General features: G+C 44.7%; 2 long non-coding RNA genes across 2 annotated transcripts; both read right to left on the bottom strand.

Moving 5' to 3' along the window:
- Window positions 1-73,966: 73,966 nt before the first annotated feature.
- Window positions 73,967-102,008, bottom strand: LOC135311767 (uncharacterized). Its single transcript, XR_010371348.1, has 3 exons — window positions 101,913-102,008; window positions 77,615-77,831; window positions 73,967-74,350 (listed from the first exon to the last, which is right to left on the bottom strand). It is a non-coding gene; the product is annotated as an uncharacterized LOC135311767 (long non-coding RNA).
- Window positions 102,009-125,207: 23,199 nt separating this feature from the next.
- On the bottom strand, window positions 125,208-134,604 carry LOC135311766 (uncharacterized). Its single transcript, XR_010371347.1, has 4 exons — window positions 132,883-134,604; window positions 132,291-132,577; window positions 129,413-129,607; window positions 125,208-125,344 (listed from the first exon to the last, which is right to left on the bottom strand). It is a non-coding gene; the product is annotated as an uncharacterized LOC135311766 (long non-coding RNA).
- Window positions 134,605-144,179: the final 9,575 nt, after the last annotated feature.

Below are 144,179 nucleotides of genomic sequence, written 5' to 3'. Positions count from 1 at the left end.
AGATGGCTCCTTGCAAGAAACTGTGCTGATGGACTTCTCAGGTCCTTGTCACCTCCACAAAGATTTTAGGCAAAAAATGCTCTGTGCATTTGATGTAATTGTTGCCCTCTGAGTGTACAATAGCACGTACTGTGTATACAGCATGCGTTGCGTCCAAGCTCCCCCTTCCCTTTGCTGGGGGAGGGTATGTCCTCCCTTTGAGTGACTCAGGCTCTGCAGTACCAGCTATTGCCAGAGGGAGGACGTCGTCTACATTAGCCTTCACCTTACAGACTATTTCCTACATGGAAAAGGATAAAACCCGGCAGAGCAGCTGGCCGGGTGCATTGGTTAGCCCGCCTTTGTTTCTGTGGAAGAATCCTTTAAGTAGGCCATGATCTGCCAGAAAAATAAAGTAATTCACATCTATGCAGTGATGGAGATATTTTATTCCCAGAACAACAACTTGCCTTTCTTTCATCAGCTAATTTAGTCTTTTCTGCCTTAGTCACTGACCTGAAGACAAAGCCATCTGTCCACCCTCTAATAGCCTTCATGTTACATACCAAAATGTCACAGGATGTGGCACTGATGAACTTTGCAAAGGTCAAAATGGAAAGCACTTCCCATGACCTCATAGCTTTTTAGATTCCTCTTAATCCTCTCTCTGCCTTTTTCCACTGGTACCAAGTCATCTCAGGTTTTCATGTGATGGCTGTAAAGGAACTTAAATATTTGAGGGTAACTCTGATAATAATTTTTAACCTTAATTATGTTTCATAAATCAGTTGCCTCCCAGATGGCTGGCCTGTTTAAAGGCCACAAGTGAACAACCACAGGGTAAATCTTCCCTACCTACCACGTACCCCAGGTACTACACGTCTGATTTTACAGCGCTTCTGGTTTTGCAAGAGAGCAGACATTTGGTTATGAAGTCCTGTTGCCCCCAGTGACTGAAATATCTCTCTTATACTTGAGGACATCACCTATTCTCACTGTAGAACTCAGGCCCCCTTTCAGTGATGTTTCATTTGCTCTTTGATGACTCCGGAGCTTCTCATTGCCTATTTTGCTCTCCTGGTGATCAGGTCCTCACTGTGCTCTCCTATTCCTGTCTGCAGAGATTGCTGCTATGTACCCACTCCACTAAGCTTTCACCTCCGCCTCGCCCTGCTCTGACAGTTCGTGTCTCAGGGACAGGATGCTTGTGTCCTCCAGAGACTTCATTCACTGTGGTTTTGTGCACAATAGCTGCAGAGGAAAGCAGGGTTTTTTGATACAAATACAGGGACTCGAAGTGCAATCCAGGCAGTCAAGAGCGGCTGTGAATGATGCCCTCCTTCACCACCCCTCCTCAGTCCTTCCTGTAAGGGTGTGGGGAACTAACCCTACCTGCAGCTATTTCAGCATGAGCCCATCCTCTGCATAAATCCATGTTATACCCCCTTCCAAATGTCCTAATCCTTTATAAACGCAGGCATGTATTTTCACAGAGAAGTAGTACATCTGTGGGGTATAATTTGACACTTCCCTTCTAATTCTTGCAAACAATCTCCACCTGACAGGTTTGGGTTTGGCCTACGTATCTAGGACAAATACATATTTTATCTCTGCATTTTGTTTTAGAGAAACAAACCTCTGTCACGAAACGTCTCTCACCAGAAGTTCTGCAAAGCAAGGCCACATATCAATGTGGCATTCAGCAGTGGATTCAGACCTCATTTGCCCTTCAGGTAATATATTCATTGATGGGCATTGTGTGTGTTTCTGTGGAAGCTGACAGGCAGTTTAACTCTACATTTACACCATAAAGTCCATCATTGCCTTTTGGAAAGCATATACGGTTGCATCATGAAAAGCCCGCTACTCCCTTTCTTTACCTCTGGATGAAATAGTTGATTTGAGAGGTGGTTTCTGAGAGCTGCCATTGGTTTTTTTGTCTGCACACCCCATCCTGTGGCACATATCACCCCAGGCTACATCGTATGTAGATTTTGCTACAAAACAAGCTGCTCTTTCACAATAGAAAAAAATCTCGTCGAGGTTTTTCCACTTTATGGTTGGTCAGCTCAGTTGTTTTGGGTATTTCTAAATACCCATCTTTTAAACCCTTCACAGTTCCCTCCTTTGCTGCTGCTGACAGCGCTGTTCTGGGCCAGGTGAAGTTCTCCACCACCAGCAATCAGCGATGGTTTATGACACTCGTAATGATGAAATTCCATCTGTCTCACAGCAGATCCCTCAGGAGGTTGCTAATCAAACAACATTCAATCAGCCCCTCCAGCTCTGCCACGTATTCAGCTACATCATCTCCTCATCCTACTATGAAACTCAAAGGAGCTGACAAAATTGCTTGGCTGTGGTGCACAATACTCTGTTACATCTTCTGCAGCTTTTCTAAGCATTTATCTCTTCTTTTCTGAGGTTGTAACAAACTCCTCAAAGGTGAATAGGTTTAATTGCTACAGAAATCAATTTTGCTTGGTGTCTGTTGGTTCTTATCTATAATCTGCTCTGAAAGAAAATAGCGGCCAAAGTATTCACTATATTGCTGGCAGTCCTCATTTTCTTCATTAAGGACCTCCATTTTTCCCAGAAGTTTCCAGTTCCAGTTGTATAAAAGGACTTCTGAGGTCACAGCAAACTCTTTACTCAAGCTGGGAACCTGCTGCTTTGTTTAACCTGTTGCTTTCCTTAATTTTCTTTAATTTGTTTAACTGCTTTATGAACTCCTACTCAAAAACCAGAAAGTAATGCATCAAGGGGAAATAGAGCTGGATCCCAAAAGCATCAGGCAACCCCACTTAAACCTTTTTATCTTCATTAGTATAACTTCCACTGTTGTCTCCAGAGATCTATCACAGTGATTTTAGTAAGAAGACTCGGAAATGCATGGAGGTAGAATTGAGCCCTTTAGTACCATTGGGGCAGAGACACATCGATTTTGGGGAACTACAGCCACACTGTGCCTGAGTAATGAACAGATGACATGTGTTATTTAGGATGTCAATTGAGTGTCTTCTAGGATCATTTGGTTCAAATTAGCAAAAAAGACATTTGTCTGAATTGCAGTAATTGATGAGGGCTGAAAAGCCAAGATAAGATCTGGAGTTAGATGATATAATCTAGGCTCTTCCCCACAACACTGCTGGATTTTAACAGGACTTTGTCAAACCTGTTAAGTGAACACGATGGAGCTAACACGATGGAGAGATATGCTCTTCCCACCCACCCAGAAAAACCCTAAGAGAAATCAGATAACAACAGGCTTTGAATACAAATGGCAGTTTTGCCAAGCCTGCAAAAAAAAAGGTCAGAACTCGCTTGGGAAAGAGGTGGTTGTTGCTTGGGAGAGATGCAGTCTGAGCAATAGGAGAGGTTTGGGGCTGTCTTATTTTATGTAAACCTATTCACCCATCACTGGTTTCAGATTATGACCTTCCATAACCTACATGCTGGGATTGGTTTGGAAGTAATGTCCCTTGAAAGGAGCTTCACAAGCGACTTTCCTGTCTTGCATGAAGCAGCTACAACGGCACGGCTCCGGTTGGCAGCAGGAGGTGGACAAATTGGATTGCCTGTCATAAAAAACACTTGATCTTCAGCAGCGACTTACCCTGCATTGCCCATCATTATCAATAGGAGGAAATATCAGAGGAAATATTCAGCACTGTGTGCCTTGCCTAGACAGCAGACCACTCTTAAAGGTTTAGAGGGTAAAGTGTGGTGCTGGAGTCCCTTTTTGGTACAGCCTCTTATTTTACTGCCAGACAAGGATGGACAGATTTAATGAAGCGTGGAAGTGGGATCAGGCAGAGCAGGGTCTCTCCCACTCCCCTCCTGAGAGCTTCTGTGATCCTGATAAGTGACATATTTTCTCTGTGGCCCAGGCTGCCATCAGAAAAAAAAACAGGCATGATATTTCCTTCCTCCCATGCCTGTCTTCCATGTTCAGCTTAAAGCTCTTCAGGCAATGGTCTACTTCTTACCTTGTTTTTGCTGTGCTGCCATCATTGAAGAGCCCTGTCTCACTTCAGCTCTCTAGACATGACCATAGTGCAAATATTAAGCAGCACTGACAGCTGAAAGCCTGCTTCCATCTTATTCTCTTAGATGTCAGCAAATAATGTCATGGCATCAGGGATGACACACCATGGCCCAACATAACAGAAGTGACATAACATGCTGAAACCAAGACATGACAAAAATTCAAGGCGTACACAGCTGCTCCTGAAGCTCTTTTCAGTTGGCAAAGACAGGAGTAGACCCCGCAAAGGGCATCACACGTAGCACAAGTTTCACAGCCTCCAACAGACGAACCTGCAGTTTGGCTGGGTTTTGTCTTCATCGCTAAACTCCTCTGAGGAACAGAACAGCACCAGACATCAGGTCGATAGACAGGAGACACGAAGTGCTTTACTTCTAGGTCACTGTTTCCACCTAAGTCTTGTGTAACTCATTAGTAGGTAAGAGCCATTGTGACCTGACTGTCATTGTGAATCGAAACAACCGTAGACTTTGCAGCCACCAGGGAGGTGCAATTGCATGCCTGAGGGAGAACTGCAGGGCAGGACTTAGAGACCCTGGTGCGTCCATACTGAGGTGGTCATGGCTAATCTGCTCTCAGTGTTATAAATAGATGCATGAAAACAGACTCAGAGCTCAGTAGTGCTTCTTGCAAATCTGCCTTGCCCTTTGGCCAGGTCCTCTCTGACATGCATGCACCCTACCGGGGTGAGGAGCCAGCACCGCAGCTCCCCCACTGCGGGGGGCCCGGCAGCCAGCTGCCTCTGCCTCCCAGGGAGCCCCGCACTGCTGCCGGCAATGAGATCCCCGCTGCTGATGAGGCTGTTTTTCTTCTGCAGATCAATAGGGAACTTCAGGTCTGTCTCATCCCAACTGCACTAAACAAGAGACACTTCAATACCACAATGACAGCTTCCTAAAATACTCCGAGACAGATAGACAGGGCAAAACCCAGGGGTTAGAATGGAGTGGGGCAGAGGAATAACACTCATCCAAAACACCCAGCTTTCCTCAAGGGTGCCCTGCCTCTGTCCCAGCCCCAGAAATGCAGAGCTTTCCTCTGCCGGTGGGTTCTAGCCTTTGCCATGTGCAAGGCGCAAGCAAGTGGTCAAGGCTGAATTGGATTTCTTGTACCGTTAATTGGCACCTCAAATACTGAAGGTAAGTCCTTGTGCGTGCAGCAAGCAGGAAAAAAATCTTTCAGGTAGCCTTGCATTTGGAAACCCTCTGCCAAACACAGACTTTCTGCCACAGAAAGCTCCTGCTCAAAAAGAAATGTGCCTATGACCATTTTGGAGCAATCTGACCTTTTTCATGGAGATATATGCCTCCCTGTCAATGGCTCATAAATGGATGAACAGCTCAGCTCTTTTTAATAGAGTTAGGCACAGAGTAATAATAGACTTGTGCAGCTCTCTCTCTTTGCTTAATTCATCTTTCTACAAATCATTAACATTGTTGGAATAACTGCTATCATTAGCTTGGATTCCTCCTTGAAGCAGCTAATGGCAGCATTGCAGTGCACAGCTCATGGAAAATGGGGTTCCCCGCTCCTGTTTGCACAACAGAGACTCAGGGCAGGGCTTTTCATTCTCCTGTCAAAGGAGGAAAGGTGCTGAGTAAAGCAGACTCAACTCCTTTCCTCCTCCACTGAAGAGCATAGCACAGGGATCAGTGCAGCAGCTGCAGACACAGCAGGAGCTGCAGCTGAGGCTCTTGGTGCAGAGGTTTGTAGCCTAAACCCAGCACAGGTAAAAGCCATGCAAACCTCTCCTATATCTCCTGAGATGCTCCTAACCCACGTGAATGAACCTGTGGAGATGCAAGCGATGCCCTCCTGCTGTCATGGTTTCTATGTGGATGACCCTCACGAACTCATAATGATAAAACTGTTCCCTTTGCACTCATTTTCAGCATTTCTTAGTCAAGAGCCAAGTGCATACCAGGCTTCAAGGTATAGCATGGCCATGGCAGTGATGACCCTGTGCAGCATCAAGCAGGCGTAATGCCAGGCTGATACTCCTTTTGAAGTGTCAGCAGCTGCTGGGAGCTGAAAAGAGCCTCGCTGCTGCGTGGCATGGTGAATTCAGCACTGGTCTGAGCTGAATTCACCCCGGGCATCGCCTGGTGCTGGATCAAAGCAGCCTGCCTCCTGGCACTGCTCTGGGCAACATGCCTGCCTGGCAGGGCGGACGGAGCTCTGCTTGCTGCTGCTGCTGCTGCCAGTCTCAGGGACATCATGGGGAAGGAAGCAAAAATGTTTGGGTGCATTTTTTGTCATGCTCTTTGGTTCAGCAGCAAAACAACTCCAAGCCCAATCCTGTGGCTCCTCAGACCCCATATTATTAAATGAATCTATGGCGGCAGATGGGGCTCAGCCCTCAAGAGCTCTGGGCCTGATCCCGCGGTTGGGATCTGCACATGTATCTGATTAGCATTGTGGGATCATCCTTTAATTAAATTTATTGTGTTTGGTTTATAAGCACCGCAGTCTGGACTTGATGACAGCAGTACACAGGATGGGGTCCGCTGCTATTTATGCATGTTGGGGCACGATGCGCACGCTCGTTTCATGTGCACAGCCCTAAATGATATCCCTGGGATTACACATGTGCAACTGAGAACAGCAGTTGGCCTGGGTTTGGGAGCTTTGTGTGACTCTTCCAGTAATCTGAAATGGTCATTTCCTAGCAGTCTGTTTGTTTCTGTGTCAAGGGAATTAATCTAATTTGACCGCTGTAAAATTTACAATTATTGTGCAACTCTTTTAATGAGGTGGAGTGGAGCGGGGGGGGGGCGGATCAGAAGAACATAGGGATGAATTGATGCGGTGTGAAGGTGAAAGCAAGGCAATGCTTCTCCCCAGAAAACTGAAAACAGAATCTACCACTCCCATAACAACATTGCCATCTGCAATTAATGATGGCTCATGTGTGACCCCAGTCTTCACATATACCGTGAGCAGAGTTATGCAGAGACGAGAGACCAGTGAAGTACATGGCTTAAAGGCAACAGCATCCTTGCAATGCAAGCTGTGCTGGAGTTTGCTGCTCTGACGCAACTTTTCCCAGTAAAGTGTCTAAGCCAGACTACATGTATTATCAAATCTGCCCAGACAATTGGGAGTCAAAGGGTCCTGAGCCAGGTTTGCATACATTGTGTTCTTTCATAAAAGATCTCCATAGTGAGTCCCGTCTCTCCTGCATTCAGCCCATCACAGTATTATAAATTTCCAGTCCAGTGATTCCAGTTTGGCGATGGTGCAGAAGTGAGGCTGTGTTCAAGTCTGTACTGGGATTGACCCAGAGAGCCGCACCCACCCGGCCATTAGCACTGGCTGGTGTGAGGCACAGTCCTTGGATGTGGGAAGGGGCTGTGCGATTGCACAGCCCTCCCATTAACAGTGTAAATGGATCCCGTCCAGATATTGCTCACAGGGAAGCATCCAAGGACCCAGGCAAGGTTTTGACTTTGTGGTCACAGAGTTCTGCTCTGCTCATTGCTCTATGTGCAAAAAGCCAGAGAGGCCTGTTGTGATTTAATTTCAGTGGAGAAACTGCTACAGAGGTGGCAGCACAGCCCAAAAGGCCCACTGTGCTCCTTTAGGGTGGAAAGCAAACCTGAAGATCCCTCTGATATGGGAGAAGACAACAGACCCAATGCAGTGAGCAGTCCTTGTGACAGGCAGCTGGGATGAGATGCAAACAGACTGCTGTGTCCTTGGTGAGGCAGAGGCAAACCTCAGTGTCAGGAGACCTGACCGGGGCTTCTCACTGCTGCTGTGGCCAGTGGAAGCACTGCAGAGGGAACAACCTGAACCAGTGCCTCCAGGAGCTCTGAGGGAACACATGCTGTGACACTTGGTCCTATTTCCCTCCAAGAAGCAGTATTGCTAGTTGTGTTTCTGAGAAGAGCTCTGCATTCTTCATCATCATACAACTGGTGTGTTAGACATGTCCCATGCGGGCAATGACCCATGAGCAACAACGAAAAGATCCCAATGTAAGTTCTCTGGGGCATCTTTTCTCTTGACAGTATGATGAGGGAGCGGATGGGGTTGCCTGCCCAGGGTATTAAATGCTTCTGGTCATGCTTCCCTCATAACCCTGTGCTCATACTCCTGGGAAGAGCCTTTTCTTTGTTCTGGCATTGCCCGTGCCTTGCAAACAACTCAGACCGAAAACATCTTTCTCTGACCATGCAAGTTAGTTGCTCTTCACTGCCTGGGCTGTGTTCATGATGGCTGTTGCCCAGTTCCTCCTGTCCCCCTCCAGTGTCAGAAAAAAGGGGAACCACATCTCCACCACAGCTGGGTTTTGTGTCTTGTTTAAAGCACTCCCCAAGAGGACACTTTACACTTCTGTCGGAGCCACTTTATTTCCATCACACAAGCAGCACTCGAGCTAATGCACAGCGAGAGCCCTAGCGGGAAGTTCTTCAGAAGGAGGTAAGAGCCAATATGTAAAGTGGTTAATGAGCTTGTCACAGACAGCGGTGCATTGGGTTACCACTACCAGAATTGGCTAGAGCCAAGCAAATACTCCTCCAGCAGCAAGCACCTTAAAGCCTGGCTCTGCCCCAGGGCCAGGAGCACTGAGAGCAGGCAAGGCCAAAGGGAAAATCACAGCTCACAGCCCAGAGGCAAGCCAGGCCATTCAAGCAATTACCTCTAACACTTAGGGGCAGTGAGAGGAGAAAAGCCCAGGACCTGTTCCACCCCCCTCTGCAGTGTCAGGCAATTCACCTTGGTGTTTGTGTGGTCTCTCCCAAAGCATCAGGAACAACAACAACAAAAGAAAAAAAAACAGCCCCAAAGAACAGGAAAATTGGGCTGTAAAAGGGAAAAACAGCTTTGGGAGTAGGAGGAGGTAGAGAACCAAAACCAGCTCTCCATTCTTCTTTTAGGCAGTCTAGGTTAAGGTAACAGTATTCCCTTAATAGTAACAGGTTGGCAAGGACTGTACAACTTCTAATAGATATCACATAGCTTACCGGATAAATTCAAAAGTCTGCAGGAGAATGGTACTTGGCATTGTGTGTAATTCAGCAACAGCACGCCACACTGAAAGAAACCATGACGCCTTGACCAAGGCTGGGAGCTCAGAACGGTGCAGAAAACGGAAAAGCCATTTAAACAGAGCTCACACTATCTAGACTTGCCATAAACTTAATTAAAGCACAGATTTTGGAAGTGAGCAGAGTGGAAGTGAGCAGAGTGGAAGTGAAAGACATGAATCTGCACCAGACAGAGCACCAAGCAATGTCTAACCAAGGAAACTGAGAAGTGAATGTGGCGAGGGGAAGGGTCATCTGGCTGCCAATGGCTCTTCGACTGTCCCCTGCAACACCTGGTGGCAGCTACCGACTGCCATTCTAAGATGGTGGAGGCTCTTTTCACCATCATTCCCCCATGTGGGTCAGTGCGTTATAAACCCCAATAATAAAACAGAAGACAGTGCCACTGGTGGTGGGCACAAGGGGCCACAAGCCAGGGGCCAAGAGTCACTTTTAAGAAGAAAACTGGAAAGCAGATCTGACCCATAGGCTCATATTTTCATAACACTGTAGTGTCACAAGGCTGAGACAAATCATCTGTCAGCCCAGATAAGTGCATGATATTGAGATGAAATAGATATAGGAACAGGGTGCTCCTGATGTTTTAGGACACTATATTCTCATAAAGAAAACAAAAAAAAAAAAAAAGGAAGAAAAATGCTAAATACAAAGCAGTCATGTCATCAGCGCCAAGCGCTGGGTGAACATTCAAGGGGTAACCTTTCCAGGGGTCCAGGCTACTCTGAGTATGATGAAAATGCAAAAGTCATCTAAAGATTTTTTCCCCACTTCAAAACCCACAGGGTCTCTTGACTCTTGCCACCATTCCTCTGCTTTACCCACTCAACCTGACCATTCACCTGGCGGTTACAACACAGGGCTGAACTGCAAGAGCATCTGTCGCAGCAGTATGAGTAGACACACCGTGTACCTTCATCTTTCCTCATTTGTTTCCCTTCATAAGTAAATATAGCCCAGGAAATAGTCACTGCTCAAAAGGTGGGGGAGGATGGAGCTTGACCTTTTAATGTCGTTAATATGCGATGAACCTAAATCAAGGATCCCATCTCAGCACCACACTAATTTCAACACATTATTCTTTTTAGGCCTTCAAACTCATTCCCCACAGAAACCATAATTCATGGAAGCATGTAAGAGATGGACTTGAGGCAAAGAACAAGGACAGGACAAATCATGCTAATTTAATTTACTTGGTTAATTACATTTCATATCTCATTCATTTGAGATATACAGATGAGTAAAATTCATATGGACACAGACATTGAAAAGCCAAAAATAAAGTCATGAGCAGCTTCATCTTTGAGTTGTGCAAAAAATGAAAGTGAGAAAAGGAAAGATAGAATGTGTTAGTTAGCAGATGCTGTAAGGGGACAGGGAAAATACAGTTTGTTCCTTCTGTAATGTCTCTGACCTCATCTCTCCCTTTTCCACACTCTTCTGTAATTATTTTGGTCTTCTTAGTTCCATAGCTACATTTTACCATTCTCATTTTTGTTTTGCTCCACAATCCAACGTTCTTCAGTAGTAGGTTCCCTGGGCCACATTCTTGTAGACCATTGAAATCTTTCTAGTAGATGAACCAAAGGAGGCATTAGTGGCTTTGAGTTACTCCAGCTACAACCCAAATCCATTAGAAATACAGTTTCTCTAACTTATACATGTGAACCTAAGAAATTGCTCCAACAACAAGGATTTCCTACTTTTTCTTCCTGAACAGCATTAAAACCCACCAGGGACCTGCCGGTTCTGTGCCACCCAGAGCTTCAGATCCTAATTTTATTGCTGTGTTGTATCTCAAGAGCAGCTGGGAATGGTTGAGAATCTGGGCCTCTATCCTCACACATCCAAATCTGTCTTTAAATCTCACTTCTTCAAACAATCTCTCCTTACTTTTTTCAGCAACGACAAGTTCCAGGTGCCTCCATCCTCTTCTCCTATGTCTGCTTCTCATCCTTGGAGTTGTTCTTACTTTGGAAATGGACTAATCCTCATCTGCAGTCACACAGAGTAATAAACACGGCCATAAAATTATGTTCTTCAAAACATCAGCCAGTGGTCAGGTGTGAAACTTCACAGATGTAGAACAATGCCGCGTTGGTGCAGCTAAATCACAAACCAGGAAGTCCTGCGCCCTTGCAGAACCACAAAATTGTCACCTGGAGGAGGCCCCGGTGCTTGTGACTGTTCAGGAAAGCCTCAATAAAGCAACGGGAAGTTCACCCAGAGGGTTAACCCTGTACCACCAGATAACAGTGTGCCTAAAACCTCATAAGGGCTTCTCCCCCTCCTCTGCCACCAACAATGCCTACCTTCCCATGTCTGACAAGATATAGTTTTCCTGCCTCCCATTACCTACTCCTGACTTTCACAGATCACAGCTTCATGTTTTCTTCATCCCCATAAGAATCAAAGGAAACCATCAGCACCCACAGCTGATCTACCAAAAAAAAAAGACCTTTAGATAATTCAGTCTAGTCTGGGCACTTCATAGCCTAACTATGAGCGTAAGAGAGTTTAGATGCATGGACACAAGCCTTGAGATGCCAGTGGCTTCTAGGACCAGAGCACAGGCCCTGGCCTGTTTTTTTATGAGCATAGGCATAAGTATTGTCTTTAATTGTAATGTTTTTTGCTTCTCTTCGTCTCAACAAATCCCATCCACTCAGTATCCCAGGATTGCTCTCAGCAGTGCCTTACATAGTAACTACTTACCCTTGATGCTGCATCAAAATACACTAAGACCTTTTACTTATACTAAAAAATAACATATTGTTACCAAGTTACTGAGGCAAAAGAAGTAAACAAATAAAAGAATTAACTCACAGGAATCGTCTCCAATCAGTTTTGCAAAGATCACAGCTCTCAGAGAAGTGAGTGACAAACTGTAAATCATCATCTTTGGCCTGGGCTAACATTGTTTCATCCAGCCACTACATAACGGCCATCTGAGTGAGATCAGTGTCCAAAGTCTGGTGGGAGAGATTCATCTGACCCAGCATTAGCACTGGCAGTGTGAATGTCTCCATTGGAGCTGAACGGCCTGACTCCTCCATATCCACGCAGAGAAGCAGACACTTTTATTGTGCAGTTCAGTTCATCCTAAACCAGACAGCTTTAGGGTCAGATAAATCACACCCATTTCTCTACGCTGGCTATAAAGGAAGCCATGGGTGACCAGCTCAGATGGAGACCCCTATCTTGCTGGATGAGCTGCACATCTCTCTTCTGCCTGATCCCCACCAGCACAAACTCCTCTCTTTTGGTGAAAAACTGCCATAACAGCTGGGGCCACAGATGCTGCCATAGTGGCTGTCGCTCCAGGGTGCCAGCGTGGAAGCACAAGAGCTGCACCGTGCAGTGCTCCCCTCTGCCTCTGCTCTGACCACTGCGCTAGCTCCCACGCCAGGGAAACTCCCTGAAATATGGGATCGGTGCCTTCAAGCACACTCTGTAACAAGCACCCTAGCATTTATCTTCAGGTAGGTCTGGGTCAGGAAGTTATTTGGCATTTCCCCAGTAGGCTCTTGAACACACAGAATTCATAGACGTATCGAATTTGCCTTTTTCCTGTCCAGGTCTAGCACCATTAAACACACTGAGCAGACTTTCAGTACCATCCAAAAGGAAATTATTTCCTTAAAAAAGATCCTTACACAGTTTAAGCTGAATCAGACCCATACTGGACTATATAAATATCATAGTTATGCCTTCTTTCTATAAAAACAGTAAGTATTGAGATCTTTGTTGTTTGCCCAGAAGGTAAAGCCTGTGCCAGGCAGCACAAGGCAGGCTGCCAGGCAGGAGGTGGACATGGTTATAGAAAGACTCTTTTTCAGATCTGGCCTCTGAGACTGGTGAAAAAGGCTTCTGTGAGTGAAGGAGGTTTCTCATGCAGGTTACATGTCAAAGGCAAGCAAATGCAGAGGGAGGCTGCTGAATGCTGCACTGATCTCACAGCTCAGGTGTGTTACAGGTGCAAACTCTATGGTCCTTTGGTGACAATGAGGAAAGTCTCAATAATTGTCAACTCTAATTATGTCTCCCTATCCTCATTTATGGAAGAGTCTTGATTTTTCAGCAGAAATTTAGATATTCCACATATTCTTCAGAAATATGTCATTTTTCATGTGGAAATTCTGCAGTGTCTTCTGGAGATGCCTTTGTTTTTTTCCATGCTCCTATCGCTATCATCATTACCTACAGACTAGCTGGACTACATCCTGTGTGACAAATGTGAGCTACCTTTTGGGAACCTTGTCTGTGGCACAAAAGGACAACACAACAGGGACTTGGGCCATAGAGGGCAGTAAGTGAACTAAACTGCAGTTTCCACAAGTGTCTCCAGCACATTTTCCAAATAAACATATTTTTACTTTTCCACCAGTGTTTTTTGTATAGCTATTTGAAAACAAGAGACTTGTCTCATGTTAAGAAACGAGAGATTTGGGAGACCTCTAAAATGATCTTTCTTTCCACCTCACCCCTTGCACCCATCTGGAAACACTGAACTACTGTATATCCAAACAACTGCATCCTTATATACATCAATTGGTGAAAGGGTAGTTAGAGCTGTTGCCTGCTCTGTGGGTAAAGCTCATAGTCAGGCACAGGAGACCTCAACACCATTTTACAGATATTTAGAGAGAAACGAGACTACAAATGATCAGGTCAAACTTGCCAGTAAGAATTTAGGAACTACAGTCTTTTGCTCTGGCTGAAAGGTAGAGCCAACCAAGCTATATTTACAGTATTTCCTTCCTATCATGCATATTTCAGCCATAGTAAAAAAAAAAGAAAAAAGGGCATCAAAACACAGCCAGGTTGTAAAATCTGACCATCTGCAGGGCGGCTGGTGGAAAACCATTTTTACTTTGCCTTGAGAGGCATTTTTCCAAAGCTGTCAAACAGCTATCACCAAAGACCACTGGATTATTTACTAGTCCAACATCTGTCAAGAAATAATTAGGTTGTTAAAGGTAGATTGTTAGTTACTGGCATTAGGCGTCCATTAACATTAATTGAACTCCTCAGAATTATTTAGGAGTAAAGTCTGGCCCCATTGAAGTTAATGGGAGCTTTTCAATTAACTCTTGACTGACCTGATGGATTTGACTCATGGCAGACAGAAAAGTGATGGGTTTCCGTTCAAGCTGCATGCCGATGAATGGAGACATCTGCTACAGGGACATGGTCTCAGAGAGGCTAGACACTGAGGGGTTATTTCAGACAACCCAACCACTTTGGGGTACTCAGTAAGATTTCATCCACTCCTGAAGAGGTGCTCACTCAGCATGTCTCTTGTCTGCTTGAATTGGAAATACACACTGGGGCATGGAGGTGCCTGCTTCTAAGTCAGCTGACACATCACAGGATCACAGGATTGTAAGGGTTGGAAGGGACCTCTGGAGATCATCTCATCCAACCCCCCTGCTTGAGCAGGCACACCCAGAGCAGGGGGCACAGGAACGCATCCAGGCGGGATGTGAATGTCTCCAGGGAAGGGACTCCACAGCCTCCCTGGGCAGCCTGTGCCACTGCTCTGGCACCCGCACAGGAAAGCGGATTTTTTTCATATTGAGGTGGAACTTCGTGTGTTCCAACTTGTGCCCGTTGCCCCTTGGCCTGGCGTTGGGCACCACTGAAAAGAGCCTAGTCCCATCATTCTGACATCCACCCTTCAGATATTTATAGGTACTTTTGAAATCCCCCCTCAGTCTTCTCCAGGCTAAACAAACCCAATTCTCTCAGCCTTTCTTCACATGGGAGATGCTCCAGTCCCCTGATCATCTTTGTAGCTCTCTGCTGGACTTGCTCAAGCACTTCCCTGTCCTTCATAAACTGCAGAGCCCAGAACTGGATGCAGCACCCCAGATGCGGCCTCACTGGGGCAGAGCAGAGGGGGAGGAGAACCTCCCTCGCCCTGCTGGCCACACTCCTTTCCATGCCCCCCAGGGCACCGTTGGCCCCCTTGGCCCCAAGGGCCCGGTGCTGGCTCAGGGTCACCTCGCTGCCCCCCAGCACCCCCAGGTCCTTCTCAGCAGAGCCACTTTCCAGTAGTTCAGCCCCCAGCCTGTGCTGGTGCGGGGGGTTGTTCCTCCCCAGGGGCAGGACCTTGCACGTGCTCTTGTTGAATTTCATGAGGTTCCCCTCGGCCCAGCTCTCCAGCCTGTCCAGGCCTCGCTGGGTGGCAGCACGGCCTTCTGGTGTATCAGCCGCTCCTCCCAGCTTGGGATCGTCACCGAACTTGCTGAGGGCACGCTCTGTCCCTTCGTCCAGGTCATTGATGAATATGTGGAACAGGACTGGACCCAGCACAGACCCCTGGGGAGCACCACTAGTGACAGGCCTCCAACCACACTCACATCAGCACAGGGATACACACCGTGTTTTAAAGATTCAGTTTTTAAATCCATCATCCTGAATCCAGTTCAAACCCTGGGAAATATGAACTGCAGCATTTGGAGGCTGGTCCAAGGTGCAAGTGAGAACAGCCTGCAGGGTGCCTTTGCCCATCCTGACCTTCAGCAGGATCACAGGATGTTCTCCAGATGGAGCCGATATGCTTCTGATCTGCTAATAAAAGCCTCTGTGGTGACTTTAGGATATCAGGGGTCGACCCCTCTGCAATGGTGGGACAGATGGAAAGGTGGCCCTTATACAGCTGAATTTCAGCCCATCAACCACAGAATGGAAGCTTAGAAAAAACACAGTTTCACAGCCGCATGTGCCTGAAAGCAGTGAAGTAGTTGGTGAGCAATTAACATTGCTGATATTTATACCATTAAGGATACAGAGAGAAGTGAAACTAAGGTGTGCCATATATTGCTGATTGGACATGATTATGTTTCTGCCGTCATATTTTGCCCTCACCATTCACCCGCTCCATGCAGTGCACAGGGACAGGTTTGATGGTCTTCTAGTCTAGAAAAGAGGGTCTAACCTTGCTGCCATGTGCAGCATGTAACAATAGGCTATTTAAATGGAAAATGTTAGTTTTGCATTAATACATTAATACAGACTTCAGGACTTCACTGCTAGGTTAAGAGTTGAAATTTTAGTTACCGATCCCTTGTGTGATATAAACTATCATTATGAGATACACTTTCTTTCCGTGATGCTGTAATAAAACCCTCCTTCTTATAATATAAATATATACATTTCCTCCGAGGCATCCTATTTGCTAAAGGACATCATGGAAATCTAATCTCCTTTTAATCAATAAAACACCAAATGGTGTTTCTATTTAATGCAAACTTTGCTTCTTACCATGTAATGAACCTGTTTCTATTAAGAACACAGCCATTAATGGAATAAGTAATACATTACTACTATTCCACTGCTACAGTCAGGTTTCTCTTAGTATTTCCATTATAAACTCTGCTATTTAAGAGTCTGCAGTTTTCTGTGAGATTAAGTTTTGCCTATAAAATCCTTTCATACTGCTTGAGGGCCTGGGGTTAGGGGTTTAGGTAGGGAAGAAGGTTGTAGTTGCCGTCATGTGCTCAGCCGCAGACCCACTGTATGACCCTGGCCAATTCATTTAACCTTTTAGAGCTTCAGTCAATCCAAAGAGAAAATGGTCTGAAAAAGGGAGAGGCCTCAGAGTGAAGAGAGGCCCAAGTTTAACTACATTTGAAAGGATGGCTCTAGGGAATGATAATGGACTGGAGAGACTTTTGCTTTTGGGACATCAGTACAATTTATTGTAGGCCAGTAATTAAAAGAAAATGGAAGCACGGCATTTTGCCAAGAATAAGAACTATGGGGGGCTGCTCAAACCATTTGTGATAGATGGCTATAAGAAGACATAAACAGCTATAAATTGGGACAGAAAATACTTATGACCCAATCTATGCTTTTTGCAAAGATACTCTTTATTCCTATGTTTTTGTCAAGCTATTGCTGAAGGAAGTTCAGGACCTCTTTCTTCACAAGATGCTCACTCAGAATATTTTATATCCTTATTGAGTTGTGGTTCATCTCAGTCATACTGTTTCTGTTATCTGATAAATGACAGGGCTTTCAAGAAAGAGAACAAGAATCATGTATTAGGAAACTCTGAGACATGTAGTCACTGGTGCAGAAGTTGAAGGAAATTTGAGGATTAACAAACATTTTGTTAAGCAGGCAGCAAAACAAAACAAGGGGCCAGACAATTTACAGCTGAATTTCATGCTCACGCCCTCATGAATGCTGTTACCTCCCATGTAAGCAGATTAGGTTGGGAGATCAGATCTTCCACCAGGACACAAAGGACATGCCTACCGTGAAAAAGGTGGCTGTCCCTAGCATGGGTTGGTAACATGAGGTAGCAAATTGAGGCAGAAATGGTGGGACAGTTTGGATTTTAAGCTGGTTTAGCAGCTCTAGCTCAAGCTGAAAGGGACAATGGAGTTCTAGATGCTAACTAGAGCTGATGTCCAAGCTACCTTCCCTTTGTTTTTATTCCAGCCTTGCTCTTATTCCAAGTGAAGAACTTCCTGTAGGGCCGATGTGTACAAAATGGCTTCAGTATATGAAGAGTCCTGGCTGCAGGGGAACGGGAAAGGCCATCCTCAACTCCTCTTTCTTTTCTCCCTCATCTCAGAACACAGAGACTGGAAAAAGGCAATTATGGGCCTGGGAACACCTCAACAGGTGACACCACAGCTCCAAACCCTCCTAGATAGCTGGGGCACCAGCCTGGAGAACACTTGTACAGCCCCCTTGGAAAAAGAGATCTTTAACCCTCAGGGCAAGGCACTGAGGGTCAGTGAAAGGTCCTCTGTTACTAATCCAGTAACCAGAGCATATTTGCTGGGACTTACTGCCATCTTCAGTTTTCAGGCAAAGCTAAGGCATGGGTGGCAGGGTATCGTGGTCTGAGTCAGGTGGTGGAGCAATGACTCCCTGGGCACGATCCTCAAAACTATTATGTTAGTTGCCTATACATGGACATAGACGTTTCCTCCCTTATAATTCAGTTCACATTTCTGAGTTTTGCTTCATAGGTGTAAGTGTAAGAAACACCTTTCTAGACATGGGAGCAGATCTCTAATATCATGGTGTGACTCCAGAGACATAGATGAGCCCTATCTCTAAATGTGCAGGAGACAAAGGAAGAATCACTGTCCTCTCTTGACAACTGAAGGAACATGAAGCATGAATGATGTTTAAGGTCATTGGGGATCCCCATAGTGAAGTCAGGAACAAAAGTTAATTCTCCTAGTCCCAGCAGAGAACCTTAATCATGGGACAGGTCAGGTAGGACACATAATATGCAACAGTCTTTGATAAAAAAGATGGCTGAAGTGTTTCCTGCACCTGAAGCTCAAGGAGGAGGGCCTGGAGGAAGGACCAGTCCATGCATGAGGTACAGTTATCAGCAGTGACTGTACTGATGGAGGGGCCAGGGGAGGAAAGAGCAGAGGAGAAAATTGGCAGAGACAGCCATCGCATCCGGAGGCTTTATCCTAGCACAGGTAACACATTCTTTATTTCGCATTTATTTTCTCACCATGTTAGGGAAGGGGAAAATAGACACGCTTATTTCTCCTGCTCATTTTCCTGGACCATCTGGTGCTGAAGCAGAGATGACATATCACTGCGAACAAGGGGAAGATGTCACAGTTTTCACTAATAGCTGTGGGAGGAAAATAATTATTTTAAAAGTATGTGGGCTGTACAGACCGTACTTGTTAAGTCAAACTACCAGGAAACTTATTTCAGACACAAAACGTTTGATATTAAATAATTGGTAATGCTAGAGATCAGCAGTCCCAACCATAAATGTCGGGCTCGTGTCTGCTTCTACCACAACCGTAACTCAGGCACCACTTCACCGAAGCCAGCGCACAATCTTTTGGGTTTACTGGATCAAGTATGAATGAGAAATTACAGACAAGTCTGTGCCACAGATTACTCGTACCATGTACATCAGTGATTGCAATCAGGTAGGAAGCAGGTCAGGATAAGAGGTGAAGCCAATAACGTGACATGTATCACCTTCTAAGCAATGACAAGTACATATTGATTTTGCCCCCCTTAGCTCTGATCCCTTCTGCATTGTTTCTATAAAGTCCTCAGGGCATCTATGTACACTCACAGCTCTAGATAATTTCATAATAAATAATAATTAAACTTTGAAGCACCAGAGATGTGAAAAGAAATTAAATACTTGTCCTACACAAGAATTCTAAGAAACGTCACTCTCACTGAATAGAAACTAGTGAAATTTGCAATTGTCATTCGGCAGCTTTAGGGGCCTTTTGGAAATATCTTGAAAACTATCTAATTCAGCCCAGAAACCTGCAAGATACATGGAATGATAATTGAAAATAGGACTTTTTAAAAATCAAATGGAACAATTTGACTCATAAGTAGTCTTCTTTTTTGGAATGAAATGAACATTTCCTCTCCCTCCCCCCAAACAAATCTGTTTCACTGAAATGTTGGCATTTGAAAAATGTTGATAAACTCTAGTTACAATGAGAGCTAGTCAGAGAATGGAAACAGATTTGGTAAATAAGTATAAACAAAACAGCTTGAATTTGATTCCTGGTATTTTGTGGAATTGCTTTGCTTGTTCTTTGCAAACAAGTAGAGCTACAAGTTTGGGCATTCACAAAAATAAACACAATGCCCAGAATGTTTCCAAATTTGTGCCAGGATAAAATAACAATATTCATTATTCAGTAATGCACAATTCGCTATGGTGTTATTTGCCCATTTAGAGTGTTAATTTAATCAGATAGCAGCCAATCACCCAGTGGAAGTAATGGATGTGCAAAACAAACAGTTTAAAAACTAAACACCTGACAAATGTTTTCTGAAACACTTGTTGAACACCAAATTTCAAATACTTGTGGAGACCTTTGGATCATGTCTAGTTGTAATGATGAATCTCATATACAACAGTAAGAATGCGTTCAAACTGTCCCCCTTTCCCATGGACACTTATGGAAATTGATATCACACACCCTACTGTACATCATCTCCTTACTCTATGAGGAAAAGATCATCTCAGAGGTATTCCAGACAGGCCTATGTGTCTATCTACATTGCAAGGGTAAGTTTTTAAGTGTTGTCAAGACAGAATTATTTATCAATACTGGTTCGAAGGTATGTTTCATAACAAAATAGGCACCTAATTCAATAGGACTTTGCTAAAAGTTCTGGAGAGAAGGTCACAGATAAGACCTCCAGAGGTTTATGTTGGAAACACTGTACTTGGTTCTTTTTCGTAGAAGGGAGCTGCCATATCCAATTGGAAATAAAAGACATCTATTGCAAACTTAATGCAATTTTATTGGAACTAAATTCAATCTCTTCATTTTTGATGCAGTAATGGGTCAGCAAACGGAACTCAAGAGCGCAGCCTCAGACAAGTGATGTTCCTGCAGTCAGAGATGCCACCAGCAGAAGTACACTTTATAAACAAGGAAACCCTGAAAATCTGTTTAGAAGGTTTAAAAGAATAGTGCTCTTCTCAGTTGCATACAGACCTGCACACATTCACCAACAAGCAGTTTCCCAGTCATCACTGCAAGCCCAAGCTTCAAACAGAAAATCCATGCCCTAGATAAAGATCACTTCTCTAATGTTATTTTTTCTCCTTCCTCAAATAGGTTATACAGCAAGCTCTCTACTTCAGCTGATTAAAACACACCATGCATAAGGGAGTGGGAGACACACACATGGAGTCAGACCCTCAATTTATATAATCTCCATTGACTTTAGTGGAGTGACACCGATTTATAGCAAGAAAGGGTCTGCCTACAGACTCTTAAAGGATTGATTGGTAACCTACAACAAACCTTTTTCAGGGAATAAGGAATTTTTGTGAGAATTATTCTTCTTATGTCTTGACTATGAGACAGAAACTTTGCTAACAGAGGCAGGGGCTACACTGTGATATTTATGATACCCGAAAGGAATACCTTGTGTCTGAAATGCTCGATAGTCCAATTTACATGTTTAGTGCACAAAAGAGCCATTTATTTACAGGCGGAAAACTGCTTATACATTTTAAAGCAGCTTTTTAGAAAGGGAACAGTTTTGAAAGTACAAAATAAGAGGAAATTTTTCAACTGCTTTGCTCTCTTCTTTTCTCTTTTCTTGGTCATAGGGAAGAAATATGGCAAAGTAACACTTCAAATAGTAGAGATCATTCATAGCATCTCCATCCACTTTCCACGCCTGCTTTGGCAGCCTGGTTTGTGTCATAACTATCAGAAGTTTATTTATAGTTCAGTGGTGTTATGAGAGGTCAAGCAAGGAGGAAAAAATTTTGATGAAACCACTAGGGAGTCCAGAGAGGAATTTTGTTGGGCTGAGGGTGTTTGTTAGGTTGGATTTGTGTTTTTTTTAATGTTCATCTCCAAAATAACATGCTTCAGAAACTATTCCTTCCTTTGATTTATCAGTGTTCCTCCTCTGTGGCTGTTTTGGCAGCAATGCTCTGGTAAAGAGAGTTTCTCAGAGCTGACATGGCAGGTCATGTGAGGTTTCTGTGTTAGTGGCTCTCGGTGAGTTAACAGAGATGGTCCCCTGGCTGGGGACTTAGCCTCAAGAAGTGCTGATGGCCTGCTGTCAAGAGTAGCTGGTCTAAAAACTGTAATTACAGAAGCAATGAGCTGTGCTGATCTGGGAGAATTTATGGGCAGGCTTTTGCTCACCACTGTCCTTGTGGCTGGAGGAAGCGATTGTTACCAGCCTAAAATGCCAACTCCCTGCCCTCCTTCCTGTGCACCCGGGAAGGCTGGTCCCTGCCCGCCAGCACCGAGGGAGCAGGCAGGTCCAAATTCCCCCCAGGACCGAATCAGACACTTCTCTTTCTCCTCCAGAGCATTTCCCTCCCTCAAGCGTGTGCTTGGGTGTTCTGTAGAGAGCTAGAGAAAGCATAGATGTCCCCAAGGTGGCATAGAGGAAAAATTAAGGTAGAGAGTTGCAGTGAACCTCAAAGGCACCCCCAGGACCTTTGGGGTAAGAGTAGGCACAACCCAGGAAACCCAGGCTCTCCTGCCATCCTGCGCTGCTCTGCCGTGAAGCAGAGCTCTGTCTGCAAGCTGGAACGGGGAAGATCAAGGTCTCCCTTGAGCAAATACAGGACAATTTCCAAAACACTGCATGAAAGGCATAGTTAGGGTGCTGCTTCTTCAGCAAGGCAGCAACACAGTGGCAGCAGGTTAGAGATGGTTAATATGTCACCTTCTAACTGGGATTGAATAGATTCACTTGGTATATGTAGGTATAGATGAGGCTCAGTTTTCAATATTGTGCTGCCTATAACATATGACAGGGTCAACAGGCTGTTGTAGAGATCAAGAGAACAGATCAGCCTTCCAAAAATTCAATATTAATTATTGAATATTTATGTTTACCAGGGGGAATGAATGATCAGAGTTTCTCTCCAAGGCTTGTATGAATCTTTGTATTTCAAGAACAATATAAATCAGGCCTTTTTATTTGGCATTTGTGTGAGATGAAAATTAACATCACAAGCATTTTTAACAAGGCATGAACGACAGCAAGAAGAGAGGAAGCAGAGTAGCTCACTCTCTACAAGTTTCTCTCTCTGTATATTAACTAGATTTATCATGTACCAATTCCCTGCTCTACCTGCTGCTTCTTTTCTTTTCTGTCTGGCAAATTGGGGCTTCAATAGCATTCACATGCCACTGATTAATATACCTGCCCCTCCAGCCATCAGATTATACCCCTTTACAAGTATTAACAAATTCATCCTAGCAGCAACCCTCGTATCAAAAGCACGAGGTACCAGATCCACTCTCCAGGCTGGCACTGGGGGAGGCAGACTGAGGGCTCAGGGATGGGTGAAGGCACAGAATAACAACAAACCAGCACTAAAATAGAGGCTAAAGGATGGGTACAAGGAATGTGCAGGAGAAGGTTATATGGACAAGACCTATTGACCACAATGGTCCTTCTGGCCTTCAGAATCCACTTAATATAAGTTAACTCTCCTTGGCTTCGGGCCCTTTGGCCATACATCTCAGCCTGTTTCATAAAGGAAATTCTTGTCCTCAGCCTTACAGGTGAGGAAAGTGAGCAACTGAGAAATTAGGGCCCCAGCCTCGGGGATACTCAGGTGTTTGATTTTAACAAGATTTCACCTAAAACTGCAAGTCTGTCAGGTGTGTTGGCTCAAAAGCTTAACCTTCAGATTTACAGCCCCTTTGCTCAGGCTGAATACAGAGGCAGTTAGAGGTGGAAGTAATGGGAAGGTGGAGATGGTGGGTGGTATCCGTCCATCTTGGTCCCTCTGGGTGATCAGTGGGTGGACACACAAATCCCAAAGCTTGAAGGCAGACCCAAACCAGGGAGCTGAGAAGAGGTGTTATGAGCATATCACTGCTCACCCAGATGAAGACCTGAACGTTTGGCAGAGACACCCAGAGGTGCAGAGGGAAGCTCCCCCCTGCAGTAACCAAAGGCCCCGTAACAGGGAGGGAAAAGCTGCAGGTGGCTGTTTGTCCCACCCTGGGGACCATCGCTGGGCTGCAGCCACCCTTTTCAGTGCTTAGTAGTCTGAAACCTGCCTTTGAAAAAAAGTACATCTTGGCAAAAACATTGCTGTTGGTGAGATGTGAACACTGGTGAGGTGGTGGTTTCCTTAAAATGGGCTGGAGGAACTACACTCATTCAACAGCCAGTTTTTCCAATGTTTTGTTTTGTTTTGTTCTAAAACACCACTTTGTTCTGCCTTCTCTGCAGTTGCTACAAAAAGTCCACATAAGCCGGTCTACCACGAAAATAACTTTTTGGCTTCTGTCCCTCACCACTTGCACCCTTCGAATTCCCAGACCAGGTTTGTGTCTGATGGGTAGATGCGTCTCCACCTATGGAGACAAGATTTCAGTGGCTGCCGAGAAATTCTCTCTCATACTTTTCACACTATTTACTGTGCAATATTGATATATTATAATATTACACCTAATCATAATTAACAATGATACTTATCAGCATCTATATGGCTCTTCACACCTTTAAAGTGCTGTGCAAACACTCATTAATTAATCTTTGCTTCGGGGATCCTGTACAGCAGCCTCTTCCACAGGGCACCAAGAGCCGCTCCCTGGGAGTGCAGCTGTGCTTGCCGGGGCACGCCAGCCGCCGGGGGCTGCCTGTGGAGATGGAAACTGCTCCCACAGGGCAGGTTCAGCTCCCCACTTCGGGATATACTGAGACCTGCCTTTCTGTCCCCAGGGGAGATGCAAAACAGCAAAATCATGCAGGAATGGGCAATATACACAAAAGAGGGACAAATGGTGGTGATGCTAACTGCTCTTGTACCCCAGCACTGGTGCTGGTTCAGCCTCGTGACCTGAAACCATCTAATAAAAATATCTTTTCTTAGGTGAGCCCAAATCCTGCATGCTCACAGGCCTGGGGTCCCCATTGCTAGCCTGAAGAGGAGGGTGAGGAGGGAGAGGGAGGTGGCAGTGGGGGCAGGCAGTGGAAGGAGCACGGTGAAGGCCACCAACACGGGAGCTGCTCCAGGAGCATGTCACAGCAGCTGCCCCTTCCCAGGTCTCCTTCACACACCACTCCCCACTGCCCAGGTTTGGGCCCTGGGGGGCATTTCTCTCCAGTTTGCATTTTGGAGGTGAATGGCAGGTACCGTTTTTGCATCTCATGCAGCCTGTTCAGTGCTGGTATCTCTGCCTGGATGAAATTTATCTTTTCTCAGCTTTTCACTGTCTTGCTCTGAAATCTCCACTCCCATCCCTCTGCAGAGCTCAGTAACAGCTTGCTTCATCTTCCTACTGTCAGCACTCTGCTTTGACCCTTTAATCAGGGGACTTGGCTTTTATCTGGAAGACATATGCCTTAGGTGTCTTGTATAAGGTGCCACACAAAGCAAATTCAGCCAGGCCTGCCAATAACACATCATCTAACCAGATGGGGATAAACAGACTTGAATTCATTTGCTCCCTTTTCTCTACTCAGTAGTAGCAAGCACCAGAGAAAAGGCTGTTACTAGCTTTGTGTAATGTCTCTGGGTACATGGGTTTTTGTGCTTTGCATTCGAGGAGAGCTTAGGTCAGCCTCACAGCTTCTTTCAGATAGAGATGGTTGGCATTAATAAAACAAGAAGCCTTTTGCCACTTGTCCCAATGACATTGTAGGTACCAAAAATGAACAGTGTCATGGAGGGGTTTTTTTTTAGCTCAGTGAAATCTCAGTTGTGCTTTTTTGTGCAATTCGGATAAAACAAGGAGGAAGTGTGAGGCCCCCTAGGCATAGATATATGGTTTGTGTTGAATTGTCAATGGAGAAGTGACCAAGCTCATTTTTTTTCCTTCTTTTGGTGACCTCAACAAGATTGATATCTAGATCTCATCAGCTGAAGTGAAAGAGTTATTGTTACAGAGCCTGGAGCAGAGCTTACATACTTGCAATGAAAGCTGTTTCTAGCTTAGGGAATTCAAATGGCCAGGCCAGGGACATGTTCTATAAAGTAAGAGCAGAGATACCAGTATTCAGGCCAACAAAATGGGTCTCATCCAGTCAAAAGATCAAAAAGCACTTCTGAAGAGAACAGCTTTTCATCTGAAAGTGTTAATTGGAATATTTGATAGCGGCATCATCATCTTCTTTTTTTCCCCCCAATACTTTTTAAAGCCATTGTCTTTCTTTGGGTTCTCTACATTAAAATCATCCATTTTTCTCCTTGGGAAATATAAAGAACGGCAGAACATACTTAAAACATCCTTTTCAAAGCAAAGAGATTTGATCTAGTTAAGGACAAACAGACATGGAGACAGTTGCCTTTCTGCAGGGGGACATACCCCTCACTTAACAAGGCCAAACTATTCCCTGCATCACACTCCTTGCCATGGTCACCTTTGATAGATATACAATTGTAAGACATGGGCAGTGACATACTATGAAAGTCCCTGATAGGAGCATGGCCATGGGAGAACATCCCTCAGGAGTTGGTGGCAAGGCTTGGTATTTGTTATTGGGTGTAGGTGATCCAGAAGGAGACACCAACCCCCACATCACTGTCCTGGAATCTGTACGAATGGTGACCATGAGGAGCTTGTATTTTAAATAAAGCAAAGTGCGTGATCATTTACTGATTGGGATTACAAACACACAGAGATTAGGACCCTGATCAGACAGCCACTGAAGTCAACGAGGGGGGTAAAAATTGCGACCAGCTTAAGTGAGCATATGGCAAGTCACTCTCAGATTCAAGGTCATATGGGAAACATGCAACATTGCTGATATTTCACACCCCAAGTGAATGCATTTACTCTGCTTGGAAACAGTAATATCTACTTACAAACCCCAGCCTGAATTTAAGAGGAAGCAAGTCTGTGATCATGCTGCAGGCCAGCTTCAACAGAAATTGACAGAGTGAAAGAGGTGTCAAAGACCATGAAACTTTAGGAGCTTAATTAAAAGCAGCATCTGGGCAAATTAGAGAGAGACTGAAATAAGTGGTTCTGCAGACAAAGAGGAAGGCAGCACCTTGCTGCTGCACATCTGCCTCTGCCCTGTGGGGGCTCTGCAAGGACCTGGAGACACAACAGGGACAACTCCATCCGCCTCCTTTGTCACCACTCGAAAACCACTTGTTTCTAGATGAGGCCATGTAACTGCACATGTATCTGAAGATCTAGGATCCTATTTTATGGATATTTTCATCTATATGTGTTGGGGAAAACACTGTGTATAAATTAAAAACCTGAGGGATACTTTGTATAAGTAACATTCCTGCCTATTTCAAATATCCTGGACACTTGAGCCAAAAAAAAACCAAGTAGGCCACTCTTCTCCTTTACAGACTTTTTTTGTTGTTGTTTTTGTTATTGTTCCCTCAGGTCTCAGTTCAGTCAGACTATCCACAATAGTCTTTTGAGATGTGCCACAGCGTAGTTCAACCTTGGGCCTCCTTAATCTGATACAGCAGAGTGGTGGAAATAGGCAAGGCCAGATGTTCAAATACTTTCACTTTGGCAACAAGAGGAGCAAACGTAGCAAAGAGGTCAAGGGCCAGGAGAAGAGAAACGGAAGAAAGGCCACAGCTTTCAGTAAAGAAAAGTACCAGAGCTCAGAAACGGCATGGAAGCAAAATAATGAAGTCAAGGACCTCACATGGTTCTGCTGCAGCTGGAAAATGCTTAAGCCTGAAAGTCAGATTTAGATCTGTCACAATAACACTATGCATTTCAGATTGATTGAATTATAGCTCACAGGTGCTCCTTCCTCCACGCATTTCTCCTTCTTCCCTCCACAACAAGCTTTAAACTCCAGCACACAAGACAGATGAAAAAGATTGCTTCCCTGCATTCTCCTTAACACCGCTAGGTCCCTAGCACATTTATAAGCATGTATTTTAACAGGTAACGTTCTACGGAGGAAATCCAAATGCCGTCAGAGCAGGCTGTTTTGATGGACTAACTAAACATGATATTTTGGTGACAGGTAATTTTCATACTCAACTGATTAATTCCAGAACACGGGAACAATGGGCTTTTTCAGCTGCTGAATAATGCATGTATGGCATTGCAACTGGTAAGCAGCAGGGTTCCTGGTTAGTGATAGAAGTTCACACACCCATGCTATTTTAATAAGCTATCACTGTTAAAGAAGTCTATTTACGTTATTCATCTCCAACATTTGCACAAACATGTCAACTGGGGAAGTGTGTGGGGGGAGGTAGGAGGGAAAAATGAGGTCATATTCATATACACTTTCTTAGCTGTTTAATTTATGTAAGCCTTAAAATTAACCAAAAAAGCTTACTTCCAAGGGCAGGAAAGCACCATGACCCCCACCTGAAACCTGGATAATATGAACACGATGGAAACAGACCACAGAAGAGGAAAAAAGCCAGGATAAAGGGTATACATAGAGAGCTGCCCATAGGCTGCTCCAGAGCTTTGTGAGCCAGAGCCATTCTGGGTTTTGGCCACCTGGCTGCTCCACGGTGCCACCAGTCCCTTTGGAGCCATCTGGGTCATGTACTTGTCACTGTCTCCCCTTGAACCGGACAAAGGCTTCCAGATGAACCAGACCTAACAGGTTTCCTGGCCACTCTGCTTCCGTGCGTTGGGGTTTGGGACAGGGGCCACCAATCTGGAGTCCAGGGCTGCTCCACTTGTGTTATGAATGTGTAGTCAGCAAAAGGAAGGAATCAACTCTTAGTTATGGGATCAAGTGTCAGACTGACTCTTAAATTTAGGTGTGTTATTAGATAGATGTTTGATTTTGTTTATAGAAAATGGAGATCTAGTCAATGCTGATCATCTGTAGAAGTCCGTTTTTCTTGGTTCTACGTAATATTGTTCAGGGGATACATTATTTTGCAAAAAAGAGGCATCTGGTACTATTAGAGTCTCAGGGGTGTCCTGGTTGCTTCCCAGCTGCTGCTCCAGAGGGATGCAGGCTTCCCATAGATTTGGGGTAATGTTTGGCAGGCCTAAGGAGATACCTTGGATACCAGACAGTGTTTAAAATGACACTTAGATGCCTATGTTTAGACAACTGTATGACATCTTTGACCTCCATTGACTATAATGGGAATTTGGACAGCTGGACATCTGAATTTGTGTGCCTTAATCTGTGAGCTGAATTCCACCCAAAAATGTCAGTGTCTCTCATTTTCACTAGGGCAGGTCACTGGAGGCCAGGTTTTCAAGAAAGCAGCTCCTATTTTGGCATCTGTTCAGCCGCCAAACTTTGAAGTGTGATCAAAGGCAAGGCTGGGTCCCTCTGAACAAGATGGGGGCTGAACAGGTGAAGTGTATCTGCTCCACCACCTCCTCATGCCCCGACTACTCAGTTCAAAAATTGAGGTAAAATGGAGTCTGAAAAGGCAGACCTGCAAACCTGGACGGCCCATGCCCAGGAGTTCAGCGTGTACGCGATGGATCTATGCATGGAAGACACAACCAGATGTGGTCCCACATGACACCGAAATCCAGCAGATCACCCTCCAGGCAACAGCACTGATGGAAATATGCTAATTGTTCCTTTTCCCCATGTCATTGTGTCCCTTAGGAATAAAGTGCTTTTAAAGAAAGGAGCGTACTGGTCTACCCCAAGGATTAATCTCTCACCTGGCTCCTACTTTCCTTTATTTTGTCAGTTGGGATCTGGATGCTGGTGCAGTTTCATACCCTACAATCTCACATGTAAGTTTTCATTTGCATGGTAATTATTGCTGTCATAGTATTCAGTCATCTAAATCACAATCCAAAATTCTGCTTCTCCTTAGCTGCCTGCAAGGATTTCCTCTCCCTTTTGGGGATATGCATTTTGGGAATACTCTGGGAAGAGACTTTCTTCCTTTTGGAGAGTGAGGCTGTTTCCCAAAAGAGCATAGGAATGGTATAAGCATGTATTTCAAGACGCGACTATTTTACTGCATAACAGCCCAATGATTTATATCATTATAATGGAAGCTTTGAGCCTTTATTTATTTTATTTCATTTCTTTTGGATTTGCAAATAGAAAAATAGAGGGGGGGAAAATCCCCAGATTTTCTATGGGACACCCTGGAGTGTATCAATGTATGTGGGGGTTGAGGAGTGCCCAGCTATAGGCGGAAGGAGTTGGAGCCCAGGGACGGCCCCAGCATCATATCGTGCAATGTGTTATTTCAGTCTCTCTGGAGGTCAGTAATTGTGTACGTCAGAAAAACTTTAAGGTAACCAATGTAGAGGGTAATGGCTGCATAAGGAGACCAACTGACAGAACATATTGAATCAATTTGCTTCCAACCTCCCCCAAATTTTTCCTTAAAAGCCTTCCCCTTCAGTCTGGGGAGAAGCATAAGAAACTTGCCTGAAGTTTTCTGAGAAACCAGGGGAGGAGGAGAAACCGTGGTCAGTTACAGAACCTTTTCTCCCCTTTGTGGTCCTCTCATCGCCCTCAACCCAATCATAATTAAACTTTCTGTTGCACCCACTGTGCTAGTCACTAATGGGCAAGTGCAAATAGACGTCCTCACTCTGCAGGGATTATATTCCAAAAAGATAAAACCCGGGATTATTACTCTCCTGTTAGCACAGTGATGGTGAGCAACAGGGATTTGTAAAAAGTTATTTGCCGACACTTCCAGCCAGCTTTGTAGCATCTGCAGAAAACAGGGTGTTTATTCCTCTCAAAGTTTTAGAGGAGCTGATTTTGTCAGAACTGTTTGTGGTTGTTTGCTACAAGACACCGCGGAAGCATGGCCTTGTTTTCAGTAATTTGTCTTCTAATACTCAAACCTAACTTAACCTGGCTCACTTTTTTGAATATCTGATGTGCTCCCACACAGCCTATAATGGGATTTTCCCCATAGCTCCCTGCAGAATGCTACTCTGCAGTGATTCGGAGGAGCAAAGGAAACAGGAGCTGAAGAAGAGTGGAAAAAGAAGCTATTTTGAGCACAAAGCCTCCAGGCAGTTGTAGCTTGTGGAACTATCACATTCAGCCCGAGTTATTGGAGCAAATCAATACTAATTATTTTAAGGCTGAGGCCTTAAGCTGGGGCTTCTCAGAGTACTCATGGTGATCTTTTATTGCTTCTTTTGTAAATTTGCAGTGTGAGCCGTTATCGTGGTGTGCAGAGCAAGGATGCTGTAAGGCAAGAGAAGCTCCCACTGCTTAGTCTCACCATGCTGTAAAACACCCTTGTACAAACTCTGTCTACAGCAGGGCATGCAAACACTGGTGGAGGATGGATTTCATGCTATGAGTCCTTTGTGGGATGGGAGGATCCCCAAAATGCCCCTCCTTCAAGGATAGGGCCATGTTTAGGCTCTTTGCCTTAGGAGACAAGGAAAGGACCTCATGATCCCTTCAAGCAGCCTCAGCTATAAATGAGGAACAAAAGGAGCTTGAGATCCACAAGCCAAACACTGGTGCCATCTCAAAGCAAGCAAGGAGACTGCATGTTCCTGAATCAATGCAGCTGAGGGCACACTTCACCTTCTCCACACTCCTCCAGCAAGGAACATGCTTCATCCTCCTCACAAAGGAGACACTCCCTTGGCCATTGCCAAAATAATTTCCAGAAAACAGGTCATGTAGTTAACAACCACAACTCAATGGACTGGATTGTTATCCAGGGTCCAAACTCTCCCTCCAACAAACACAGCTGTTTACTCTGTCTCCACTGATACTAAAGGTGAATTTCAAGCTCATATCTGGCATATCAGCTACCTGAAACTCAACCCAGTGGCTTCCCAGCCCAAACCTGAGAGCTCTCCTGTGATGAAGGCTCATGTTTCTCATCTCAGTACTGCCCAGCACAGCCGCTGCGGTTTGGTACTTACGCATACCCAGCAGGATCGTACCACAAAAGTGACCTATAGCACCCACCCCACAGTATTTTCTACTACCCCCAGGAGCTTCCGTATTCCTTCTGCTTTCTGCTGTCTGCTGATGTTTAAGCAAGAGAAGCTCAGAAACACAAGTGCTGTGCAGACCCATTCCTGCGAGGGTTCTGGTTTATACGAAATGAGGGAATGCAGCTGCATCCTAATGCCGTGCTTAAGAAATCATGAGTATAGCGTAGCTGGCTTTGATGCATGTCATAGGTCTGGGAAGGGCAAGGGTAGCCAGAAGGTCGGCCATAAAAATCAGTGCAACGATATCCACTACCATTTAGTTTCTCCATTTTATGGGAGGGGTTATAATGTTTTTCTCTTATAAAGGCTCTTCCCAGCATTGATTTTATTTTTCTTGATTCAGTGGCTGAACCAGGAAACGTAAAGATTATTTCATTCCATCCAAAATGAAATATCTGTTTCATTCTCTGCTTTTTTTTTTATTTTTATACTTCTTTAGGAGAGAAAAAAAAAATAGTTACATTTCCAAGCAAAATACTGATTTGAGATATAAAGTTTTGGTTTTGCAAATAGCAAGATGCAAGACTGTAATATTTTCAAATATATTTTCCTTTCATTCTTTGGGGTGAAAAACCTTGAAAATGTGGCATGATTTTGCCAAGCTTCAGGTTAACCAAAAATGACTTGTTTATGGCAAGTGAACTACTGTCTGAGAACTTGCTTCATGTAACTCCATTCTCCACTAACTCCTTTTTGTCTTTTTAGATTTTAAATTCTTCAGGGAAGAGACTGACTTTCCTTTTGCACAGGGGAGAGCACTTTGAAGATAAAAATTGTTAGAGCAGTGCTAAGTATTGTGTAGCCTCCGAAGAACGTGTTATCAGCTTACAAAGCCACTTTGAAAAGTAGCATACACTCAAAGGCACTGACATCTGTCTGTAAAAAGAAAAAAAAAGAAGTGTAGGTGGGATTTACTGTCTGCTATGTAACTTTCCCTAGACCTTGACTTCATGAAACATACTGTAAGCGAGGCAGAGTTTTTCGCAGTAACAACTGCTCTCGATGAAACTTGTTTGTAAGGCTTCTGTAGCAGCACAGGGATGCCAAAGATTTCTGCATTCAGATCCAAAATACCTCCCTAGGTCACAGCAGATCAGCCCAGCCTGCACAAAGACATGATTCAGCAGATCAAGTTTTACTAACCAACAGCTGATTTTCAGGTGAGCTCACCTCTTCTCAGAAATTATATTCTAAGAGGGTTTTTTTTAAATTTTATTTTCCCAGTGAGTATCACTGCAGCAAACTGAGTCATCAGCACAAACAGAGCTTCAGAGCTGGGTACAAACTATGTGAGACCCAACCATTCTGTAACAACTTTGTAAGGGAAAATAACTTGTGACTTCTGCCTTCCTGGCTAGACTGTCTTTCTACGAGGCTTTAGGGAACTCCAGGGCTGCCTCGTATTTCTTCAGTCATGGGTATCATCTGCTGTTTTCTGGCTAGTGTGAGACAGGCACTGATGGAAGAACTGGAAATATTTACACATCTTTTGGAGGAGTTGCCCTACTTGCCCCCACTCTACCATTGCTGATCACATCTATGCCACAGCCAATTTCCCAGACCCACATACCCAGGTTGCTCCACTTCTAGTCCACTCAGTGCTGTTTTTCGAATTACAGAAAAAAATCCTGCCTGTACATTCAAAGCAGGAAAAAAAATACTCTCAGAAGGGCGAGACAAGTAATCAGCACTAACGGGCTGTGTCTCTGGGTATGCACACAAGTGCTGCTGTTCATCCTGCAGCCTTTGTAGCATGGCACCAAGGCTCATTTTTGGAGAGATCTTGATTCAGATGGGGCACAGAGAGGCTGAGCAGCTGGGGACTCCCCTGGAGGGCTAGACACATTTTTAAGGTCCTAGAGGTGCTTTAGTGGCTATAGGACTGAAGACTGGATGGTGGGTTATCCCATGAGATCAGAGACCTCACTGTCCATGGATCCATTGAATGATTTCAGACCTTTCCATGGTGCCATATGGTACAAGAGAGGTCTGGGTCACGTAGCTCTGCTCCTAAGTCCAGCTGCAGCCCTCTGAGCTGGTGACGTGCTCCACCATGTAGCAGAATTTCACTTGGCCAAAGCATGTGATGAGTCTGCAGGACTCAAACCCCACAAGCAAGATGCCTGGAAGCAGACAGACTCCCCTCTTTCCCCTAATATCCAAGGCTCCGATTCTGCAAATTCATCTTCCTTTACTGCTCGGGAGCACGTGGCCGTCTGGCCTTGCAGATTGGCCACGGGACAGGACAGCTCAGGAAGCCGCTATAGCAAAGTGGAAAGCTTCTTCCAGAGACCCCATGGCTTCTCTATGCCTCTGGACCACTGTCCTGCATCTCGTGTGGGCGCATGAAGTCCAGCTATTCCTCCTACTCTTGAGCCACTCATGTATCTGCTGAGGGGCTATTCAGCCTAATTACACTGGAGGTCCCTTACACGGCTGTTGCAGAACGGCATCCGCTTGTAATTGTTCCTCCCCTGTCCCTGAGGGAACCTGGCCTCCTAGCTCAGCTGTGTGAATATCCCCCAAATACATAAATATTTTTACTCCATTTCATTCCTATTCAAGGATCGAACACACCCATAAGCCCCCTTTCTCTTCACTACAGCACTACCTAGAGAGGGGCCCGATATGTTGGAGTCCCTAACTAAAAGATGCGAAAAGATGGCCTCTTTTAGCAGATCTCTCTAAAATTAGCCATGGAAAGCCTGTAAATCTGTGATGAGGCTGTACTGCGGGTGGGAACATGGAGCATCACCTTAAGAACAGTAGTAGGCAAAGAGACAAGCTCTGAGCATACTGGGTGTCTTGATTACATGGGGGCGGCGTGCACCAGCCACTGCTCCCCTGCTGTCGTGTGCTGCTAGTGGTACCCCTGCACCTGCAGAGGTCTTTGGGTGTGGAGGAGGAGGGTTTGCAAGAAGGGACCGTGAGACAGAGCTTCCTCTGCGACAACAACTGGCAGCTTGTGGCTCTTAGTGATCCCAGCTGCCTCCCCACCTCCAAAAGGCTCATAAAGAATGGTATAAATTCATCCACATACAGGAAGATAGGGAAATCAGCTGTGAAATGAAGGCAAACACCTTGAGCCATAAGCTCTCGGCTAAATAACAGCCAAACAGTTATTATTGTTGTTATTGTTAATTTTAGTTTCAAGACTTCCACTAAAGCGGACCCATGTCCTGGGGCAAGACAACAGCCGAACTTGAGCCTGTGAAACAGTTCACCCAGATGACTTGTTTTCTGAGGACATCATTAGTAAATTTTGGTCTCAAAAGACAGAGCATTTCTCCCACCTGACATATCCTACTGTCTAGGACCTGGTATTTGTTTTCTGTACCTGGAACAGTAAATCTACCTGATCCCAGCTCACATTTAACTCATGACTTGCCACAGATAAGAGAAGTTTTTGCAGCCTCTGAGTCACTCCCTTCTCACCTTTGCTTAGCAGGAGCTTTCAGAGCCATCACAGTGTCCATTTAATGACATTAGGTTTTTTACTGACAGTAGAGTACCACTGCCTGCAGATGACAGCTAAACTCCCAACTGCTCTTTTGGTCACCTTCTGAACTTAAAGCTTTTTATCATTTTTCCCAATAAAACACAGGTTTCATGAGGCACTTACCAGCTGAAAACCCCAAAGCACCTTACAGAAGGTCAGTAGCAGTACATCATTTTACCAAAGGAAAACCGCAGCACGGAGAGGGTGGAAACCCCAGCCCACATCACCAGAGTCCCTGATCAATGCGGGCAGCTGTGGGCCATAATATTGCCTGTCGTTTTGAGCAACCCATACAGTTTCCCCACAAGGTGACCATATGTTCAAGGTTACTGTAGGATGTCCCCATGCCCCAGAAGACATTTTCAGGATGTCTTAAATGTTCTCCAGGATATATAGGCACAGGCTAGGTTTTTTCTGTTTGTTCAAATCCTATTGCTGCACCACACTGACTCCATGTGGTGCTGGCTGATGGAAAACTATCCAGGAGAAGGAGGGATCGCTGTGATGGATGGTGTTCAGAGAGAAAAGACCAGCAAGCAGCATGTTCACATCAGACTCATTTCCATTACTCAGAGCACACGTTCATGACACTTACTGAGCATTTCCAACTACATGTATTCAGATATTCCCTTAAATGGGGGGAAAAAATCGCAATTTTATAAAATGCAGTCTAGCTCCTGTTGGGAGGTAAGCTGGGAGTTATGACACTGAAAAGTGGTTTGAAGCGTTAATTCTAGCTTATTTATGTGTGTTCATCCCAAATAACTCTTGAACCCAGTGGTCACTTCCCACCAAGTATGAACGAGATGGAACATTTCCAAAGCTAAGCAGTTCCTCCAAGTTTCATAAAAACGGGCAGGCAGGTAGATGAGAGAGCCCTGAGCAGAAGGAAGGGCGGACACCCCCAGCCAGTATCAGACATGAGAGAAGTCAAATAGACACATATGCACATATGAACACATACAGCTTTCAGTACTCCAGCTGATGGAAAATCCTGACTTTGTCCCTGTGCCAGAGAATCCAAACATCAGACACAAACCCTGGAAATGAGGCTGCTTTGATCCTGCCGCAGGCTGAATAGCTGATCTCCTGTGGAATTTGCCCTCCTAAGGCTGGAACAAAGAAGTCAGATGAATGCGGGGAGGCAGGACAGCATCAGCCACCTCCCGTCATTCTGCCCACGTCCTCCCTCACCCCTCTGCGGCTCACCTTGTCATTTGCTTGCCTTGTCCACGCTGCAAACAGAGCCTCGCTTAACCCGTGATTGCACTGCATGGACTAAAGCAGACAGCAGGGTGGGAAGCCCTGAAAGGACTGAGCCTTCCTTTGGTAACACCTCCAGACAAGCTAACAGCGTCCCTTGGAGATGCTAATGAGACACATCCTGCTAAAGCGGGCTACGGAGTTGCTAGGGCTCAGAAGTCCATCTCTTGGTCCAAGGAGAAAACCAGCTTTTCTGCCAGAAGCTGAGGAGGAAGTGTGTTACACCAGCCAAGAGGAGTTCCTCATGGGTCAAAACCCCCAGCGTGCACCCCTGTGCTTGCCTCTGATGCATCTTGTGCCCCAAAGCATCAGGAAGTGGAGATGAGCTAGCATGGACCCAGCAATAGAAACACTTCTAAAACTGCCAGGAATTTACTGAGATGAGAGCAGGAGTGCTAAGGAGGCTTAAGCTCTCCTTTTCACCTTATTTGCACCACTGCATGCTCCCATGGTGTGGCAACAGTCCCATGGGCATGACCTGTCCCCATTTCATGTTAGGGATGCATCTATCCCCAGCCTGATCTGCAGAAATGCAGGGGGACCAACGACCTGGAATGTTTTTCTGTAGCCCCTTCTGGCCTCCAACTTGGAAGCTTAAAACAGGGCCATGCTCCCCATACTTCCCCTGTGTGTAAAACACCAGGGACCACCAAAGCACTGAGCATACTAATAAATAGACCTGGTCTCAGCACGGTATTTCATGGCAGCCCTGAGAAGCCAACCAGGTACCGGCCTGTTGGAAATCCACAGTCAGTGACAGCTTTGGCTTTGCAGCAGTGGTTTACATGACTTCATCCCCACCTCTCTGCAGGCCACCGTCTATTCAGCAGGTGGGCGCCGCTGCTCCCAGATTACAATTGTTAATTTAGAGAGTCTCTTCTGACATTTTGACTACTACGGCCTGATGCTCACGTGTTCATAGAAGAAAGCTGTGCTCAGAGAGGGTGAAATTCAGCTCCTCCAGTTGCACCCAGTTTCTCTCTCACGCTTTCTTTTCTTCCTTTCCTGAATCATTTAAAACCAAGTATGAAAAATATCACTGGTTTCCAGGAAAACCATGGCTCTGACCAAGGCAAAAGTCAACCCTTTCATTTAAAAGAGTTGAGGGGGAGACAATTCAGTAAAGCTGCTCAGCTAATGCACAAACAGTTTGTAATTACAGGAGCAGGCTGGGAAAACAGGACATACCTAGGGAATATTCTTATTAAATAAAGCAGAATTCTGTCACCTTCTTAATCATGAAATATTGATGAAACTGTAAGCAGCCTGTCTGAGGTTTTAGCCTTTGCCCTCTCCTTGTTTGTATGTGCGTCCACACAAAAACAAAGGGAAAAAAAAACACCTCAAAGCCTATCCATGGAGCTGCAGAATACTAACCGCACTGCTCTGTACCAGTGGATTTTTGCTGAGCTTGCATGGGCATATGGACCGGAAAAATAAAAATTCTTCACTAGGTACAACCAGAAACTTCTTTTAGACTGAATGAGTAATGGAGAGGTGATTAAATAGAGACAAGTAAGAAAGGACATGTTAAAGGGAGGACTGTCCCAGGAATCAGCAGAGGAAGGGCTGGGTGTTGATGTTCTTCCTTACCTTGAGCCACTCCCCATGTTTTGGAGGCAGAAGAGGGATATTGCACTCCAGATATCCTGGAGAGTCAGACCTTCCCCTGGCCTCATTAAGTTATGCTTGTGGCTCTGGTGCTTGTTCCTGGGTCAAACAGCTACAGAAAAACAAGAACTGGGATGACCCAACTTCATGAGCCAAAGGCCAACCAGGGCAGCAGGAGGTTTGGGCTGCTGGAGCTCTGAGCATCCGCATTCTCCTTCGGGAAGTCTAGTGGTCCTAAAGAAAGCAGCGCCCAAGACACGGCAGCCTGTGAGCTCAAGCTGGATGCATACAGTATTCATCAGTATCCATACCTGGGCACAGACAGAGCTGGGACGAGACCCCCACAGGTCCTTGGTCTCAGATGGTACCTGACATGCTACAGCAGGAAGCTTCACACCATCTTTGAGGTGCCAAAAACATGCTAGCCGCTCAGCAGAGGAGCAGGTTAACTTCAGCTGGCTCGCAGTGGGGCAGGCAGTACCAAACCTCTTGCACCATTTAGCTCACGTCTGGGCACTGCTGGCTTCAGCCATCAGTTTTCTGAGCGGCCTCAGCAACAGGAGCCCAGAAAAGCCCTGAGGGGGAAGAGCCAGGGACTATGAATAATGTGGGTGAAACCAAGAAGTTTAGGGAAGAAAAATCACAGGCAAATTTTCCTCTCTTCACACTTCTCTATGCAGTGGGAAGGGACAGAAACTCTGTTCAAACCAAAATAACCATGCTCGGTTCCACTTCTGTGACTCACCTCCATGGTCCTACCCAAGACAAATAAATAAAGAAAAATGAGACCTTCCCAGAAGGAGAGAGACATTGGGAACCACATGCAAGAGCTGGGAGACCAGTGCATCACCAATAACGAATCCAAAAAAGCAGACACTTGGCTAATGCTGATTTTTTATCCTTTCAGCAAGGGCTAAATGAATAAGGAGGTGGTTGGTGACAGCCAACATGGCTTCACTAAGGGCAAATCATGCCTGACAAATTTGGTGGCCTTCTACAACCAGGTTCCAGAGTTGATAGATAAGGGAAGAGCAACTGACATCATCTATCTGCATTTGTGCAAAGGATTTCACACTGCCCTGCATGACAGCCTTGTTTCTAAATTGGAGAGACATGGATTTGATGGATGGACCACTCAGTGAATAAGGAACTGGCTGGATGGTCACACTCAAAAAGTTGCAGTCAACGGCTCAAAGTCCAAGTGGAGACCAGTGACAAGGGGCATTCCTCAGGGGCTGGTATTGGGACTGGAGCCGTTTAACACCTTTGTCGGTGACATGGGTGGTGGGATTGAGTGCACCCTCAGAAAGTTTGCCAACAACACCAAGCTGTGTGGTGTGGTCGACATGCTGGAACGGAGGGATGCCATCCAGAGGGACCTTGGTAAGCTTGAGAGGTGGGCCTGTGTGAACCTCATGAAGTTCAACAAGGCCACGTGCAAGGTCCTGCACATGGGTTCAGGGCAATCCCAAGCACAAATGCAGGCTGGGTGGAGAATGGATTGAGAGCAGCCCTGAGAAGAAGACTTGGCTGTGTTTGTTGATGAGAAACTCAACATGACCCAGCAATGTGCGCTTGCAGCCCAGAAAGCCAACCGTATCCTGGACTGTGTCAAAAGAAGAGTGACCAGCAGGTTGTCTCCACTCTTGTGAGACCACATCTGAAGTACTGCATTCAGCTCTGAGGCCCCCAACATAAAAAGGACATGGACCTGTTGGAGTGAGTCCAGAGGAGGCCACAAAGACAATCTGAGGGCTGGAGCACCTCTCCTATGGAGACAGGCTGAGAGAGTTGGGGTTGTTCAGCCCAGAGAAGAGAAGGCTCCAAGAAGACCTAATGGCAGCCTTCCAGTACCTGAGGGGGGCCTACAAGAAAGCTGGAGAGGGACTTTTTACAAAGGCATGTAGTGATAGGACAAGGGGCAATGTTTTTATATGGAAAGAGGGTAGATTTATATTAGATATAATGAAGCAATTCTTCACTATGAGGATGGTGAGACACTGAAACATGAAAGCCCAGAGAAGCTGTGGATGCTCCATCCCTGGAAGTGTTCAAGGCCAGGCTGGATGGGGCTTTGAGCAACCTGGTCTAGTGGAAGATGTCCCTGACCATGGCAGGGTGGTTGGAACTAGATGATCTTTAAGGTCTCTTCCAACCCAAACTGTTCTATGATTCTGTATTGGGAATGGGGCTGGGGAGAGAAAAATAGATGGGAAAGAAGAACTGACCACAAGGGTCAGCCAGGAAAATAGTCTCAATGTGAGGTTACCGGGACTTTCCTGACAAAAAAACACCGCGTTTGGGAAGAACTGGGAAAAGGGAGCAGAGCCAGGCTGGCTGGAAAGCAGAGGAAGGAAGGATCAAAGCACTAGAGGAGGAAGGAGGACAAAGGCAAGGAGACTGCAATAGCTTAGAGAGGGAGAGATGCATCAAGCAGCAGGGGAGCCTCCTCTCTGCCCACTGTGGTAATGGGGCCTTTGTTCTGCTCCTTTCATGTTCACACACATCCCCTTCCATAAGGGCAGCCGACAGGAGCTGAATCAATCACTCACTGGTCCCAGCGGAGGGCAGGGCGTGATTGATTTGCTCTCCCTGATGGCTGGGTCTGAAAGGATGCACTCTCATTACTGTAAGTTTCTGGGTCCTGGTTCTTTATTCCAGGTCTAAATGCTGCAAACCCTCCTGCCTCCACCACAGGCTGATTTGGTACTGTGGCTTCATTCCAACTGCCTGAGAAAGCTGTGAAAAAAAATATCTCCATGTAAATAAATAAAATAAAATAAAATACAATAAAATACAATAAAATAAAATAAAATAAAATAAAATAAAATAAAATAAAATAAAATAAAATAAAATAATAAAATAAAATAAAATAAAATAAAATAAAATAAAATAAAATAAAATAAAATAAAATAAAATAAAATAAAATAAAATAAAATAAAATAATAAAATAAAATGAAATAAAATAAAATAAAAACATACTCCAACTTTAAAACTTGCTGCTGAAACATAAAGCCAAGCCAGTGGCCATGGATGATTTTAGTGCTTGTCTGCTCCAAATTCCAGTCATGCTTGTCACTGTCCCAGGGCCTCTCTCTAATTGTCAGGCACAGCCCTTTGTGTTCCTAATCACCCCTGAAAAGGCCTCACTTCCGTGATGTGGCTGGCACCCTGGGGTGGCTGCATTTGGGGGCTGAGCGGTAAGGCAGCCCTGCCCCTGCTCTTGCATGCTGCAGGCTGCTCCAGGAGGGTCTGGAGGATGCGTGGAGAGGACAGAGGTGGGCTTTGTTCGCCAGAGTGAGACAGACGTACTCTGCCCAAGGACAAAAGCTGGGAGGTGGAGGTAGATGGCTCTTGGATGCACATTCAGGAGCAGAGGGAGGATGGTGGCACCTGCAGCAGCCTCGGTCTGCAGTTAGCTCAGGTCCACCAGTGGCACCAAGGGGTGCAGCCAGTCCTTCTGGTTGAGCTTATATTGTACTTTCTGCAACGGACAGTGCTGCAAGTCAAATATACATCTATGGTGAAGGGCCATCCACTTCAAGAAGTTCTTCCCCATTTCAGCGTCCCTTAAGCATCCCACCAACTCCAGCCATGGGCGGAAGCAGTACTATTAGCTACCAAGGCCATTACAGCAATAAACAGACAGTATATCTGCAGGCTTTAATTATTCACCATTTTAAACCCTACCCACCTATGCGTTCTTGTACCCTTCAGCCACTCTTACTTTTAAGCAAATCATCCACAGAAATGCTATGTTCTCCTTTAAATGTTCTTCATAGAATCATAGAATCATTTAGGTTGGAAAAGACCTTTAAGATCATAGAGCAACGAATGACGCTGCCCTTCAGTCCACTGCCTTGTTCACTGAAACTCACGTGATGGGATGCAACTCAGCTGCATACAACAGACTGAATGCCACAGAGAACGTGGCAATTCACAGTCAAACTTGCTGCAAAAGAGAGTTATGCACGAACCCAAATCTTTGGTATGGTTTAGTCGCAGAAGAGAAAGTCTCTCAAAGAGGCTTTCAGGGTCAGCTAGTGTGACAAGGGTGCGTGGTCTGGAAAAGCCAAAGTGCCTGTGTACCTAGGAAGAGCGAAATAAGGTAGTTGTAGAGAGTTTAAAGCATGTTAGAATGACCAGAAACTGCAACAATTTAGACCCAGATTCTGCTGGTGACGTCCTTCTGCTGAGCAGGTCCTTACAACTATCCTGCTCTCTTTTCTGTCTGAGGAGTGGGTATCATGCCAGGTCTGTGTGATCTAGCTGTGGTGTCCAGGGCAAAGCACTCATGGTTTCAGTGCACGATGGGTTAGACAAGGGCTAGCACGGCCCGGGCTTCCGCAGGCAGTTAGGAGCTTAGCTGCTAATTTGGGAATGTCTGAACTTCACCTCCAAGTTTTGATATTTTGCTATGCCTTTTCATTAGCTGTGTTTTCCTTCTGGAAAATACCACCTATCTGTATCACTACATCTTTACAACAAAGCCCAAAGGGTTTCAAACTCTCCAGCGACTGTTCCTACCTAGTCCCAGCTCTCATTACTAGGAATAGCTGCTTCTGCTGGCTGCATACACTGCTCATGTAGGCAATACATTTTCCAGATTCTTTCCACCTTCCACTCTTTTTACTAGATATGTGCTCCAACACGAGAACAGATTAAGCTGAAGCAGAGGAAACATTGGAGCCAGGTTGGCTCAATAATTTTATAGCTGAAATTTCTTTCAAAATCAGCACAGAGCTCTGCACAGACAACAGCATAGCTCTTTGGTTTGTGTAAATTCAGCCTTGCTTTTAATAGCAGCACCCAGTAGATGCCATAAATCTGAAGAAGTAAAATTCCTACTTTCACCAAAAACTGAAGCTGATATAATAGTGTAATACTAATTAGGATATGATTCAGATTTCATCTTCTCTTCTATGACAACGTGCAGCAAGGGCCAGCTGTTCCCTGAGGGATGGTCCCTAAGACAAGAGTGACCTGGAGACATGGCAGGACACGAGCTATTACATACCTAGGACACACCATGCTAAACACAACTCTAAAGTCACCACTTCCAGACATAGGTTTTTCAGTTGCCATAAGCAGGCCTTTCAGCCCTCTTTCTCTGCCTGCTTAATCCTGGCTCCTGTAGAGCTCCCCAGGTTTGCACCGGTTCAGAATTGTGCTCTCCAAGCTCTGCTAGTATTTATGCTAGCCCAGTAACCAAAAATAACAGCAGGGAATAGGCACTGTTGCACCAAGTTCTGCAGAAACATGAGATAAGAGACAACATCTGCCCCAAGGAGCCCACAGGCTCTGTAAATGAAACAGTGAATGACGCAGCAGTGAAAGGAAGATGTCTGATTAAACATGGCATAGAGTTGCAGGTTGGGTGTCTGAACACCACACGCTGCTTCTGCTGTTCCAGCGCTGCTTAGACTTCTATAGCCACCCTAATGTACTAAACCATTCTGAGGTTAGGCTCGCCTAATTTAGGAATACAAATAACCTCAAATGCCCCATTTTGGAAGCCTCCCTTCCTTGGGAAGCCAATGACAGACAGCGTGATGACGCTCTAAATTCATCTCTGAGCAAACTAGGCTTAGTCACCACCATGAAATTCTTGCCTTCTTTTCTGCCTCTCTCCTGCCTTTCCTGCCTGCTCCGTTTGACGCTTTTCACTGTGACAGCCACCAGCCTGTGTGTATGTCCTGGTTTCAGCTGGGATGGAGTTAGTTTTCTTCCTAGTGGCTGGTACAGTGCTGTGTTTTGGATTTAGGATGAGAATAATGTTGATAAGTTTTAGTTGTTGCTAAGTAGTGCTTACCCTAGTCAAGGACTTGTCACCTTCTCATGCCCTGCCGGTGAGAAGCTGGGAGCGGGCCCGGCCAGGACAGCTGACCCAACTGGCCAAAGGGCTATTCCATACCATACGATGTCATGCTCAGTATATAAACTGGGGGGAGTGGGCCTGGGACAATGACTGCTGCTCGGGAGCGGGCTGGGCATCGGTCGGTGGGTGGTGAGCATTTGCATTGTGCATCACTTATTTTGTATATTCTATTATTATTATTATTATTATTATTATTATTACTACTACTACTACTACTTCTTTTTCTGTCCTATTAAACTGTCTTTATCTCAAACCATAAATGTTACTTTTTTTTTTCTCCCCAGTTCTCTCCCCCATCCCACTGATGGTGGGGGAGTGAGCAAACGGCTGTGTGATGTTTAGCTGCCTGCCAGGTTAAACCACAACAGTATAATATAATCAAAAGGCTGCTTCTGGATTCAAACCATTTCAGAAAGAAATTTTCACAGCACCCCACATTAAAATGCAACCCCTGTCCTGTACATTCCCACCATGTAACTTTCTGTTCCTTTCCTCCTCTCCATGCTTTTGGGTTTAGGGGGTTTAGGTTTGGGGGTTTTTTGATTTTTTTTTGTGTACTATCACATTATCCCATGTTGCAACTGTAAAACCACATTATAAAAACAGCCAATATTGAACTAATTTTATCACAGGGCTAGTAATAAAGTTTTAACACCAACTATAATATTGTTGTACACCACAAATATTGCAACAGAACAGTAATATCCTGTTAAATTCATTTTCCATCCAACACCACAAGATCTGCTGAAAGATGTTAAGGGTGAAGGGTTTGTAGGTTTTTAATTTTTTTTTTTTGCTTTATTTTTGTGAAGCACCATAAATGTTTAAATTTCATAAAAAAATACATCACAAGTTTGGCAGTAATCATTCTGGTGACACATCTAATGCCTTCATTGTCTGAAAAGTAATGGATGGCCGGTAGCTACCCTGCAAAGCAATATACATCATTAGAACCAGCTCACAGAAAGGAAGAGGTAGTTTTAACATTGGCCCCCATTACTTGTCCCCTTATAATGCTTTATATATTTATTCTTAGACACCCCAGGGAATTAGATGCAATTATCCTTTTTCACTTGGGCAGAGAAATGGGTAAAATGTTAAGCAGCTTGCCCCAGGTGACACAAAAAGTTTTATGATACTTCATGGATCTGAATCAGCATCCCCGGTGCAGCTGCTGGGCTATCTGCTCCTCCCACGGGAGGAGGACATGGATGGCTAAATGCTTTTGCTTGCAATCATCCCTGTCTGAAAACACTGGCCACCTTCTACCCCCTCTGAAGAAGGTCTCGTCCACCTATATGAACGCACAGGATTAATTAAAAGCATTCTTTTAAACCAATTAACTTAAACTGGTAGAAACCCATGTGTAGGTACTCTCAGTGGATTTAAACCTATTTTTTAAAATTCAGTTTAACTTGAGGCTCTGCATTTGCCAGCTGTGTCCTCAGCATCTTTCGCATCTTTTCAATTGCTTCTGTTTTTAAGCTGATTTTAATTAAGTTCACAAACTCTGTGTGGTCAGATCCCAAAGGGTCCGTAGAAAGGCAGGCAGAGACACTGGGAAGAGGAGCAAAAGTCACTTCAAGGCAATCCCAGGCACCACAGCACCACAGCTCTTGGCAGGTGCCAGCTGTTTTAATTTCAGTACATGTGGACATTGAGAGAGACACCAGCCCTGTCCTGATGACCTTATGGTCTACATAGAAATTAGTCGAGACTTCAGTGACTGCATTCATCCACAGACAGGAAAAGCAAAACAGAAAATATAAGTGATGGTGAGCAACTTGCTACAGAAAATCAACATCAAAGCAGGAGACCCCATGTCTCCTGAAGGTCAGTGCTGCCAGCTCCCTGCCTTCTTCTGACTAAATGTGACCTCAGGACAATTCTTGAGGCTGGGCTGTTCAAGGCGATACAGCACGGAAACCACAATACATGTTTCTGGCATGGAGCGAGCCCAAAAGGCACAGTATTCATGGGAACTGCCCGTGCCTCCAAACAATCAAAAACCCCTGAGAGATGGAAAACTGTGGATTTTGTTGACCGTTCTTTGATCTAAACACATACACTACACGTTAGACAAGACACATCAGGAAATATTTTAAAACATGTTCTGACCTCATTAAGAACAAATAGGAGGATATAATGCTACTTACCCATAAATCTTTCCCCTTGTTAAAAGATCATTCAGTTGTTTTTTTTATTTGTTAATGCATGTGCCAAGCTGACAGTAGACAAAAGTATGGAAGACTCCAGTCCTTTCAGAGCTCTATCCCACTTTTTTCCAGCTCTTTGTAACTATCCTAGGGCTGCGTATGCTCCCAGAGCTTTTCTTTTGTGGATTTTATACCCCCTTCCCCTACTAGCTAAACTTAGACTTTGATGTGTCAGTCTTTTATAGACCCTAGAATTGAGATGGTCATGCAATAGCAACTGACTATCGCTCACTGTTGCAGATCATGTCTGTAACTAAGATCACACCCCTGAGGGTAGGAATCAAAGCCCGTGGAAATCTGCTGGTCAGACACTCAGTACAGCCATAGCTTCATATATGATAATTCATGTCAGTACAAAGCAGCAACAATTACACAACCACTTTCAGATAGGATCCTTCCTCTGTTATCAAGCATTATCTTAAGACTGTATCCTCAAAATGTCTTTTAAAATCTGTTCTGCTGCAATATTGGGCCCTTTGAGCCTCAATTAGGATTAATGTGAGTTTTGGATGTGTGCAAGGAGTAGTCTCCAGACAGCATTGTGTGTGTGTATAAACATTAGAGCCAAAATCAGTGGCAAATACACCCTGCTGCTCAAAATAACTTTGCATTTCTAGCAGGAATTGTAGCCTTCACAGGAGCTTCTTTTTAAGTCATGGACTGAGGCTGAAAGGGAAAAAATAATATCACTTGACGTCCACTGTGAGAGGCTTTGCATTGTTAATTTATTCCACCAGAAACTAGGAAATTTGTCATGGAGAGATATAAAAGGGGAAAGAAAAGGTCTTAAGGACCTGTGAAAAGCTGGAAGAAAGAGGAGAATCAGAAAACAAAGTCATAGACACTAAAAGAAAACCAGGTGGCAATATATTAATGGAAGGACTTCTCATGGCTTCTCCAACAGCAGCTCAGGAATATGAGCGAGTCTGTGAGATGGGCAAGCAAATATGAGCCAAACAGAAGCTTCATTGCAAGTGGAGAGCAGGAAGGCAGCAGGGTAGCTGAGCTGGTGAAAGTTTGTAGGTGGCCTCTGGGAGGGATGTGGAGGACTAGCTGCCTTCAGCACGGTGTGACAGGAGTCAGGAAGGAATGGAAACACTTGCCAGTGAAAGGATTTCCTGCCATCTTGCATCTTAAAGCACTTTGTAATGCAGTGACAACTGGATGTGAAAGGGACTTTCCTGAACTGCTACAGGTTTATGTGCGCTCTGCAAAGGTGGAAGTAACATCATAAAGGGGACAAGGCTGGAAATAAGTCCAGTTAAAGCATCATCATACCATTGTCTACTGGTAATAAATAACATTCTGTTCTTCCCTCTTTCTCCATATTTCCTTTTCTACAAGTATGATTCTTTACTTAATTTGTCTTAAAACTACCCTTGATTTGCATCCATTTAAGGAGTAAGACCTTTTAAATTATTCCCTACAGTGGAGCAGTGATGATTTACCCCTGCTGAGGATTTTGATCATATCCATAAAGGCAAAGTCAACCCAGCTTTAAGGATGACTATGTGCTATCTGATAGTGCAGCCCAAGGGAGGTTTAAGAAAGGAATATGGGAGTGTGAAGCCAAGACACAGATTTTAAGGCCACAAGAGATTGATAAAATCAGTTTGGTTGATCTACTAAGTAGCAGAGATTTCCACAAATGCTCCAATGTCAGTCTCTCAGGATTACAAAGAACATCTGTAGTGGAGCTGAAAAGTGAACCCAAACACACATGTGCTACTGCAGCAGGTGACCTGCAAGGCCACAGTGCAATCCTCTTGGGTGGAAACAAGCCAGGATTTTTCTTTATATCTCATTGAGGGACCATTTGCTTTTCCTATATCTCACACGGCTGGGACCTGGGACCATGCCCTCAGGCAGGTAACAGAACAAGTCACAGAGACAAACTGCTTGAAAAACTTGTGCAGGTGGATAATGAAAAATGCAGCCAAAACTAGTTCTCTGTGAGAGGATACGGAAAGCAACTTTTCCGGAAAACAGTCATCACTTCTGTTAGCATAGCCTATTTCTTCCTCTATCTTTCCTGAACCCTAATATTCAATGCAAGGAAACGATGCAAAACCATTATCTGAATGGTTAAATTCAGGTTATCCTCTTCCGAATGATCTACTTGTAAGGTTTTACACTGTCCTAAAAGTAAATATTTTTTTCTCGTAGTTACTTAGTTATTTGGTTCTTTTAGTCTTGATAGTATGACCTCTTCTTCTGCGTCTAGCTGCAAACCCATGTGTTTCCCCTTCACTTCTTCCAAACCATCTTTTCCATTTGATGTCTTGTTTTCCTCTGCCCATAACTTTGTATGGACAGTTCCTTAACCTGTGTGGCTCACCAGTTCTGGTTTAAAAAGTTTAAATGGCCTAAGTGTCTTAATCTCAAGTTTTAATGGCTTAAGTTTTAATGGCTTAAGTGTCTTTTAAAAGCCAAAGCTACCTTGCCTTTGGCAGATCATGCACACAAGCAGAAGAGCCTGTTACAAATAAGACAGAAACCCCCTATTCATTCTAAGCTCCTGTCATTCTCACCGGCTCCAGACACAACCATGGAGCAGACGTACCTGGACACCCTACAGACTCTGTGCCAAGGTCCTGCTGGGAGAATCTAGAACTTAATTTATCATATATGTTTACCAAACTGTCTTTGGGGACTTCTGTAATGATTCTGTTTTTATCTGGCAACAAAAGATGACAAAGGCGCAGCAGTGTGAAGAAAGATACATTAGCTGTCAGAAGACAGGTAACACATCTTGCTAACATACTCCATTCCATTTTCCCCCAATAGCTCGGAGCAGTGTTTTCTTTTTAAAAGTATCCTATCACCTCTGACAGATGGATTAAGGCTTAAAAGCATCAATATTTTGGGGAAGTGGTACCTGCTGGCAAGGTAGATATAGGCTTGTCATTCAAGAGGTTTTATATTTCCTATTAGGTACTTTTCCTGGAAAGCAGCAACCATGTATTTTGAACTTTACTTACTGGTGAGGTTTTTGGGTTGGTTGGGTGGTTTTGGTTTTTTGGTTGTTTTTTTTTTCTTGTTTTGATTTCTTCAGTGGAGACCTCATCTGTCAGCAGTGGGGAAGAGTGGGAGTGCTTTTCCTTGGCTGTCCTGAAGGGTGAACACTGAAAAACTGCCATTGCTCTTGCTCAGAGTGTATTACCAGAAGGTTATGGCAAGGGGTTAGATGGAAAAAAAAGGACTGACATAATCCCAGAAGCAGATATAAAGAGTTCTGATAACTTTTTTTCCTCTTACAAGAAAGACTGAATCAGTCATGTTTTTCGCATTCCCCATCGTACTTCTGACGGGCTGTTTTGCTTATCTGGCATTTCGGCTCAGATGCATCCCACCTGATAGTAGGCAGAGAAGCTGAAGTTAGGACTGTCATTATCTGGGCGCCAGCTACAGTCACAGAGGAGAGAGAGACACCTCAGGAGAGGGATTCACATCTGAGGAGGGTGAATCATGCTCTCAAGATGCCAGTATTTCTCCATTTCACAAGATACTGCTGGCACAAACAGCAGTAAGTCAGTACAATGAGGTTTCTAATTTAGGAGCCTTGGTGAAATGCCTGAAGTTTGATGGGTGAATCTCGACTGTGGTGAATCTCCCTCTCATCATATCTGCAGCTTGATGGAAAGAAAGATATCAAAGCTATTCACCCGTTTGCCACACAGGACTCCTGTGAAGGGAGGCGAGGGCAGCATAAAGGAACCAAAGAATAAAGAGAAATGTGGAGGTTTCCAAGGGGAAGTGATGAAATCTTTCCTGCTATTGCCTTCTGGCTTTGTGAGCTGAGTTGCATGGCTTCTTGTCTATGCCACCTCCACAGCCATAAGGCTGCTTAAATACAGGATTTGATTCTGGCCCAAAGCTCAGGAGGGAACATAGCTGGGGATTTGCACATGGTTTCCATCTGCTCCTCAACTAGTCCCCCCCAATAACTCATGCAGCTGAATGGATGATGTCCTGGGAAGGATGGGGCTGGGTGGCCTGTGACTTCAGCCCAAAGACTCAGGGTGGCTGAATATATTCACCAGGACAGAAGAATATCAGCAATCTTAGTGCAATTCCAGAAGACAAATTTCCCTCCTGGAGATTCTTTGATGTGCAATATTTTCTCATGTCCAAGTACTAAGTGCAAGAAGTTAACAGAACTGGAACAGTCTTGGGGGTTAAAATAGTGGTAGGAGGTGGAAAGGCAGAGCCATGTTAGGAAGTCCAGCACTGAGCAGATCAGGAACTCAATCCCATTTGAAGACCCTAACTTCAGGATTTCCTGGCAGCAGTCTTTGCATGAGTCTTCTTTCAGTCTTGAGAAGCTAACGGGGCAATGTGATCCCCCAGATACTTCCACCCTGGCCCCAACTCCAGACCCATCTCTACAGGACACTGTAGACCCAGGAGCTCTGCACCATCCCCAGCTGAAGCACTGAATATAAAGGGTCCTGCCCAGAGACCAGCTCTTGGCTTGCTGCTCTCTGTGGCCTTCTCTGGAGTAGTGTCAGCTCTGCCACTTCCTCAGAGGTGCCTCGGTACTGTCTCCAAAGTACTCCCTACTACGCTAAGTCCCACAGAAGGATCAGGGATTTTACCATCAATGAGACACTTGGCAGACGCCATCTTCTCACTTTCTTCAGATTTCCCTATTCAGCCACTCTGGACTGTGCCTATTCAGACACTACTGGTGCAGTTCTCCCCTCTGGTCACTGCCTAAGGGGCACAGTGGCTTCCCAACACCCTGCCTCCCCACCATCCTGAACTCAGAAGTTCATTTTATCAGACCCAGAATGCCCAGTTCTTGCACACATTTGAAATGCAGGTCAGGGATAGACAACTTATGTTTTTCCTTTTTCTCAGTAATATGGGTAGAGGGGTCCTCGTGAGCATCAGGATGGCCCGTTCAGGGTCTATGAGACCCATGAAGCATCTGAGTGTGGCCTGAACACAGTCACGCCAGTTGCATCCTCTGCTCAAGGGAGAGGCATTTCCAGACAGCATTCAGCCCGCTGAAGATATAAATCACACAGTGGAGGCTCCTGCCATTCTTCATAAGGAAACCCCAGAGCAACTGCATTGTGGTGGGACACAAACAGGATGCGAGGAGGGTGCTGATGCCATGGCGACATACTCCATGCTTTGGGTCACACAACAGAACATGTGGTTAGTACTGAGGGCAAACCCGTCATTTCCCACCTCCCCTTATCTATCTCCTGGAAATCAGAAAGATCCCCAAAGTCAAGACTTGAAGAACCAGTGTCTAGACTGAATGTGGGAAGCAGGAAAGCATCCTGAAGCCCATGTTCAGAATAGCAGGAACTGGAACTCTGGGACTATACTTACTCCAGAAAGGGCTCCCAAGTGCCTCATTTTACATATTTTACATGTCTCAAACCTGTGGGTGACTATAATTATCAGTGTTGCTTGGCTGCAAGAAATCCAGGGAAACAAGCATTTACAGTGAGACTGCACCACCTACTCCCACTGGTGAGCGTTCCCATGAGTAATTCCAGTGAAGCCAAGGAGGCTACATGTGTGAATAGTGTTGTATCTCCTGAAGAATGAGGTTCACAGCCTGGCCCTGAGAATTATTTTAAGCCTCTAAAAGGTCCTTTGCAAATCAGTCAATCATTTCTCTGCTCACAGAGCTTCATGCACATCGCAAGTTTTGCCCTGTGCCTAATGGCTTCACAGCTAATGTTTCCATGAATTAAAAATAATGTGTGCTGTGCTATGTCCATGTACACATGTGTAATAGTAAAGCAATACAGGCACCAAAATATGCAGTTTGCTAGACACACTGTAATAATATCAGATAGTTTCTGTACCCTTTTGGTTGCCATTTTTCACCTGAGTGACATGCTTATCCATTTTGGTATACAACTTCTACAAGGTCATCCGGGATGTTGTGTTTTACCTTGATTGATAGCATGGTGCAAAGAAGTGTGACTGATCCATGCAATCCTGCCTCAACATATTTTTCTCCGCTTCTCCAAGGGTTGGAATCCCTCATATATAAAAAAAAAACAAAGGAGCCCAGCCCAACAATCCAGAAGACTAGAGCAGTCGAATCTGAAGTACCCATCCTGTCTGCTAATAACTTGCAAAAGTTTTACTGCAAGATTTGGAACGTGACGATAAAATTCTCCAACACGCACATGGTGTGGGAGGAATAGAAATTACATTCAGAGTCTGAGTCTGGAAATTTGTGCCTGAACAGGGAAAAGCAAGGGATGTGTTTAATCAACAGGCTCAAGCATTCCCTTCTTGTAAGACAGAAAAAGACAGCACTTAAACTTGATAACTCCTAAGAAATAACAAGGAAAGAACACAGATCAGACGTCAGCAATGCTCACTGGGGAAAAGAAACACGAAATAGAGTTAGAATTAACATGTCCTTTGCACACACGCGTGCACCGTGCATTGCAGAGCAATTCGTTTAGTGGTTTCCCTATCTGCGGTCCCAGCTGGATTACCAATGTCTTATCTCTGAGCCCTGCAGTGCACCCTTTTATATATCATATACTTGATTCACTATGGAGGCTTGGAGCTTCAGCTGACAGTAGGGTCCTCCAGTGGGAGCAGTTAGATGCACCTCAAACCCTTAGCAACACAGCAGCATTGCAATGGGTAAGAGGAAGGAAACTGAAGCACTGAAAAGGGGAAATCATTGTTAAAAATCCTTCAGCAAAGCTGGGAACCGCAGTCAGGTGTCTGACCTGCAGCCGTGTGCCCTCAGTAGCAGAGATCAGTCAAGCAAGGTTGGTCTTGTGTCCTGCCAGGCTAATGCAACAAGCCACAGTGAAATGCCCAGCTGGATTTTCTTTTAAATGCAAACAAAAGGGACAGAATAATGAGGAGCTAGAAACTTCTTCTCTCCCTCCAGCTGGACATCACAGCAGGATCCAACTCTTCCCCAAGAGCAAATCCCTCTTCACCAGCCACCAGTCCCCCTCCTTCCCTTCAGTGCTGGGGCTCTCTCTAGCCTTGGGGACCAGGACCCAGACTTTTTGCCTGATTTCACAGCATCACTATGTTTTTCTATAGGAAGCAGAGCCACCTGTCCCACCTGGTCTCCCAGGCAGTGCCAAACACTTTCCCAAGCTGATACCAGTGCTGTCACCAGTGGGTGTGGAGGAATGAAGCCATCCCACGGACAAGGGCTTCTGGGCAAAGATGTCAGCCTACTTTCATAAAAGGCTTTGCCAAGAGGATATCAGTTCTGGGTCAATAAAAAACCTGAGACTGACACTTCTACCAGTGATAGTCTTCATCTGCAGGCTTCTTCAGTGAGATTCTGGAAATATTCATGCCCCATTCACATCACACAAAGCTCTTGTATCTCACCCCCTGTTAGCACCGGTTCCCTGCATCAGGTCTGCAAAGCTTGGAGGAGTCGTGCAGCCTGTGCTCGCAGCAGCTGTGACAGACACAGCAATGAAAATAAGAATGTAAGGAGGTGACCTGTAGATAGTAGGTCTTTTCTTTTGCCATTAGAATTAATGCCATTCAAATGATGTTATCCATAGCACAAATGTTCTGGAAAGTGTTCACAGCACAGGCAGAGCTGGTAGACTTGGAGTTTAAAGGCCACAGGAATCAGTCTGAACATCGCATGCAACCCTACTGCGACAGACCCAGAAATGCGCCCCATGCTTCTTGCATCAAACACTCACACCTTGTGATCGAGCCAGAGCTCTTCTTCTCAGAAGGCACCCAAATCTTGATTAATGTGGTTAATTAACTTCATTGCAAAAGGGACTGCTGTCCTCTTTGACTGACTTTATATTAACTGTTAATTTTAGGCTGCAAATGGTTACTGAACTGCCTACCTGCACAAAGAGGGGCTTCCCAGGAAGGATGCCTTTCAACTAGGATACAGCATTTTATCAAAGCAAAGAAGAATCTCCTCTCTCTCCATAGGGAGAAATGAGGTTCTGACTACAGTAGTGTCACTCACTGAAATGACAGGTTAAGTGTGTATGATTGCACACTGCAAGATGGTAAAGTATATGCAAACCCCTTTCAGATGCCAGAATATATATTACTGCCTTTTCATACGGGGAGAAGAACATCTTTTTTTTTTTTCCATGTAAAAAACAGAAATACACACATCGGGCACTGTGTTCTGATCTCGTGCTGCTTTGAAATTACTTCATCGTGGCTCTCTCAGCTTTGGGCCAGCAATGGCAGAGCTTCGAACCCAGAGCTTAGTTTATTAAACCATGCTTTATTTTATTGTTTTGAATCCCTGAAATTTTGTGAAGTAGTCATGTGAGCACCTTGCATCTTCAAATCAGTGTGACTGTGCCCGCCCTCGTAATCCTGTGCAAAGACGGAAGGTTAATTAAACCCCTGTTTGATTTATAAATGTTATCCCTTCTGGGGAGCAGAGTGCAACTCCAGCTAAAAGGCAGTACTGTGTTTATTTTACTTCTCCACTGGCTGTTCCCTACATGCAGTAGTTTGTGGATATAAATAATGTTTTAGAGCAGGGAGCGGTTGTGGTGAAAACTAAGCCCAACTTTCAAACAAGCCATGAAAAAGAGTAACTTGAATCATGCAATGATTTCTAGGAAGCTGAAGCAATTAATTCTTTCATGGGTAAAATATAAGCCAAAAAATAAAACTTCAGTGTCCCATGGTGACAGCAAAATTTAAAAGTATGGTATTAAAGAAGACAGAATTCCCCACCAGTATATGAAAACAATGTTTTAATTTAGGCCAGCGGAAATCTGGACTAGTTCCATTTGGATCACTGAATTTGCTCTGGATTTACCCCAGGGTAAATGAGAACAGAATACAATCCTCCCAGGTTTTCTTCTTCGTTTCTTTCCTTCTCTTTCTAAAGAAGAATCAGTGCCAGACTCCAAGAAGCGTATCAGTACAGCTCCAATGTAAGAACTCTTCATCACCGCTGCTGTCTGCGTGGATGTAAATATTTCTGCACCCTACTGCCTTCCACTCTTGAGAGGGCTCCTTTCTAAGAGCCACCCCCCTCCAGCTCAGTTCCTGTAATGTTACCAGCTGCTTGGCAAAGCTTGGATCTAATCCTGAATAATTGCAAGGATTTGTGATAGGGAAAAAAAAATCTGAAGACAGGTACGCCTAGGTTATTGTGGGAGACTTCGATTCAAACAGCAGAACATCCATGGTAAAATGTACACCTTTTCTGAGTGAGGGCATTTACCACTTAAAAGGCATCTATTATATATATTAAAAAAAAATCTATTATAAAAAAAAGGACATTAAACCAGATCTGTTTTCACAGTGGTGTGCTCAAAATGTAACCACCAGTATTTGATCTCCTGTTCGTAACTCTACTACCTTCATCTACTCACGAACCTATGAAAGCAAACGCTGTTTGCACTTCCCAAGCCTGATAGAGCGAATTGAACCAGCGGGAAGGTTTCTGGGTCAGGGACCATCCTGTCGTACTGCACTCGTGAAGGATCAGTCTCTAAGCCAAGTACAGAAGGTTGGGCTAACACAAAGTTGCAGGACAATCACATAGCATTTGCTACGTTTTGCCGTGGTGCTGATGACGTCTCCTGAGAGTTCCAGGAAATAATGGAAAGATCACAGAGATCGGGGCAGGGGGATGTCCCAAAGATGACTACAATTTGTTATTTGGAGTAATAATAGGAAGGTCATGAAGCTGCTTTCTATTGTCCTCAGTAGAGCTTAATGGTCTTTCTATTTAAACTGTCCTCACTCCATTTACGCCCCTATTCAGCAGAGCAGTTGCAAACGTAAATTTAAATATGAGCATAAGCCCCATTGACATATCTCCTCTGGCTGCTAAGAGAAGCCCTGAGGCTGCTTGAAAAACCAGACTGTGCTCAGAGCGAATTTGCAGGTGTCAGCTCAGACACTGCCAGAGCACATTTTCTAAAGGGCGCAGTAGAGGCGGCAGCGCTGGCTTCAGCTGGACTGAAGGAAGTGTTTCAGTACTGGTACTATCAGGATCCTGAGCAGAGCTAAGAGGAGAAGCCAGGTAAGTAAACTCAGACCTGGCTGACGCACTTTGCACCCATAAAGGGAACCTTGGTTAGATTCGTGCTACAAAGCCAACCCAGCTGCTGCTCAAAATTCAGCCTAATGTTTGTTCTACATTCCTGCAGGTAATATCTCTGTAGCAGTGGTTTACGCTACTGTAAGAAAAGTATTTTAAACACTTTAATGGCCTGCTTTATATCCATCCTCTCCTTCAGTAGGTGCAAATAATTGCTGGTGCAATTTTGTACCCCCAGTTATTTGCAGTTATGGTGCGTGTCATTGACGTGTCTAACTAGCTGATAAGATACGTGGGTGCAATCAGATGCTGTAATTAGAAGTTTAAATGACACGAACTGCACCCACACATAACTGCAAGTGCAAAATTGTATCCGTAACATCTTGGAAGCAACAAAGAGAAGAAGGACTTGGAAATTTGTCCCTGCAAATGTTAATTTGCATGGCAATAAGCTTGAGCCTATTTGGCAAATGCACTTTCATTACATAAGATTTAAGCCAATTGATTCTAAACAACCTGAGAGTGTTCAGACACTTAGCATTAGACACAGCATCTTGAAAAATTACACTAGTCTCTTCAACTAGGGCAAGGAACTTTTCCCTTCAGTTAGGTAACGCATAATTCACATCTTCGTTACTGCCTGTGCTGTGGTTAGAGTAAGCAAGAGTCTTCGCTTGCAGTGACAGATTTTTATAATGATTTCTCAAGGCTGTAGCACAGTGTAACTGTGTTTCGTATTTCATGGTAAGCAAATGGCGTGCAACAAATAAGAAGGTTCTTGCTCTAGAGTTTCTCTTGATGCCATAATCATATAATATACAATTATATATTCCAGCCTAATGCAAAGCAGAATTTTTAATCTGACATCCCTTCGTAGACATTATCCAAAGCTTTGGGAACCTTAGAGGAGTGTTCAATGGTTTTACTAGGAAGATGCTGATGCATTTTGAGGTGAAATCAGAATCACTGGTGTTTCTCTCATTTCTCCCGTTTTAGCCCCAAGGCTCCATTTATCTCTCCCTGTGTGCTGCAGTGTGCACAACACAAGTGGAAGTATTTCCTCAGGCTGTTTGTTATTTCCCCTTCTCTTCTGGCCAAGGGAGACCAAGAGAAAAACTGAACAAAGTAAGACTGAACAAGCCAAAGAAAAGCACAACGGAAGGGAGTATAGAAGGATAAAACAAAAATGCTGAGAGCTCGCATCCTTTCATCCCTGCTCCAGTGTTTTGGCTCAGTGGCGCAGCCTTTCCCCTTGCTGGGAGAGGGGAGTGTGAAGAGACCATGGCAGAGCAACGCAGCATGGGTTGCTTGCTGTGCTTTGGGAGGATCCACCTCCCCAGGCTTGGAAGTGGTGTTTGGCCTGCTGAGGGCAGGAAACCAGGTTTCAGACAGGAGCATCGTTTTAGCCTTTGAAGGGAGCCAAAATGCAGCAGTCTTTCTGGAGCCACACTGCCCTTTAGCCGACCTGCGTCTGTTTCTGCAGTTGGGATATTCCTTCACCCAAGTGTCGAAAGAGTTTCAAAGCTTCAGGAGATGCTCGTCTTGAGTTCAGGAAGTTTTCTTTTCACCAGACCCCATCAAGTGTCAGCTGCCTCAGCTCAGGAGCCAGCACCTCCTGTGCGTTTTGAAGCAGCCCAGATCACGGCAGCTTCCTGCCGCGTCCGACTCTGTTCCCCACCTCCCATCTCTACTTCAAATGCTTTGCAGCTGACCCTAAAAGAAACAAGCCAAAATCCCAGCTACCCCAGAAGCAGTCCCTAGAGATCATGACTTGCTAATGGCAAACAGCTGCAGTCATTAATGTTATCTCAGGGGACTCTGGGCTTTAACGGTGAAGGTTCCAGGTTCAGATCCTGTTGACAGACCGTAAGATTAATACTAATCTTGCCTAGCAAAATACAGTGGGGATCACCTTCTCTGAGGCCCCGGTGCCTGAGACAACAGGCAGCTGATGATGTCCAAGGCAACGCATTGTCCTCTTGGTTGGTTAAACAGAATGGTGTTCTGGTGTCTTTAAACTTTTCCCCCCCTACTTTTTCTTCTTTTCTCTGACAGATTTTTCTCCAGGTAACATGCACTGTGGTTGTCCATAAACTGACTCTTTCACACCATCTGAACCAAATGTCTGCTATCCATTAGGTGTACACAGTTTCCATATGCCCTGGGAGTTTCTACTGCCATGTCTTGCTCTTGAACCTGTGGAGGTGTTGGCTGTATCATCCAAGTAATTCCACTCAGGCCCTCACAATTACTGGCTAATAGAGCAGAGGGATTTGAATAGAGATTCCAAAATAGCAGGTTCCTGGATCAGCCTGGGACCAGTTTGTGACAAGCAGCAATCAGCCCTAGCCTTCGTCTTCCAGGATGCAGAGTAAGGCAGAGTCCTCGCTGCTGAATGGATAATTCAAAAGTGGAGTGAGATGATCACACTAAAGCAAAATTGGTGAGAGAAAAACTATTAGATAATGTCACCTGAGTTTGTCAAATGAGCTGGAGAGAGCTCTTGGCCCAGCTTTCCATGGACATCTGGCTACATGGTGCTGCCTTGATATTGCCCACCTTCACCTCCATCCTCTGGGACGCAGGAGAGGGCAGAGCAGCCATCATCCGTATATAAGGTTTGGCCGTGGTAATAAGGAGGCCATTGCAGCCATGAATAATCTGTTTTCCACAGTTTCCACAACCCATGTGGTGTGAAAAGCTGGACAAGGATTTATAAATGAATTGAGCCCAAGAGTAATTACACGTTCCTGCAGATTACTTAGTGCCGTAATTGCACTTAGTATTTACCATGTGACCTAAGCCAGAAATAATCATGTATTTACTTTATATTTATATTGTAACGTGCCATGTACTGTAATTATACTGCCACTCCATGGTACTTAACACATCATCGAATGTTCCACAATTATCATGTTAGTAAATAGCACTTACTGAGATTTGGGGCCTGTAATTTCAAGCATTACCTGCTAAAGATTTAGTCTAGCAATGTCAAAAAAACCTGTTTCTTGACAATATCATTTAATATTAAAAATATCAAGCCCTAGAACAAATAGAAATCAGTTTTTAAAAATTCAAAATTTGAAAATACAAAGAGAAAGCCAAGTTTGGAATTAAAGGCTTTTCCAATAAACTAATAACCAATTCCATGAAGAATTCTCTGAATTCTTCTACTCAAAGTTGCAGAAGATTAAAAGTGAAAACTTTCAAACTTGAGTGACTAAATGAAGGCATTCAATCCACCTTAGGACTCTCAAAGAAAAATGTTTTGGAAAAATTAATATCTACTCAACCACTCATTTAATTCTGATTAAATCTCTGAGTGTCTAAAACCAAACCTTTTACATTGGATTTTCTGAATGAACTTATGCTTACATATACATTTGCTCATAGAAGTATCCCCATTTATTTCAGTAGAGTTACTCCTGTGATTAAAGTCAAGCATGTGCTCAAGTGCTTTGCTGGTCTAAAGCCAAGGTTTAACTATGGAAGTCTTAAAACATTGGTCAAAGTAAGCTCATTTAAACAGGAAAGCTTTAGAACATTCTCAGATTTTCATGATTCCTCCTTTAACGGGATTTTTCCATATTGTAACCCAGATGGATGCCTGGATATCACTTCCCTCTTGCAAAAAGTCAAACAAGATCCAAGAGTTCCAGTTCAGGCCAATCCCCATATTAAATATTTCAAAAAACCTTTTAAGAAGCCACCCTAAGCTTCCCTTCCTTGCTGATGTTTTCTTTCTTGGTGTCATTGCAAGCCCCATAGAATGCCATTTAATGTGGAGATCCAAACCTGGAATTAGGTATACCTTCTTTTGCTCCTCTGATTCAAGAGCACAGACAAGCCGTCAAGTTCAAATTGAAGGATGAAGCCCTGGTTGCACACATAGTTAGTAGTTTTGCTGTTGAGCTTTGTGGGGATCAGATTATTCCCCCAAAACTTCATCTCTTACTTGGGTCTTGATCTGCCCAATATATACAAATGAGCTTAACTTTAAACACTGATAGTACCATTTACCTCATTAACTGGAGCTGGATGAATAATTCATAATGCATAATTTATCCAATGAATCTCACTTCTTTTTGTGTTTGTGAATTGTCTGCAAATAGACTTTTGATTGGACTCTTCAGCTAAAATTATTTGCAGGTTTTGTCAGTGAATCATAATCAGTCTGCAGATCGCTTGAGCGGTACGCTGTGAGCAGTCACAGTTTGGAGCTCACGCTGTGTGGGTTCACTGTAGGAACATCAAGGTAACCCTTCTGCTCCCTCCATTGGAAAGCCTTATGTAACCAACCAACAGCAGGATGAATTTTGAACCACACATATGAGCGTAAAACTTGGAAATTCACACCCTTGCTGAGTGCTGCTGTCAAATTCAGAATCTCCCTTCGGCGAACGGTCAAACAGTGCTACAGAAAAGTAAATATCAAAGCTGCATATGCGCCTGTAGCAAATCCGAGGGCTTGGAAACATGAGCAAAGTTACTGGAGGTGACAAATTTCAGCCTAACAGCTGATCCATGATAGCTGCCCCTGTGAATGATCTCAGGCTGAGGCAACCTGCATTAATTGAGCCTCTCCTCAGTGGAAGTCAAACTAGCAGATAACCTTGCTTTTGCTGCAGGCTCAGTTCTCATATGGATGCAAACTGGCAATCACAGGGTGACTTGTTCCTATGTCTGAGGCTGGAAGGGTTTTTTACCACCTAGCTACCCTTCTAGAGAAGGAAGATCTTACCCTGGCAAAATATCTTGTCCGGGGCAGTGCCATTACTCGCAAAGTGCTCAGATCCACTGCGTGCATTGAAGCTGGCGGGACAGCTGGGTGCACACGTTAAAGCTGGCAGGACAGTAGCCAGTGGGACTGGAAAAATATCTTTTCAAGCTTCCATCACAAATACTGCATTGGCCTCTGTGAGCAGAGCCAAGAAGCCAGCCTGCTTTTGATCACCATAGCTCCCACCACCACTTTCACTGTACCTAAGTGACCTAACTTTGTGTGAAAAGTAGCAGAGATTTCCTCTTCCACTCCTCCCACCCAGTTCAGCAGAACTCCCTCAGAAAATCCTTCATACCTGTTGACCTTACCACAATTTAAGCACTTTCTTGCCATAAACCATGTGCTTATGTGTTTTGCCGAGTGAATTCGGTTTGCTAAATTAGTATTTGGTTCCAAGTTGGGATATTTTGTTTGATTAAAACAATCTTTACTATGAACTAACATAATAACCCTTCAAAAAACCCAAAAGAATCAAGCCTGAAACCAGTGGGCTACACCCGAAACCGATGTGCTGTAGCCCAGGGCCACGTTCAATGTGTAAAAATTAATACAATTTGAAAAAAATCTCTGCTATCCTAAGTCAGTCCCCAAACTGGTCAGGTGCGGAGTAGACTTTCAAGTACCTCATTTTGCGGTGAAAGAGGAGGGGAGGCGTAGGCAGGAGAGGACGGGAGCTGTCAGGTGCGTGTAGATGAAACCACATGACCCGCCACCCCTTTGACCTACGTATCACATTTTGAAGGGAAAAGGCTAGTTTTAAGTGCTGTCTCAGAATACAAAGTAACTGCGTCTACCTCCACTTCACATTCTGCTGAACAAAGAGGTGGGTTTTGCAGGAGGAAGATCACAAACTCAGAGGATCTCCTAGGCTCAGCATTTGTTCAGACACGAAGAAAAAGATAAGTCAAAGAAATTTTTAACAAGTACCAGGCTACATGTTGCTCCAAAGAAACCATGGGGGACCAAAATTTTATACTTTTAAGAGGAAAAATGCTGTGATTATCATCAGCCAAGATAATGGATTCAGCATCCCAGCTTTGCCATGCCTGTCAATTTTGGCACAATAGTTTGACATGAAAGTGCAAATGGGAGAAGATGGCAGTGAACAACTGCCATCAGCTGGGGCAGGTGAGGTCCAGTGGTGAAGTGATATATTTTTTTCCATGCCTGAGGAAATATTCGGTCTTGGCAGGTGCATCATTAGCTGTATTGCACAAGACTGTAGGAATAGGAAATGATAGGACTAGCACAGGAACTTATTCCTGGCCTTGATCTGCCATCAGTTTTTAAGGAAACTCTCTTGGAGCTAGACATAGCACCTGCACTGAGCTTCTCAAGAGAAAAGATCTTCCTATATGCTCTGGTTAAAGCTAGCACACACATTTAAAAGACAAGGGATGTGTAGGTACTACATTGCTGAGTCCTATACTGGCAAGCTGCCTTGAGTATCTGCTCTAGATTGTGAAAGGATACTTGAAAATTACTCTGTGATCCAGAATATGTTCACCATACCACATGGTTTGTGGTATCAAGGAGCTGAACACGAGCCCTTAGCTTGCAGGAGGTTTAATGCGTAAAGAAATAGATGAAGCCATTTCCTGCGAATTCAGCTATATCTTTAGTGTAATCTTGTTTACCCCACAAGTAATACGAGCACGCTTTGTGACTCCCTTCCATTTTCCAAGCCTGCCTGAAAACAACACCGTGTAACGAGTCCTGAATCCCGGACTTGCAACGCCACAGAAATGACCCTGGCTCTCACTGTGATTCCTCCAGCCAGTAGCTGCAGTAGCCTCATCGTCGTTGGATCAGCCACTGGAGGGGACAAGTGTCACAGGGCACACCATGGGGCATGTGCCCCACCAACAAGTTTGGGTAATACTCAGCCACTTGCTCTTGCCCATAAATTCTTCCTGCAGCACAACAGTCAGATGTAATGAACATTTTACACGAGCCATGAGCTTAGAGCTTTTGCTGCTATGCATGTGCCATTGATTAGAGTGGCTGCAGATGGTTTTATTTTAGATAATCAAGCTTGCTAAGGTTTGCCAGCATCAGAACAAAGGCATAGTTTCTCTGCTCACTAACCAAATTTGTGGCCAAGACGCTTGAATTGATCTCAACTCTGATGGATGGTGAGAAAGCAGGGAGGGGGGAGAAAGCAGCGTGCCCATATACCTCAAGCCAGGTGGCGCATACCTCTACACACCACGTTTTACCTCCACCTTAGAGGAATTGTGTTCCCTTTTGCTCCTAAAAGGGGGAGAAATAAACCACCTTTTTTTTAAATAGCTCCCATGCTGCCCTGCTGTGTTATAACAATATACTGAGCTGCAGAAAACAAAGGAGAAAACAAAAGCAATCACAACAACCCACACAAACACTAAAGCCTCTAGAGCTGGAATTCCTCCCGGGAGATATCCCCTCCGAAGTCTCCAACCCGTACTGCAGCACGCTGCTTCCATGTCACTCGGCCAGCGCTCCCTTGCCATTCCCACACAGCTGGAAAATCTCTGTGGACTCCTTCCCTAGGGAAGCAGGCAAGGGGAAAGACAAAACAGCTATATGATGCTGCAGGCCACAGAGTCATTTGAACTAAATTGCTGCTTTGTGAAAGCTTCTAAAGCTCCCTGTTATTTAACCATTCATGTTGGTCTCAAAAGAACCCAGCTTTATGGGATGCTTGCTAATTTTCAGTCTCAGTGAAGCCAGTAGAAGGGTATACAGCCACTTGCAAGGTCTGGTTTTTTGACCTTTAGGGTGTCTCTGAGACATGCAGGGCAAGGGCGGTGGTGGGATTGGTGCGGGTGGAAATGCCCCTCTCTTTCCTCCTTCCCATATGCAAGGGGATGGATGAAAGCAAGGGAAGCTTCTCTGTGGGATGATACCTGGATGATACCCACCTGTTGCTCAGCCACTGCACTGAATATCCCCTGTTGGAACAACAGAAACGCATCTACTTCCCAAGGTGTTGCTGGTTCAGACAACAGAAAGGGCTGTGGTCTTCCAAACGGTCGCTCTGTGGCCTTTGTTTAAAGCTATGCATTGTACCTATAGAACAAGGGGACTGAATGTAAAGGAAAGAGGAAAAAATAAGAAAGAAAATTGGGGGAAAAGATTGTAAAAGAGAAATCAATAGAAAGCATTTAGCAGCTGGGGTGACATAGACAAAGCGTGTTTAGAACCACAGACACTTGACTTCAGGTCTGGGGAGGGGAGAGGGTTGTTTTATTTTGTGCTTTGCTTCTTAATATTTTTCAGATTAACAGTTTGCAATTCTCTGCTGAGCTGTAAGGTCTCAGAGGCACTGCCTGCTGGAACGTTTTGATCAGTGTAAGCTGGGGCATTTCCAACAGACAGGTTTATTAACTGATTTACTGACCACATGAATTTTGCGTAGCTGAAACTATTTAGCTGGTCTCTTTCTCTCCCTTTTCCCCACACCTTCCGATTATTAATCATTAGGGAACTTTTTTGCTTTTGCATGAGAACAGCCCCCAGACAGTGCTGCATTGCCTCTAGTCACACACAACGTGACAGATCCTCTACCTTGCCAAAATTTTCCTTCTGTAGCAAACCATGATATAGGGCAAATCGGGCTTGTCCCCTGCATGGGAGATGTTTTCAAAAGGAGGTGTAATGCTGTCAAATATACTTTCTGGACCTACTGAAGATAGTTGCTTGTAACTGCTGCCGTCTCAGAGATTTACCACTTTGGCCCAAGTGCCACAGATCCACCAAAGGTCCTACTGTGGCCTCTATAAGGGCTGGAGCTGGAGCTTTAACTAGGAAGTTTCGTTTACAGCCAAGAGAGGATTCACCCTCCAGCTGAACAGCAATGCATGCAAGGTATGACCTTAGGTATTTGACCACTACTTTTTTTTAATAATGTGCAATGTGCAGAATGAAAACCGCATGCTATGTAAAAATTACCAAACCAAAACCTCTCCCTATTATATGAACTTATTTTGCCAGCTCAAGAGAAAAATGGCTTCTATAAAGAATACTATCCAGGGTTAATGATTAATTTACTTATTTGAAGGACTTGCTTTATGCTCTTTGCACTGGAGCTAGTTAAAAAAAGAAGATGAAAAAGAAAGGAAAGCTCTGAAAGAAACATTTTGCAAAAAAAACCCCCTTTCAACGTTTGAGCGAGAAAGCTTCAAAAACTTGCATCTGTTCTCCAGCAAGTCAAACTATGGATATTTTTCCTCTCAGTATTTTGGTTCTTCGGAGCATTAGCATTTTCAAGTTTGGAACACTTCTTCTTCTATTGCCTGTTGACGTACAAAGTTTCCTTGGTACAAACCATCTACCCAATAACTTCACGGAACCTAACCTAAACTGATTAACACATATATCTTCATGAGATCCTGGTAATCAGAGCAGATTGCGTGGCCAATAAGTTTCATGTGGAAATTAAAGGAAAGAAAAGCAAAGCCACTCCCTCCCTTAAGGTATCACCGTGAGAATTTGTTGGTTAAGCATCACCCATGTTACCTACATCTCCTCTTTCTGCTTCAGCTCCTGAGTCGCCGATTCCCAGGGACAGAAGGACATACAGAGCAGGTCCTACAGTGCCACCTTTCCATATAATTCACCAAACAACTCCAGAGATAATAGAACTAGTGAAGGCTTTTATCCCACAAATTCGACATCTCTGGAGGCATTCTCTGGTGTCTATAGTGAGCCATTTTCACACTGCAATCTTTCTCAAGGGAAGACATTAAGACAGTTTGCCTTCTCTACTGTACATTTTAATGAAATTTGTAGGAATAAAATATCTTGAGACCTGTGTCAAATTTGATTGAAACAGGCCAGCAGGCTTAGTAGGTAGCAAGGGGATATATACACAGACACGGAAATCATGTAAGTCTTATTTCCTATCATATAAATCTTATTACCCAAGGAAAGTAGGCTAGAAATACAACCCTATGTTTTCTTACATGCACACAGATACCTGTTGAAAGGTCAATGACCATCTATTTTTGTTTCTATATGCAGAAACAAGTGTCATACACAATGTTGCCATCCAGTGTTCTGATGGTCTACCAGAAGAAAACTGTTCTCAAGATATTTTGGCTTCGCTAGAGGCAGAAAAATGTAGGCTGCTTAGTAAAGGTCTATTTTTGCAATATTGGCTGTCTAAGTTTGCAAACAGAGGCAACATCTACACACCAAATGGTGAGGCAACCCTTGGTTTTCATGGTATAGCAAATTACCTTGCTGTAGAATTATTTTTCCCGAAATAGTTTATACATGTTTAGCTCTTGGCATAGATCTTTCAAAAAAGAAGTGGACCTTACTAAATCACAAGACAAAGACCTCTTTCAGAGGCTTGTTATAAGAATGAGACCTGTATGTAAAGCGATATCCTCATTGTATGTAATGGGATCTCCCTTGCAGTCAAACGGAGACCACTTTCCTCTTAAAGGGACTTTCTCAGAAGTGGGAAAAGTCTTTTGCCAATCACTGAGCCATTCAAATCCAACTCAGAAGATCAACGCCTGTCAGTACCTGGCAGCTATCCAGTTACCTTCTTTGCAAATCTACTGAGAGAGGTTTTCAGCCATGCTCCTGCTGAACAGACAATCCCATTAACAAAACCTCCTATCCTAGATTTAAAGCCAGGGTCCTCCATCCGAATAGCAACACAACCTAACAGGGCCATGAGGAGCAGCTTATTCCTTCTTCCTTCCAGGTTGTTAAACTCAAGACAGAGTTAAGACACATCAGCAGCCTGGGTTTATGCTGCCTCTGTACATGCTGTACCTGTTCTGTAGATAAAAAAGGAACTTCAATTTCCAGTGCTGTCAGTGCAGTGACTTTTAATCAGTAAATTCCCTTTCTAAGACAGGCAGGGGAAAAAAAAAGTCCTCATCTGAAAAAAAATATCAAATGCATTTTCAGCCAGAAGACATAAATATAACCAGAAAGCCATTTGGAAATGCTTTCATCTGACAACTGACATGCTTAGATCATCTGCAGCCCACCCTGTGCTTTTCTCACTAGAGAAATTAAACACTAGGAGAACTGCTGCTGCTTTGAATACTCCCCTTAAATATTTTTTGGCACAGACTCTCCCAAAGGCAGCAGTGGAATTTTCGCTGCTCAGGACAGGCAAATCTTCCTCTCCTTTTCATGAGACACAACACAGTCCATGCCCTGGGACATGGGTAGAAACAGGCTAAGATGTAAGAATTTTGGTTTTCTCATGGAAAACTACCTACTGGAGAAGGCCTGCTGCTTTTCTACAGGGTGGAGACCTTTGCTCCTACCTTGCTCGTGCACCAGCACTGACCCATTTTGGATCCCCAGTTATGCCCAAGATCTCAGTTTTTGCATGTGTGTTTGGAAAGCCTTTCCTTCCAGTGACAATGTCCATGTGTCCATGACTCTGGATCTGTGCCCTGATGTGCTCCGTGAAGGCTGGGTCCTGCCCATTGTGCTGCCAGGCTCTTCATACGGCCAGCGCCTTGGTGCTATCCACATCACCCCTTGCTCAGCAAAGGTCCATTTGGGGTGGTAGAACATGATCCTAAACAAAACCATCTTCAAAGTCTGTGTAGAAACCCCTGCCCTCTGCGGGGGAGGCAGTGACCGCAGAACAGCATCCGTTGCAGAGACACGTGAGGCTGTCCTGGCTTCCTGTTCAAGGTGCAACTTAACATATTCAAACTAAAATGTAATTCTTTGATGAGGGGGTTCACCCAGCCACTTGTCACTTCAAGCCCCCATGCAAGGTGTAGAAGCTCTCAGTGACTTCCAGGAAAACCGCGATCAGTAAGCAGGCAGCTCCGGCTGAGGAGGCCTAAATCCCAAAATTCTGCTGTTTTCTTGGTTCACCAGAGGACAACTTAACAGCCAGGGCATGGTGCAATGTTGAGTCATATCTACACATCACAGCTGACTGAGGCATATATGCAGCTTTACTCCAAATCTCTGCAAATCCATGCAAAGTCCAAATCCATGCAAAGGTCTTGCTGTGAAGAGTTATCTGAAGCCTGGATGAGCTTGTACAGCTAGCAGTGCTGTTTAGAGCCCTGGATTTTGCACGGCAGGGAGAGGATGGGTATGCTGGGGCCTGGTGCTGCTCCAGTATCCCTCCCACAGCCCCCTGAGAGAGTAGAAAAACTTTCCTGCAGTAGAAGCACCTGCTGGAGAAAGAGTCCTAACTAATAGGGCTGCAAATTAGCAATCTTCCATGAATACATCTTTCAGGATTGAAACATTTGTTGAAAGCTGGACCCCAGCCAGAAACAAGCATTTGGTGAGTGCCTAAATTAAGTTAACATTTGCAGCCATGATAGACTTGGTCTAAAACACTAGGACACAATCAGTCAATTAAGTTACAGCATCTTAAACTGGCAAGGTAACTAATTGCTTCTTGTTGTGAGTTAAGCACAATAGCTTATGTCTCAGTGAAAAGGGGGTAAGCTAAACTGCAGGTCTCGTAACAGAATAGGCAAAGAATATACACAAAGGTAGCTGCAGTATCTCAGCTGACAGGTAGGAACTAGATAAGCCCATTACTACTTTTCATGTTCCTGTGTGCTATATCCCTATATATCACGCCAATCCATGCGATCCTTTCATTTAGAAGCAGTTACATTTCACTGGCATACACCTTAGTGCAGATGGAGTTGCATGATTATAAAAATGTCCCGTCCTTGATGCCAGCATAGATGGGTCATGGCTCAACCACTCAGTAAACTGAGTTCTAGGGTGTCTAGTCCTCCATCGAAAGCACTGTGGCCAGAGAACACAAATGCAAAGCTAATTAAAAAACCAACACCACCCCCCCCAAAAAAACCCTCCCATGGCCAAGCCCAGATTCAAATGTATCTAAATATATTCAGGAAAATTATCTAGTCCAGGAAGACTTTATGCCAGATACGGGTTGTTTGCCCATATTCTTCTTTCCAGATTAGTATCTTTGTCCTCTTGTGGTCAGCAGATGGACGCGATGAACATCAGATTGCACACAGTGGCTATGGAAATGCAACTGTGTGTCCAAGTCACATCCAGAAAAGCCACACCATTTTTTCTGTATAACGAAAATAGTGTGGACACATCAGGTACAATTTGGGTGTCTAAGTATTGTGGCCATCCGGGCTGTCTTAGTTTATCCTTTCTGGACCTGGCTGCCACTGCAGAGAGGCACAGGTCTCCAGTCAGCCGCATCTGCCCGACCCATGAGCACATCTCAACTACTCAAGGGCACCTCAAGTGGCATGAAAAGTTGCCTAAATATTGTATTTAGGAAACTGAACCATGCTGGCAGTGATCACTGGTGATGCTGTAAATGCTACAGTCAGGCATGCATGTCAGCAGCTGAAGCAGGGGAGCAGTTTTACTGCTATTAGCACCTCAGAGCAGCTGGCATGATGGTATTTTTTGGTAGATTTTATTTTCTTTTAAATAATTTTAATTTATAATCAATTTTTAACTGGAATTTAATTTTTAATAATTTTAATTTCTTTTAAATACTTAGTTTCACAAATATGGCAAAGAATATAGGCATACAAGGCGACTAGGTACTGCCACATCAGCCATGACTGCCCTGGGAGTGGGGAGAGAAGCTGATGGGGCTAAGGGTGAGCAGTCCTGGAAGAGACATCTGTAACTGCACCCTGAGCCCCCCCAGCCAGGTGGGCTTAACCAGAGATTAGGCCACCTCAAAGCCAGACAGGTTTGTCTTACTTCACATTTTGTTTCCCTGTGGTCGTGAATGGTCAAGACTCATCCTGACAGTTTTTCTATAGTCACACTCCTGTCTCTACTTTTAATGAGAGTTGGGAGTCAGATTTATCCATATAATTCCAGGAGCAGCGAATTTAAGAGAAGTGTGAGTAAGTTTACAAGGTGGCTATGCTGAACCTGGTGTCTCAGCCTTGGACTAGCTCTTCACACCACAAACTTTCTATTCGGGTATTACATGAGAGCTGAACCAAACACTACCACCACAAGAGCTCAGGCCCATAGGCTACCAAAAATGCACTTGCCTCATGCCTGAAGGTACCTGGAGTCTGTCAGTTAAATGCAGAGTACATCTGGTCTTGCAAGCCAAGACTGCGTGACAATTTGAGCTTAACTGCAGTCAGGTAGAAAATAGCCTCGCAGCATCGCTCCACAGGAAAACATGTTATATTTCACCAGAGCTCCCTTTGTATGCCATTCTGCTTTCTTTTATGGAGTTTTCCCCCTATTGCTGGACTATTGCTTCAAGATGACATGTCACCAACCAGCCACAGAGAGGGGGGGAAACACATGTTACGGACAAGATCTCTAAGATGGTTGTCGAGTTTGGCCACCAACTCCATCATAAGTATCTAAGTAAGTTACCTTTTAATGCCAAGCTTCATGGCTTTCTGGTGTGACTGTGAGCCACACTGTCAGCCCTCTGGGGCAAATTCAGGGTAATTGTGAGCTACAGAAGGTGATGGAGTTACACCAGAGATGGTTTATATTGTCTGCTTTACATACACACAGGGGTTAGAAAAGTAACAAATACCCAGGGAGAGTTGTGCAGTGAAGGCTGTGGTTCACACAAGGCTTCACAGCTCACGGTGCCAGTTCAACTGCAAAACCTCCTGGTGCTTAAATGGTGACGTTCGCACTCCCTCTCTGGAGGGGACAGAAGGTAATGGTACTCAGCTGTGACTATGACTATGCCAAATACCATTTGCTCATCGGAGATGAGCACAGATGGTCATATTTCCCTCTGTTTGTTTTTGCTGAATGGCCTTTTCAGCCTGCCTAGTCTGTGACCTTCTCCTAAAAATGGGTTGATATGGTTTTGCTGGGATGCTGGCTTTCTTCTTTCTTCAGGAGGCAAAATAAAGGCTTTGCTGGTATCGGCTGTGAGGAGATGGGTGGACCATGTAGTCTTTGAGCTTTCAGGTCATTCCCTGCAGAAATGCAACTGCAGGAGCAACAAAAGCATCCAGGTACATGTGAAGAGCATCCAGCTTGATGCTTTTCAGGTACAGGTTATGCAGACTGTGAATAACAGGACCCATGAGTTATTACGCTATAATTTAATACATGGCACTTTTCATCTTCAAAGTAAAACTGCAGCCTAATATAAAAAGATATTCTAATCACTACATTTAAATACAACAGGGAGTAAATCACTAAACAATATTTTAACATGTCAAAGGTAATAAAAAAAGGAATGTCTATTAATCAAACAGCACCTGCCATCTTGGTCACTGATGAAAAGGCAGCCCTGGTGGGGTGTGGTGGCCTCTAAGGAGTCTTCAGACTGTAGGGCAGAGAGCTGGTGGAGTCCAAGCATCATGAAAGCTCAGCACTGCCAATCCCAGCAATACCACTGTGCACTGCACACTGCTTGGAGTTAAGTTCTACTCTCCCTTTAATTTTTAGTATATTTAATAAGCAGTTGGCTTCAGTATGGCAAAGGCAGTATTGAAAAGTATGTCTGCTGTATCTGTTATTGAATAATTTGAGGCCCTTTGTACTGGGTCATTCATGCACACATAACAAGACGCACATCAGATCAGAGTCCATATATTGTACAAAGTAGAAAACATAAGGAGTGAGAAATGCCTCTTGCCTCAAAAAGCCAACAATCTAAACAGAAAAGGGAAAAGTGGTATCACCTCCATTTTAAAGAAGGAGGAAAGAGACACAGAGGACAGATCTGTGTGATCTCTGTAGGACAAGAATTCCTTTGTCGGCTGTTGTCCTTGTCCATGGAGGCAGCAAACCCAAAAGGATTGCCTCAGCAATCACTGAAGTTGCTCCCTGGAGCCTGCATCAGTCCTACTGGACATGACTGGAAGAACTGTCCACGTATATAGCATGCAACTGTAAGGGAACCACCATTAAAAGCATGAATGTTAAGCCCAATCAGCTGCTCAAGGTGATCACCAGAGGTCTGTGGAAGAGCCACAGAGTGAAACTAATCTCCCAGAGTTCCAACATACTCCACAATTCCCCCATTTCAGTAGCATTTCAGAGAGTGTAGCACCACGTGACCCACCACATGCCAAGACACGTGGTTATACTTTGTACCGCTTTAATGGTTCCTGTTCCTTCTTGATCCCTAACTCCCTGCTTAGAAGAAATGAGATGCTGGTTCCAGGGAAAACCTACCTGCTGTGTAAACCATGGCTCTCCGAGGAGATGGCAATAGAGCAATTGACTACAGTCCACGTGGTTTGGATGACAACCAGCAGGATGGTCTCCAGCCATGCTGTCTCACTCATTGCATCATGTGGCTGTTTTACATTGATAGGCAGTCTCAGATGATCCCCCTGGGGGTGTGTTGGCAACATAAAGTCCTATTGGCTCTGAGACAGTCCATGAACTTCAGAAGCACAACCTTTAGCACTTTGTTCTGTAGGACAAAGGTGCTCAGATAATGCCTTGATGGGACCTGTAAAGAGTGATTAGAGTCCCACAGTGGTAGTGTCTCCCTCTCCAGTGGCCACCAGCTCATTGCAAGGGCAACCTGAGGCCAATCTCATGCCAGATTATCTTTTTTGGAAAATATGAGGCCCTACTGCCTATCTCTTTCCAGCCTGGAAACAGTCCTTCAGCTCTACTGAGACATCAGTCTTTCAGATAGCTACTTCCAGAGGTGCCTGGAGCTCTGGTTTCTCAGCTAACTCCTTAGGGTTAGGTGGTAGTAAAGCCAAACCACTGGTAAGCCACAGATATTTTCTAACCCAAACACTTTTACTCATAAAAAAGCACAGAAATTCAATTATGAAAAACAAACACCCTCTGAGAACATTTCCCCTCAATGCATTCTCACCATTTTGTGGGAGGACCTGGCCTAGACCTCCAGCCTGCCAGATTTTCTCAGGAGCTCAGGTGGGATATTGCCCTTGTCTCAGAGAAGTTCAGTGCCACAATGATCTCTTCCACCTCATGTCAAAAGATGAAGCCATGATATTGCAAATCGCAAAGTACCCCATCTGTGGAATTCTAGAGCACCCTCAAAAATGTTTCTGCACAAAACCCACTCAAAGTCAACTGTCTTCAGCAACAACAGACCTAATATTTCGAAGGGGAAGATCCCTCAATGGCTCCTTCTCTCTGGTAACTCTCCAGAAGGTCTTTCACTCAGTTAACATAAATGCATTGTAACCAGAATGGCTCTGACTGGATATGGTGAGGCAAATATTTAATATTTTCTGTTAATATGAACACTGGTGTCGATGATGAATATTTAAGCCAGTACCCTACAAGGCCAAACTCCATGCTGACTATATTTAGAACCTCAGTTTGCACTACTCTTGGCCATCGTGCTATATTTAACTCCTTTTTTATTTTAAAACCAATGCAACTCGGAGCCATGCAACATCCCTTCAACCATCTGACACACACCTGTGGAGACGTTTTCTCCACAAAACAAACTTTGCTCTATTGGGAGCACTTTGAGCTCACTGTAGCCACCTGTAAGGTCTTCATGGATAAAGCTACATGGAAAGCAGGCTGCTCAGTAACCACACGCCATTCTGGTAGCAAACATGGCTTACACTATTGCTGACTGATAATTAACAAACATGCCATTGTTACACCACAGCAGTCACGTTTGGGTATCTCTAAGCGTATGCCTCACCTGGTGCCCAGGCCAGGGGGGAGAGGAGAGGCAATCAGGACAGTTTAACTATTTGAGGTGCATCTCTCTTCAGTGGAAAGGAGAAGGAAAAAGCGTTGCTTGGTGGCAGTGAGTGGTACAGGCAGCTTTCTCGCATGCAGGTGAGTGATTTTATTTTAATGAAGAAGAAATTTTGATCTTTTTGATTAACAACTCATATTATTATCAAGGAAAAAGAAAGTGCTGGTCATTTCATCCAACAGTCTTCTCTGAAAGACCCTGCTGAGATGGATGGCAGCACCGGACAAAAAGCTATCAGCCACTTTACCGATGAGCCTCACAAATATTAACCCTATATAAATAAATAAAAGCTTTATTTCACAGAGACTGATCATTGGAAATAGAGACAAAATTGCTCAATCTACAAGCCCCTGCTTAAAAAAATAGGTGGGTAAGAGAAGAATTTAAAAAAAGATAAATGGATGTTGTCACAACCTTCTCCAATGACAAACAAGGCTGTCAGGCCAGGTCTCTGGCCCAGATCATTCACAGCATAGCCTGGGTTTGGGCTAGGAAACAAATGCTCACCTGTCATAGCACTGCAGTACTTTCATTCAAGCCCCTATAAGTGCCACTGATTTAGGCACAGGGAGATATTCTGAGTGGTTAACAGCTAAGTTAACTGTGCTTCTCACCCTCTTTCCAGGATGCTGCATAATCATCCCACTTTCTATAACTGACTACCTCCATGTCTCTTCCCTGCCAAGAGGATGAAATTCACGGAAGGGAGCATTCCCCTCTTACCCAGCCCTTTCAAACCCAAAGCAGCAGTGGGGATGGATCCTTCTCGCACGGCTGGAACTGGGGCTGGGTCTACGCCAGAAGCCCATTAGATTAGCAAACATTCCCTCGTGCTCACCTCATTGGCTCAGCAGGCAGGGAGTTAGCAGGCATCTACTTTCACAGCATGTTTCTAGTTTGGGGAAAAAAAACATCCACATGTCCCAAGCTATTACATCAAATATAAATGGCATGAGGGCTTCTGCCATCTTGTTGAGCTCCTTACTGATTCCTGCAGCAGACAGAGAGGAGGGAGGTTAAGGAAGGATAATGAATGGCTGTAGTGGCAAAAAATAAAAGAAGTCCATGATTTCTCAGAGGAAAAAATGAATAGTGATACTCTCCCATTTTGTTGGGAGCATCCAACATCAGTGTTGCTGTTGACTATTCCAACACAGAGTGAACATCTTCATAGGAAAATCATAGAAATTAGGACTGGAAGGGATCTTGACCATTCCCCTGCCCAAAGGTGGGGTTAGTTGCACTCTCTTTTTGTAGGCAATTTGATAAGTTACATAGTCCTTAATATCAAGACATGAATGTCATGGCATTAGAGCAGTGCTGCAAGGTTGAGGAATGAGTCATTGTCTATTTCTCTGGAGCTATCTGTGGGCTGTCTTCAGACTCAGGTAAGCATCACTGTACAATTGATGTCTGGATAAAAGCAACAGTGATAAGGACTAGACTATTTTTGTTTATTTTAAGTGTAAAATCAGATTCTAACATATTAAAAGGCAGCCAAAGGAAGGTCCGGGTTCATATAAACACATACACGCAGGATTAAGGTATGTAATTAGGTTGACACCTTTTGGGTTGTAACACAACTGAAATCCCTTCGATCAAGAATTCCTCCCAGTAGACCTGCAGGTGTTTCAAGACAATGACCTGGAGGTCCTCTCCCTATCTTTTCCCCCTACTGTGTCCAAGAGAGAGTTATTTGGGCACAGAGGAGAGCAGAGATGGTGCCATGAGTGCCCTGAAGGAAAGAGGTTACCCCAGTCTGAGAGCTCTCTAGTAGGGGCACTGTCAGATCTACCTTAGGTGTAAGTCTATAGATACATTGAAGAGAGGGTCTGGTTTTGACCCAACAGATACAGGAGAACACGTGGTTTATGAACCTGTTGCATCCACTTCTGGGAACCAGGCCTTTAGCACAGGCAGTCACAGTTGAAGTACCAGGTTCAACATTCCCTGAGTACCCATATACTCCAAACCCACAGGACAATTCTTATGTGATTTGTTTGGTGGATACTGCCAAATTCCCCTACTGAGAGACAAGAATTTCACTGGACACACAGCAGACTTTTTACTATTCCATTTACAAAAAGGCACATTTTTTAAATTGTTTGTTTCTGTGCCACTATTGTGCCTGAATGGATTATATTAAGGGTTTGTGATATGTACAAGTACAAATGGGCTTGCTTAAATGGAGCAATACTAATTAAATAATAATGCATCAGTTTGAGTCTCATTTTGTGACATGTCTAGCTGTGTTAAGTATTCCCCTGCATATATAATTGTCCTCCTTCATTCCAAAAACTTCAATAATTGAGTTTTATTTGCTCAGGAGTAAAATACATATAACAGGACCTCTAAGACACCACCCTCCATTCATGCCTTGGAATTTGCTGCACCTAAGGTAGAAGATGCTGTCTGCAGGACCCACAAAGGTGCTTGTGATCCCAAAGAGTTTTACCTCCCACATGGGACTGATCTCCTTCCCAGATATGTTCATAGTTGTCTGGTGCTTGAAGCAAAATAGGAAATGTGCATTTCATCTGCCTTTGCCACAAACAATTCCTCTTTCTCTTTCTCTTATTTCTTTAGCTGTAAAACAATAATAAAGCACGTATCTCCCTCCCAGCTCTCTCTTGTCTTCAGCTTACCTTAAGCAGTAAGCCTTTCCAGAAAGACACTGTTTGCAGGCTGGCTAAAATCAGGAGACTAATATTCACCATGGCCTACAAGTGCAAGCTTCATATGGTGTACATTGCTGTGTCTCTAAGTAATAACAGTGTCTTCTGGCTCTATCATTACCTGAAATATAAAGCAAGCTCTACTAAATAGATGTGCAGTGTGGTATGGAAATCTCTGGGCTCCTTCCAAGCTGGTCTAGTTTAATCACAGCCAGACTTCATATGCAGATAGGCTCATCAGGTATTCTTTAAACAACAACAAAAAAATACATGTCTCATTTTACATTGCCTGATTTTGTTTATACTCTAGGACAGAACCAATCATTTTATATACATAAACGTTATTTCATTGATGGTTCTTTATCCTGGACAATTCTTCTGTGCCTGAAGGCACAGTTACCCAGATCGGGTCTCAGTTACGGGTCAGACACCAGGAGACCACCACGCTACTGGCTCATATTTAGGTGGCCTTCGACAGCTGATGCTTGTTGCTGATCATCTGATCCAGTCAGGGTAGAATTCATCTTATACCTCCAGAGAAACTGAGTTTCTAATGTCAGCAAGCAGCCTAGGTTACTCCCCTGCATACCTATGCACCTCCAAAGGACGGGCAGCCTAAAAAAAGTATCTAAGCTGGAGGCCTTGTCATCGTAGCTGCCCTCACTTTTTACTGAAGAGAAACCTGTTTAGCTGTCAAGGCTAAAGTTAGAGTAAGGTTCATCTCACCTACGTGATGTCTCAAAGCCCAGACATGGACTGGAAGCCCGGACATGGACGTGAAGCCCACATGGCTTTTCTAGGACTGGCTTTCTAACTGCAGCATGTGCAGGATGAGAGATACATTCATCTCAGGGGGATGTGAGAAGCCAAAAGCTGCCACTGAAGGAGGACATGAGAACACCAAGCTTGGGAAACCCAACTTCATGCTTCCCCAGATTACTGTGTCTGCATTTTGGGAGTCCTTCACTACTGGCAAAAATGATGCAAGAACAAATTGGCCTTCTGAGATGCTGAGGCTAAGGTTCACCTCTCCCACTGCATCTCCTGGGACTTGCTCTACCTGGAACCCAGAAACACACAGCACTTCCCAAGGGTGAAAAATAGCAGAGAAAAAGCCCTATATTGTCTCCTTCAGAGATTTGCTCCAAAACGTGGCCTCACTGAGCAGCTATCACTCACCTTCAGATGCAGTCAAGGTCAGCAGGATTCATATTCAGAGGCCTGATTTTGGAAGTGCTGAGCACCATCATCTCCCATAAGGAACGTGGCTACTCAGCACCTCCAGAAAACAAGCTCCCAGACGCCCACACATAAAAAACAATTGAAAAGAATACCCAGTCACAGCATCAAACACACCTCCCCTCACTCTGCCCTGATGTCTATCACCATTACAAGTCAAGGCTTTGCTCCAGCACTTACCTGACAGAAAGAGCCCATTACCCTGAGGAAAGTTTCCTCTCCTGTTGACATTATAACTTTATTGAGTTTTATATTAGGTATTTTGAAATATTTACCAGGTGGGTTAGATATTATTGTATTTTTTAACTAAACATTGTTGAACGTACAGAGGGAAAGGATACATCTACAGCTACATCACCAAACTGCAGCACTGGAGGGCTGGGGTATATCCTGCTCTGCTTCTGCCTTCCTGGGTATCCCCTGGGAATGGTGCTTAGCCTCTCTTGGCCTGATTCACTGCTTTAATGATGGGATGGAAAGGGTGGGAGTGTTTTCCTCTGGGCCTTGGCGTCCGGTGGTGATCTGCTTCATCTCCCCACCACCACTGCCATCCTAGTACTAAGACAGAGGAGCAGGAACAAGTGTTAGAGAAATTTCAGCTTAGCTGATAATATTTTACAATAACACAATAACAGTCACTCATAAAACAGTCCCTGCACCATAAAATTTACAATGTAAAGCAGACATATAAACGGAACAAAATGGGAATAATATAATGATGGAAACACATGGAATAGGGAAGCTGTTAACCACAGCCATCCAGTCTTGCATGGGCAGAGGTGAGAACTGATCCCAGCCTGGGAATTTGCCATACCTGTCCAGCACCCTGCAGAAAACCTGCCTCTCCAGCAGCCATTTTGCAGGAATAGTTATCTGTCTATTGACTGTGATGCTTCCATACCCAATATAAGCTTCATCCAGCAGACAGCCGCTATCAGCAGGAAAGGACTTACTTTCTCCAGGATATCCAGGGTCTACATCCATGGCAATTTCAGTCAGCTGAGTGTAGACAATAGCCACACTGATCTGAAATGCTGCAATGCTGGCAGCTAACGTACACTAAGTTAATCACTGGCATATTTGTAGACTGCCAAGTATATAATAGCGCGATAATGAATTTGTATGGCTGGACCTATAAAAACTTTGCTTTTTATACTCAGGCATTTTAATTGACACAGAAATACATTTTAAAAGAGAAAGCAGGCTTGATGAGGTCAGCTTAAATTCCTTGGTATAATTACCGAGTCCATTGAACACAAATCTGAAATCATTTAGGTTAAGTTAATAACTTATGCCTTTAGTTTATAAGCAGCACATTACATTTCAGGCAGCTCAGATCTTGGCTTTGCTAAAGTGGCCTGGCCTTTAATAAATTCCTCCCCACGTTTTTCATGTTATAGTTCTTTTACAATCATGGTTTTCAAATGGCAGTGCAGGTACAGTGTGTTTAAATCACCATAAATTAGAATTATTTTTTTTTTCTGGCTATAGCACCTTTATTGTAAGTTGTCGACTTTTCTTTCAGCCATAAAGGTTATTACAGGCGCAGATCGGAAATGAAAAATACACCATGTGCCGTCTGCGAATGTCCCATGCCAGACCCCTCCTGGAGCAGAATCGCTTTCAGAGTTTTCCAGGGGAACTCAATCCAAGGAAGTACTTTTATCAGCTTGATTAGAATGACCTTCACATTTACCAACTCCGTAGATGGACAGAAGTATATTTCATATAGCTCTGCAACATAGAGGTAACTCCATCTCCAGGCTGGTACTCAAGTTAGACCAGGCTTTCCTGGATCAGATAGGACTCTTGCTAAAACATGTACCCGGGGAAAAAAATGTCCAACACCCATAGTCCAACTGGCATTAACCACTAGGTCACACATTTCTCAGGAGGTTGGTTACCATCACATGGTGGGTAAATAACTCTCCTGCTGCTTTTTGCTTGTGCTGCCTTTCAGTTAAACTGGAGTGACACAGGGGGTCCAAAGTGGCCAAGCAATGGTGGTAATAAGTAGGAAGGAGCTTGTTGGAAACCCTGTAACAGGAGAAAGGCTCTGCTTTTGCTAAGCGGCCCAGGCAGAGGCTGTGGGATGTGGTTTTGGAAAACTTGGCTAACCAAAGCACTTAGTGTGCAGCTGGCTTCGGGTTTGTACGTTCATCAAATGGGACATGCCTGCTGCTGGACTGAGGGCAGAGGACAGGCAGGGAAACCATCTCCATAGCCCACACTGGGACGTGGGAACCGTAAGAAGCTCCTTGGGGTGCCAGGAGGCAGCCGTCTCCTTGTACTTCATCTCCTTTCCCCCTGCTCCCTCCTCCCCAGCCTCCCTCTTCTTGTGCAAGTCCATCTTTCCCAAGGATGTCAGAGGATCCCTGCGCATGGTATTAAGATAAGCAGCAAATAATGCTGGGAGGAATTTGCTGAGCCAGCTGGTCTTTTGCACCCTGTAGGATGCACAGACCAAAGAGGCGTCTGCCACACATGTCACACAGATGAAGCCAACTTTGCATTCAACAACTGCACCAAACAAAAGATAAAAGCAGTTTCAGCATAATAGATCATTCAAAGGGGCTCCAAATCCACACTCCCTCCCCTCCCTTTGTACCCTCTCCCCAGGTTGCTTAGCAAAAGCTGATTTTTATTTCCAATTAAAGGATTTCAGAGCAGCTTTATTTATTATTTATTATTATTATTGTGTGACCACTTTGAATCACACTGCTTCATTCCAGTTCTTTAATCTAATAAAAACACTGCAGCACACACAATTCCTTTCTGTGAAATGTTTCTCTGTTTCGTTTAATGTTTTGCATAGCTACACTCAGGTTTTTGGTGTATTTTTAACTGACTCCAGATTCATGCCTAAATCGCCACCAGTCCCACCAGCAAAAAGGAGAGGGGCAGAAGACATAAACTCCTCTTTAGCCATGTTCCTGTAACCTGCTTTTATCAGAGGTATACTGGTATCAGAGAGGAGTCTACAGAGCACTGTCATGTTTAATGTGCACAGGCTGACACTAAGACAGCAGCCTGAAATGCAAAGAAACACAAGTACAGTAATTGCAGCATCTTGCGGCAGTGCTCAAAACGCCACCGCTTTCCTGACTGCCAGCCAAGAGGAATTTCCCAGGAGGATGTACAGTGAAACCCTCTTCTCATGGGGCCAGACAAAGTGACATTTCATTACTGAGAGGTAATGAAGAAAATTCTTTTAATTCTGTGTGACGTAAGCATTCAAATTCCAGCTCCGGGTTTGCGCTGTTTACATAGGGGATGAAATGACCACCAGCCACCGAAGCACCTTTGGGGTGCTATGGAGATGCTGCTTCCAGAGAAGGGCATTTTTCAGAAGATACCGATGGCAGAGCAATGCCCAAGTCCTACCCAGTGACTTGGGTCACTGTTTGGTTCTCCAATCTAATCAGAGCATTTGAAATTCCAGCGGTGCTCTCGCACAGGCTATGTCTGCACTCACAGGGCTTGCTGTGCTTGAGTAGCTTCTCATTTGAGACTCAAGAAAAGAGTCTGAAAAAATTAATTAACTCAGCCCCACAGCCATCCAGGTGGATAAAGTAATGCAAAAAAGCAATATTTTTAATGTTTTGGAGACCAAAGGACTCCATGGCTGCTACGGGAAGTAAAGAAACAGCAAAGGGAAGGTGATCTCTGTCCTGGAGCATCCCTCAGTGTGACCGACAAGAGGCAGCAGGAGGAAGGAGAACGAGAGGCACCGGTGGGCAGAGCGGGTGTCCAAGGAAACGACAGAGGTCAGCACGATGAGGGAGGATGGCTCATTGTTAATCCTGTTGCACAGGACAGACCTTCTGTCTAGCAAGAAGCACAGAGCTGCCTTACATCAAAAACCAATGTCAGCAATAAGAAAATGTTATGAATTGATCCCCTGCCCAAACCAGCGCATCACACATTGCTACAAGTTATTGCGCTCATTGGAAAGTGCCCGAAGGACTTGGGAGCATCAATCCCAGGATATTGTCCACACATCCCAAGTCACATGGAAGTAAAACTCTCACCAGAAGCCTCAGAGAGCAGGTCAGCTTGCTGTACTCCTGTGCCTGACTCTAAAACAAGGCCAAAAACCACACCTGCTCTTATCTGAGGTTTCTCAAAAGCAAAATCTTACTTATCTTCCATGCCTGTGGTCAGATGAGGAAAAGCATTTTTGCATTCCGTCACCCAGACGTGGACTGTGGCATTAACATTTAAGTGGGGTTCTGTGGGGAGGGGGACTGCTTTGATGGAGACGTGTAAGGTGCAGTCCCATGGATGGGGTATTGGGTATGAGTCTCAGGCTATGGCCACCTACATCCCATTTTAGAAGACAGGCTTAGCTAGGTGAGCTCAGGTTTCAATGGCGATTAGGCACCAAGTATTTAAAAAATATTTTCAGAAATATTTCAGGTGCCTTTTGCATGCTGGGATTGCTAAATGTCCCTTCAACTCCACCCCTTGTACTATAAGCTAGGGTGCCAATGAAACAGGCTAATTCACAGAATAAACAGGGATGTAGAGATCAGATACAGGAAAAGGCAGCCACATCACAGGTGATGTGTGAGCTTGTGCCTGTACTTTCATCCCACAGCAAACACAAGACAATTTTAGCTGAATACTTGGGAAAAGAGAGTCTGGCACCACCTCTGTCTGGGGTGAAATTGGCCACAACTGTCAGGAGGGAAAGGAAACCTTCTGGAACTCAGAAGTGAAAATAAAGTATTTTCCACAGCTGGAGATGTTCTTCAAGGAAAAAAAAAAAAAGAAAAAAATCAACATTTTCTATTTCCATACTTTTCTTCCACAATCCCTTCATGATCAGAAGCGAGTGGGCTGAATATGCTGCAGCAGATTATGCCATTGTGATGCCACCAGAAATACTGTCATTTTCATGAAGAATTTTATTATCACAAACCTGCAGCCTAATTTGGCATACTCAGAGATTTCTGTAGGTCAGATAAGATTTGAGTAATCATTTGAATCTTTGGTTCCATATCTGAACTGTACTTGTCAAGCACAGTTAAAATATAGTTCATGATACAGGAAAGGGTCTCCCTCTGCCTTTTGAAACTCCTATTTCTTATTCTGAAGAGCCCTCCCAAGCCAAGGTAGTTCATTTCTTTAGAAAAAGATTCCCAGAGGTGCATTTACAGACCGCTAGAGTTGTGACAAAGTACAACCACTCATGCCAAGACTACATTTAAATTTTTGACTTTCAATTTCTTTTTAAGGTTCTTAAAGTTCAAAATGAAGTTTTAGTACAGTCCCTATTATGAGCAAACGTTGTGCAAAATGTTCCAAGTTCCCCAAAATCCATGTGTTAACAGGTTTTTTTAAGGGTCAGAAGGCATCCTTACAATGATCCTTTCATCTGACCTCTTTTATAACCCAGGCCAGATGAACACCTTTGACTCCAACACCTCAAAGCAATGGCCACTTACAAAATTGTTCATTTGTTCTGAGACATATGGAGACATTTCTCCACCAGTTGCCTGAAAACATGCTAAGACATGGGGTAGGGAGCAACAACAGGATGGCGAGGCCAACCCCACGGCAAACTATAAAGGATCCAGCCACCGATTTAAATTCAGCATCACCAGGACCTATGAAACCACAATAGTTTCAATTTTTTAAAGATAGTACCCTGGGCTGGGCTTTTTACTGCTGATTTTACAATGCTGTTTATAACCTACATGACACAATCAGATGGCAAACTCAAGAGGCAGGAGCTAACAGTGACTTCAATGGTGGTTTTCAAGGTGAGGCTGTCAGAAAAGGGGACATGCAAATAAAACTTTTTCCCTATTTAGTGCTTTTCTGTAGACAGGCTTTAGACAATATTATTTAGTGAAGGTGATATTGCCTATTGAATTTTGATGTGGTGACTCAGAAGACTGCTGCCCCAAGTACCCACCCTGCTGCTCCAGAGGTGATGATGACCCCTCCACATGCTGCCTGTCCGTCCCTCTGCTGGTTTTATTCACACACATGCATCCGAGCAAAAGTCCACTTTCCCTGGGCAGAGGAGACACTCAAGCATGATGACATCTGAAATTGCAGCTACAGGGTTTGTCAGAGACCAGCTGTCAGTGATCCATGTTTCACAGCATCCCTTTTCTGCAGCTAAACAGTGTTGTCTCCATTTTATGGGGAGTAGAAGGACAGACAGCCACTCTGCAAAATTCCTCCAGTGACCATGCCCATGCTCCGTTCATCATGTCATGACTGCAAACGTAAAAGACCTGTCCTCCCCCAAACCTGCTGCTGTGGGAATGGCTCCTAAGGTGCTTGGCTCCCTTTGAAATCCATGGAAGAATAGATTATAAGATACATGGGACAAGAAATAGAGTCTAGCAGAGCTATACACTTAGGGTAGAGTCTGAGCCAATAAATTTAAATAACAGTGATTTAAAAAGAAACCCATAAAACAACTTGGCTGCATCTGCATTAAACTCAGGAAGTTTCCTCAGATCTTCCTCAATACATATTATACTTCAATCCTTCTATTGTCATAGTTACATCTCAGACTGGGAACTATTCAACTACTTAATGACCTAAAGTTTGATCCATAGTACAATGAAGGCATACAGACACGTTCCCCAAACTGTGCTAAACCGTATAGCCAGCAAAAGGCATATCACATTCCTATCTTATAGGCATTATTCTTTGATTGCTTTGTAACAAATGGGGCCATGCAGAAAATTCTGCAAGGAATGCAGGAAAACCCTGCTTTCTGTATGTTCTTAACACATGAAAACATATCCATTTAATTAAGAACAAGAAACATTGCCATACTGCACTGAAGGAATAAAAATAATAATTTTGGGAGCTGAAAGCCTACCCATTTATTTTAGGACAATCTTTTTACAAAGCTGAGGAATTCATAAAACCCCCAGCCGCTTTTGATGTGTTGCACTTCAAAAGTCTCAATTCTTTTCTTGTGAGAATCCATTCACACCCAGGAGCAGGAACGGGTCACGCTTGTTTTAGACAAGAGCCATTTCAGGGAAATTTGGCTGATTTGGATATTTTCAAGTTGCCCGAAAGAGCTCAAAACCAAAACAGTAGGAAACGGCCAGAGGATATTTTGACAAGTCTTACACTTTTTTTTTAAATTGACCAGGGAGGTCAGATTGCATCGCCATAAATCAGGAGTCAACCCACCAAAGTTGGTGCAGTTTCACCAGCATTCAGGCTCTGCTCGGTAAGGAGGATTCACGGTTACTCCATTTCCATACTCCATTTCCAAGGACTAACACCACGCAAATGATGCCAGTCAGAAACGTGGTACCAATAAAGAGGGTAAAGCATGGTGACATTTTCTCAGCTAGTTGGTGTAAGCAAACAAACAAAAATACAAAGGGAGGAAAACAGTCTTGGCACAGATGGGCTCTTTTGCATGTTGCTTTCCACACATAGAGCAATTTAATCTTGAGTCAGCACGAGTTAGCAAAGGAATGACAGGTTGTTACAATTACAAGCTGCTTTGGAAGTATTACTATCAGTGCTGCCGCTATTTATGTTTAGTATTGTTATTGATGCTATTAATACTGCTTGTACAAGCATTTAATGTTACTGTACCGATGTAAATAACATCTGGATTAACAGTTGAGAGAACAACATGATGTGAAACAGATTGATGGCTGAAGAAGCAGCATTTATTGGGTCACATTTCTGGGTTACATTCCTGCAGATGTTGTGCATTCATACTACAGGCATCAACAGGAGGCTTTTCTAAATAAGCACTCCAGGATCTTGTTTGCAAAAGAGGACATGATGCTGTGACTTTTTTTTTTCTCCCTCCGCAAGGAGAGATTTGTTACCAGATTACAGTGGCAGAACTGACCACAGATGCTATAAGCCTCAGTCCTTCTAAATTAGCCACGAGGAAGCATTATTCAGGAATTCAAACCAGACCTCACTTGGCATCTTGTTTGTAGTATTTGTGGTTTCTGACTTAACACCACAAGCCACCCTTTGCCCCAGCCTCCTTTAATCACAGCCATAGCTGGGGGCTCAGTAGAGACCTTAGCCTCACAGTACTGAACACTGAGGAAAAGCTGATACATGCTCCACAGATTATGTATAGACTAAATAGATGGCAGGAAAAAGGAGACTGCAGTCTAACTTCTTTATATAGCAACCCCCCAAGGGACTTGGATAAATGTTCACTTTAACAGGATTTTCACTGCAATAAACTTTTTGCAAGTCACTGCCTCAGATGTATGAAGAACTGTCCCATTTCAATTAGACACCATCACAGCGCACTGTTAGAAGCCCCCTCCATATTTTGGGGGCTATCCCCACGAGCTGCCTACCAAGCTGCCCGACTGCGGGTGCCTGATCTGGCTCCCACGGGATGCGACAGCACAAGCAGCGATGCAGCTGGTCCCCTCTGGGTCATCTGGAGCTGTGCTGGGACACTGGCCACAGAGGATAGGGTCTGCTTCAATGCAGGCACCTAATGTCATTTTAGGTGCTGTAGTCTGGCCTCCTGCTCCTACCCCAGGAGGGTGCATGTGTCTCCAAAGTCCTGCATCATAGCTATATTTAGGCAGATGAATTCCACTCTGAGGGAAGGACCCAGTGCTCTAGGTTTAAGGACCACTGCATCCTCCATCAAGGTGCCAGGGGACACACCAACATCAGCATTTTAGTCTGGAGCGCGCATGCATTTTGGAAGTGTACCCTCTTACAGTCCTGGCTTGCTGTGCTTTCATTCACATCGTGCTGCAGGCTGAAGGCACATGAAGGCAACTCCTTCTCTAAAGGGCCTTGGAAAATGCTCTTTGGGAGCACATCTAGGAAAGTCCAACTACTAATGCATGCTTAGGAGCGATTCTAGGGTAGCATCCAAAAACACAGTGAGGACTATTGGCCCTCTTCATCAAATGCCTTCTTTCACAGCTCTGCTCCTTCAGCACTGCACTACATTGAGGGAGTTTATGTTGCCTGTAAAGGCTGTTAGGTTATACGTAATGTAAAGTAAAGAAAACAGCACTGAACGGAGCTGTTGCCAAGTGAGCACACCCGTAGTCGAGAGCCAAAAAGCTGTCTCTGCCTCACTCCCCAGCCTGCTGACAGGGCATAGACACTTCCCTAACACGTACTCCTTGGCCCAGGTGCATTGCCCATGGGGATGCCACTACCCTGATTTATTTAGGGTTTATTCAAGGTCAGATGTTCCCAGGAGATCGTGTTCCCTGACTCCAGTCAACATCACACCAGGGCTGCCTCTCCCTGCCCCAAGCCACCAAAGTCCCCCTTGCCGCAAGCAGAGCCCACAGGAGCTGATCCTACTGATTAAAAAGCAAAGGTTGCTTTTTAAAGGTAAAGCTCTCCTTCCTGCCTGGGATTTTCAGACTTCAGAGAAAAGCCTTTCCACTTGCTGAATCTTGCATTAATATCCTTTATATTAATATATAGATGAGGCTCATCCCTGGCCTGTCACTGTGACAGCAGTCCACTGTTTTTTGAGCCATGGTGTGGTTTTGGCTGTTCGGCTGGGTTCCCATGGTGTCTGTGAAGGACCAGTGGAGATAGAAATGGCCTCATTTAGTCGATACTTAAATTACAGTTTTAAAAGACATGAGTAAAATGTTGAAAAACCTGCATGATAAATATAGCATGCAGTAAGAAAAATCAGATAAAATACGGTATCCAAGTCATTCTTCAAGAAGGTTTCCTCTGATAGCAAGAGGAAAAAATGGTCTTTTTCTGGTGAGGTTGTAGTAAACAGGGGCCTGTAAAAGGTATTGAAACTCCTTTGCTCCTTTGGTTTATAAATGGGAAGTGCAGCCCCAGGTAAATGCTCTGCAGCTCCAGGAAGCCTCTTGGAGCTTGCAAGTGAAACCAGCTATTTGGAGCTGAAATGCAGTACCTGAAACCCAGGGCCATCTTTCACATCTCTTCTGATCACTTGAAGTTCTACTAAGTATCCCCTGCTTTTTTTATGGAACATTTATCCTGGCCATGTTTCTAGGGAATGGAAAACTCCTCTGGAGAGGCTTTTTCAAGCAATCAACATTAAAAGTTAGGCATCTTAACTTCACACAGTGGAGTTGTCCCCATGATCTGAATGTACATGCTAAACCCCTTTAGTCTCTGTTGTACATTGACTGTACATTCACTTCAGTGGGCAAAAGGTAAAAAAAGGAATTTCCAGCTGCAGCCGCCCAACTTTCGTGATATTTTATGTCTATCACTGAAATACACAGAATGACCCATTTAATTTTACATTACAGGCATTTCAATAGCTATCACCACCAGATTGTGTGATCACCTCATCAGAATTAGCCATTAGAGAGGAAAAGTTGCTTCTTAAAATGTGAAGCCTGCAGGCAACACAGAAAGCCACCTTATATATTTGAAAAAGGCCAGTTTTTAACTCCTCTGGTTTTTAAACCTGTAGCATCAACAAGCAGACTTTACTGACATCAGAGAATAGAACATTATTGGCCTGAAAAGCAATGGGAGATGAACTGTATAGTTTTGAATAGACACAAAGCAAGTACTGAAGCATCCCAGTGAAATATCTAGTCTGGTGTATGGTGTCCCACAGCAGCTGCGATCAGGTGCTTTGGAGAAAAGCAGTCAGTACGAGGTAACCAACCCATGCACTCGAGACTAATCCAGCGTGTACCAAGTGTGGGTTGCCAGTGTCCCAGCCACATAAACCCTTCCGCATGGACACATCTCCCCCTGCAGAAGCAACCTGACTAGGTTTCTTTAAGACAAGGCATTTCACCTGTATTTAAAGTGACCCTCTATTTTCTCTATGGTTTCACTGTGATTTTCCCATTTTCAAAGCATTTCTTCTTATTCTTAGAGTTGCTCGTTCTAGTGAAGTATTCGGAGCCTGGCGAGATGTGACTGCATGCCAGCAAATTACCCTGTAGAGCATCTGGCATTGGCATCAACTCGAGGAATGGGCTGATGCCAGTGCAGACCTATTACCTGGCATCTACACGAGTCTCTTAACCTTTACATGAAGCAGCCGCTACCCATGGGATAAAGTCATATCTCAAGCTGCTGTGAAATGTGATGCATGTACTCCAGAGTCTGGAGTATAAAGAAAGAAAAGATATTTCCCTTTGATAGTGCGGACAAGGGAGCCTTAGAAGGAATTTGCTCAGCCTACTGAGTTAAGAGGAGGATCTTAGCTGTTGAGATTCATAGGGAAGGACTCACAGAAGAGTCAACCCTGGATGATGGTCCTCCTGTGAAACAAAGACTTTTTGGAAACATGACAATACTTTTATGACAGACCAGTTCCTGGCAGTGATTTTGTTTTATGGCACCCAAAGAAAGAGCTCCCAATTTCAGTAATGCCATGATGTGCCACTGGAGGTACAACTGGTTTACCTATCCTAAGGAAAACCAGCAAGAATCCCTCTAATATGTACCACATATGTCCCACTTCTGGAATTTGGTCAAAGATTAATTTTACTTATTTTCGTATCTATTACTCCCTGAGCAAATGAGTTTATCTTGAAAATCCTACATCTATGGCAGCAGAATACTCTGAAATCTGAGTGGAATGGGTCAGTTTACTTCCTGGAATATGAATAGTTCTGTTCCAGGTGATGCACATATGGCTACTCAAACAACTGCATCAACAGATACCAAATGTTTCAACTTCTTAATCTGTTTTTTTATTTATTTTTTAAACACCCATGGGCAAGGACAGTGAAGGAAGTGAGAAGGCTATTCCAAATCCTCTATTCCACTGATGACTAAAAACAAAGATCTTCTGACATAGCATATTTCAATGTCCTTTGTTTAACCTTCCCCCTTGAAAGATCCAAACACAGAGCCTTTGTTTTCTGGTGCTTTGTAGGCCAACCTACAGGTTATGCTTTGATAAATATCCAACGAGCTAAGGAAACATCAAGGCTTTTCCTTAAGATGCGTAGTTGCTATTTTGTCTGACATCTTCCATTCTTGTTAGACATTACCATAAGTATTTAGGAGTCCGTTCTGCCTCTGAAGCTCCTGTTTGCTGTTCGTATAGCATGCTAACGTACCCAGTGCTGGTATTTTATCCGTTTTAGCTGCTTAAGACTTCATTGGGTCCTTTAGAATTCACACTTTTGACTCCGTCTCAGGAGAGGAGGCAGCAAGTTTCATCTTAACAAAACAATCACTTCCCTGGGGCTTGAGACACATTTTAAAGCTAAAACAGCAACCCAAGAGGAGTGATGTTGCAGTGCTCTGGAGGCAGGAGGCTGGTAGCAAATGTCTATTCTGGCATAACATGAATAAGCTCATGACAAAGTTCCTAATACAGCCATGTCCGTGCATATTATTGCTGATACACAGCAGAATGTATATATTCCTCTAGTCTTAGGCTCAGAAATTCCATGTTGGTGAGTTCATTGGCAGTTAAAGACCTCATACTCTGAAGTTAAGACAGTGCTAATACAAGTTGCTGCTCAGGCTACCTCCTAGGGAAGGTATGCTTTAATGTAGGTTTGAAAAGCAAAACCATTAATGCCATTACTGGTAACATACAAAAGACTCTGGAATAGAAATTGGTGGGATAAACTTGTGTGATAACGCAGGAGAAGAGGAATGGCTGCTGTAAGGGCTTGCTCTGTGCACTGTGCTTTGCTTCAGACCTTCACTGTTTTGAAGTACTGGGTGCAATTCTCTCGCAGATTATAAAGGGCCCCAAGTGCTTTCCCTCACAAAAGCCTTCCCTTGAGTAGCCTTTCCTTTCTGAGGTTAGCCTCACTAATTCATGAAGTCAACTGAGTTTGGACTTTTTTTCATGCAGTTTCAGTTGAAACTCAGGACAAAAGATAGTCCCCATCAACCCCCAAGTGACCATGATGAACACTTCTGTAAACAGCTATGTCTCCCTCCTTTTCCTCATAAGTACAAACATGCCATGCATTATGCAGCCAAGAAATCAAAAGTCAGTGTCTACAACTCTAAAGAGGTATAGACTGTCTTCCAGGCGGAATAGAGGGAAAAACCACCTGCACACCTCCAAGATGAAGCATGGTCCATTACTGGGAGGAATTTGCATTCCTTGCTGGATATCTGATGAGGCAAACATGTCCTTAGTTGCCCATGAGAATCTACCTGTTTGGCTTGGCCATCCTGTCCTCTATCCCAGCTAAAACCATGACAGGTTCCTATCAAAACTGGTCACCTCAAGTACAGCAGGCTGCTTGGATCACTGCCGTTCAGATGCCTGACTCTTCCCACGACAAGTTTTGGTCATTATTTGAACACAGTAAAGACTACAGAAGGGCCAGGGAACTTCGCAGGTCCAAGGGGATGGTTTCATAGTCAGCACGAGCCCATTAAGGGCTGCATTGCCACCAAAAGCAACACCACCCATGGGCCCCTTACCTCCTTGCCCAGCCCCTCCTGCTTCCTCTGCTCTACCAACTCTTCTCCTGTACGTTTTCAGCCAGATCAGAAAGTGGGGCTGACCCTTTACATGGCAGCGCAATTACCAGTGCCAGGGCAAAGGAGGGGGCAAAAAAACATGGCCCAGGATGGTGAAAGAGTGCAGATGCCTCTTCCAGCGAGTAGCACAGTCTTCAACTTAAACTGCTTGGAAAACTGTACCTTTAAAGGTGCTGCACTGTGGCAGGGCTTTTCTCTCACAACAGATGTAAAATCAGAAGCCCTGTCCTCTTATGGTCATTGAACACCTCAAAAGCAGTAAATTTCAATTCTTCTAATTCCTTAATCTTCTGTCATTGCATTTTCTACCCTAAATGGTCACACTCCAGTGGTTGGGTATGTTGGTTTCCCATTAGTCACATTTTGTTGGGATGGCACAAACCATAACTATTAGTATTTTGCCAAGCCCTCCGGAAACCTTGTCTGAAAGGCAGGACAGGAAGGTAAGGCACTCTTCAGTGCAACCTACGGTCCAAGCAAACCTCCCTCCACCAATGTTAGACAGCATATTTCTGATGGGGCCACATCATCGCTCTCAATTTCAGGATTGTTTTACAGGCATTTAACAAGCCAGGTAAGTAATTCATGGCACATTTGGCACAAGTTAAAGATGAACTTACGCTTAAAAGATTCATACCTGCTTGAGTTGCCTGGGGCTGGAACCGAATAAAATACAGTCTCCTGGTTTATTGTACACGGTGAATGATTAATGGTTGTTTTAATGGTAAGGGATGCGTTGGGACAGAACGCAAACCAGCAGTGCCAGAGTGTGAGGCTAATACATATCGAGAAGCTGCGGTGCTCCCTGAGAGCAGAAAATCCTTAAACTGGAAGGCTGCTCCACCTGGGCAGGTGCAGAAAGCAAGGCCAGAAGGCAAAGGAAAGGCTACAAGCACCTCTACCATATGAAGCAGGCATATCCAAAGGTTTTCTGGTGGGCGAATACACCAGATACTTCCCCCTTTCTATATGTGGATTCCCTCGGTGCAAGAAATGCACAGCTAAAATAGCACAGAGCATCATTTGGAGCATCTTGCTGTGCCTCCTGCAGCCAGACCAGCCTCCTCAGGGTGAGCTCCTATCACAGGATATTGCTGAGATTATTATTATTTATAACAAAGTGGAAAACTACTCTGACCCTTTGGGGAGGTGGAATAAGCCATAATGGGGAAAGCAAACACGTGCTGCATATACAGGAGCACTTTGTGTCAGTGCAGTGCATGCACACTGTCTCCTCTCCTCACCCCCTGGCACCAAAGGGGCTGAAACCCCAAAGAGTAACTGGGGTGGCCCTTCTGGTGCTTCCAACCAGGACGCAGCAGTCGTCACCTATGCAAAAATGTCACCTGCAATGGCATCCACTCCCATGCATTGTGTCAGCAGGTTATATAAATGAAAACTGAGCTGGCCAAAAAGGAAATGAACCCGGGGTTTTGTTAGCATTTACCCTCCCAGTTTCATCTGCCCTTCACTGTTCAAGTTGGTGTTTGTGCAGTGCCAATTACAAACGGACCTGAGCCAGGATGAGGCCACCTTGCACTCCAGAAGCAACAGAAATAATATTAAAAACACAAAACATGGTGGGTGATGCTTACTTTAATTCTGCAAACACTGGAAACAGACCCGATGATGGTACATTTCATCATAAAGCAATTAGATAACATATGCGTGTGTTGGAATCATCGACTTTTATATGCTCCTCATTAAAAGTATTTCCTTCCTCATGCTTTTTACTCCTAAAGAACACAGAGCACATTTATAACTAAATCTCATTTCAGCTGTTTTCCCTGAGAATAAGCAAAACATGCTGATACACAGCTCGCTGGGATGTCTCCCCCCGCCAAGCATGCCAGCTGAAGGAGCAGGATGCAGCCACACACATGTAGTTCTGCACAGTTGAGGTCCCCTCCATCCCCTGAGTTACTTATCTTTCCCCTGCACAAGTACCCTCTGCATGTGCACCATCCAGGCTCAGCCCTCCCCGTGCCACTTACGGGCAGGGCTGTGCATGCACCCATGGAAATACACACATATTGTCTCTTCCAAGCACTTGTGTTTCTCAGCTGGTTGTTTTCAAGCATGCACAAAGCCCTCTTTCTTCGCAAAAAAGAGAAGGCATGTGAAAGAAAGAGCCCCGAGAGCCAGGGCAGTGGCCTGCCTGTGTTAACGCTCGATTCCCATCTGGCATTTTTCTGCTGTATTTCTGGAGAAGTCCCATCATTTTACATAGGGGGAAACTGAGACACAGAGGTGGGAAAAGATGGAGTAATGGTCACTCAGGTAGGACTGCACTGAGCTCTTCCACTCACACAACTACATGCTGGCAAACTTCCAGCGTAGGTGCCGGCAACTGCATTCAGGATTTGCCCATTGCAAACACACCGGTGTTGTTACAAGCCCCTATGAAGGTGCGCCCTGTCACTAGAGACACAGGTTCTTTCCTACGGAAACAACCACAGATCCTTTCGAAACTCTGAATGCAAAAAATACATACCTGTGTATTCTGTTTTTCCTGATCCGTGATAATATTTGGCCATCACAGATCCCCTATTAATTTCCCAAAGACCTCTTCCACCATGGGGGTTCATTGCAGGTTTGCGTTAAATGTCTTTTGGCATTTACAAAACCCAGGAAGAGTTTTACGCACTCGTGAAGGCCACATGGCTGCTAGTGAGGAACACAACAGCTCACAGGAGCCCTAATTAGCACCAACTACTTTTCCAATTGAGCTGACTCTGAAGAGAACGTCATCGCTGTGGAGTGAGGCAGGAGATGCCATTGGGGTACCCATGTTAGTGTGGACCAGCCCTGTGTCACCAACCCTGGGACAACACTGGTCCATGGGAGGCTCTGGGCACCTTGGGACCACAATTTGCACCCACTGAGAGCTCTTGCAGAGCTCCCCAGATCCTTCAGCCATTCAGGAGGGTCACAGGAAGGTATCAACGAATCAAGGCACAAGCAGTGCAGCTGGCACTGGTGCTCTAAACAGGCTGAGGTGCTGTAAAGCTTTCCCCGGTACTGAAGAGAAAGGTAAATAACCAGTCTGTGAAGCACAAATGCACCCAAGAAAGAGCAGGATGCGTGTGTGTGCGCGCACATGCACAAAGAGGGAGAAAGAACAGAGAAGCAACACAAACCTCACCCTGAAAATTAAAGCAAAGCCCTTTTCCGGGGGGAGGCTCTGTCCTGTGCTCTGCTGCGGTGCGGGGGAGTGGGACTGGTGCTCCAGCTAACTGGTGTGCACAGCACGGGGGAGGTGCTCCCATGCATCCAAACCTACTCGACGGTTCGCTGCGACGTTTTTCCCAGCGACAGAAGGGCAGAGCATCAGCATTTCAGCTTCTGCTCTGCAATGCATGGCTCGCACTGGGCTCTCTCTTTCTGAAACATATGATGCACTAATGACGCCACCCAGGGATGACAAGCAGCTTAAGAGCTGGCTTTACCCTCTGGACACCTGGCACGTTAAACCATGCAGCAAGCGGCATGTGCTGGCTTGGGAAAAAGCCATTACCACTTTGGATGGCCACCGGGCTCAACTGTTAATCCAGTGCCTTCATCTCCCTTATTGCTATTAATGTCAGACGGGAAAGAAAAAAAAAAAACGGGAGGACGAATTGACTTGGCCGTTGAAGCATGTTATTAGATTACTGATTCAAACCTCAGATGATGAGCCGTGATAGGATAGAGTAAAACAACAGTGAATTAAACTAGGGAAAGCTCACGCAATGTCTAATCACTATAGAATAATGATATCCATCCCTAAATCAGCCCGTGCTTTCTTTTCCGAGACTTAAGGATCAAAATCTGTCATAACGTGTTGGAGAAGCCCAACACAAAACACCCAAACTTGGACACAGCTTCTGAGGAGCTGCTGCAGCAGGTCAGGGCTGGGTCTGCCAGCCCAAGCAAGCACTGCCGGGGCAGAAGGACGCACCTACGTGACAGTTTGTCCCCAAAGAAGCTGTCCTCATAGCTCCCGGAGTTGGAAGTGTGTTTCCTCCTCACACGTGAAGGTTTATGTCATTTCCACTGCCCTTATCTTCACAGCCTTAATTTAGTGTTCAATTAGGCATTGTTGCAAAAGGCTTCCAGAAGGGTTCAAAATCTAGACAGGGGTCAAGAGGAGCTGTTAGGAAGTCCCTCCTTCGACACAGAGGAGGGTTCAGGCTTAGATTAGCTTAGACATTGACATCTAAAGTTCCTCAGCGAGGGCAGTTAAATCCTTTGTTATTTCCAAAGGAGACCAAATCTCCACATTGCATCACTTTAGCTGCAGAGACAATTGGCTCCTGCGAAACTTCAAGGCTGCAGGAAAGACGATGAGGAAAAGTTGCCAGACCCAACCAGGCAGAGAAAGGAGGGAAGGGTGAGCGAGGGCAATCCTTACACTGTTGCTGACATGCAACAGTGTCCCAGGGCCCTGGGATATCTCTGTTCCTTAACCATACAGCTACCCCTCCTCCTCCTCAGCAATCTGAATTCAGTGTGTTTCTGTAGAGCCACCCAGAGACACCGTGCACTGAAGGCATGAAGAGCAAAGGTTGCATATTCATCAGAGGTGTCTTTTGGACGAAGAGTGTAATTGGAGGGACCCCCAGCTTTTATATTTAGGTCCCACCTGTGCACAGAGGGGACAAAGCTGCCCTATGCGGATGCTCAGGTCAGCCACAAAGCAAATCCTCTTATGTCACCAAAGCCCCCCATGCTTGTGTGGCTGTCCACAGAAGAAGTGTCAGCACCTGGTCTCAAACTCTACCCAAGCACAAGAGGAACATGTGCTGCAGCCTCCAGCACACAGACAAATCATGAGCTATTAGGATTCTAAAATAAAATTCTACCACATACCGTGTAAAAATAAATAAAACAAAGCCCTTTTCTAATTAAATAGATGATGAAAGGGAAAAGCTAAGAAGCAGTGCAGCTGGGAACCCTTTGAAATAATTAGATCTACCTACTTGGCTCTAAAGTTTTTTACTATCAGGAACATCAAGAAGGGTGTCAGCAAGAAACCTCATTTCTTAGGTGAACAGCACTGAAGGATTTAAAATCTATTGAGGGAAGCCTGGGGATTCTTTAAGTTCACTGAAGCCAAAGTAATTCACCCTGAATGCAGGCCCTGAAGGTGACTGTGGAGCTTAGAATGAGGATGTCAACACGGTGCTTTCATCGTTTGCTAGTGGAGCTGGTACTGCACATGGAGCTTGCCTTGACCGTTTAATTAATAAAGGGACCCACGCAGCTGGAATTAACGTGAACTTTCAAAGCATCAAAAAGTCCAGCAAAGGATCAAGCTGATATTTTCATTTATATATATTAGCTTATTCTGGGCCATTGTTGTGCTCCTCATTCACATGATACAGCAGCCTCTTACTCACACACACCCCCTTACATATTTCCTTTCATTTTACCTCCACAGTGTTTCTGTGTGATGGGGGCTATCACCAATTAACACTGACAATGGGAGCTGGAAGGGAATTTTAGCAAGCACAGCAGGGGTTTTTTTCTCCCCAAAATCTTTGAGGAAAGGGATTATTTCCCCCCCTGCCCTCCTCCCCCCAAAAATGGTGAGCTCCATGCCAATGTTTTTCTCTGATCTTTTTTTCTATTCTTGGTTTTACTCTGTCTCTTTTCCTTTTTTCTTTCATTTAACTCCAAACAATAGCAAGAATAATCCTTCAAAAATATTTTCATTGTAGCATATTGAACAGAACTGGCTTCAACCCTGCCAGGTCAAAATGTTCACTCCACTCCTCAGCACTCCATGGGCTCCTATAAATTAACCCGTGAGAATCCAGCATTTATTGCTACCTCCAGTCAATGTAAACACTGCCTTTCCTCTTCTTCCTATGGTAAGGGGCAAAGGTCTCAATCAGTATGGTCACGAAATAATATTTGATAGTGCATTGGTCTATTTATAGACTCGAGTGCCCCTTGCACTCCTGTAACTGCCAAGCAAGACAGGACTTCCGGTTACAACAGTCTGCAAACAGGGCTAATGGGGATTTTGAAACAACACAGATGGTCTAATAAAACATAAGACCCTGGGCTCAGTGCAGGCATCGCTGGATGACATTTCCTACCTTGTATGTTCATGGGAACAGAACAGATAACCTAATTGTCTCTTCTAGCCTTGAATCCTACCGATCTTTGCTACCATGATTTCATCACCTATCCTGGCCTTCATGGTTAACCTCTGTAGATAATCATCATTGAAGCCACAGTGGATCACTATTCCAGATGCTGAGGAAGCATGCACTTTAATGATCCATGCATCTTTTAGTTAGGTGGCAAAGCAAGTAGAAATTTCTTCATATAAGTCCCTTGTTCTAGGGAATGTTACCTCTTTAAAATTCATGTCTTCTCTTATTCCTAATTAAACACCCACTGAGGCCATTGCAAAGATTCCTTGCGACAGCCTCAGTGGGTATTTAGTACAACTTTACAGAGCAAGAAACTGGTTCCCAACCAATGCCTTACTGAGCAGCTGCCCTTTGGATGAGAAATAAAGCTGAGACTGTAAGCAATTGTGAGCACAGCAGAGCACAGATGGTTTCTCAAGAGCAGAAGAGCTATCTTTAGTGTCCTCACCAATTTGCTTGTGTTGAGTTCCTCTTGGAACTTCATTTCTACTGCTCCAAGCCATTAGCCTACCTCAAAGACATGCCACATAAGTGCTGCAGTCTGTGTGTTCACCGGAGCTGCTATGTTCCACCACGGAGGAATAAAGTCATAGTTAGTCACTCGTGTTCAATAGCCTCATTTTGGGAATCATCCTAAACATCAGGATAGTGGGGGAGTGAGAGAAGAATCCATTTATTGGGCAAGTAGTTGACATCAAGAGCTCTAACAAGATTCTGGGGGAGTTAGGAAAAATGTGGTATCTGTGGTATGTGAGTGTGGTAGATCTGTCTGTGAGTGGCAGAGGGAGCAATTTAGCACCACTAAAATGGCATGAATCAAGATCACAGATCAGCTCTGATTATCTATGAGCTTTGGGCTGCCTCTAAAAAGGAATACAGTCCCTGAACTATTGGTCCTCCCACCAGAGCATTCCAGACACAAATGAGGTGCCCAAGGCTCCTGAGACCTGGAAAGCTGGGGGAAGGGAAGAAATTCAGAGCAGGATCCACAATAACCACCCTGTGGAGCACCCAGGGACTGGTGGGAATGGACATCAGGCCTCTTACCCTTCAGTGGCTCATACTGTGCTGCAGAAGGATGTCTCACCTGATGCCATGCCCACAACCTCTCCTATGGAAACCTAGGTGGGGTCAGTGCTCTTTCCCAGCTCCTCCTCAGCTGGAGAGATGAGGGGTGCCAAGTTACTAGTGCACAGTAAGGACCAATGCTGCTTGTTATGGGAGACCTGCTGCTGCCTACAGAGACGTGGACACATTTTCTTGTCTCCCCAGACACTGTCCTAAGAACCAAACCACAGGCTTTTGGGGAAGTCTCCATCTGCTCAACCTCTTCTACTTTACAGAAAGGAGTGAGATTCACTTGCCACACACTCCCCTGCAGCAGAGGTAGAGGGGGTCTCTGCTTTCAGGGCTGCCTCTGCTTGATATCAAAAATACTCAGTAGAAATTGCACGATTCATTCCTGGAGTGAGGGCTGGACATCCAAACAAAGTGCGGCGCTGGAGTAGCCCTATTTTTACACAATCACTGGTGATATGAAGCCTGGGGAAGGAAGTGGGAGACCCAGGTATAATGACTTTCATTGCCTCAAGGAATTCAGATCCACATCTTCCACCTCCCTGGAAAGAGTGCCAGCCACACTGTAGGGCTGACACTAGATTATTGGGAACTAGAGGTGACAATACTCTGAGAGCAGTTGGGCAACTCACAGAGATATAAATAAAAATTATTTGAAGCAGATTAGAAAAGTCACAGAGCAAAAAGAAACCAAAAGAGTGAATGTAACATGTTTAACCTACTGACTTAAATTGATAAGCATGCACCAGATGCTTCCAAAGTATAGCCATTTGATGGAATTGCACTCCTTCAGGCATCAGTGTGAGACAGCACCCACCCAACAATGTCAAGACCGAGGTGCTTTGTAACACCAGGTCCTGGTAGAAGTAGATTTAACCCCTCACATCAGACATTAAACTGTACCCAACTGCTCATTCCTTCCACCTCTCATGTACCTTTAAAGAACTTTCTTGCACAGGCTGTTGTCAGGTCAGAGCCACCGCTAAACTGGAGCTTAATCCAGGTCTTCAGTCACTTGTCCTTCCCTAGGCAGTCAATGGAAAGCATGGAGGTAGGCTTATTGTCCCTCCATAGGGGGTTTATTTGCTCACAGGGAATACTTTCAGGGCAGAAACTGAGGTGGGCATGGAGTTCAGCACACCAGGACCAGGCAGAAGCTTCCTGGTGGGGGTGGGGGGGCAGGCTGCAAATTGCAGGGCTGGAATTGAATGTCCCAAATCTAGGTGAGTCTGGCCTCCAGCCTCTGGATAGCACAGCACAACTGCCCTGTGCCCTGAACATTATACACCTTGCAACTGTTGGACACACCCCAGTGACAACTTTCTAAAGATGAAACTCAAGGAAGTTTCTGGATAAAGCACTCTTCAGTGTTGAATGCCACTGCAGTATCTTTTAGTAGAAACCCAATGTCTCTCTGAGAGTCTCAGTTAAATATTTTGGTAGCTCCTGTAGTTGTTCCTCTCTACAGCCTGACAAACATTTCACACTGGTTGCATGGCTTTTGGTTGGAAGAAATCCCAGCTTTGTTGACACTGACTTCAGTCAACTTCAGAGGGCCTCTTAGCTCTGCTCTTGAGCTTGTCAACATGCGGCGGACTGAGAAAGGCTGCCAGCAGGCAGCTCCTTCTAGAAAACCATGTTTGAATCCAAATTGTCTCCCAGGCAATATTTTTTAAACTTCATATTGTGTGAGTTACATGCTTGTCAAAATGGAAAATCTGGGTTAGTCCTTCATTGTTCACATTTACAGGAGATCTTCCCCCCATTCCTGCCCACCAACCCCGAAAATATAACATCCTGATCATTCAAATGGCTTCCACATGGCAGTGTACAACCAAACTTAACTTAGTGCTGCTAAATAATAACCATACGTGAAGACAGACGAGCACAATAGCACTTTGAGATTATTTATACTTAGGAAAATAATTTCATAAGGGGCAATTTTTAACTTCTTTTACATGAATGTTCAAATGCCTTTATTGCTCTTTTGCACATGGAAAGCTTACGCTCCCTCTTCTGCCTGTGGTCTCCAGTAGCAAAACAACACCTCTACTTTGACACGGATATTGATATATTTAGATCTGTTTAATCAATGCACTCCTGGGGCTCTCATGTTAGATCTCTTTAAAAATACTTCACCACTTGTAAAACAACAAAACCCCACAGGAAGCAGCCCTTGTACATCCTTTGGATATTTTCCACTTTATCCAAAGGAGAAAGGAGAGAAATAGCATCAAAGAGAGAACTTTGCTCATCACCCAGTAAGTGTCAGACTAAAGACTACTTTTATTACAAGCCTTGTTTTACCAGAAGATATTCATGAAGACTGAATCAAAGATGCTGTAGTTTATAGAAATTATAATTATTTACTTGTATTAAAAAAGAACCCAGAGACCTCAAGAAGGTTAAAGCTCCATGGTATTAGGCTTTGTACTAACAGTGGAAGACATCCAGTTTTTTGAAGAGGTTCTGCTCCAAACAGTCCAAACACAAAATAGGTGAGAAGAGAAAATAATCAGAGAAGAAATTATTTTATCCAAGAGCTTAGAGGAGTTAAGAATAAAACTGCTTTTCCTGCCACAGCACTTGGTGCACGGACAGAGCTTGGAGTGGATATCTGGGAGGGAAATCTTTGTCTTTACTCAATGGTTTAGATTTACCTACTGATTCAGCTAATTCATCCTCAATTTTTGATTAACAGAATCCAAGTACAACTGGGCTGGGGAATGGCATGTTGGTACAGAAAACCCACCAAACTCCAACACATGAAAGGTTCATCCTATCACCGACAGTAGAGGTGGAAGGAAGAGGACAAAGATTGTACAAAACACATTGCAACCTCGTTTATCCCTCCATATCCTGTCATTTGGCTGCTCAGGGCTTTCTGAGCTGGAAGTTGGGTGTGATCCATCATGTCTGATAGTCACCAGTAATGCTATCCTTCATAACTGTATAGCCTTTTTAAAGTACACTTAAATGTTTGGTCCCTGCAGCATCCAGTGGCAACAAGTTCCGTAGTTTTATTAGGTGGAAAATACTGCCTTTTGTTTGTTTCAGGTGTGTCACCTGATCATTTCATAGGGTCAAGGTATGTCTTGCATTTTGAGAAAATGTGAATAATTGTTCATTCTTTGCTTCCTCCTTTCCATCCCTGATTTTGGTGCCTTCTAATTTGTTCCCTCACAGTCATCTGTTTTCCAAACTGAAAAGACCCAGTCTGGCCAGTCCCACCAGGTCTTCCTTGTGATGGAGAATGGGGCATGACCATAAATTGCCTCCTTCCATGGGTCAGCACCACTTCACCAGTAACCAATGGCTTTGGCTCTGGGCCCAGCCAGGGATGATGGAGGCCATGGAGGTAAATGTCAACCAGGCTGGGGAAGCAGGACAAGAAGAGTTAGAAAGAATGCAGAGCTATGAATATTTTGCCTGCTTCAGATGCAAAAGCCCTTCAAGTTATTAAATGGGGAAGAAAAACTGATTAAAAAAATTAAATATTGCTTGCTTTTATCATAGGAAACCAAAGCTTCAAGGTTTTTGCCCATCATGAATAAAACAAAAATGGGGTTGCAATTTGCAGTGTGTTTTGAAATTTTCTAATTATTTTTCATTAAACAAGGTCTGGAATAAACTGCTGTGGTTTTTCCCCACACTTCAATTTCCCTTATGTCAGCTTCATTTTTGTCTCCCTTTTTCCCAGCCATTTCAAAAATATCTGAAGATCAAGTAGCTGAAATTGAAAATGAAAAGGAGAGGATGAAAGAGAGAAGCAGCAAAACGAGAAAAGAAGGCGGGGGGGGGGGGGGGGGGGGGGAAGCTTGAAAATAATTTCTCCAGAATGCAAACGATGGGTATTTTCAGTGTTCATTTGAAAGGTCCCATCAGGTTGTCACCTTAGCTCCCATGGCCACGCTCAGGGACCACTTCCCTTTTTCCCTTTGTTTGCAGCCTGTCAGACTCAAAGCACCATATGGAAATGACTCACGTTTCTCTGACAGCAGATTTGGGCCACAACCACTCTTCTCTAAGCCTCATCAGAGACCAGGAAAAAACTTCTTTCTGCAAGTGCCAGCAATGCTCCCTACCTACAAAGGAAACACCAGATGCTAGAACAATGGGCAAATGTCCAAATAGATAAGACAACCCTAGTTAAAAGAAGTTTTCTCATGAAAGGCTGGAGTTTATTAAAAAAAGAAATGCTCAGCTGGGAAAAACCCACCACACTGCTACACCAAGTGTACTGTACCATACCGTTAGGGCATGCAGAAGCAGAGTTAAGTTGCCTGATGGCAATGTTACAGCATAATCTGTGACTAACTTGCCTCACAATGTCAGAGCTGATCAGTCACTTCAGAAAATTCTGATTTCTGCCTCTTGCGCTGTGTCTGGCAAAGCATCCAGTCAGGAAGCTGTTCCCATCCCAAGAGCTCTAAAATTTCCAGGTTGTCTTGGCAGGACTCTGGTTCCAGGCTGTCCAAAGCCAGCATCTACCTGGTTCTCCACAATCCATGGACCTCTCAGCCATGCAAGGAAGAAAGTAGTTTAAAATGTGTAATTTGTTATTTTCCCACTGACAACAGCTCCCCCAGCTCTCAGAGATCTGTGCTGAAATGGATTTTTTGCTCCAATGGTCTCCATTATCTTTTTCCATGATTTTGCTCACCTCTGCCAGTCGACGTGGTTTTTCACCATGATTATTCAGTATGCAGGGTGTGCTGATGAGTGCTGTCTCAGGGCATTTCCTTCCTAATTTGGAGTCAGCTGGAGCCAGAACATGCCAGTAAAGTTCTGGGGACAGAAACCAAGGTATAAGAACATTAAGTGCAAGGAAAAAATTATGGGCTACTGAGAACAATGGTGTAATGCTGCCAAAAATCTCCATCCGCATCTTCAGATGTTCACGCAGGAGTAGTGAGCGACCTAAATGTGCCCGAGACAGCTGTCACTCAGAAAAGCCCAGTATAAACATTAGAACTGCACAGATATTGGGAGTAAGTATTTTTCTCAAGGTAAGAAAGCAAGCTGTTGAAATACTACAGCAGCTTTTTACAAGCTTCAGGCTGGTATTATACAGACATAGGATGATTAAACCAGTTACCCTTTAGCGTGATGCAGTGATCAGAGGAGAGGACTGGGAGTCAAGACTTTCCATTTATTCTTCTGTTTACCTTTAAACAAATCCCCTGTGGGATCCCTGCTTTCCACAGGCATCAAATTCCCACAGCTCCTCTGGACTTCAATTCAAAGTGCACATGTTCAACATCTCCAGTGTGGACCTTCTCTCTCTCTGGACATTAAATTAGCCAGTGCCGAAAGAGGGCTAATGCTACTGACCTTCCTTGGTAGATTTTGCACCTTTGTTTGCAGAGCAATTTGAGATCCTCAAATTGGCCGCTCCGAAGGTGCAAAAATATTGCAGTGATCCTCCTAAACTATCCCTGTGATAGTTATGATGCAGAGAGGGCTGCCAGCCCTGGAGCTGAAAGAGCAAATGCGTCCACAGTCATGGCGCCAGGTAGCCTGACAGGCAAGTTCGTAACACAATCAGAAATGTGTTTTTAAGCATTGTTTTATTCCAAAATCAATGAAGGAACCCTTTGAAATTACAGTTGAAGAAGCACAGTCCTTTGCTCTGTCTCTGTGCACTTACTGTGCTCTGCGCCAGTACTTTTTAAGGAGGTGACAAGAGAAGACAGATTTGATTTGGGCCACAAAATGTCAGCTCTAATGTATTCTAAAACCAACAGCAAAAGGGTTCTGTTTTCTTCCGTGGGGTAGGAAAAGTGGAAAAAGATACCAGCAAGTCAATGCAGAAATTATGCAGGGGGGCAGGGCTAGGAGTTACATGAGCCTTCTAGAGAAAAGGGATGTGGACGGAGAAGGTGGCGGGGGGGGGGGGGACAACAAGAAGTTTTAGACGATTGCTTTTCATTGGCCTAACTAGCAATAAAAACAAATTGGGCAAGCTCCCGAGAACTGGTCTTGGATAATCAATCACAGATAACAGAATTAGGCAGAGGCACTAAGCAAGTGGCAGGATGTTAACTCAAGCTACATTTTTAACAGCTCTGGGTGAATAACTCTCAACAAAGTTGAGATGAAGTTTATGTACTTCTCTTTTTTTTTTTTTTTTTTTACCTTTCCTTGCTGCATGGCTAAATGCAGAATGCAGGTGTCTCCAAAATTATTCATTACTTGGGATTCTGCACTAGATTCATTCTGTCACATATTCAGGTTCGGTAACATCTCAGCAAAGACCCTTCTTAGTCCAGAGTCTGAGACAGCCACAGAGCCATGACTGCTGAGGACAAGGAAAGCATATGGTATGGTAGCTATTTCAGGAGAGATGGTGAACCCTCCCGAGCACCCGTATTCCCTGCCTTGCACAGCTGCTCTGGGGCTGGTGCTCACCTGAAGTGAGCTTCACAGGGTGGCTGGAGGAGGCTGGGAGGTCTGCAGGAAGGTCAATGCAAGCAGAGCACCTCCCCATCAATACTATAAATTCAAATATCCAGATCCTGGAATATATTCACTTCTGCTTCTAACCTATTCAGATAGCCCCTGGTGGGAATAGTGTTGCAGCAGACTTCTTCCTCTCTGCAGTCCATGCCGTGCAGGCAGCGGATTGACCATACCAACCAAAAACCCACTCCCATATGGATTTGCCCCGAATCTCACTTTGTGTGTACTCACTCAGCAGCATCCTGCTCCCGGCAAGCTTCTACAGTGCTCCTGTAATAGTCCAGCACACAAACGCTGCTGTACTCATACTAATATTTCTTCTCCATGGTTGGAGAAAGCTTGATCTTAAAATTAGGTTTCTGCTGGGAATAAAAATAGTCACTCTGAATATTCAGTGTTTGTTTATATCTCACTGCTTCCCCTAACATTCCTGCCATTTAATTTGTTTGAAAGACTATTCAGAGGAAACTAAGTGGCATGAAGACAGGAAAAGCTATAAAATGCTGAATCTGAGCACATATTCAGTGACGTTATCCACATTATTTGCCTGGCTCTACTATTTAAAGTTCAAGTCAAAGGGGAAGTTTTGTTTTTAAAAACAAAGACTTGCGCACGTATGGACTGCATCTCCTTTCCTCAGAAGCTCTGCTTGGATCAGACGGGTTCAGCAATCTGCATAAAAATGAAGAGCAGCAATATTGCACTGGCAATTAGGTAGATTTAGCCCTGATGCAAGCACAGCCAGCACAATTCCCTGGCTTCAATGGGAGTTGTAGCTGTTTATTCCAGACTTGTAGCTGCTTCTATGTTCGCTAGCCTGCAAGCTTGATCAACTCTTTTTTTTTTTTTTTAAGATAGCTGCTTCTGGAAACACTGGCTTGCATTTGAACTTCCAGCATCTGAGGCAATGTTGCCTCATTATGTTCAAATATAAGATCATGGCTATAGTCTGAAACAGAACAGAGAAAAATCAAGTTTTGACTTCAGTCAACTGTAAAACCTTAAGTACAAATACTAGGAAAGAAGATTTATGCAACAGTGTTTGTATATGATACAGAACATTTCCATTAAATTTACTACTCTGAGTGGGACAGGGTGGTTTCTGTGGAATACTGGCAACATTAAAAGACACAACATTAATATTGCATGACCTTTCTTCAGAGAGAAAAAACAAACAGAGTATCTGAGCTTCAAGTATGTGTCATTCCTGATTGGCTTGCTACAAAAATTCCCTTTTAAAACTGAAGTAGTCAAATCAAAGTAATTTTGCTGTGAAGAATGTGTGTGCTGACAAAAAATAGATTCCCTGCATAGTGTGTACATAAATACAAGAGATTTAGCCTAACCTTCTGGTCTCAACTTTTGTATCTACACAGTAGTTGCTCAGAATGGGCACCCTATGGTGAATATTAACTGGAGTGGATAAGGGAGGCCTGGGGCTGATAATTATAATCTGGTCCCCCGGATGACTGAGAAGCCTTACATAGGACTGCGCAGTGCAACTTTAACAGCCCTTCCCGATGCCTAACTAGAAAATCTGTTTCAAAGGGGCTCCATGAATTGTAGGGTACAGTCAATTAACTTGAATATTAATTATCTATAATGAATGTACCCTTCTTCGGGGCTTGAAAAGAAGCAAATTACTTGGAGAGGGACTAATTAAGATGATGTAATCTTGACCATGAAGAATAATTCCTTCCTAGTGACAGAAATGATCTAATTGAAGTATCTCATTAATTAATGTCTCATGAAATTGACTGATAAAATGCCTCTATGAATGCCTCCTGAACTTGGGGCCAGCAGAGCATTGTAGCACATACACTCCCATTCCAGACCCTATCGCTGACAATATAATTAGGCCTTGGAAGCACGCTGTGCTCAGAAGGATTTATAACTCTGCAGTGTGGATAATCTACAAATGCAAAGTTAAGACAATGCAGCTTGCCACTGCGAGACTTCTGAAGTCAATGGGCAAAACCATAAATCAGGTATAATCCAATGGATGACAGGCGAATTCCCCCTCCCACCAGCTTTGTCAGCCTGCACCGAGACCAGTCCCGCAACGTGCTGATAACCCTGTACCAGGTGCTGGCAGCTCCAGATGGCTTCTTAACAGTGCCACGTCCATGCGTTCTCTGCATTAGTGCCCAGCTAAATGAAGTCAGATTACAGGCATGTTATTTGCGCTTTCCCACTAGATTAGAACATGCCTGTGGATTTTAGCTAATGATGCTATAAGCCCCCTGAGAGTGAGGGGCAAGGGAAAGACTCTTCCCCAGAAGGTCCTGCTGGGGCGGTTGTTGTGGGTGCTAATCAAAGCTTTATCAAGAAGACTTCAGTGGAGAGGCTGGACCTGGCTTACTGTCTTTTTGGAAATTAAACCTATCCTTGAAGAACAAGTTTCCTATTATTCAGGAGTCACAGGAGATGCATGATGCATCCATGCATGTAGATGATGTTCACCACTGGGACCTCATAGTGAGGGAGGCTTCACACCTGCAAGCGGCCATGGCCTTATTGGTGCTTCTCAGTGGCATGAAGGACCTCTGGGTGCCCATTGCAGCCAGGGTCTGGTGTGGTGACCCTCACCCACACCCCAAGGCTGCCAAGAGCCATCTCACCTGTCAGAGAGTGTGCTGAGATATCCATAACAGAAGCAAGGAGAGATCCCTGAAGCGTTGTTAGCTTTCAGATGCGCAAGGTGCTGAGATACCACATGACGAGTGCTATATAAAAGCCCAAGAAAAGCAGGCAGGTTTTAAAGGAGACGTTCTGTACCTCTCCATTGTGCCTGGACTTAAACCTCACTTGCCTCACATTAATTTGTTGTAAAGCAGAATTAACAACCAGAGCTCCAGAATGCCTCTTTTGACAACACTAGATATGCTAAAAACCCCTTCTGATCATCCTGAGTTATTTGCAGATTTGGGCCTCTGATTCAGGCAGAGTAAACTGGATGCACAACTTCTGCAGTCCTGGCAGGCATCTCTCAGCTTATCTTGTTGGAGTTGGTCTGTTTTGAGAAGGTCATCCTCCTTGTAGGCATCCAGGACACCCAGTTTAGAAGGTGGTAGACCCAAACCTACCCCTGCTCCTGTGAGCGTTTGATTGCATAGAGTGGGATGGAGCAAAAGAGGAAAAGTGCATCTCAACCAAGAATAGCTTCTCTCCTGGTGGCTAAGGTTTTGTCCTAGGAGGTGCAGGAGTGGATGCAGGTTTTCTCAGCCTAAAACAATAGCTGAGTTTGGGTCTCCAACATCGTCTGGAAGTCTTCTTAAGTACCCACTGCTTAGGAAAGTTGCTGGTCTTTGAGCTATTTACTTTCAAGACAAATGACCAAACAAAACGCATTCCTCCAGGTTGAAGGGAATGTTTTGATTCATATAAATGGCATTTGGGGCTATTTATTTTGGCCAGCTGACCTGAAGGAAAACAGAATTTGGTTTAATCCAAATGGTATATATTTTATTTTGACTGCCAAACTGAAAAAAAGAGCATCCTTTGAAAGCTTTGGTAATAGCATTTTTCCAATTTTATCTGTTCTGCACTTCTTAGAGTCTCGAGCAAGGACCTCTAAAACTGACGGAGGTTCCTAGGTTCCAGTGAAATATGATAAGCAGTAATAAATGGTCTGTGGAGGTTATAAAGGGAAATTTGAATCTCAGAACTAACAATGATCAATTTACTACAAGCCTGCGGGAGCTAAAAATCATATAAGGAAACCGTAGAAACACAGCAGCCAGGCAAGCAAACAAGATGAAACTAGGCCAGTCCAAGGATGCAATATTGTTATTTGTTTATGTCTTTTCTGTTCAAGTGAATTAAATGCCCACAGCTGATAAAAGGTTCATCTACCAGTGCCGGAGCTCCTGAGTATCTCATACTCTTCCAGCACTAATTACATTTCATAAAGCTACCAAATATACCATAACTAACATTTATTGGCCAATGAAATGTTGCTGTAAGTTAATAATTACAGATATATGTAGACAATAAAAAGTGGAGCATCAGCCTGGACACAGGATGGGAGATTAAATGTTTCTGCTCTTACTGAGAGTTGCTGAGAGGCTAAATTTAAGACCAGAGGTGATACTGCCTCAGGAAATCCTGCAGGGATAGAGGAGAAAAGAAACATGACTTTGGGGAGTTACGCAGGAGACGGTTATTTACTGCACCCATTCGGAATATACCCAGTGCTCTTAGACTACGGATCCCTCTCTGCCTCTGGAAGACTAGCTCAAACAGAGGTCCTGGGGCTTCTGCCTCCAGCTGCTCAACACCCAGGTAGAAACTCCCACAACCCCAAAGACAGGGAATTTCCCATTTAGCTGCGAGCACATAAACCCAAACTCTATTCAGTACTCTCAGGTCTATATCATGCACAGCACAAACACCACTTCCCTGCACTCCCCGTGCATCCCTGCCACCTCTGCTCATTACATGGGGATGGATGGTCTCCTGTTTCAGGGCAGGCTGGGAGTGGGAAGGAGCCTGACCAAAGCAGAGCTGCCATTCCTCCTGAGGGCACAAGGCAAGCATTAGACCTGCTGTAAATTTTGGCCATGGGCCAAAGCAGCCTTCAGCAATCCTCTATAGAAACAGAAAGCAGGAGGTCACCTCCTCTCTGGTGTTTCACCAGGACAAGGATGAATCTGCTTCTCAAACCTCATTCAGGAAAAAGCCCAGGAGCCAGTGGCTGATTATTGCTATTACTTTTCTTTACCCAGATGAATTGGAAAAAGTCTGGTTAAACCAAAAGGGAAGCAGAGGGAGGAATCAGCCTCATTCTAAGTCTTTTTGTCACTTGGCTGCCAGGTCACATCTTCACTCCTGTTGATTCCCATGTAGCCGTTAACCAGATACTGGGGTTTTTTTCACCCTACAGTGCTTAGATCTTTATCTGAGCTGGCCTGCTTGTGTAAAGATTCTCCCTCTAAGGCTCTTACTTCCTTATGTAATGAGATTAAAGCAGACTTAAAAGGGCAGTAAGGAGATGAGGAAGGTCAAAAGTGCCACTAACTATAAATAAATGCTCTGTACCTCTGAAGGCAAGGCACCATCATGGTTTGGGCAAACCTTCACCTGGCTGAAAGGGTAGAGTTGCACAGGCTCTCACTCCTTGCAGACATATCACCATGGGTGGGAGGGAAGGCTGGGACAGCAAGGAGCAATCTATAGGGTACTGATAGCATAGGATGATGTTTTCCTGCTCCAGTGACTTCCTTAAACAGAGACAGGATATCTGAGTACAAGGCCTGGCTTGATTATCACCATGACCTCCATGGTCTTTAAGAGTAGATGATGCACATTCTTGCCAGCTACTACCACTAGAGCACTAACAGATCCCAGCAAAAGGCAACCTGGATGGTCTATGTCAAGAAAGCATTAACTCATGCAAAGCACCGTGACAACGCAGGCCCAAACTTTATGGGTATTTTGAGGCTTAAAAGTTCACACCCATGAGCCTGGTGACCCAAACAAGTATGTCAGGGAGAAAAATTAACTCAGCAGAACACAAAGAAAATTAGATTCAAAAGTTTTTGAAGAACAGTACTAAAGAATGACAAGGAACCCTGCTATTTTCAACAGTTTAGTCCATTGTTAGAATAGTAGATTGTTCAGAGCTGCTTCTAGGTATGTTGAAGTGGATACAAAGCGGGATCTGCCTTAAAAAATGAAGCATTGCACAGTTATAATTGGACATATGCATATGGCTCTAAGGATACCTATTGGGTATATCTACACCATCACCCAGTCTGAGGCTGGGCCCAGGCTTGCTCTGCCATGTGCCTCGTGGGACACACTCTCGATAGGACAACATGTAAGTCTCCACCCTGTATGTGTGTCTCCCTGGTCAATGGGGCAGGTTGGATGCTCCAGACTCAAGACAAAACCATGTGCAGGCACTCTGAGGTGGAAATAAGTCCCAACTGTGGAGCCACAAAGTTATGGCTGGAGGAGTGACATAAGAGCAGATCCACCAAGTCCTCCTCTTACGCTGTCTTTCAAGGCTTGCAGAGAGCAGTCTTCTCCCTAGCTGCACCTTGCTATTTCACCCTTGTGGTCATGAGAATTGTTCTGTTTCCAATAGACCACCCCTCCAGAGTCAGTGAAGCTACAAGACCTCAGCACTCCTGAAGAAAAGAAGGATGTTGGTCACTGATTTGTACTTCTTTTTCTTATAGCATAGATATATTTATACCTGCTCTATGGGGCAGCTCTGTTATCCACAGTCCATGTCCCCTTCTTCAAGGAGGAGGGGACACAGGGATGCTGGAGGGCTCACCCTGATGCTCCATGAAGAGGGTCCCATCCTTTTTGTATTCTACCCCACTACTGCTGAGCCAGGTAAAGTCCCTTCAGAGGCTTCCAGCTCTGTACACAGGGGACATTCCTGAAATGACAAGATTTCCCCTCTTAGAGACTGTTCCATGGCCTTAGAAATGCAACAGCATAAAGCGTGACCTAATATTCAAACAAAACTCACCTACCCCCTCAATTTTATCCCATTACTCCTAATTAATCTCCTTTGCAGCAACTGTTCTTCTTCCCTGGCATATGTAATTGCTGTTGCCATAGGGCTAATTCCCTTTCATGTAGGATTGGCATAAACCTATTCTATAGAGGTGTCAGAGCATTTGGGAGGTTAAATTTTGATTTATTTCAATCCCATGGGAAAAAAGATTGTAAAACTACCTAGAAGGTGTCCTGTTAGCAGTGAGAGATCAAGGGTGCCCTGGGCCAGGCACTGTCATGGTATAAGAGAGAGGGGATCTCCAGTTGACGTGTAACCATGGCACTACTCCAGTGTATTGGCATTTGCTCCTGACCCCTACAATTTGCAGGTCATTTCAGTACCATAAATGATGAAACAAGGCGTCAGGCATTGGGGAATAGCATCCTGTGGATGTAAGCACATAACTCCCATTAATGTAAACAGGAGTTATGCACATGCATTGAGCTGAGGATGTACTCTATAGGCTGCAGATCACACTCAGCAAGTCCGAGTAATCTGCGCTTGATTTTAGTTTCCTCCCCAGAGCTCCCAGTGAAGGGATGCATGAGAAAGCTGGAGTACAAGGCATTAGCATCAAGGCACAAGTGAAGGAGTGCTCAATGGGATTATTAGTGCTTATGCAGCACAAGTAATGGATGGTGTCCTATGGGAATACTTTACATTCAGGAGTCATGAGCCCAGCCCTCCTTTTCAGTGTAAATCAGGAGTGGTGGTTAAAGCAAAGGGGAACAAAGCTAAAAGCAGAGAAAGAGCTTTTCCCTTTCCCTTTTTATGGTCAGGAGATGATGTTTTTCTCTCCCTTCTTCATTTAGCTGTTGTTTGAGAGCTGCTCACATTGCCTGCATGCTATGCACACTCACTCTTTTCTGTTGACAACCCCCTCTGCTCCCTTGCTGCCAGTTCAGCTCACCATCAGTGCTCCAGCAGGATCTGGTCACCACCTGTGTGGAGAAATGAGAGGCCCATGTAGCAAAGAGGGAAAGAACTGCTGGAGATGAATCCTCACCTGCATGGGATGAGCAGCCACAGCAGAGGATGACTGATGTATTGAGCCTACACTGGGACACTCAGGAAAATTAATTCATTTTCTGTTCACACTTTAACATAATTTGGATTATTTAATCCACATTAGGCTCCTTTATGCACACTCTCATTCAGAATTAAAGTGTAGCTAATTCAGTTTACACAGTAAATTAAGCTCAGTCAAATTAATGCTATGTTAAACTTGAATAAGGGTCTATGAAGAGATTTAATGTGGTCTAATTATCCACTTTACATATCAAAAATGCATAAAATATCACATTAAATAACAAAAACAGTCCCTGGAGCAGGAGGGACTGGAAGCTGAAGTTCCTCCTCCCTGAAAAGGATACTGGATGATGGTCAAATGCCTTCTCCTTAGCTTGGGGGATCTCTGAATTAAGCACGAAAAGCAGAAGCCTTTCAGCAGCTGGAATAGGGGAGGTAAACCCCTCTTCCCTGATCCTCATCACGACTGTGAGATAACTCTCCAGAGACACGAAGGATCAAAGTCTCCTGGCTGCTGAGCAGTGGTCCAGCCATTAGGTGAGAACACTCACCTCTCTAGTTAGGATACTGCTGCTGAATAGCTGCTCTACGCATCTCGCAAGGATTTGCACAGCAGGAGATGAGGATCCAGCAGCTCAGCCCTGGAGGACCAAGACAAAATGGCTAAGAAAGCATGGCATTTCAGAGGGGGGCTAAAATTCTCAGAGCCTTTGGCAAGGCTCAGCTGGATGTCCTGAAGGAAGGTGGTGATTACAGGGAACTGGAAAACACCCATTGTAGAAAGAAGGGAGAGGAAAAGTGGAAAAGCAGTTTAACTTCAATTTCTATAAAAATACGAGCACAACAGATGACACCGTTTGTGAATATCTAACAGATACCCAGGAATGCTGAGCAATGATCAAGTTTAGATTATTTTTTTTTTTTAGATCAAATGATTTCTAAACCAATCTGATGCACTTTGGTAGGGTGAATGGAAAAAAAGAAGTAGAGATCATACTTCAACTTCAGCAGCTTATATCTTTCTATAACAAGGTACAGAAATACGGTCTAGATGAAACTGCTATTGGAGTATGCAAAACTATCTGGGAAAAAAATATGTATTAGTATAGTAGTAATCAGTAGCTCACTTGCAAGAAGGAGGTATATGTAAAGAAAAATTCTTCAAGGTTCCGACCGGGATGTCACACTATGCAATATTTTCCCTATCAATTTGGATGACAGCATACCCTTTATGTTTACTTATTCACACACACCATCACAGAGGGAGGGGCTACCAGCACGCCAGAAAACACAAGGCTAGAGTTCAAAATCATCCTGGCAAAGGATAGAAGTGGCCTGAAAAAAAAAGATGCAAATGAGCTTTTGTCCTTAACAAATATCAAGATCAGAGAGGAGCAACAACTGCACAGCTACAAGCCAGGAACAACAGACTGGGTGGCAGCTCTGCGGAGAAGGACTTGAGGGTTAGAGTGGATCGGCAGATAGATGCGAATCAACAGGGTTATGCTGAAAACAGCAAACACCGTGCTGAGGCATGCAAAGAGCACCATCATGTTTGAGATGTGTGAAGAAAGCCTTCTGCTCTGTTTGCTGCTGGTAAAGGCTTTACTGGAGAACTTTTTCACGTTTTGGCCACTATATGTCAGGAGAAGTTAGATTAATGGGAAAGAGAGGAGATTTAAAATTAAAAAAAAAAAAAAAAGAAAGAAAAAAGAAAATGAAAAGAAAACAAAATCTAGACCTTTACCAGAAAACCAGAAAACAACGTGATTTATGTAGAACAAGGACAGGGAAGACTAGAGAAGAGAATATGGAAAAGTGGCACCATGGTAGTTTCAAACACATACAAAACAGCTGCAGAGACAAAGGAGTTAAGCTTTTTCCCATCAGCACAGTGGGTAGGAGATGGAATCGCAGGCCAGATTGAATTAAGGGGGTTTTAGTTTGGACAACAGGGTAACTTTCTTATTCAGCAAGTGCTGGGGTAATCTTCAGAAACATCATCACTGGAGGATTTTAAAAACAAGATAGAAAGTTTGTGAATGGAAGGGACATAGTGATTGAAGGACAGACTAGATCATTGCTTGGGGTCCTTCACAGTCTTTTTACACTGGACAGTTCTCAGGTTTGCTGCCATCTTTGGTGGAACAACGTGATTTTGGCCAGATTAGTACATTTAGTACATTCCTCTATTTATCAATGTTTCCATATGTAAATATACAGAAACAAAATACTCACCCCTTTTTGGGGGAAATGAATGAATGAATGAATAAATAAATAAATAAATAAAGCAAGCACCTAGAAAATCTGCCTGATTATGAATCTGCTGGGATGGTGCTGACTTCTGAAAACAGGAGCTGATCTACCCTACTATAGATGGAGATAATGTAGATCAGGGTCCTCCAACTCGTTCTGCATATCTGTAGTAACCACAGAGGAAAGGCTTTGCAGCTTAAACAATTGCCCGGTTTTAGCCTTAAAACCTCATTTCCTGGGAAAAAAAATGATTGACCAAATGTAGTTCCTATAAAAATTCCACCCATTTGCAGCAAAGCAAGTACAGTTTCGAGACCGCAGGAGTGTTATAGAAGTGACCAAGTATAGGCAACACTTTGACATTGAACCTGCACCCAACTGCTTCTTGCTTAGAGGACAGAAACAAAGTATGTGCAAACACAATGAAAGGAGGATTGTTTATGTGCCACCCCAATACCAGCAACCATGAACTTTGGCTGATTTGGCTTATCATCCATTAAGGGAAACTGTTATAGGTCGTCTCTGTGATTACCTAACACACAGGAGAAGCAATAAAGCTCAGCTGGAGGTGTCACAGTGCAGCAAAAAGTAGAGCAAGCCCAACTCTCATTTTTGTTTTTCACTACATTACTTCAGTTAACATAGTGCACTGTTAACATTAACTCCTGGCCATATATTGCTTTATAGATAGACAATCAATATTGCAACTGAAATATGATTTTGTTAAAATGTCTAGGGGGCTGTATGCATTTAGCTTTCACACTATTTTCAGAAAATGAACATCAATATAAAAATAATGAGCCTCATAAAATAAAGCCTAGTTCATGTGGCTGAGCTGGCTTTTAAGAAAGGGGGCAGAGATTTATACTAAAGGCATCACAAAGGAAACAGCTTAGAACAACATTCAGCATCTCTTTCAACCCCAATCGAAGGACGTTCAAGGCCAGCACTGAAACGCAGTTTGCCTTTGCTCACTAGGGCATCCACTGGGATGGCAACACTTGGCAGGAGCACTTGGAAACACCAGCAAGGGGAAACTGCAGCAGAGCCTTTGACAGGAATACAGAATCACCTCTTATTTGGAGATCATCTTAATAAGTCACATGGCTCATTTTTCAGTCGAGCTGCTTCTGCTTACAAAAGAAGAACTCAAGAAGTTCAGCAGAGCCCAGCCTGGTTACTGCAGGGCCAGCAAAGAGGACCAGAAAGTCCATGGGACTGTAAGGGTGCTGCTACTAGCTGCTCCCCCCAAGGTGAACCGGAGCCTTGGACACCAGTTGTCTTTCCTATTTTTGTTTGGTTTTCCTTAGGAAAAATGTACCCGGGATTGGGTTGAAGCTGAAACAAGGAAAGGAGCATTTCACCTCTTTGACAGCCAAGTAATGTAACATGAACCTTCACATGCCGCACCTCAAAAAATAAGGAGTCTGGTCATGAAAGTGAGTGCCACATGCTCAAAACAGTCTACGCTAAACTGCTTAAGACAAGAGCTATACATCAAAGCCAAGAGGAATTAGGACACGTACATTGAAAATTATGCCCTTTCCTTCCCATCCCTATATCTGTCAGGATTTTCTACTGCTACTTTTTTCAAACCTTTCTGAAACATTTGTAGTGAATGAAGAGGTGACAGGGTTCCAGAAAGTAATGTTGAAAGGGAAGCCTGTAAAACAGCTGAATGACAGTAACCTGAATCAAAGCAGACAGGGGACAGGTCCCTTTAGGATCAGATCCCTTTTAATTCATCTAAAGCAAGTCTTCCTCCGACCCCTCCAGCTCTTTTCACAGGATGTCTTCATTCAGAAATGAAGGCACCAAAACACTTTTTTAAGCCATGAACAATCTTCTGTTCATGGCTTTCCCTTTCCATTCAGGAGGTATGACAGTCTGGTATGTCCCTGACATAAAGACCATCAAATATGGAGGTCAGCTGTAACATTTCCAAGTTACACCCCTGATACAGCTAACTCTGACCATGTAGTGGTCATTGGTTTTGGCAGAAGAGCAGGAAGCACCACAAGAAGCTCTGCTCAGGATCAGATCTAAATGGGTATCAGTCCATCAGTGTCCCCTTTAATAGCAAAACTGAGGTTAAATACATGCACATATCAAGAATGAGCAGAAGGTACTTTAGATCAGAAGAGCTTGAATTAAACTGATCATATCTCATATACTGTAGAAGTTCACCTGACCCTGGCTTTTCTTTTTGTGTGGGTGTATTTATGGAAACTTTTAGTTGTTTCAAAACCACTAAAACATGCAGTGGTATTTTAAAAAACAATTAATCATTTTGAGTTTCCAATTAGGGATGTGCATAGACTGAACAACTGTATTGGGTTTGCATGGCAAGGTTTTGGTAGTGGGGGGGCTACAGGGGCACCTTCTGTGAGAAGCTGCTAGAAGCTTCCCCCGTGCCTGATAGAGCCCATGCCAGCCAGCTCCAAGACAGACCCTCCACTGGCCAAGACCCATCTGTGATGGAGGTAGTACCTGTGAGATAACATTTTTAAGAAGGGAAAAAAACCTGCAGTTGCAGCTGGAGAGAGGAGTGAGAATATGCAAGAGGAACAACCCTGCAGACCCCAAGGTCAGCGAAGGATGAGGGGAGGAGGTGCTCCAGGTACCGGAGCAGAGATTCCCCTGCAGCCCATGGGGAAGGCCATGGTGAGGCAGGCTGTCCCCCTGCAGCACGTGGGGGTTACCAGCAGAGCAGATATCCATATGCAGCCCATGAAAGACCCCACGCTGGAGCAGGTGGATGCCTGAAGGAGGCTGTGACCCCATGGGAAGCCCACGCTGGGGCAGGCTCCTGGCAGGACCTGTGACCCCATGGGGGACCCATGCTGGAGCAGCCTGTTCCTAAAGGACTGCACCCCATTGAAGGGACCTCACGCTGGAGCAGAGGAAGAGTGTGAGGAGCCCTTCCCCTAAGGAGGAGGGAGCAGCAGGGACAACATGTGATGACCCGACCCCAACTCCCATTCCCCATCCCCCTGCGCCACTGGAGGGGAGGAAGTAGAGAAACTGGGAGCAAAGTTAAGCTCAGGAAGGGGCGGGGGGGGAAGCTGTTTTTAAGATTTGGTTTTATTTCTCCATATCCTGCTCTGACTTGATTGGTAATAAATTAAACTAATTTCCCCCAAGCCAAGTCTGTTTTGCCTGTGAAGCTAATTGGTGGGTGATCTCTCCCTGTCCTTACCTCTACCCACAATCCTTTCATTATATTTTCTCTCCCTTGTCCAGTTGAGGAGGGGGAGTGATAGAGTGGCTTTGGTGGGCACATGGCATCCAGCCAGGGTCAACCCACCACAACAACTTGCCACCCCAGCCAGGCAGGGGGAGATGATTAAAAGCCTTCCCTTTTTGCAGGTGTTGTACAGTACCAGCTGGTTTCTGCTTGCTTCAGGGAAAGTCCTTTCATCTATCACATGTTGTGTTATGGTTGCATTATGTCATATCAAATCCAATTACCTCATGTCATGTCAGCTCCTGACATAATGCAACAGAACGTACTTGTGAGGTTCAGCTCAATGTAGCAGGATGCGTCTGAAATGTTTAAAAGATGCCACTCTGCCTGGAACCCGTCGGCTGGCTTTTGGTGCTACAGTGCCTCTCGGCAGCTATCTTGCTTGTGTCCTTCACAGGAGCAAACTCTGACCTCACTATAACTGTCCGTAACATCCGCATGGACACAAAATTTGTTCTGAATAATCAAATGTCGTCTCCAGATCTGTTTGGAGAGGAACTCTTAAAAGCAAAAGTCCCACTCCCACTTCAAAATTTTCAGTTCACTGTGCAGCTCAGGCAAGAGAAGAACCAGCAGTGGGTACAGAAGATGGAGGGAAGCTGCAGAAAGGCTAACGGAAACAGAAGTAAGCACAGAAACACAGGCACACATACCTCCTTCAAAAGGCAAACCAAGCAACAGCCCAGAGCCTGATTATATCTGGGAAACTGGTCTGTCTGTTTAATATTTGTTTACACGTTTCCTTTCCTTTTTCAATTTGTCCCAGAAAGGCAAGCTCCCAGGGAAGGAATTTAATCACTATCCTCTCTTATTTAAGAGCGTGTCTCAAAGAAACTCCTGAAAGGATGACAAGACTGCTATGTTTTCCTGCTGTAAGCACAGGGAATGGATTCCCTTTAATCCTCAGTCCTGCTGCTCTGCAACATGTTCTGCACCGGGTGCACAGGCAACTGTGCTCTGCCTTTCCCTTGCATGTGTTTGCCAGCTCAAAACTTACCTTTTTCCAGCTCCAAAATCAGATGCTCTGCATGACCGTTCCCTCCACACAAAAAAAAATAAAAAGAAAAAAAGGATTAACTAAGGAGGACTCTACAGTGTAAGATCTGACTCAACACATATCCTCCATTTTATCCCTTCACCTCCCAGGCCTGAGTCCAGGGTGCAAGTTGCTGCCTACTTTCTAGCTGGAAGAAGTCACTAGATCCTAGCTAGCCCAGATGCATGTAGATTTGGGCACCACCAGAATTTGTGGGACACTGGTGATCTTCATGCAAAGACCTAAGAGATCAGCTCTTGGCTCAGGTGAGATTGCAACGGTAGGCAAGTAATACTCAGGGCAGGAGGAGGCTAGAAAAAGGCATGCACCAATTTGGAGTAATCACAGGGTACTTTATCCCTCACCCCTTTGGTATTTTCTTTCAAAGGTCTTTAATATATCGTATCTGCTAGGGTCCTTCTGTTTTGATCCAGAACCAGAACTGACCTACTGGCTCCTTCCCATTGCCCACACCAACAATTCACCTATAAAAGTTACTCTGAAATTTTTAAAGGTTGTTCTTCTGGTGCAGGGAGCTGAGGAGAGATCCCAGAGGTGGGAAAACGTCATGGTTTGCCGCAGAGGTTCTCCTTTCCATGCCTGCTATCTTTGCCATGCCTTACATGCCCTGAACGTCTTACAAATTCCCTGGGGCAGGAGTTGCAATGTCATGTATTTGTACAGTATATAACACAACGTGGCCCAATTGTTCCTGATTTATTTTCAAACAAAAATATTAGGTAGCAATGTTATGACATTTTGTTGATAACAACACTAGGATGATGAGGATTTTGGCACAGGATGAGCAATGTGTCCCGGGAGATTCTTATTAGATGCCTGATATTTCAATCACTCTACAAATGGCCAGCTGGAGAAATCTGATCATATTGAAGATTTGGACCCTTACCAAAGAGACTGAGTCTCCTTCCTATATCATAAATACCTTATACACTCATGTCCCATTCTGGCTGTTTTACAGCCACCCCTAGCACAGCTCCAGAGAGGGAACTTAAGGCCCCCAGCAAGGACTCAACTGTGTTCCCAAAGCCATCCTCTAAGCCAATGCTGCCGGGTAAAATCTGATGAGGCAGAAGCTGAGTTGTGCTGAGAAGAGCAGAGACAAGAGAATGGTAGTCCAGCCTGGTTAGTGAGTGATGCCCCTGCACAAAGGTTAATAACAAAGCTTCTTCCCACAGGTAGAACAAAGACACCTAAAGTTTCTGCCACCCTGAAGTGCCTTCAGGTGTATTCAGGTCCTATACACCACGCAAGTCAGTTTTATGCAGATGTTCAAGAAAGAGCTCCTGAAGAGGAAGAGTGTAGTCAGGTTGGCATGAGTCTATATCTGAATTAATGAGTTAAGACACTAGGTACAGGTAATGACCTTCTCAATCATTCTTCAAGATGCCTGTCTCCCATTGTCGTCTACACAGGGACATGAGGAAATAATTTGAGTGCAGAGGTTCACAAGACTTACCATCCCATAAATCACATCCTCTCTGGCATACATTGGATTATTGCGGTTTTAGTAGCTTTGGCCAGCCATCTCCCAAAACAGGGCACTGTATGGAAGAAGATGAACTGGAGGAGGAGCACAGGAGGGGTGGATATAGGTTGCGGCAGGTCTAGGGATAATGGTGAGAATACAGTAAGCTCAGATGATTTACAGGTTTGGCCTGATATCCCAAACTCATCTGACCTTGCTAATCTTCTGCATTCCTGCTATCAGTTATGATAAAGGGGACCATGAATTAGATGGAATAGCTTTACACACCTTTAAGTAGCAAAAGGTACTGTAATTTACGAAGTCTTTTCTTTCTAGTGGAATGGTGAGCGGCAAGGCTATGGGGCTTTGACAGGTTCCATATAACATTAAAGCAAACAGTGAGATAATAGAAATCACATTTAGGTGCCAATGAAGAAGAGAAAAGCCCAGCAGTTCTTATCTCAGCTTTATTGGTCCCTGTGCAATGCAGTTAGCTTTTACTGTTGCTGATGCACCCAATGTCCATTCCCATAATTTGTGCTGCATTACTTATCACCTGAATGAGAACGTGAGAGGAATCTAGGTGCATCTGAGGAGCAGAAATTAAAGCAATTGGGGAGAGAGAGCATCAGATCACATGAGTTCTGGCTGTGTATTAGAGCTGGAGAAAAATCTACTGATACACTTGTGTGGAAGGCAGGGTCCCTTGCACTTAACTTTGGGTATAAATCTAATCCATACATGTGCTCCCCCTTCAGTGAACAAGAAAATTCTATTATAATTTTCAGGAAGAGCCTCCAAATATTCACTTATACTCCAAATTCCTGGCCTATCAAGAAAATAATTGAGTTATACCCCAACACTTTTCAGGCAAGAACTCTCTAAGGTCCTGCCTTCAACATACATTAAAAATTCTCCAGTGAGTACCGAATGAGCTACCTCAGAGCCAGAAGCCATAGCTGGACCATCGCAGGTGTGCTAAATAGTCCTGCTGAGAAATGGGCCTTGTTAGATTGGGCACAGCACCTTGCTAACATGCCCCTGGATGCCAGCTGGATCCCAAAGGTGGTCCAATTGTTGAATTACCCTGCGCATATCAGGGCTTGCTGTCCTGGTCAAAGGTAAAAATAAACCAGGTAAATAGGACAGGCAGAAAGAAAGGAGCAAATACATCTGAAACAGCAAGGCAGCACAGCCCTCTGTTACTGCAGGGTCACAAGTACCACAAGGGCAACTGGAATAAATTTTAAGCCCTCACATAACAAAACCAATCAAACCCACCTCATCAGAGTGATCAGCAGGATATTTAGAATAAAGACTATCCTGCCCATCTAAGACAGGGCTAATACCTCTTCACAAGGCCCCTTTTAACCTCTACATCTGCTAGCTTAGTTCAAACAGTAATCTTGCTGATGGTCTCCTGAGGAGTCCCAGCTGATGGACTCATTTCCATTTAGATGCCAAAGCAGCAAAGCAACTATGAACTTCATAATCTTGATCATCTTCAGCCCAGGGAGCCAAAGACAATTGTGTTTCCTTTCAAGCAAGAAAAACACTTGAAACACCAACATGGATAAAAACACTTAACTCTTTAAACTCCCAGTCAACGTCCAATGGCAGCTGTCATGCTTCACACACAATCACTCTGTTTTCACAAATGATGGGTTGAAAGGTACTTTTTTCATTCTGGGAACAACTGGAAGCACTGAAGCATTGAGTCAAGCAACCTTTATCGTCATGCATAGAGGATATAAAAGAGAAAGCAAAGACTGTAATGGGGTGCACTTGACAGCCCTGGTCATCCCAAGAAGCTCCAATAACCTCCCATGGCATGGAAGCCTTCCCCCATCCACACCTTTCTCTGAGCCATGTGTCCAACAGTGTCCTGAAGCAGGTACAGCTTTAATCCCATAGAAGAGGTCATGTGAAATGAAGCCGTGGTTTGTAGTCCATGCTATGGACTACTTCTCATGGCATGTCACATCAGTCATTACTAATGAGGTGCCTGAACCTACCTGAAGTTTAATTAATTCCGTACTTGGGATCCAGAGGCTCCTGACTTACTAGGGACCCTTCCACCCACAGCCCTCAGCTAAACAGGCCCACTAATATCTCTCTTCCACATACAAATGAGAATTAGAGCAACAATATCACCAGCTGTAAAAGTGCAGCCTAGGGCCAGGATTTGAACCCCAGTCATGCTCCTTCACCACGGGATCCTTCTGTCTCCCTGGATGTCCCTTATTCACAGATGCTACAACCCAATCAGTTCTCCTGCATTTTGAGACTTCACGCCCCACAACAGCTTTTGGCTCAAGGATTCAACATTCTGGGTTAGCAAAGAGCCCAGTGTGAGTCACCATACACACCAGACAATACAGACCTGGAGTGTCTTCATGGGATATTTTTCCAGACACAGTTGTCAGACAAACTCTTAGAAGCCTAAAGAGTCGATTTGTACAGCATCTACATGGATATTTTTGGTATCTAATAAAAGGTCTGACTTAGAAAGGGGCTGAGCTGTCTCAGCTCTCATTAGTGTTCAGGCTTTGAAAAATCAAGTGAAACTTGCAGGGCTTGAATGGGTGATTTCTGTCTCCAAGTTTACACTCTTGGGTGCTTAGTTTTAGAAGTGGCAGTAGAGTTGAATGCATCGACATAAGGCAGTTTTGTAATATTCCGGCATCTCTTTATTCTACCCCTACAGTGGGCCACCACGCAACTTGTCATTTAATGCTGTGCCTGGGCATTTTGAACAGTTACCTCCAGGTTAGCAGGAGTGTACCAGCTCCGTATTGATCATTTGTCAAATATCATGCACATGGATCTGCAGCTGGTTAAGAAGCATTTCCTCTAAAAGTCAATATTTATTCATTAACAACCTTTTAGCTGGTTAATTGAAAGTGACAGGATGCATTTTGCCTAACAGATTGCATTTTACTGAGTAATTTCCAATTTACAGTAAATATGATTGAAAATAAAAGTTCATTTCTGGTATCAGTTTAAAAATGGTTCGTGCTTCCAACGATTGTACCATAGGGAACTGCTGGGCACCAATTTATTTGTGTGCGTGTGCATGTTTTTTGAATTGCAGCAACTTAGCCGAGTTTGTCTCTTAATTCTGGGTATCAGAGCAAAGGGACCTTGTGGTGAAGGTGACAGCAAACTGTGTTAAAGAGTGATTATTCTGCTATTTCACCTTCTGGCTCTTTTCTAAGCAGGATTAGATTTTTTTTCCCTCTCCCTCCCTCTGGCATCTCTTATACATTTAAAAAACTAAGCACCTAGGGGTTAATATGCTCCAGATAATAGTATAAAGAGATTTAAAAAACAAGTCAGATGCAGAGAACTCTGAACAACACTACTTGCATTGTGGAAACACTTATAAACGGGCACAGAAAGGAATAATAGGTGCAAAGAGATTTTATTCCCTCAGTAACAAAGGCACGTTGCTTGTTAGCATGCTGAGCTCCTGCCTTCCCCTCAGTTCCTCTCACTCTTGCAGGTGAAGAGCACGATCCCTTTTGCTTGAAGTGCGCATTACAGAGCAGAAGAGAGACCGAAGCTTCCCAGACTGTATTCCCAGCTCAGCCAGACTCTCGTGGGGTGTGGGAGTTGCTCTAAAGGCAGACTCTGTAAAGGCAGCCCCATGAACTCCATTTTATTGTCATCCAACAAGGTTATATCTAGTGTGCTCCACTTCCAAATAAATCATTAAAGGAGGGTCTCCCCTCCACTTGCCACCTGCCTTGCAAACTCATCCTCACTTCTGGATGTCCAGTGGCTCATGTACTGAGGACCAAAAAAGTGTCCAGAGCTTGAGCTCAGGAAACAAACCCGCTGAGGAGGCAGGTACCACCTGAGAGCCCGCTCGCTCCCCGGCTGGGAGCAGGGGTGTCCTGTGGCCCAACTCACATGGACGGGCATGGCAGGGTGCAGCCCATCTACCCTAATTTAAGCATCCAAAAGTCTATCTGAAACGTATTCACCCTTGGCCTCATTTACAGCCGACGGCGAGACAGGAAGTGATCTCATCCTAAAATAAGCATCTAAGAGAGGTCAGAAGAACCGCCCTCTTGAAAGGGCTATTTTTCTCCACTGGGAAAATGTAAAAAGGAACCTGGAGTGATTGTTCCAGTGAACATAAATGAAACCTGCAATAACCAACTTTAAACTTAAGCACCTCTAAACTTTGCCATCAAAAGCCTACCTAAAGCAGATTAAATGACTCCTGCTTTTAACTGGTCCGCTATCCCACTGAAGTCCTTTGGACCTGAGCATAAATTCATCAGAATTTGTACTTGTACGAGGCTGAGCTGCTCAGGCAGAATCTGCCCCAGCTGATGGAGTGGGCACATGTACCTCCGCTTACAGGCAGTTAGCAGATCAGACAACAAAAACATTACATTTTTTTAACTGAGATATTCCTCAGAGTCAGAGATGTGCTTTCTGGTCTTCGTAGGAATGGATAATGAGCTATGAAGACAATCCATGCACAACATTTAAATACCAGGCAGAATTGTTATAAAATCTGATTAATAACCACTTTGTGGTGTGGAAGGGAAGTCATAACATAATTGCAATAGCCTTACATTTCAGCAGAGGTTGCTTAGGAATTGCTTTTTGACAATCTTACCTGTGCTAAGGCAGCAAGCATGGAGGTACCTGGGAACCCAAGAGGGCTAGTCCTTTACAGGGCACCTTGCCAGGAGTTCCGTTTCTTCCAAGGGACAGAAACAGAGGGAGAAGGTTGTGCTATGCAAATCCTAGAAGCATTTTACCCATCCATATCCACTCCCATATCCCCGCCACATGATCACTAACATTAGGAATGTACCACAGCATGTACTTTCCATGTATCGGTCCTACAACAGGGTAACATTTATCAAGCAGAGTTTCTTCTTTCTTTATCCATGCCATAATAGGTTTCACCATAAAACTTTGTGATTTTATGGTGATTTGTCAATAAGTGTAATTATAAAAGCCAAGATACTTTTTTTTTCCCGTTTTGGATCAACATTTGATTTCCCCAATTATTTTTTTTTTAAGACAATCATAGAATCATAGAATATCTCGAGCTGGAAGGGGTCCATAAGGATCATTGAGTCCAACTTCCTGCTCCTCTCAGGACTACCTAAACCAAACCATATGACTAAGAGTGTTGTCCAGATGCTCCTTGAACTCTGACAGGCAATGTTTTCATTAGTTGTGATCTCAAAAAAAACCAATCTTATTGTCATTCGGTCCAAGGTGGCTCTTTTCCTTCTACTCCAGTCACTCACTTACATCAACAGAAAAGAAAAATCATCTCTTCATCTGGTTGCAACCCGCATGCAGCCACAGTTCACATTTCCTACAGCAGAGCTGACGTGTTCACCCTTCACCTAAGAGACAAGCATCTACCAAAGTGCTGTTATAAATGGTTGGAGGAAAGAGCTAGATGCTCCTCCCTTGGCATTTCAGGGCCTTAGAGGACGAAGAAGAAGATGAAGTACCAGCACTCCAAAACTTCAGCGCAACTCTCTCAGGACCTTCAACAATGGCTAGGAACTTACCAGCATTGTTTATCCAAATTTTTTTGTGAACATTACCAGGACTGACTGTCCAGTTATCTGCTCTTGCACAGACACCCAGAACATTCTGCCCTTTCACCAGCTCTACCCATCACAAAGCCAATACCCAGAGGTGTCCCCTCCAGGTAGCAAGGGACACATGTCAGCTTTTGAAGTTGAAAATATGTGCCTCAGGATTGTTTCCACTTTGTGAGTCCTGGAGGTGGGCAAAGAAATCTTCCCCCCCACCCCATTCCCCACCCTGGGCATCCAACCCTCTCAATTTACCTCTTAACATATGACCTTACGTAATACAACACTGGGACAGCAACAGGGATAAATATGTCAGTCCTATAACCAATTTTTCAGTGGTTTTCAATGGCTTTTGCTTGAAAAATGTGAGGTTCTATTTCACCACTTTGCTTCCTGAACAATCACCCTGAAATCCTCGTAGTGATCACAGTACAAGGTCCCACGTGGACTAATAACCTCATTCAAGGACACTGCTATCTTGAATAGCTCACCCAGTATCTTTTACGGATTTTGAGACAAGAAATGCCATCCCTCCAGTGTGACATTACAGAGAGGGGAGCAGTATGTTAAAACAGTGCGTTGGGCTCAGCGGAGAGTGGTGTCGCTGCCAAGTATCACAGCTCAGCCCGGAGACAGACCACTTTTGTTTTAAATCTCTCTGGCTACACTTCCTTCAGGATGATGCAATCCTCAAAGCAAATTAGTGTACACAGGAATCTCCATTGCATTGGAGTATGTCATTAGAAACAACTATTTTTAACAGCATTTTACCAGGGCTATGACAGAATCAGCATGTCATCTGAATACAGAGCTGTTGCTCCTCTGCGGTAGCTCAAGCAGTGCCAGAAATCCAGACCCCATGAACAGTCTTTGAGTCTTTATTGTTCTTTAAATGCCCTCAGTATGGAAGTGGAAAAAGAAAGAGAGGGAAAAGAAAAAAAAACCATGCTCTGATTGCAGGCCAATCTGACTTGGAGGTTACTGTTATTTTTGCCCTGCTTGTATTAGTCCTGTTGCACACTTACAGCATAAGAAAGATTTAGCTCCATGGCCTTTAAAGTGAGGTCTTGTTCTTGGAAATCCACACCTCTCCTCTCCCCTGTGTTCCTACAGAAAAGACTACTGATAATCCCCTGTTTAGGGCACTCGTGTGGGACTCAGGAGACCAGAGTTCAGTTGTCACTGCCACAGATGTCCTGGGTGACTTTTGGTGAGTCTTAGGCTGGCTTTTAAAGGCTGATTTCAACAGGAGAATGTCCGAGGACCTGGGCTTCAGCAGATGCCTCAGCTGGTCATCTCCAAATATCTTCCACTTTCTCTGGCTGTAAAAAGTATAATTACATCATAGTGCAAAAAAAAAGAAAAAAAAAAAAGGAAAAAAAGCCTTAGGATGGCCCTTAACAGAAATCTCAGCAGTCAGGTGAGAAGCAACCCCAATGGGGATGCTAGTGGCTGACGCAGACCTTGAAAGCATCAGCATAAGGAAAACAGCAGACGTGAGCTGTCAGCTCGTAAGAGGTGGTAATTCACCGTGGTTTGTGCCTAATAGACCCTCTCCAGAATTTCCTTAAACAGGACAAACTGCTTCCCCAGCAAGCAGCCAAAAAGGTTGGTTTTCCTCCCAATATTGATTACTCTCTCTAGAGCTAGGAGAGGAGTCATCATATCCAGAGGAAATTAGAGGGAGGCGGGAATGTGTTGTCAACAGAGCTGTAAGAAATTAGGAAAAACTGCCTGGGGAAACAAGCAGATTTGTGTTTCTTCTTAGAAAGGTCATCAAGATTACGAGTCTTGGGAAAGCTTCATTAAAGTCAGTAGAAAAAATTACAAGGGGGGGAAATTAATTTGGGCAGCAAGAAATTAAACATACACAGAAAGAGACTTTGAAGCCAGTCAAAAAGGCTCCGAGACAGACGCTGGTACCATTCACCCAGTTGCAGGGGTGCAAGAAGTCAAGAGCAGGGAAGGTCTCTGTTATGTGGAATAACGAGGTGCATGCCCTCGCTGCTGGTGCTCAGCCTCTTGCCCTGCAGACATACAGATTGCTGCAGTGCTTGGAAATAAACCTGCAGATCAGGAACCAGGGGAAGGCAACCCTGCCCCATAGTTTGGACCAGGTGTGCATTGCTTAATTGGGCACCACGGGTCAAGGCTGGTTGTAAAACGATCTTGCCAAGATATGCAGCAATATCTGTGGAGGATAAATCTCTCTCCCAGTGTGGAGCTACATAAGACTGTTTAGAAGCCAAGCTGCAGCAATTTGGTCAAGATTCAAGTCTTAGCAAGTGCAAATCACTGATGAACAGACATGGTGAAAGCCCTTCTGTACTCTGGGGAGTAAAGCTGGTGAAAATATAAAAATTTAACTTGGGAAAGAACTGTCTAAACTGAACGATGGGATGGGGGGTGTTGTTTAAAAGCCATAAAGGCCAAAGAAATGCTGACTGACTTCCTCTTCTTCATCAAACTGCTGACAAAGCCAGAGGTTAGGATGCTGGGTTCATGACCCCTCACAGCCCAGAGCAGGGTCTTGAACCCTGGCACATCCAAGCCAAGTCTCTTACACATAATATCACTTCACTGGCAGGGGTCAGTATCCACACGTCACTTTCTTATTTTCTGTCATCCTTACCTGGAGAATCTCACCCTTCAAAAGTCTCACCAAGGTATATTTGTTTTGTGGAAAAACTTGCTTTTGAAAGATGGATGTTTCCTGAGTGGAAATTTCTTTGGAAGATTCCCAGTAAGACCAAATCATAACAGAAGTGAAGAAGAAACTGTATTTTTGAAGCGTAGATCCACAGTGTACCTTCAAAAAGAACCCCTGAAGATGCATCTTTCTCCTGGGTTTTCACCTCACAAATTGAGCCAGGACTGAAAGCTTGGACCAATGCACCACTGCGTGTTAGTAAGGCCCCACTTCAGCTGGATTTCAGCTTTGCTGCCTAAGCCTATAGCAGCTTCATTATCCTAGGTGGAGCTTAAAGCAGAGAAAATCTAAGAATAGAAAATGACCTTAGGTTGCTCCTGATCATTTTCTCAGGGGATTATCAGTTATAAATAAAGCATTCCTACTAGGAAATACCAAAGAGGTCTCTCTTCCCCAAGAAGGGCAGGAGAAGACCTTCTGCTCATCCCAGGGCAGGACCAGGCTGGTACAGGGTGACCGATACCAATGGAGCTGGTTTATACTAGCTTGTGAGCCATGACCGTGTGATGCTCTAAGAAAAGGCACAGGTCAGACGACCCCCCTCTTTTCATCTTTGTGATTTCTAGCACTACCTAAAAAAGAATTTGACACCAAAGAGGTGTGAGACAGCACGTCAGAACAGAGGCTAATTTAGGACAATTTAGGGCTGTTTTCTGCATATTCAGAAAAACAAAAACTAAAAATAAAAAAGAAGAGGAGTTATTCCTGGCCTGTTGAAGCTTATAGGTAGCTCTGTTCTGGCAGGGGACTGTAAATCACCCGGCACCCAAGTACAGTGCAGGGAAAGCGCTGGCATCTTAATGCCCCCTCCACCACTCAGCGGGATCAAAGAGCCATATGCTCTGTCACCTTCCATTTCCAGATTCACATACCCAGAAATGAATGGGGAAAGCCTGGCACAATAAACTAAAGGTCTCCATGTGCACCACAGACTTGATGGCTTCTTCTAAGCAGATGCCAGCTCTCTGCTTGGGCAACTCAGTTACTTTCTCAGATGCTTTTTGTACATCACTGCCACCCATATGCCTGGAAAATTATGCCTATGAACATGCACAGTTAGGAGCGGACACTAAAAGCCTTTCCCTACGGGGCTCAGGCCTTGCGTCATTTCTTTGGCCCGACTCCTCCTTGCCTTGTGCTCTCTGGCCAGCCCTTACCTCCATGCAGGGGTAAGCACAAGAAGCAGGCCAGGCAGCTCCTCTACGTTTGTAGCGATTTGCAGCTCCGATCCAGGGGATCTACAAGGGACAGGATGCTCTGAAGTCTGTTTCACAGGGCACTGAGAAACCCAGGTCATACAGAGCCAGGTGACATAGTTTCTTGCCAGTTCCTCCTTGCAAGGCTGCCCGGAGCTACAGAGTGATTAGGAAGACAAAAATGCAGGTACTTTTGTTTAAAAAAGAGAACAAACAAGCAAAACTGTTTGTAAAAGCTACTCTTGTCATGAAAGAGGACCATAATTAATGGCCCTTTATGTGGCACTAAATATGGAGAGTAAATGAGCGCCCTCTGATCTCCAGACTTTTGTGTTTATTTCTCTATTTTGCTATTGCTGGGGACAAGAGTTGCTTTTCCCAACGAGCAGGGCCTCTCACAATAGCAGGTAATTAGTCAAGGGGCCCAAAGGGATCAAATCTTGTCAAGGGAAACTCATTTATACAGTCAGGTGATTAAGCCACATGATTGCAGCTGAACACTGCAGTGGCCTATTGAGATACAACTGCATGCTTGTCACATGCCCTCAGTGGCTTTGGGAAATAGGTATTTTCAGACATCCCCTTTCCCCTGCAAGAAACTAGAAAGTGCAGCAATAAGTTTGGGTACCCAAGCAGGAATTGCATGCTGGGGTAGGGGTGGGATGGGGAGACTGGGACTCACCTGCTGCAGGGGAATGATGCTGCACGATCTCTGCCTGGGAGGAGGAAAGGGTTCCTGCAGTGACATTCCCCATGATGACTCTCAGAGTCATCACCATAACATGTCTTGCCTTAAGAGCCCTTTTCCTGGGAAGATTGTGGGTCTGTTTATAAATATTACCTATAAATAAGCCTCATGCTACCCCATGTGAGCTGCCCAAGAGCTATAATTAGGGCTGTGATGAACCCATATTGTTATGGACATGCTGGACACCAAATATCAGGCCTTAAATTTCCATGGATGCCAAATGTGAATGCAGCAGATCAGACACCCTATCCCATTTGTTGAAAATAAATGCCTTATTTATGTTGCCCTGGTTGTAAACTCTATCCCCAAGCCACTATTATTAACTAACACGAGTTTTCTCGCTGAGCTGCATCAGATAGCCAAGCAGGAGGCAAAGACCTTTGGGGAGGCAGGAATGTCACGGGAGAGGCAGGATTAGGAGCACACTTTACTCAGAGAATTATTTTCAAAGCCTGTGGACGTTTAGCCCTTTATTATCTCCGTAAGAGCAGCAAGGTTTCTCGCTGTCTCTAGACACCAAGGTGTGACCAGCTGCTTTTGCAGCACAATTCCCTTCATACAGAAAGCGCAGGCAGTTTTCATGTGGTGAAATGGGGGCAACATTCTGCAGCACCCAGGACTGCTATATAACTCTGTCCCCTCCATGCACAGCTGGTCCATCTCCACCACCTGTGCGTCTACCCTCCAGTCCAGGACTAGCCAGCACCAGTCTGGTTTGCACGCAGTCCTGCACCTAAATTGTGCTCTGGAGGGCTCTGGCAGGGGAGGAGCATGGACCCAAAACCCCATCCATGCAGGCTGCAAAAGAAAACCCAAACTCAGTGTCCCTAAGCACCGTTGAGGTGGTGAACTTAAGCCACCTACCGCTGGTGATATGAACTGAAATTGGAAGAGTTGGGAGTATTGTCATGGGTTGCAGCTGCCCATGGGTCCAAGCACTGTCTCACAACGCAGACACCAGCCCTGAGCTTTGCCCTGGGGCAAAAGTCAGGGTGACTTAGAGCATTTTCTAAGAGCACCCTGAACATCAGGAGCCAAAGCTGCAGCATCAAATGGGGAGTGCTGCAGGCACCTTCCCACTGTGTGCCGGAGAGACTTTCCTCTGGGGTAATTTAAAACTCAAGGCTGATTATTCTTTGCTTTGGGAACCATCCCAATTAAAATGGTCTATCTGAAACTAAGCTATAAGCTTAAAACCTTTCAATCTGGGGCCATGGCTTGAGCTCTTCCCTGCAAACACAAGTCCCAGGGAAGCATTCTGGGCAGGGGGGAGTACTGCTAAGTACAGTCGTAAAGATGGAGAAAGCCAGGGTTGAACTTGCCTTCGCCTTTGTGTCTGCAAAACGTCTAACTGCATGCATAAGCACCTTGTTTGTGCAAGCAAATATGGATTTAACATTCACAGCCAGGTTCCATGAAGTAATTTTACAGTCAGTATGTACGTGCCAACCTCTGAAAATTTGTCCTCAAACATCCTTTAGATTCCAGAGTTTATCCGTCCGGGAGTCAAAGCAACTTCTGTATTTGCACTTGTCATGAAATGCCTCCTCTGCAGAAATGAGGCAGAACCAATTTTGTCCTTTCCTTTTTATTTGGCTGGACTTGGAAAGACTTAGAGCTGGAAATGCTGGTCACCCGGGAGCTCCACACAGCCCTCGAGCGCTGGGATGAAATGCCGCTCTAACACACACACACAGATGACAGCTGCGTACCTTTGAGAAGCTGACTTAAAACCTGCCTTGCCAGCCCAGGGCTCTGTCCACACTTAGAGGTATGCAGGTATTCTGGCGGGACGTGCAGAAATGTAGGGTATCACGAGCTGTGCGGGCTGGGGGATGGCAGGTCAGGCTCAGGGCACCAGGAAGGCTTTCTCAGTCACTCCTTTTTAAAATCTCCTGTCATGCATAACCACCCTCTAGCCGCGGTAATAAGTCCCCAGAGGCCATGAGAGGCCAGGGCAGCAGGTGGGTATTTAGGTTACACCTATATGGCATATTCTCGTAAAGTCTTCACTTTTGTCCTTTATGGTCTCCCCTCTCCTTCCTATAACCTTCCTCCCACTCTTACCATCCTCCATCCCACTGGGCTCACCAGAGAGGCTCGGGGGTCTGTAGAATGTATTTCTTCATCTCCTTTCCTACTTTCCCAACTGCCTCAAAAATTCAGAGACCAGGAACCTCAAATGCAGCTCGAGTTGCTCTTGCAGTGATACTGCTGAGCCAAAGGCTCACGGTGGAGGCTGTTGGGTACCCAAAGCTCAGCCCTGGGGACCAGCGGTTCAGCTCGTGGTTGCTGTAGTGCGCCATCGCTGACTTCTGTGCAAGCAGATCATGGCCTTCAACATAAAGGTCACACCACCACATGTATATCCTCCCGTGCTAAAAAAGAAGAGAAGAAAGAGACAGCAGATCTTAGCATGGACATGTATTGATGACTTGTTATTGACACTGAGACACTGACATCATCAGAGCATGTTATTTAGGATATTTGAGCTCCAGATAACTAGCCAAAGGGATGGTAATAGCCCATTCTGAATTGATACAGTCTGTCCAGTCAATACTAACATAAAGCCAAATTCAATAAAGCTGCTTTCTTCAGCATGACTAAAGCTTACATCAGGGAAGGTATTAAACACTGAAGAGTAGAACAGCCAGGATACAAAGGGAAGATGAACTTGACTGACCTGAGTCATTACATTGAGAGACTGGGTACGCTGCTCTGGACCTGGCATGGCTTCAGATCCTAGCTGGAGATCACAGTCAGCCAAGGGGACAGAGTCAGGCAGCCCAGGGAAGTCCTCACCCTGCTGAAGTCAGTGGCACATCTACCATTAACGTTAGTGGAGAGAGGATTTCACCCTCCTTCTCCCAAGGGTTGCACAAATTATTCACAATCAGCCGTTGGAAACACCCTCATATAGGCTTATGTTTTCAGCTGCTGGACTTGGGGCAATCCAGCCTGAAGCATCTAGAGGTGGTTTGATCTCCAGAAAGCACAAATCACTTCTCCTGGGACAGGGCCTCTAACAGGCCATCCTAAAATTAATACCACCCTGAAATTACTAACCGCTGTGGACCACATTTTCCATAACTTGGATTGACTGCCCAATTTGAAGCAAATGATCCAATTCTAGAGGAAACCAGCACATTTTTCTCCTTCCCTTGAAGATCATACAGTCCGTGTTCAAACTGCGGCTGGTGGGAGTTTTCGCGTTTAAAAATACACGTCCCCATCCTCTCTCACATACATGCACGGCTTGCGCATGACGATCATTTATTAAAACTCCTCACTCGGAGGCGACTGGCTGTTCCAGACAAATTGTTGCAGGAGAGCTGGCGACGGAGGAGGTGAGCATATACCCACGCCGCCGTTGGAGGTGTCTCTGCCGAGCTGTGCACGGAGGGTGGGCTTTCTCTCCTTCCTGGGCCCCCATTTTTTGGAGCGGCAGCAGGAGGAACCTCGCTGGGGCCCTGTCATGGTCTTTACGTTCTTCCTCTCAGTTGCTGTCTTGTTTGCTCGTGTTATTCTGCCTCTTAGTTAATGATGAGCTCTGATGCAGTTAAACACTGACACAGCCAGTGATACTGACTACAGTGATACATTTTTATTATTTCTTTTGTATAGCGCTTCATTTACAGTGGTTCATATTATACCAGGAATCAGTTTTAAACACACTCCGGGGTCTCTTCTTCCTATTCATTGCATCCCATTAATGCATCCTGAAAGGGATTCTCACATGCACACACTTTCTGTGGTTCCTATTTTCTCCCCTTTTTTCGCTTCACCAATCTGCATCTCTCCGTCCTGCCAGGGGATTAGGGCCATTAAAACGGTTTTGCTTTGGTCTGTGCTGTGAAGGCTGGATGCTGGCCTGTCACTTTCCCACCTGCTTGGATAGTCTCTGCTTGGGACTGAAATCCCTCATTATGTCCTTCACTTCAAGGACATGGATCTGCCAGGGAATCGGGGCCATAAATAATAGGCAACCCGTGTGGTCCTGCCTCTGTAAGTACCAAACCAGTGGGGCCTTAGAACTGATGCAGTTGGCCCACTGAAGCTGAGAAATGATAGCTTTGCCTCCACCATTGTACAGGGGGTGGGCTGGGTTTCCCCTCTATCTTACAGCACCAGTCCTGAACCACACAGGTACAGATGCAACTCCAATGACTGAACCACATCCCCCCTTCCAGCTGTGCTCACCCTGGTGCAAGATCTGGGATGGGAGTTTGGGGGTTAAGGGGGTATAAAAAGAGCAATCAAGAGAAAAGTTTAAGGCTTCTTATATATCTATATATTATATATATAAGATATGGGGAGGAAACAAGCTTCTGAGCAAGTTCAGCAAGAACAGCCTCTACCAGCTGTGACTACTCTTGCATTCAGCTCCCTCCAGCCTGCACACAGAGGAGATGCAAATAGGAGGTGCCTCATCTTTATGCCACCTGAACATTAAGATGACAAGGCAATCTCTGGAAGACGAAAGCAGCACTCCATCCTTTTAGTACTGCTGGAGCAGTTTAAGAGACAGATCTAGGTGCTTGGGTCAAGCCCATTATGTTCAATGAAGCCACATCCATTTGCAGCCGTGCTACATTTGACTCCTGTAAAACACATCGACGTGGGAAAAAAATGAGTTTCTATAGGTCTTGGAGTTGTACACAAATGCACAATGATCTCAGATCCATCTGCTCCCCAAGGCCTGAAAGTGAAATCTGCTTCCAATCTTATGTTTTATGCTTATTGCTGTCATGCTGTTTATACACCCGAATGCTGCACATTCTCGTTTTGTTTAACATAAACAACAACTATGCACCGTCTGCTGAAACTTTGTCAACTGCCTCTTCCTTCTGTCTGGATAATGAAAAGACACAATCTAACAAATGCATCTTATTCTAACTGTTTGCTTCCAGACATAATACATCAAGCCCGAACATAAGAAGCAAGGGGAAAAAAATTAGATGGATTTGGTTTCAGCAGATGTAATTCAGCTTAGCTTCATGGAAGTCAGTAGAATAACACCAAGCGAATGACAGCCAACAACCTAAACCAGTGCTGTGTCCTTTTAAATCCCATCCCAGAGCCCGCTGACAAGCCAAGCCAGAGCTGTCCACTCTCGCGTTTCTGCCTCAGGTACAGACGTTGGATTTAATGGGACAGTGTTCACTTTTAAGATGCTAAAGTGAGACCTACATGTGGGACAGCCTTCCCACACCTGCAGTGTTAAACCTTCCCCTGGTACATTCAGTTGTGGGCTGCATGGACCTTGCCCAGCATAGAAATACAGGATACAGTGAACCTTTTAGCTATGGGATGTTTGAAGATTTGAATGCGCGTAGGTATTCTGCCCTGTGATACATCCAGTCCACACATCCACAGTGGCCAATATCTCTAGGGGAGCTGAAGCTATTGTTCTTCACAGAGTCCCTGTTACATCCAAATGTGCCCTGCATGTGCTAGGCATTCTGCTCCTCATAATTAGATTTAGCTGTGGTAATTCCTCTCTGAAAGTGATTTTTCTCGTAAATAAGTGCTCTTATGGTCACGTACAGGATTTAAGAAATGATGTGCAGAAAAAAACCCTATCTGGCTGTCATTTTCTCCTGAACATCAGAACTGCAAGAATGTCAGTCCCGTCCAAACAAAATGTCATTGCTGTTCCCTCAACAAAATGACATCTATTTCCTCACCTGAGGCTGCAGGACTTCCATGAAGAACAACAAAATACAGAGTACAAGAAAAGAGAGAAAGGAGAAGGGACATAGATAAAATGACTTTAAACTCAAAATGTGCACTACTGTTATAAAACATATGTATCATCTTAGCTTCTGTCGTGCTAACTGTGCCAAATTCAGGGAGAAAAAATCCACTAAAAAACTCAGCAAAGCCCCATCCAAAAATGCAGAGTCCAAAAACTTTTTATTTGGCTTTTTTTCTCCCTTTCTTAATTCCCATAGCTGTGTAGTTGCCACAAAACCAGTTGCCTAAAATTATTTCCACATCTTCCAATGGCTGAAATTTGCAAAAGAACATGGATTTATGCAGGTCCCCTCCTTTACTTACCTACGACCTTCTTTCCTGCAGGATTTTCTCTGAAGCTGCCTTCTGTTGTTCAACGACCATCCCTTGGGTCTTGGATTGCCCCTGCTAGAGCCTGCCAATCACACTGTGTTGTATTCAGGAGTCCTAGCATCCCTAGCCCAAAAATCAGAGCATCCCTGTGACCAGAGCTATTCACCTAAAGGACATAAGGACGCTCCCTGGTAGCTGAGCATGAGTCAAACGCACACCTCCATGGAGGCAGGGTAAGAGTAAACTTGGTGCCTTGGTGCCGCAGCATCACCAGTACTGCCTCTGTGCATGGGTCCGGATTCCTGCTCTGCCAGTGCACTGCACGAACCACTGTCTTTGCCTTACCACAGCCTCTAGGCAGATTGCAGCAGAATTTAAAACATGGATGGAAAACAAACAGGAAAAAGACTATGAAAATTTTTCATAAATACAGAAAGCCTCAAGAGTGATGGGGAAAGGAACAGCATAAAGAGTCATAATAATACTGTTATTGATATCTACTAGATAATTATTTTAAAATACAGCTTTACACATAGCTCTTGTCTGAGTTTTTGATAATTTCATTTCCATTTTTGAATAAAGAAAAGCTTATTTTGCTATTTCAGCTTCTGAACCAACCCAAGACATATGCAGAGATGCCACACACACAGAATAAAACACACACACACATCTTCCACCAGAGACAACCCGACATTTTTCAAACCTAAAAAAAAAAACCCCAAACCGTGAGTTTATCCTGAATGTGGGCGAGTTCTCGTTTCACTGAGACAACTTTCTGGTGAAGATGGCTAAATAATCAGCTGGGAAACCAAAGCCACTGAAAATCAGCTCACTGAAAGATTTCTGAGGCCCTGGATTTGACATATGCACAATTTATCCATGCAGTTCACTGCTCTGGTACTTCTCTACAAGCCACAAGTTCAAGGCAGGGTTGGACATTTCAATAATAAGAACAGCAAAAGCAATAAAAGCAAGGAGTTTAAAAAGTCCTAGCAGTTCAGCAGGGATATAAAAACCCTTGCTTGGAGGGGTGGGGGGAGAAGAAGGCAAAACAAGAATTTTGTAAAAAAGTTTCTGACTAAGTTATCCCATAAAGGCAGGGGTTTTAGCATCTGCTCTGAATCAGAAAGGACTGGTCAGGCTGTGGGATGGGTATGAAGCTGGACTGAGGATAGACTGGACATCCAGTTTGCTGCCTTCCACAAGAAATGCATATTCATCTCAAAAGAGAAAAGAAATGTAGCTGGAAGCCAGAAGCCTGACCCTCAGTCCTTCCGCTTCTATTTCCAGGTACATGTAAGCGTTGACCCTTATTTTGGGTAAAACCTGTGTCTGTTGAGACCACCAAGGAAGCTCATGGTCTCTGACACACAGTGTTGATTTGGGCATGCAGGGAGAGGCTGCCGGGAGGTTTCACGCAGGATGTGCTCACCAGGCTGCCAAGGTGCTGTGCGTTCGTGTTCCCTATGACCCACGTTTTGAGCTCAAAATCAGGAAACGGTGAGGTCAGTTCCTGAGACGGCGGCCACGGGGCGGAAGAAGAAGTCGCAATAGCAGAGCTGATATTATCATAAAAGCTCCCGTTGAGGGCTGTGTTTGCTGGCAGCAGCACGGTTGCATTGCTCATGTCTGGGAGTGTTGGGAATGACAAATTTTCTGCAACAAAAACCCAGCCTGAGCCAAAGTGCAGAAGCAAGAGAGGGGCTATAGGTCCAGTCTGGCAGCTGACCCACCTGGATAAGACCTCAACTCTGTGCTAGAGTCTACAGAGAAGAGTGTGGGATGTGATAATCAAGGTGAGCAGGTGAGTGTGGCGGGAGGAAGGCAATGCTTCAAGGGAGCCCTGCCAGAGCAAGCAGGCATCAGTTTGTTATCTGGGGTGAAGCAGTCATTGAAAACTCCCTTGTGTTTGTGGCATTTTGTCACAATGAATATTTAATTAGGCCAAAGCATGCCTAGTGGTTTGCAAACACGTTCCCCCTGCCATGGGACTGCGTAAGAGTCTCCATCAAGACAGGGGAGTTGTGCAAAGGAATCTACAACCTTGGGCCACTGGTTCTACCCTAGGTCCCTCCTGTAGGCAGCTAAACCCTTGACCAGACACTTGGATACTTGACTTACTGGTCAGAAATGTTACAAGCACCAAGTGAGTCACCAAAATAGGAGCTTCCTTATGCCTGAGCATTGCCAAGACTCAGAAGTACCTTTTTTTTTGGCTGAAACAAGGATATAGGTGCCCATTTTAAGTGTGAAAGACCTCTCTGAATGTACATCTGTAAGCGTGGAGTTGGGGAGACTGCTTGCTCTTGAAGAAAGCACTCAGGAAGCTTCATTATACTGAAGACTTCTTTAGTCCTTCTGGTCCCACGGTGGGGAAGGTGACACCCTGTGCAGAGCCAAGATTAACACTGTCCTGCAGAAGTAGATGTGGCTGTGGGGATCAAATAACAACATTCCCAGTCATCAGAATCCAAATCTGGCTGCAGTGGCTGGTTTTGCCTCCAACACATCCGTCAGCAGCATCCAGCCATGTCAAACCAGGATCTTCAGAAACATGAGTTTCTCATTATCCTCCTGCTGTCCTAAAATGCACCCAGCCCTGAACCTCCCAGCACTGGGGAGAGCAAACAACATGTGTCTGCAGCCAGCAATACTGCATCTGCCAACACCAGCCAGGCAGAATCCTGAGCCAAGGGCAGTCACAATCCTGAGGACAGTGGGCTTGAGGACTCTGCTGGGACCTGAGCATTGTCAGGGCTTCCTGAGAAATTCACTCAGAGCAGATTGGGCAGGGCAGAATGGATAACCTGACTCCAGGTGATTGAACTCACTCTCAGGGATCACCACCTTCAGACCAACTCCCATAAAGGGGTAAATCGCAGGTTTCCTTTTCCCTCTCTCTCATTCCTTTCCTGGTATTAGAGGTGAAGGGAAGCACCTTCTTCAGTGAAAAAAATATATAGAAAATAGGCCTGATCTCTTTCTCTTCGGCTCACATCTTTCCCATGAGCACATAAACCTCAATCACTCTGACATTTTCATTGATTCCAATGAAAGGACAAATTAAAAGCTGATCATTAATTCACAGGCTCCCTCTGCCCCTCTCCCACAGAGGAACATTGGCTTATTTATGTCAAATATTCACTTTGCGCTCCACCCCCAAACATGCCATTATGCCCCAGAATTTTAAGGAAACCCTCCAAAATGTGGGGGCTTATATGGGAATTACCTGGAGTGCACCAGATCCTTGCCTGCCAGAGGCCTCCCCTCAGCCACCCCACAATCGCCACTGCAATGAGTTTCTGCTTTTCCAAACATTTAACCCTATGATGCCCCTTCATGCCAGTTTGGCTCAGTTTTGAATTCACAGCAGGTTTCCAAAGGAGGAAATCAGCCTCAGGACCCTTTGACTCAAGCTTGCCTGCCATAGCCCATTTTGATTTAATTTACTTTTTGGTGGCTGATCCATTGGCTTGGAACCACCTTGTGCAAAGCAGCTTCCCTGCAGCATTAGACCTGGCAGAGAGATGGCTTGAAAACCGTCGTTGCCCCAAACAGCCAGTGGGGGAAGAGATCTCAGCCTAGCTGGGGCTTCAGCAGATATGTGGACATGCAACCACACTGCAGACAACTCCAATAACTGTGTCCAGCAAGTGTGAATCCTGACATAGGACAACAAACGTTTTGCTACCTTTAGCCTAACTGCGTCCCATATCTTCACGTGGCCAGCAAGGGGGGGAAAAGCTGGAGTGGGGCAAACTCCTGACTCTTTTGGCCTTGGAGGCTGCATGTGCTTGTGCACAGCCCCGCACATACCCCAGCACCTTAGCACAACACTGTCTAAGCTCTTCCACCAAGTCTTCATCTGCCACGAGCTGGACTAACAGCATCATCTCTCCCCGCAGGACCTTGCAGCTCTGACAGTGGCTCTGCTTTTGCATGGGTTTCCCAGGCAGAACATATACTGTGTAATAAAGACCTCAGAGGTGCAGAGGGAGGAGGTCAAATAACTTGGACAAAGTCACAGAAGAGTCAGGAGAAGAGCAGCTAAGAGAAGCCATGGTCCATCTAAGGCGTCCCAGCCCTGTGCATTAACGACAGCTGTCCTGCTTACATTTTGTTTTATCCTCTAAATGCGGGAGGCTGTTTAGTGTCTTTTTTTTTCTCCTTTTTTTTTTTTCCTGTTCAAATATTTTACTAGCTGCACTGAAAAGAGAGCTACAAACAGTAGGGGAGAATCTCTCATGGCCAGAATACAATGAAGCACGTAAGTGTGAGGGTTTGCTCCTTACAATGCTTGAATCAAAGATAAACATGAAAAGACCTACCTCCTTAGAGCATAAAACAGAGGAAGACACCATTCCTGAGGGGAGCAGTAATGCCTTTAGCAAATAAACCAGCCACCTCAGAAGTCAGAACAATGTGGTGAAGAATATTTTTTCATCCAAAACTCACCTGAATTTCAAATCCAGGCAATTTGCTGGCAAACAGCTTTTGGGAACAACACAGGGATGTGGGACACGCTGCAGACAGACTCCCTCTTCCATGGACCCCAAAGCACTCTGCAGTCTTTAATTAAGGAAGCTACATGACATCCCTCGATGCTGGCTAGAAAGCTCTTGTCCTTAAAATGATGTCATACCTGTACTGGACTGACAGATCACTCCTGAGCAGCCATGGGCATATTATGCTCCTCAGCCCCTGTTTTCTAGCCCAGAGTTGCCCTCCAGAGTTGGAGGCCACCACGGCAGCCGTGCTGGCTGTATCCCTGGGAAGCAAGCAGACTCATTCCCAGTCTTGGGTGCCTCCTGGCAGACCCTCTGAAGGGCGGGGGAAGGCAGCATTTTCAGTTGCCTTAGGAAACCAAGCACTCAAAATATTCAAGATCTCTAAAACATGTAATCTTATGAAATTAAGAGCCATGAAGACAGGGACAGGCATTCCTAAATCACTAAGGCCAAATATAAAGCCCCCCTGACACCCCGCCAAGGGCCCTCATTGCCCCAGGTGGATCTCCCTGTGCCAGCCTGGGGCAATCCCAGCCACAGCCGCTGCAGCAGCACGGTCCAGCATCCTGGAGGGGAGAGCAGCCCAACTCACAATTCAATTCTACAAGCCCCAGTCGCTCTTCACCTCTGCTGGGACCTGCATCCCCGGGCCCCAGGGTCAGCAGTGCAGAAGCCACCCTTCAGCCCTTGGGTTGGGGTGAATCCGTTCCCTGAGAGCACAGCTTTAGGAGGGGACTGTGGACCACAACCAGAGCTACAAGAGGTTGAGGTCTTTGCTCCGCTTTAATCTTCTGGCCAAGTTGTCCAAGCAGTGAGACATTGGCATGAGGAAATCCGCTCCTCTCCTGCCCACTTGCAGGGAAGGAGCAACACGTTTCACATGACTGCTTTGTGTAATCTCCTGAAAAAAGAAGCATTTATTTAGCCGTGAGGAAAAAGAAATCAGTGTCATAGGGGTTAAACCCCGGACAGATATGGAGTGGCACCGTGTGAAAAACCAGCTCAGTGTACAGAAAGAATCAGGGTGATCTCGGAGCCCACCAGGTCTTTTGTCAGCCACTGGAGCGAATTGTTTCCATGTCAGGGGAGATGGGGGGCTGCTGAGTATTTATCGCCCTTTGAGAAAAGTTGCCCATCACTGACTGGTCCTATACACTGTGTCAGGGCTCTGCTACTGTTGGCTGTATATATCAAAATATTCTACACTTACACCTAGCATATAGCTCTGCAGCTGCCCCGCAGCAGGGTCTACATGCTTGGACTGTGTTGCTGCTATCAATAATTCTATTCAGCAAATGATGAAAAGATGCAGGAATCAGCCCAGCAGAGGAGGGGCAGGGATGGGCAGCTGCCCAGGACGGACACTGGGGCATGCTCAGCCGCTGCAGGCACAGCCTCAGCAGCACCAGCTCTTGGTGGGGAGGGGAATGTTCCAGGGAGAACAAAAAGAATGATCAGAGAGGAAGCAAGCATAAGAAATAAAATGAGCATGCACAGAAGCACTAAAGCAAAGCAGAGCTCCTTTCCCTGGTATTCCCCTAGCACCCGGAGGCAGCCAAAAAGCTGGGGTGTAGAGGGTGGCAGAGTCTTTCAGTGACTAATCCTTTGAGGGAGAAAGTTAAATTGATGTATTGCCCAGGGAAAATAGGAGCCCACCACCAGCACCAGAGGAATTTGATCATAGAAGGGCTAAGTGAAAGAAATAAATGCTTTTATTTTTCACTTGATCTGAAGACGTCTTTTCCTGAAAAAGGGAGAGAGATCCTGTTGTTAAGTTACATCACTGCTCTCCTTGAGTCCTGTGAAAGCCTTCTTCCAACATCTGTGACCTTGGGAATGGGTCATTTGGGGTATGTCGCAGCCAAGGAGAGCTCCCCTTACTGGATATGTGCCAGACAGGATTGGGTGCCCCTTGGGACTCTTGTGCTTTACATTTTGAGTCTGAGGAGGCTCAGCCTATGCTGTTACCGTGCAGTTATTTTGGATAATTTGTTGTCTTTTTGTGAAAATGGAACCTTCTTGTCTTGGTCCCAGAGCCAGAGCAGCTTTTGCTCTTTGACACATCCCCAGTACCTTGACACTTTTTTCTCAGTGCTCCATCCTTGCATGTGCTACAATTTACTGTTTATATTTCCTCTGATATGTGATGGTTGAGTTAAATAATGCTTAGGCTTCACCAAGGCATAAAACACAGCTACTCTAGTTAGTGCAAGAAACACACTACTTTAGACAAGAGCAAGAAAACACCAGTATATTTTCACCTGCCTTAAACTCCAGCTTTTAAAACACAAGGCAGACCACAAAAGATAACCTTTACAGTTGCTGGCCTGCCTGGAAAACAACTCCATTTCCACCTGGTGCCAGCAGAAAGCTGCTTCTGAACCTTGCTGCTGCAATACAGACAAGTAACACAACAGAAAGCTGAACCACCACCAAAATGTGGTATAAGAGATCACAGAATCACAGAATCCCAGGCTGGAAGGGACCTCAAGGATCATCTAGTCCAACCTTTCTGGGAAGAGCACAGTCTAGATAAGATGGCCCAGCACCCTGTCCAGCCGAATCTTAAAGGTGTCCAACGTGGCCGAGTCAACCCCTTCCCTGGGGAGATTATTCCAATGGTGACTGTCCTCACTGTGAAAAATTTCCCTCTGGTGTCCAATCGGAATCTCCCCAAGAGCAACTTGTGTCTGTTCCCCCTTGTCCTCTCCATGGGACTCTGTGTAAAAAGGGAGTCTCCATCTTCTTTGTAGCTTCCCCTTAAATACTGGTACATGGGGATGAGATCCCCTCTGAGCCTCCTTTTCTCAAGGCTGAACAAACCCAGTTCTCCCAGCCTATCATGTGCTCAAGAAGGGGTAATTACAACAGTCTTTTGGCTCCAAGGTCACTGGACTGATATGCGTCCATGGAAATGGCTGCAAAGATAATGTCAGCCAGCCCACCAGACCACTCACGTCCTCCCCTGTGCTTCTTTACCCTCAAGAGACATAGAAAAAAACCCCAGTTTAACTATATTTATGGCAAATTCATGGCTCTCGTGAGATTTTTAGCAGCCCAGCAGGCCAAGCACAGGCAACTCTTTCCCCTGGCTAAACACAAAGCCACTGCAGGTGAGACTAGCTCCTTGCATACTGCAAGTCTAGGTTTTCATGCAAGGACTCCGCTGAGTGTTTGGTCCTATGAAGGAATAAATTGCTTTTGTGCCCTTTGCATGCAGCTACACCCTGCTGGGGTGGAGGGAGCCATTGGGCTAGAATTTTTCGTATTGTGGCTTAAAATTCAGTTTTGCTTAAATGGGTCCATTTTAAAGGCAACCTAGGACCGAGCGCATGTCACAGCCACATTTTTAGAGACGCCATCATTGTTTGCAAAGAGTGCTGGGGACACTCGGGCACAAAAT

The sequence above is a fragment of the Phalacrocorax carbo genome, chromosome 2 (genome assembly GCF_963921805.1).
Source record: "Phalacrocorax carbo chromosome 2, bPhaCar2.1, whole genome shotgun sequence".
Taxonomy (NCBI): Eukaryota; Metazoa; Chordata; class Aves; order Suliformes; family Phalacrocoracidae; genus Phalacrocorax; species Phalacrocorax carbo.
The sequence above is the reverse complement of the archived record's forward strand: the minus strand, read 5'-3'. Positions and strand labels throughout refer to the sequence as shown.